Source organism: Lepidochelys kempii, chromosome 18 (genome assembly GCF_965140265.1).
Source record: "Lepidochelys kempii isolate rLepKem1 chromosome 18, rLepKem1.hap2, whole genome shotgun sequence".
NCBI lineage: Eukaryota > Metazoa > Chordata > Testudines > Cheloniidae > Lepidochelys > Lepidochelys kempii.
The window spans coordinates 17,991,779-18,126,070 of NC_133273.1; the positions used below are offsets into that span (position 1 = coordinate 17,991,779).

The 134,292-nt window shown below is 48.2% G+C and overlaps 3 protein-coding genes across 7 annotated transcripts; 1 reads left to right on the forward strand and 2 right to left on the reverse strand.

The window, feature by feature from the left end:
• Positions 1–2,677: 2,677 nt before the first annotated feature.
• Positions 2,678–14,224, reverse strand: LOC140900117 (uncharacterized). 2 transcript variants are annotated; one of them, XM_073316775.1, is made up of 5 exons: positions 14,109–14,224; positions 10,862–10,995; positions 8,891–9,764; positions 6,773–6,946; positions 2,678–5,569 (listed from the first exon to the last, which is right to left on the reverse strand). In XM_073316775.1, exons 1-5 carry the CDS (start codon positions 14,153–14,155, stop codon positions 5,404–5,406), a joined length of 1,395 nt encoding a protein of 464 aa, XP_073172876.1. In that variant the 5' UTR covers positions 14,156–14,224; the 3' UTR covers positions 2,678–5,403. The 2 variants fall into 2 exon arrangements, with proteins under 2 accessions (XP_073172876.1, XP_073172877.1); XM_073316776.1 differs by lacking the exon at positions 14,109–14,224 and adding an exon at positions 11,581–13,677.
• Positions 14,225–14,530: 306 nt separating this feature from the next.
• LOC140899995 (ATPase family AAA domain-containing protein 3) lies at positions 14,531–85,265 on the forward strand. Of its 2 annotated transcripts, none has more exons than XM_073316409.1 (16): positions 14,531–14,801; positions 16,114–16,190; positions 16,754–16,855; positions 17,763–17,822; positions 18,278–18,347; positions 20,824–20,989; positions 21,843–21,912; positions 41,313–41,468; positions 41,618–41,674; positions 43,048–43,173; positions 49,266–49,390; positions 52,192–52,243; positions 54,935–55,005; positions 58,721–58,888; positions 60,862–60,970; positions 80,856–85,265. In XM_073316409.1, exons 1-16 carry the CDS (start codon positions 14,582–14,584, stop codon positions 81,033–81,035), a joined length of 1,809 nt encoding a protein of 602 aa, XP_073172510.1. In that variant the 5' UTR covers positions 14,531–14,581; the 3' UTR covers positions 81,036–85,265. The 2 variants fall into 2 exon arrangements, with proteins under 2 accessions (XP_073172510.1, XP_073172511.1); XM_073316410.1 differs by lacking the exon at positions 80,856–85,265 and adding an exon at positions 68,772–69,097.
• A 9,616-nt stretch (positions 85,266–94,881) lies between these two features.
• TMEM240 (transmembrane protein 240) lies at positions 94,882–130,059 on the reverse strand. 3 transcript variants are annotated; one of them, XM_073317046.1, is made up of 5 exons: positions 129,983–130,059; positions 128,671–128,962; positions 128,334–128,440; positions 108,474–108,682; positions 94,882–101,704 (listed from the first exon to the last, which is right to left on the reverse strand). In XM_073317046.1, the coding sequence occupies exons 2-5, from the start codon at positions 128,719–128,721 to the stop codon at positions 101,556–101,558; spliced, it is 516 nt and encodes a 171-aa protein (XP_073173147.1). In that variant the 5' UTR covers positions 128,722–128,962; positions 129,983–130,059; the 3' UTR covers positions 94,882–101,555. The 3 variants fall into 3 exon arrangements, with proteins under 3 accessions (XP_073173147.1, XP_073173145.1, XP_073173148.1); XM_073317044.1 differs by having other exon boundaries at positions 129,979–130,058; XM_073317047.1 differs by having other exon boundaries at positions 128,334–128,475; positions 129,979–130,054.
• Positions 130,060–134,292: the final 4,233 nt, after the last annotated feature.

Sequence of the window (134,292 nt, forward strand, 5' to 3'; positions counted from 1 at the left end):
CTCAGCTGCTGTAAATCAAAATAACATCAATGGAGTTACACTGATTTACACCAGCTGAGAATCTGGCTCCTTAATTTTGCCATTTGTCTGATCTGTGTGTGTTTTATATTCCCAAGTTGAATGTTTCAGTAACTGGATTTTTGGCACGGTACACACATACCACAAGGATGGGCGTGTTAGAAATACCTAGATAAGATTTACAATAATGTTGACTGTTTCTGTCAATGCCACAAAGGTGGGAGATAAAACAACTTTCTACCATCGTCCTGTGTAATGTCTTTGGATGTATTTAACTCCTGTGCCGTACCCTGTGTACACTTTGGGGTCCTTCCACCTTTCTCTGAAGCACCTGGTGCTGGCCAGTGTTGCAGACTGCACCAGCTGGGACAACTGGTGGGATCTGCTACAGGAACCCCTATGTTTTTGTGGGGTGCTTCCCCAGCCTCCTCTTGTTGAGGCCTCCTGGTTCTTCAGAACATTGCCTGCCAGTCATGTGCTGTTCCACCTGGAAAGGGAGTGAAACCTTCCAGTTTAGTTCACTTGTTATCAGAACATAAGAATGGCCATACTGGGTCAGACCAAAGGTCCATCTAGCCCAGAATCTCATCTTCCGACAGTGGCCAGTGCCAGGTGCCCCAGAAGGAATGAACAGAACAGGGAATCATCAAGTGATCCATCCCCTGTCACCCATTCCCAGCTTCTGGCAAACAGAGGCTAGGGACACCATCCCTGCCCATCCTGGCTAATAGCCATTACTAGACCTATCCTTCATGGATGTATCTAGTTCTTTTTTTGAACCGTGTTATAGTCTTGGCCTTCACAACATCCTCTGGCAAAGAGTTCCATACGTTGACTGTGCGTTGTGTGAATACTTCCTTTTGTTTGTTTGAAACCTGCTGCCTATTAATTTCATTGGGTGCCCCCTAATTCTTGTGTTATGAGAAGGAGTAAATAACACTTCCTTATTTACTTTCTCCACACCAGTCATGATTTGATAGATCTCTATCATATCCCCCCCCCCCCCTTAGTCATCTCTTTTCCAAGCTGAAACATCGCAGTCTACCTAGGGATATGTTCTTAGCTGTTCTCTGCAGGAAAAGCCAGTGTATTTGGCCCCAGCTCTAGAGTTTAACTCTGGTGGTTTTGTTTTCTTAACTCACAACAAACCCTGCTGCTCTGGGGTGAATTCTTCTTGCAGCTTTTCCTTGTAACATCCCAGGCTCAAGCATACTTCAAAGCGAAGCTGCGCTCTGGCTTATGTGCTTGAGCAATTGTCTCCAAGCAGCAGGGAGGTCCCGCTTGCTCAGAGGGCTACTGAAGCAGGTACTCAGCTGGCATCCATCAGCATTGTTCTATTGACTTTAATGGAGCTACAGTGCCTTCCCCCATTTATTGAAAGAAGGGGTGGGGTAAGGGACTGCAGGAGGGAGGGTTTGTTGTCATTGGTCAGGAGAAGAAAATAGTTCTGTGGGGTATAAAAGCTGGACCAGTTCCCACAGGCCAGGGGGAAGTGTTCAGCCTGCCAGGAAAGTGCTCTGACAATGTGTGGGATGAAAGGCTCCCAAGAGCAATGGCATTTGTTCAGGGCTCCTCTTTCCCCTTTGTACTTTCTCCTGTAGCACCGTGAGTCCCTACCATACGCAGCTGCTGAAGCCAATGCTTCTGCATGCTCTGATGGGGGAGCGGCCGGCTGTGCTACAGCCAAAGGGGGACAGATGGCTTCTTTCCAGCATTCTGCCATGAAGGATGTTATTAAATCCCAGCCTTTAAAATCTTCAGAGGAACCAGACTGGCAGGTAAGAAACATTTGCAGATGACCTGAAAATGAGAGCGCTGCCTAACTTACTGGCCTCTGCCTTTGGGGAGCTTTCTCTCCTTCATCACCCCCAAACTGCATGACTGGGGGGAGCATTGCCTTCAAATGAACCGAGGACCAATCCCATGCAAATGCAGCATCTGCATAGGAAAACTAGAAGAGGAAAATTGATAACAGCTCATCTCCTAAAGCCTGGGAGGAGAGCCTGAGGGTCAGCTGAAGATGTGAGAAGAGAATCTTCTTTATTTCAACGCACATTGCAACAGCATTTTCCCTAGGAGTAAATATGGCACGCTTTGTGACGCTGCATGTAAATTTATAATCCACAACCACTTGCCTGAAAAAGGCCCACCCATCCCTCTTCTGATGCCACAGGTTTTATGTACAAAGCAGAAAGGACACCACTTGATTTCCCCCCCGCACTCCTCCCCCCAGGTCATGTATTCAGTTTCCAGTGTGGGTAGGAAGAAAATTTTGGTTTTGAGTTCTGGCTTGGATTTGGAACAGACAGGGCAAAATTCTCTGAGTGAATGCAGCTGCTGGAGATGTAAAGCCAATGCAGACGATGGGTCACTATTGCTGGTCATTTGTGACCATAACCGCACATTAGGTGGTTTAGTGCAATACATAAATGTTGCATATATTCTCTTTTCCAAAGAATTGTTGGATGGGATTGCAAAGGTGTCAAAAGGACTTAAGCACCCATATTCCATGGAAATTCAATGGGAGTGGAATATCGTAGACCCATACACTCTTTTAAAAATCCCAGTGGTTGTCACTTGGGCTGTTTGCTGCCTCATTTCATTCATCTTTCAAGAATCAGCAAAATCCAGACCCTTGGAATATTGGCTATTCATGAGGTAGAATCTGCAATATTTTATTAATCATCCACGTTTCTCATTTATACAGAATTTCTACAAAACAGTCATCCCACAAGAGAACAATGATCACTTGAAAGGGAAGAACAGGTTTACAAGCTAGTGAGATGAGAGAGAACCACTTTCAAACCAAGATGTAATGAGCCACATTTTCAAAACACAGATAACTAAAGTTAAGCTCCAAAATCCCTAGTTAGGCACCTAGACTGGCCTACTCTTTCTAACCCATGTGTACTATGGAGAATACCCTAACAATGATCATTTTCTCGTGCTACCAAAACGTAGGGTGAAATCCTGGCTTCACTGAAGTCCTGGGTGAGTTTTGCCACTCACTTCACTGGGGCCAAGATTTCACCCATCTCTTAAGTCAGAAAATCTTACATATGTACAGTATGAATCCCTATAGCTTAAATTCTAGGCAACAAATCCATCGCCCAACCAAGTGGCAATAATCCCTAGGCCCTATATAGTCCTCTTTATCCAGATCTCAAAGCACTTTACAAAGGAGGGTAAGTATTGTGGGGGAAGGGCTAGCTCAGTGGTTTGAGCATTGGCCTGCTAAACCCAGGGTTGTGAGTTCAATCCTTGAGGGGGCCCATTTAAGGATCTGGGGCAGAAATTGGGGATTGGCCCTGCTTTGAGCAGGGGGTTGAACTAGATGACCTCCTGAGGTCCCTTCCAACTCTGATATTCTATGATTCTATCATTACCCACATTCGACAAATAAGGAAACTGAGGTTCAGACAGGCAAAATGACATACCCATGCTCACGCAGCCAGTCAGTGGCAGACCTGGGAAAAGAAACAAACTCTCTTGATGCCCAGTCCTGCATTCTAGCCACTGGACTATGCAGCCTCCCATGTAAAGAAGTTTGCTTTCTCATGTGGCTGTTACTGGCTCTGAGAGGCTATGGGAGTCAGGAAGCGTGGCTTAGTGTTTAGGTTTTGGGGGAGGGGTGATTTAGTGGAGGATGGGGAGAGATTATTTGGAGTTTTAGTTCAGTTTAAGTTTTTTTGTTTAGACTTCAACCTCCCAGTGATATTTACCTACCAAGCACAGCAGCATTGTGCTAATACAGGAGAAGCAGAATGTGAAACTGACATGGATCACTTCATGCCCCCACAGAAATGCAAAAACGAAACCAGGATAAACAATGAAAAGTAAATTTAATTTGAAACATTTCAGTTTATCTAGGGGTACTACTGGGAAAAGGGATGTGATCTGTTTCCTAACATGGTATCTTTCTGTACTGTACAGGGCAGATCAATGCAATTGTAAATGAACAGGAATGGATTTGAACAAAGTAACAGTATTCTGAATAGTTCTGTCACTTTCCCAGTGTTCAACTGGCAGGCTAAAATAGTCGCTTCCCCAGGAGAGGTAAACAATAATAGCAATCATTGATATCTCCAGTAGCGGACTAGCCAATTTGTTTATGTCAGACCAAAATGAGCTAGGGAGAGAGTGATGACATTTATCTTCTTTATTTGGGTCCTTCTGTGCTTGTGAAATTAGTCCCTATTCCCAAATCCCCTCTGTAATAGTTCAGAATATTTTGTCTTCAGTGTAGCAAATAGATTATCTGTGCTGGATAGCTGAGGTGCTCCAAACCAAGGCCTACTAATGTCCCCCTGTGATTGCTAGCAATGATCACTGTTAACAGAGTTTTATTAAAACAATCAATATATTCTAAGGCCTCTGTTGGAAAATTAAAAATGTTAACTAGAAAGTTGTTAAAGTAGAATTAATTATATTGTTTAGGGAACAGAGATGGATCATCCCTAGGCTGTTTGCTTGTAAACTGTGGAAATAATGGACACTGCAGGCTAAAATCTCCAAAACAAACCAACCTACCAGCCTGCCATTGTCTTGGCTTCCAGAACGGCCTGCATTGCACCTTGGGATCATGCAGCAGAGAACATCTGTAAGTAGCTGCAGGAACCAGTGCGCCTTTTGTTTGCAGCTGAACCTGGACAGCTTGCTGCTTTTGGAATGCTCCACTAGCCGGCAGCTAATTACAGAAGGGATTAAAGAAAGAATGAAGGAAACTGCAAAAAAGAGCAAGGAGTCGCTCTGAAACTGCGCTTTGATGGAAGCAAGTGTTGAAAAGAGAGGCCACCATCAGTGGAAAGGCTGAACAAATGCCATTATGCTATTTATCAATGTGTCCGAGCCAATCAATGCCGTGTTCGGAGTTTTTTTTTTCCCCATCATCTCAAGCTGCAGGATCTGACAACTAGGGCTTTAGGGCTGTTTCTGTGGTCCTCGTTATAATCTTTCCATAGATTTGTTCTCTTAACTTTTCCCTTGCCTCAATCCTTTCCCCTCCACTTCAGTAAAAGGCTCTTTTATACTGCAAGGAAGTTGATTTGGGATAATTCCTCATAGGGTAAGATTTCCCCCCCGTGCGGAAGGCCAGCACATAGATTTTCTGCTGGCCCTTAGTAAAGAGGTGAATAATAGCATTAGTGATTTAGTCAGTTGTTATTTACGATAATAAGCCAACTTCAGCGCTGAAGGCAGTGAAGTTGCACTGGAGTGGAACTGGCCCATAGGCTACTGGGTCTAAAGAATTCCCCTCTCCACCATCTTGTTTCCTCTTCATTAAGCACAGCACATGGGCCTCCAGAATTCACAGGCTGGAGTCTCGGATTGCATTTCCTACCAGCACAGGTTGGTTAGAGCTCTTCCCATGCATTTTTGTTATTACTAGAGAGAGTGCAGGTGAGCAGGTTTCAAATGCTGTTGGAATTCCTTGGACATTGCTGCCAGTTCCTGCCTATAGTTATATACAGACTGCAAGTCCTGGCTGTTCCTCAGCAACTCGTTACTCTTGTGGGCTTCATAATGAAACTGGGAGTTTTTCATCTCATACCTAGAAAAGAGAAGCAACAGTACTGGACAGGCTCTGAGACGGGAATAATAATAAAAGCCACAGGGGGGCAGGCACCACATAAATGGTTCTTTCCCAAATATGCCTTGTCCTCTGGACTCTTCTTTCTATCCCCAAATCTTCCAAGCTCCGATTTCAGCTGAGCCAGGGTGGAAGTCATGATAAAGTAGCATTACTTTTGTATTGGTGACTCTCCGCCCAACACACAAACCTATCCAATGCCTGGACCCAAAAACAGATCTGACTCCAACCCCAAATATCTGTGTGCAGAGAATCTTGCCTCTCCAGCATCCTGCCTTTCTCTCCTGGATGCCCTAAGACTCCCTGGTGTGATGCATAGGGTACTCTGTGGCATCATCCCAGCTGGGGATCAGACAGAGCCGTACATGAGAGTGGATTAAAAGAAGTTCATTAAGTCTACAGGCGGCCTCAATGTGCTACAACCCTGCCTTGGGCGGGGCCCAATTTAGAAGGATGTTATAGAACCCTCATGGGAGACAGGACACAAGTCACTAACAGACATGCAGGACCAAGTGACCCTCACTCTGGGAAACTCTTTAAGAGGCGCAATAATAAATCTCCCACTATCTATCCAGGTACTTATAAGACCCTCATGGCTGAGATCCTGGAGTACTTCCCCTTATGTTAAAAACAACAATACACTCTCTCCTGCTTTACAGACACCAAGATTGGACTTTACTCTTTAGCAGATACCGATTTCCTCCTCCCATGAGCGCCCCCTGCCATTTCTCACAGAGCAGAGGAGGAGATGGCTACTCCATGACTGTTAGCATCATCAATGCTTCAGATTCACAGGTTTGTTAGTTAGCTTGTGCTCCCTCTGCTGGTTCAATAGCTGCTCCTACATTTTCAGAACCCGGCACCAAACTGCACCCACAAAATGTGCATGCATGCACAGATCCATTTGGCTCACAATACTGGGCCCTGCAGAGGTCAAGGTTTGAAACCTTAGTCCTGAGGCGATTGGCTTGGTTTTAGATGAGAGTGAAGTATTTTGGAAGCATTATAGTGAATTGTGAAGTTATTTCCTCACCAGACTATATGTGAGGTTGCAGCCAAGGAGTTTTAAGCTGACCTGGGTCCAAGCACCCTTTCTCCTTTGGAGAAACCCAGCGTGCAGCCTGGCCACTTGGGCTACCCACAAGGTTGAGGATTTGCACTTACCACTTTGGTTTTGGACCCCGAGTTCGCTCCAATTCTTGCTGCCTCTTTAGTTCTAATAACCATTCCTCCTCCACACGCAGGCGCTCCAGCCTGAGACGAGCCAGCTCCTTCTGATACGGGGACATTTCTATCAAAGACCTCCCAACAGCACCTTCTGCAAGAGTCTGCAAAAACCTGATCGATCAACAAGAACAAGCCCTTGCATTTCTATAACATCTCTTAGCTGGGGAATTCAAAGCATTTCACAAACTGTGACCCAAAGTGACTAGTGACTTTAGTTGCTACAATTGTTGAGTGCCCAAATGGATTTTCAAAGGGCAGGTGCTCAATATTTTCTGAAGATCTGGCCCCTTTAAGGTGGCTCAAGCTGGGCATCCAAAAATCTGTTCCAGCTTCCCCTACCCCCAAACATGTGTGATTTTCCAGATAAAGGATTAGGGGACATCCGGCTGTTTATGGTGATGCGGAGTTTGAGGAAGGGAGTGCTGGAAGACTGACATCCCTACTGGGACAGAGTTAAAGGTGTGTCATGTTTTATGCTGTTTGTTCTAGCAGAGAGGTGTGTCTCTGAGTAAAGAAGTAAAAAATGTCATGTTAGAAGCTTTAACTTCATTTCCAGGGTTTTGTGTAAGTCTGTTATGTATAAAGCAAGCTTGACTCACACACACCATAGGGTTTTTATGTACTAAATACAGCTCTAAAGCACAAGACATCATGAGAACGACTGCTTAGAATATAGGTAATCCTCCACTAACCGCTTCTCTGAAAGCACTAATTAGCACCTCCAATGAAACTGGTGAGAGCATCACATGAGTGGTGTGGCCAATTGGTTCATTTGATCATTCATGACTTGTGTGTTGTGTCATACATAATCATTCTGTGCTAAAAAGATTTACGTTGTAGCATTCTAGAAGTATAAGATTGATCAGTATTTAGAAGAAGTGAGAAGTATGCATTAGGTAGTGAAGTAAGCAGGGCTGACATGCAAGGCCCACAACCTGAGGTCTGGAAGATGTCATACTTACCCATACTAGGTCACAGGCTTAAAAAATGCTTGATATAGGGTCATTTTTTGGTCACTTACTTATGCCACAAGATTATGGGAAAAGATGTACCAGTGGGTGGTACTGTGAACAATTAACCTGAAGAGTAAGTTTTGACTACAAGATACCCGGTAGTCATATTGTTCTAACACAGGCCCTTACCAAAGCTTGCACTATGTGCATCAATGCTAATGGGAATAAAGGAACTACAAACAACCTATGAAAAATGGGACACCCCAATATTCTTGGGGGACACAATACAAATAAGGAAAAAGAGGATGGACACCTTCATCCATATATGCGGAATGTAAGTGAAGTCAGAATCACAAGATGAAAGAGGGCTCCCAGACTGGGTAAAAAGAGTTCCCTACAGGAAAACTCCAGCAGGAACCATCCCTCTGATGATCATTGGCAAGACATCCATCAGACCTTAAGAATAGGAGTATGACTATATTTCTAACTTGTGCATAGGTCTTTATAGAATTTTATATACATGGATAATCATAACTTTAACTGTAACTATAATAAAACTTGTAAAACAGACTAGCCCTTGTACTTGTGAATGTCTGTGTGGTCACTATCCTGGGTCTTTAGGTGTACATAGAGGCTCTAAATCTGAAGCAAGTAGCAGAGGTGACTTTCGCTCTTTTGAGCTTGAAACTGTAGCCACCACAGCTGAACCCAGGATGGTGTAATACAACATTACTAAATTCACTTTAATAAAAAAGGCTACAGAGGTGATGTTACATTAAAAGCTACGGTAAAATTCTGACTTCGGGTTGGTTGTTTGGTTTTAAACTACGTTCTCCCGGGACTGATCCAAAATCCATTTTAAATCAAATGGAAAGACTCCCAGTGGCTTTGGATCAAGCCCTAAGGTAACAAATTAAAAACCAAATTACAATGTAGCCTGGGAATATAATGTACTTTCTTGTGTGTGTTACACTGTTTGGACAAACCAGTGTGGAATGTGGTCCAAAGTTACATCTGATAGTTATCTAGTAACATGGTCTGGACTCACACTGACAGGAAGAACTCCTGGAAAGTTTGAATGTCCGCACAAGCCTTTTCTTACCGTTCATTAATCTCCTGAGCTGTTGGTGAGGATACAGCGGTGGAGGGCAGACTGTAAGGGCTCCAAGAATAGCTCAGTGTTCCCCTTGTATTCATCCTGGCTGGAGTACAGGACCTGGCAGCCAGGGCTCCTGGTTTGTATATTCTGGATCGTGATTGTCTGGTTGAAGCCGTTTTCTTTCTGCTGGACTTGGACCTGCCAAAGTGCGGTGGAGGCTGGGCACAGGCATTTGCCTTAGCAGAATTTGGTCTCCAGATGGGTCTAGGTGACTGTGAGCGAGATCTTAGCCACCGGCTTCTTTTGGGAGCCGGAGAGAATGAACGGGATCGGTTGGTCCCAGAACGATCAAGGGAGAGGGACCTTTCAGGAGAGCGATCCTGCACCGGGATTTTAGGGGGCAACAATGACCTGACTCCAATCACATGAGGAGCACCAAGCTTCACTGGGAAAGACTCTGTATGTGCAAGATCCAGTGATGGCACATAGTTCCTACTTGCAATCTCACTCCCCAGGAGCCCTGGCACACAGTTGATGGGTGACGTGGAGAACGTAGGAAGGCCTAAGCTTGTTAGTGCTGGATACTCTCCCAATGGTTTGACTAGATGTCTTGGGTTCAGAAACCACTCTGACTCTGCAGATTGCTTTGGTGCATCTCCAGTGTCTGCCTCTGCATAGGTCCCATTATGAAATCTTGGCCACGTAGAATTAAAAGTGTTCGAGTTGACTGTAGCGCCAGAATCTATGGCATAATCTTGATGAGGGTCAAAACTCAGACTTGAGGCCAAACTGTCCACCTGAACTTTAAGTTTCCGCAAACTTTCTTCTAAGTCATCAATGCTGGGACTCTCTTCTATATATGGAGATAAGCTAGTTTCTAGGTGGGGAAAAAATGCATTTATTTAGGAAATGCTATTAATTATACTTGTAGACTGCTCTACATTATCAGTAGCTATTGTTAGCACAGAGCAGAAATAACGTAGTGTACGTACTTCTGTCAAAGGATCTCACTGCACTTTATAATCTAAGCTTCACAGCCCCCCAGGGATAGAAGAATTATTCTGTATGTTATACGTATTGTGGCACACAGCTCTACCCTTAAGGGGTGGACGTTATACAATGTGTTATAAATAAGGCAGTCAGGGATAAGTATTGGACGTCTGAGAACTGACCCTAGAAAAATCTGGATGAGATGTAGTCAGTTTGAGGCTAACTAGTGGTAGTTTGGAATTATTCTCATTTTAAAGCACAATCTTTCATAAAAATAGTAGCAGAGAATATGGCCCAATAATTTTACATCTCTTAGGGACTTGCATTCCAAAGGATCTCAAAGCACTTCATATGCTATCGGACAAATCCTGCAAACACTAACCACTGACTATAATGTTTACTACTGTGAATGGTGCCACAGTCTCCCCAGGAGTACTTCTAGTAGCACGCCCGAGGTCCAGTAGTAAGTATTTGCAGGATCGGGTCCTATATACATACAGCACCGATTAAATCTAGCCAAGTTTGAGTCTGCCCTAGAGAATCTAGGTTTGTCAGTTCTGATGTTTAGACCTGACACCCCTCCTTCCTGTTTTAAAAACAAAACAAAAAACCACCACCATTCTCCTAGATGCAAAATACAGGCAACATTAAGTGAGTTAACACTTCATGCAATTTTTAAATCCTTTGGTAAAATATATTTGCTCTCATTTTGGATTTAAAAGATCTATATTCTGTATGTTTAAGATAAATACACACAAATATGACAGAGATCCTTTGAACATCGGTCTTCTATAGCTTAAATAAAGTGGTCCTTATCCTGATGTCATTCACACTGGTTGGCTCCATTGCAATTATTCCTGATTTACACTAGCTTGAAACCTGAATAGGGCCCACAGTCTTTTCCAGATGATAAGATATACTATGTAAAAAGAGAGCATCCACTGTCAAAGCGGTGACTTTATCAGGATTTATATTATATCCTACCAATTTGTTTTTTAAATAATGAAGTTCCTTCCCAGTTGCTGTGCAGTGTCTGGTTCTTTTCCGGTCCTTTGAGGCTCAGACAGTGAGTTGTAGTAGTTTTCTGGGTGCTGCTAAGGAATTTGTTTGGTTTCTCTCTTTAAAGAAAAAAGAAAACATTTTAGTGTTGAGTGTTTGTATTAATTTTAATAACAGGTCGTGTGTATGTTTGTGTTACTCTTGAAACTGGTGGGAAGTGTCCACTGTAGTCTAAATATGCATAATAGTCTATATTCAGATGTGAACTACGTCTAACACAGGCTCTGACAATGGCAGCCTCCAGTGGTATCTCTCCTCTGAAGTAGGTGGTTATTGTGGAAATCGAAAGACAGAAACAGACTTGAATTGCTTCCTCTCCCTTATACCAATGTAAATTACTAGGAACTTAATTTAAGTCAATGGAGTTGAAATGGTGAAAAGCTGGTTATCGGAGAGCAGACTCCAGATCACTCCGAACATAGACTGTTTGTTTTCCTTCATTGTCTTAGTTTCTATACTCTGTAAATACTTTCACTCATTCCAAAGGCTGCTAGTTTTGATCTGTGCCATTCAATTATCATTTCTGCTGTTTTATCCAGGATACCTTTTAAAAAGCGTTGTTAAAGTGCGCATAAACAGAAATAGCACCTCTAGTGATACAAGCTAAAATAAATATTGTAAAGACTTTCAAGCCTCAAGCTTACAGGTATGAGCTGATCAGCAGGTGCTTTGGTAGGGATTTTTTCATTCCTCTGAAACTTTCCCTTTAGTCACTAGATCTTAGCTGTCTTTTCCAGTGCTGCAGGAACTGGGACATGGGAGTTAACGCACCATTGGTCTAGCTGGCTGGATTCCAGACACTGGAAGGAACCCTGATCATTATTAAATTATCTTTCTCTTTACCTTATTTTTGCTGTCATAAATGAACAGAAATTCTGCAGAACTATTTATTTGTTTTTACAAGAGGTTGACTCTATTTCACAGTAAATTAATTTTACATTCTCTGCTGTCTTTTGTTGGGCAGCAATGCTGCTTACCTGTTGCTGGAAACAATCACTGCCAGGTCAATTACCATATTCACACTTTTGAGAATTAATGAAAAAGTTAATCCGCCCATTTCTACAGTATAATGTGTGTAAGACTCAAAGCCAAGGGTGGGAAACCCAGACTCCTAGATTCAATACCTGCCATGCCACTGAGCTGCTGTGGGATCTTGGCCAAATCACCTTTCCTCTCTGCACTAGCTTTGTCAGCTGTAACTAGGCCTTGTACTTTCCCCTACCGCACGGTGATGGGTGTGAGCTCATTAATGTGCGCTGAGCACCTTGGTTAGAAGGAGCTAGAGAAGGGCAAAGTATTATAATAAAGCAGGAGCGCCCTGGGGCTCGCACTTTGCACATTTCAATTGGGGGTTCATATCCCCACCCCTGTGGAGGCCATTCCATGGGGCTGATACCCCCTTGTCTCCTGGAAGCGCTCCCGGGGTTCATGTCCCCTTTCTCTGGGAGGCCCATATCACCCAGGGGGTGGCCCTCCAGCTTCCACCCCAGACACACCACACGATCTATTGTCTACAGCCAAGCACTGAGGTACAACCGCATTTGCTCCAACCTCTCAGACAGAGACCAACACCTACCAGATCTTCACCAAGCATTCTCAAAACTACAGTACCCACACAAGGAAATAAGGAAACAGATCAACAGAGCCAGATGTGTAACCAGAAGCCTCCTGCTGCAAGACAAGCCCAAGAAAGAAACCAACAGAACTCCACTCGCCATCACATACAGTCCTCAGCTAAAACCTCTCCAACGCATCATTAGTGATCTACAACCCATCCTGGGCAACAAACCCTCACTTTCACAGGCCTTGGGAGGCAGACCAGTCCTCCGCCACAGACAACCCGCCAAACTGAAGCATATTCTCACCAGCAACTACACACCACACCATAGTATCTCTAACTCAGGAACCAATCCATGCAACAAACCTCGATGCCAACTCTGCCCACATATCTACACCAGCAACACCATCACAGGACCTAACCAGATCAGCCACACCGTCACCGGTTCATTCACGGGCACGTCCACCAATGTAATCTATGCCATCATGTGCCAGCAATGCCCCTCTGCTATGTACATCGGCCAAACTGGACAGTCCCTATGTAAAAGGATAAATGGACACAAACCAGATATTAGGAATGGCTATATATAAAAACCTGTAGGGGAACACTTCAACCTCCCTGGACACACAGGAGCAGATGTAAAGGCAGCCATCCCGCAGCAAAAAAAACTTCAGGACCAGACTTCAAAGAGAAACTGCGGAGAAACTGGATTTATGCAGGAAATAGCCCAGCTTGATTGTCATGCACATTGTGTAAAGAGTTGTCACTTTGGATGGGCTATCACCAGCAGGAGAGTGAATTTGTGTGGGGGGGTGGAGGGTGAGAAAACCTGGATTTGTGCTGGAAATCACTTTAGATAAGCTATTACCAGCAGGACAGTGGGGTGGGAATAGGTATTGTTTCATATTCTCTGTGTATATATAAAGCCTGCTGCAGTTTCCACGATATGCATCTGAGGAAGTGAGCTGTAGCTCACGAAAGCTTATGCTCTAATAAATTGGTTAGTCTCTAAGGTGCCACAAGTACTCCTTTTCTTTTTGCGGAGCTTCAGTTCATTTGCAAATCTGACCCCCTCAGCTCAGGAGGAAACAAAGACTGTGACTGGCTCGCCAACCACAAAAGCCGTTTCTCCTCCCTTGGCGTTCACACCTCATCTGCTAGAAGAGGGCCTCATCCTCCCTGGTTGCACTAACCTCCTTATCCCCAGCCTGATTCTGGCTTGCATATTTATGCCTGCCTCTGGAAATTTCCACTGCGTGCCGCCGAGGAAGCGGGGAGTCGCCCCGGAAAGCTCATGCTCCAGCACCTCGGTGAGTCTGGAAGGTGCCCCAGGCCTCTCCGCCGCGTTTACGGATCCAGACTAACACGGCGACCCCTCTGATGCACTTACCCGGGGACCCCCCCCCGGGGCTCCTCCCCCCAGGATCACCCCTTGGGGGTTCCTACCCGCTCCTGCGGGGTGGGTAACACTCCCCCCCGGGCTCCTTGCTCCCCCTCCCGCCGCAGGGGCTCACACCCCTGGGGGTCCTCCCTCCAAGGGGACCACGCCCCGGTGGCTCCTGCCGCCCGTCCCCCGGGGGGAGTCACGCCACCCTGGCCCCGCCCGCACCGCACCTGATCCGGGCTCCGCGGCCCCGCACCCGCAGCCCTCGCTCCGCCATGTCCAGCACCGGCAGCTTCCCCCTCCTTAGCGACGCCCCCAACACTCTCGTTGCTAGGCGGAAGCGCCGCCCCGCTGCCTTTCCGTTCGCCCCTTCTCCTCTCCCCTCCTGACCTCGAAGTCCCGCCCGCTCAGCGGTCTCGATAACCAATCGGATTACTCTTCCGAGCCGCCTCCTCGAGTCCCACTCCAGCATCGAACCAATCGGAAGTAGGGAAAGGCCTCACGTGACCTAGGATGTGCCTCTCCGCGGGACGTGTGGACGGCATTCCCAGCTTCACCAATCAGAACTCCCGAGAAGTTTCACGCGCTGGTGATGCCCGGCTGGTCGGCTCCAATGGGCGCAGGGGGGGCGGGGCCGCGCCTGCGCGGTGGAAGCGGCGGCCGCTCCGCGTGTGGCTGGTCTCCCGGCGGCGGCGCGGGCACCATGTCGTGGCTGTTCGGCCTCAACCGGGGGTCTCCCCCCGTGGCGGGGGACGCAGGCCCGGGCGGGGCCGGCCTGGCCCTGCCGCCCCCTCCCTCCGCCGGGGGCCCCGCAGCGGGGGACGGAGCCGGGGACCGGAACACGCCCAAGGACAAATGGAGCAACTTTGACCCCACCGGGCTGGAGCGGGCGGCCAAGGCGGCCCGGGAGCTGGAGGCCTCCCGTGAGTGGGGGGCTGCTCGGGACTGAGGGGGCCCGCAGCCGCGGCGGGAGGGGCTGCTCCGTTGCCAGGGCCAGTGCCCCATAGCCCGGCCGGTGGGGGCTGCGCGGCAGGCCCGTGGGGGAGGGCACGTGGCTGGGGGATCCGCGCCGGGCCGGGCCAGGCCAGGCCGGGCCAGGCGCCGCTGCCATGAGCCTGAAATCGCAGCTCCGGGGACTCCGAGTCTGGCGGTGAGGTTGCTCAGTGCGTCTGCCTCTGCCTTGCTTTGGAGAGACTTCGTCTGCGCCGGGAAAGGCGCTTTGCCTCTGCGACTGTCCGTTCTTCGCGCTTCTGCGGAGCCGGGCCGTGGTAATGATCGTTCTGCTGATGGAAGCTGCTTTGTTAAAACCTGGGCCGAGCCCGCCGCCGGCTGAATTCACACAGGCTGGCCAGCCGCCATCGGCTGCTAATAACCTTGTTTCAGAGCAGCAGCCGTGTTGGTCTGTAATCGCAGAAAGAACAGGAGGACTTGTGGCACCTTAGAGACGAACCAATTTATTTGAGCATGAGCTTTCGTGAGCTACAGCTCCCTTCATCGGATGTACTGAATGCATTTGATGAAGTGAGCTGTAGCTCACGAAAGCTCGTGCTCAAATAAATTGGTTCGTCTCTAAGGTGCCACAAGTCCTCCTGTTCTTTTTGCTAATAACCTTGTGCAACCTCTGGCCTGCATCAGGTTCAGATCTATGACCTAGAAGTGGCAGACTCTTTGTCCTGTGAGCAGGCCCCCCTCCCCATTTCCATTCATGCGTTTGGTTCAGCACCTCATTATGATAAAGTGTAAATTAACAAATTATAACACACACAGTTTTGAGCCCTGAAATACTCCTTTTTGAGGAATAAAATAGCCATGGAATGTTTTTGGTCTTCCTTACTGTAAGAGTTGGGAGCATTTGAGGGTGATGATGAAGGTTCCTGGCCAGAAGTGCGGGGGCGCAACAAATTTTTGGAACATAACATACGAAACATCTTTCTCTTATGCCTTCAACACTGTGTTGTTTCTTTAAACACAGAGGAAATAGTTGGAGTTGGCAGCTGCTTTCAGGCAGCTCTTGCACATGGTTACACCAAGCAATCAATTGCTCAGTGCCCTTTTGAGTTGTGGTCCTCATAGGACTACTGTGTTTAAAATGCCTAGACACTGAATGTTTTGTGGACGGAAGACTTCAGTTTCTAGAGCCATAAGCGTGACATCTTTCACCAGCACCAAGTTTGCTTAGAAAAGTAGGATCTAATACTGCAGAAATAAGTTCTTAAACAACCTTATTAATTTCAGGCCATGCAAAAGATGCTCTTAGTCTTGCTCAGCTGCAGGAACAGACATTGCAAATGGAGCAGCAGTCCAAAATTAAGGTATGTTGAGCCTCAGGATCAAATTCATGCCTACTGCAGCTCTGCTGACTTCATTGGATGGATTTTGGCCCTCATTGTCTAACGATCTGCCTTGGCTATTTTGATTTTTTCTTGCACAGAGGAGTTCACTTTTAGTACACTGCCTTTCCCTGCATTTTCATTACTTCATTTGATTTATAAAAAAGAGAGTCTGGAAATGCAGCATTGCAGCCGGACTAATTTCTGCTCTTTTACAGGGTTTATGTCTGTGCTAAGAACTTGTGATATTTTGTGGTTCGTATTGGTATTGTAGCTCCCAGAATATCCTTTGTCCACAACGGCAATACATTTGTTTCTTTTCCCAGTACCTAATTTATGGTGTCTGAGCCTCTAATATAGCACGGTAAGTGTACGTGGCACTTTGCAAAACACAAAATCAGCTATGATTCCTGGTCTTAAGAATTGCATTACCCCGCTGAGGAACCGAAACCTATTAGAAACCTATTTTGAAGAATATGATTATCATTTGTAGCCCTCTGGAGGCTTTTGTGTTAAGCTGACGTATGCTGGCCCATTTCTCATAGGAATACGAGGCAGCCATTGAACAGCTGAAGAACGAACAGATCCGGGTACAAGCAGATGAGAGAAGAAAGACACTAAGTGAAGAAACCAGACAGCATCAAGCGGTAAGGAAACTTGGGGAAACTAGCAGACATGATGGCTGGCTTGTTGTGCTGGCTGGAATGGGAAACACACCATGAGAGGCTTATTCAGTTACACCAGCTATTCTCCACCTGGGGGTTGCGGTCCCTAAGGGGAGGTCATGCCCAGTTGAATCTGCCTCATTCCCCAGCTCTGGTGTTCCGTTGACACTGGTTTGCATAGCTGCTTGTAACAGACCCTAAGACACCCTGAAGAATCCAGTAAATTGGACCAGTTCCTTGGCTCTGCCTTTGAATTGTCTTTAAGTGCTGCAGGGAATTGGTGTAAAACATTTTAGGATGCATCCTTGCTTGCAGGTATTAGTCATGATATGAAAAAAATTGAAAACTACTGGCTTACCCAGCATATCTGTTGGCTAGACAATGAAATGCATCCTAAATTACTTGGAGTGCAATCTCAGATTGCCTCTAATTTTCCCTGTTTCTCTTAAGTCTTCTGGAATCTAACCCTTTGGAAAGAGATCTCAGGAAATTACCATCTTAACCCAGAATTTGACAAACTATTTTTCTTTTTATGAGCTGGCTTTTGAGCAGCTTTTTGATGGGGTGTATCAGTGGGGTCTAACAGCTCTTGGGACAGTAATGCTAAAATTGGGGAAATGCAGTTCAGCTTTCATTCTTATTGCTGACAAACTGGTTTTTAAGGTTCAACATCCTTGCCATTTGTCACGAGCCCTAATTTTATATGTATCAACCCCTTCTGCCCTACATCTTCAGCCAGCAGAGCTTTTTTGGCACTGGTCTAGGACTGATTGTCTAACACATTGACAGTGTTCTATTTCAAATGCTGATCTCTTTTGCTTCTTATACTCAAGTCTTGTTTGCTGATTAGAGCAGGGTTTTTATTGCATTTCCTCTTTTCTTTTTGAAGAGGGCCCAATATCAGGACAAACTGGCAAGACAGCGCTATGAAGAGCAGCTGCGACAACAGGTAAGATGTTCCATCTTCTAAAACTGCTGAGAGCTTAGCCAATCTGTGTTAACTTCACTAGGAGCAATGATGCTAAATTATGCTCCACCCTCATAACCCAGTGACTGATGCTATGCACCACTGTGATGGGAGAGCTTAGATTTTTTTGCACAGCCTCAGGGTTACTACATTCCAAGCCTAGCAGGTCTGATGCAAAAGCAACTGACAGCAAATAGGACAAAGGTGCAAGAAGTAGCTGGGAGAACATGAGATTGTGGGTTTTGGGAGGAAGAACATATTTAATTCTTAAGTATTTTTTTTTTCCAGAGCATTTGTAATGTTTAGGTCTGCATGTGTATTAGGTTGATTGGCGATCTTAAAACAGCTAGTGTGTGTGAAAACTACAGTTTTCCATCTTCCTGTTTTGCCTTTTCTCCCAACCTAATTCATCTTCTGATGTGATCTCTTCTTCTTAGCAACTCCTTAATGAAGAGAACTTGAGGAAGCAGGAGGAATCTGTGCAGAAGCAGGAAGCAATGAGGCGAGGTAATGTCATATTTCAGTTTCGCCTTTTGGTTGGGGATTAAGTGGCTATTCAGAGCAACCTCTGAACTGTATTTGGAGTACTAGTACATACTGACTGGTAGGCTATTAGAGGGCTCATAATGCAGGATCTGCAAGCAGCAGCTAAATCACAGCTGGTTTTAGGGTTTGTCTGCACCGGGGGGCAAACTTTTTGGCTCAAGGGCCACATCTGGATATGGAAGTTGTATGGCAGGCCATGAATGCTCACAACTAGGGGTTGGGGTGTGGGCTCTGGAGTGGGGCCAGAAATGAGGAGTTCAAGGTGTGGGAGGTACTCCAGGCTGGGACCGAGGGGTTCGGAGGGCGGGAGGGGGAATCTGGGCAGGGGGTTGGCGCGCAGGAGGGGGGTCAGGAGTGCAGGCTCTGGGCGGCACTTACCTCAAGCAACTCGGAGAAGCAGCGCAATGTCTCCCCTCCGACTCCTACATGGAGGCATGGCCAGGCGGTTCTGTTTGCTGTTCTGTCTGCAGGCACTGCCCCTTCAGCTCCCATTGGCCATGTGCGGAGCCCCCTGGCTGCCCCTACGCATAGGAGCCAGAGCGGGGACATGCTGCTGCTTCCAGGAGCCATGCAGAGTGGGGCAAGCCCCAGACCCCGCCCCCTGGCTGGAGCTCGAGGGCCAGATGTGGCCCCCGCACTGTAGTTTGCCCACCCCTGGTCTACAAGAACATTTAGTTCACGGCAAGCCAGGATGTGAATCTAACTGTCCTTGTGGACCCTGCTGACACACATTAACAGTTCCCTCGTACACTTTGATCTACTCTGTTCCAAAGCAGAGTAGATCAAAGTGCATTATGGAACTGTTAGGGCATGTGGGCAGCGTCCACACAGACAGACAGTGCAGGGTAGATTTAAACCCCAGTTTACTGTGTATTCTTGTAGATCTCTTGGAGTTGCTGGTGCCTGTAGCTCATTTCTGGGAGAGGCTAAACTTCTATAGAGAGCCTTTGTTTAAATAAAAGTACTCGAGTGTGGCTTCCAGTGGCTGAACACTGCAATACACCAACCTTTCTTGGTCTAGTAATACTGTAGGTAATGCAGCACTCCTGCATTTCCTGCCCTCAGGATTTTATCAGGAACCATTAGAATCAATCGGGTGTTTGGCTAGGACTTCTCTAGAGCATTAACACTTGAAATCCAGTGTCGATTTTAAGTATCTTGTTAGCCTGTCTTGTTTGTGACCTGGCTTTTTCTGTAGGCACGTAGAAATTAGAAGTGGAAAAGATCTGTGAAGTCATCCAGTTCCTTCTGCTGCAGTCCAGCACAGTACTGTCCCCTCTAATGCATCCTCTAGTGTTTGTCTCTAATTTTAAGTATTTCAAATGCTGGGCCTTGTTGGGAGATTGTTCCATAGTTAGGCTTGGCGGGATTTGATTTAAATTGATAACTGTTGGCATATAAATTTCAGCTGGCACGCTGAAATCAACGAAAAAATATCAATTGGTGACAGTTGTTGGGAGTGCAGCCTCCCCCGGGCGCCTGCAGGGATTGGATGTCAGTGGCCCTGCAGCAGGTCAGAGATCCCTCTGCAGCACCACTGGCACTGGCTGTGTCCTCACTCCTATGACAGCAGCTGGGGACAGAGCCATTCAGCACCATGGTGGCCTCCCCCTGCGAGCAGGGCTTGTCGTCCTCAGAGTCCTGGCTGGGGTCTCCGCTCCACCCTTGCAGGACCACAGCCTTCCTGCACCTTGTGCCTGGGTGTCTTGGGCTTCTCTACTGTGCATGGAGCCTCTGCAGCCTCGCTGTCAGCGCTGCCCTAAAAAACCCTCAGCCCTACAACCCTTAATTTCCAGCAACTAGCAATAATTAAAAATTGATTATTAAAAATAAAAATGAATATAGAATTTTGGAATTGGAAAAAAATAAAAATGGAGTTCTACCAATCCTGTTCGTAGTCTAGTAGATTTCACTCCTGGGGGATGTTTTTCCTTTAACTCCGCCTACATTGACCTTTCACTTTCATCCCATTACTCCTAGTTGCACATCCTGGGCGTGTACATTCTTAGGTTTGTTACCATCTCCCCCTTGACCTTGCACAGCCAATCTCTACCAGTCTGTATTCAGTTTTCTTATTCTTTTCTCTGATGTCACACTCACCCTGATTATTTTTGTTGCTCTTCTCTGAACAAATGTATTCAGTGTATTCTCTTGGTAACGTGTTCCCAGAATGCAATAATAATTCTTGGTGCACTCCTGCCTAAATATTACAGAGATGACCATCTCCTTGTTCTTAGAGGGAAGATTCCTAGACTTAGCTTTCATGCTGTTGTATTGACTTGCTTCCTTTTGTGGGCAGGCTGGTGGTCACTGAAATCTGTTGTCAGGTCACACGCATCTGACATGTAGCAAAGCTGATAATATTTACCCCTCTCCCAAAAGCTGGGTTTTGGGATAAAGCCCAGAGTAAAATCCCACCCCCTTGTTTCTTTTAAAGCCACTGTGGAGCGGGAGATGGAGCTGCGGCACAAGAATGAGATGCTGCGTATTGAAGCGGAAGTGCGAGCCCGCGCAAAGGCTGAGCGTGAGAACGCAGATCTCATTCGGGAGCAGATCCGCCTGAAAGCTGCTGAGCATCGCCAGACGGTGTTAGATTCCCTCAAGTACGTGCAAACCAGCTGAGGGGAGTTGGTCACCTTGCTACTGCCTCACACCACCCCCATCAAATGGGCTGTATAAAAAACCTTGGAGTTTGGTTGGGTTTGTTTTTTTGGCACAAGTTTAAAGGGAAAGATTGTTATTGCTGGTGTTCCTTCATTTTCTGCCCCAAGGTAGTGTATTAAAAACTGCTGTTTCCCTATCTCTAGGTGTGATTAGGGTGGATAGTGTAGTGGAAGGGAGAACTATTGTCTAGTGGTTAGTCATGTTTTGGGTGCCAGGATACTTGCATTCTAGTCTGAGTTCTCTAACAGACCATGTGACCTTAACCTGATCATTTTTGGGGGAAATCCTCGCTCTGTGAAAATCTTTGGCAACCATCTCATTGGCTCCAGTGAAAGGAGGTTTCACCCTTAATCTCTGAGACAGTTTCCCCACCTACAAAACAAACGTAAAATTTACCTACCTCACAAGGGTATTGTCAGCTTTAATTCATTGACTGTTATGAAGTCCTTTAGGATTCTTGGCTGGAAGGTATCTAGAATGGCTAAGTAACCATGAAATTTTATTATCATTCAACTCTAATGAAGTGAGTAAAAAATAAACATATTAGCTTTGGTCCAGAAGCTCTTCTGGATTTAATCCCATATACACCAGACGATTATAAGTATATTTGCCCTGTATGTTTGGGTTCCTGGGTGAGCTCTGTTAGCTTTGACTGGTTCTGAAGAAAGTCATCAGGGAAACTGGAGTAATCTTGTAAGCTGCTTGCAATTCTGTCCTTCAAACTTAAAATCCTTCCCCCTTTCCTGCCTCTACTCCAAAGTCTCTGCTTACACTGCTGCTCTCTTTCCACAGGACAGCGGGTACATTGTTTGGAGAAGGATTTCGTGCCTTTGTAACAGACTGGGATAAAGTTACAGCCACGGTAAGCTGTGGACATATATCTTTTGGAAGATAGACAACAGTTATTTGCGAACCTGATTTTGTATTTTTTTTCTCCTTGTCCCTGGTAATGTTAAAAATTCTGGGTTAGAAACTAAGAGCTGACTATCCGAGATAGACACCATCAACTCAAAAGCATACTTAAGTCTGCCTCCAATTAACATGCAAGGTTATAATTATTACAAGAGTAGACAAAAATGAAAACTTCTCCCATTTACTTTGTGCATGTTACAGCATTTTATGTACTCTGTTTCACTGTTTCTCCTGTATTTAGTTTCCCCTGCCCGTTGGTTTTTTGTGGGTCTTTCATCCAGCAACAGCAGAGAGGATAAATTATTTTAAAAATGAGACTGTCTTTAAACCAAGAAGCTGACAAGAGTGTCACAAGGACAAGTAGAACGTCTGATATTACTAACTCACTTTCTGAAATTGACTAGATTACAGTGACTTTTTTGTTAGCTTTTTCATCAGTAGTAAACACTGACAGTTCCATCTTTCAGTAAATACACAACCCTCACTGGAATCACAGATCTCTACTTATTTTGCTCCTTTTATTTTGTTTGGCCGAACATTGCAATTCATTTAATAGTGTTGATTAAGAACTCCAGTGCATTCTTCCTGTTCGGTTCTCATATTTAGGAAAGAGAAGAGCCTGTCTTGGTGTCTTGTCGGTGGCACTGTAACAAAATTGGAAGTGACTCTTCGGGGTGGGATGGAAAGAGTATCATAAATGCATTAAGGTGTACTTGCAAAGAGGGGGAACAAGTTGAGCTTATGCCCTCTTTACTCTAGGCTGGACAACAAAGCTCCAAAAGGGGGTTTTGGAGTGAAGGGAGTTTCTGTTTGTTTTTTAATGTTCAAAATATAGGCCAGGTCTAGCCTGGAAAACTAAGATGACAGAGCGGGAAAACTGCCCTTTTCTGGCTGTCAATGACTTGAACAACAGGGCTTCCTCCTCTTCCCTTGGGACACTGTTCCTCTTTCAACCAGATCTGTGTTCAGATTCATTTTCTTCCCCTTAACTGAGGTTCATATAGCACTTTGGAGGGGTAATCAGCATATATATATAATATGCCAAGCATTGATCACTAGAGGCGCAGTGGGTCTTACCATTTGAGCTGCGGGTGAGCGTCGTGAGAAGCTTTCTGGGTAACTAAGCAGTTTATTAAGAAGGGTTTCCTTCCTGTGCATTGTACAGTATAAATACAAATTATGCCGTCAAACACCTGCTAACGGTTAAACTTTCTCTCTTCTCCTTATCTTGGTTCCACTATTTTTACCAACTTCCTCTTATGAAAAAATACGTAATTTTGCACTGCCCTCTAGGTTTGTTCTGCCTGCTTCTCACCTCTGCCTGTTGGTTTTATAAAGCCAGGTGCAGTGTGAAACTGAATAGTGGTCTAATTCAAAAACCTACTTGAGTCTTTGGATCAGGACCCACAGACCCAGTTGGGTATGTGTCTAACACTCACTGGAGCATACTATGGGAAGCCTTGGCTTTTACAATTGAGGATTTTTTGGCTTTTCCTCACAATGTATTTTTGATTCTGAAAAACAAACTCTTCTATTAAACCACACTGTATATCCAGCAAGACTCAGGTGAATTATAACGCAGTACAGGCACCAAAAGAAATCAGCAGGAACTCTGCTCCCTTAGACACTAGTGAGACCAGGGCTTCCACCTGTTTGCATTCTTGCACCTTATGTGTGCACTTGGTATCTAGCAATCCAGACTCTTGAGCAAGAGCTTGAGGATAGAATTTACACGGTGAAGTGTGCAACCAGGTTTTGGAGGCTTTCTGAACAGATTTGGATAATCAGCATTTCGTTGCTACAGCAACTTGATTGGATCTGAACATGTTGCTGTCATCTGCAACCGTTCGCTGGGGCAGAAGAAAGTTCTAATGTTAGGCTGTAAGCACCCGCTTTGATTTGCCAAAGGCGAATCAGAAAAACTTAATTTAGAGGGGGAAAAGCTTAACAAAAGAGACATTTGATTTTTATTTTCCCAGTCTAGTCTGCTGGCAGCACAGCGGCTATTGCACGTTACTTCAGTCCCTACAATACATAGGCCTAGTTATACATTTGTAACACTAGGTGGCATTACTGACAATGGTAGAGAACCACCTAAATGCAGTAATGTTTACTCATAAGTAGCTTTATGACAGCAGTGCTGTTGGCAGAACAATAGTGAAGTGTCACGGTTTCCATTGTAGTGTAGTCTAATTGCAGTGGCTTTATTAATTTGCTGTTGGGAGGAGAAAAGCTCTAGGTTTAAAATTGGTAATGAACTCTCAGCCAGGGGATGAACTTTTTTCTTTAAATCTTTGCCCTAGGATTGAACAGTTTCAGATGTTCTTTAATTTTAAAAATAAAAGCAACACTTGAGGCTTTTTTTGATCTAGCACTTGAGTCATGCTGGAAACGTAAGGACATGCGTGATACTCTGGTCATCTCAGCAGTTTTCTGTGTATTGGTGTATTTCCGTCTAACACTACATGGCACCGCAGACACCCTCTTTAGACCCTGGGCTGCAAATCTGCAGAGAAATGTTTAAGAAGCTGTATGTTTCTGCAGAGAAATTTTACCAAGCAGGTTGGGTTCATTCCTGCCTGGTTGTATGACACACATTGCTGCTGCTTATCTTGGAAAGTCATCTGCGATTTACACAATAGTTGAACTTTCAAGAGCAGTGCTGCTGTATGCAGTGCACCAGAAAGCAGGATTGAGCCCTTGATGTTGCATGCATGAAACCTACATTGTGCAGCTTATTGTGTAAGGAATCTGCATGCTAAAGTTCCCAAGGACACTGAGACTAAGTCCTCAGTGTATCTGCTCAAATGAATGACTAGGTGGAGGCGTTTTCCTATTAATATTACCCTTATGCCTGCCATGCAGAGGTAATTTACACACAAAATAAATCCCAAGTTAATGTTGCTTACTTTTTCTGGTGTGCCTAAATATTGCAGCATGCCTGATATACATAGTAGCTTCACTAAATGAGCTTGCAGTTTCTGCAGTTTCAAGAAAAACTGCTAGGAGCTGGTCTAAAGACACTTGAAATTGATGGAAAGATTCCTGTTTACTTCAGTGGGCTCAGTCCTGAAGCATTTAGCAGAGTTCCTTTGCCAAGTTTGTTGGCATTAGCATTAAAAGGACCCTTTCAGACTAACAGTCTTGTAAGATGCCGTTTGCTATGGTGACAATTAGTTTGTCAAAGCAGAAATAATTTTAGAAGCTGAATTAATCAGCAGCCATTGGTTCTGTTTACTCTTTGCATTTTACTCGGTTTGCACTGTAAGATGAGAGAGGTCAGTGTCTCTCTCTGACTCCTACACTAGCACCAAGTTGTCACGCTTGGGGTTACATCACCATCCGGGGGGGTGGTTAAATCCAGAAAAATAGTTTTTCACTGAAATCTTTAAAAATTGTGTGAACAGTTAATATTAAAGCACAATCACAAAACCCCTTTACTCTTAGGATTTTGGCTCTAACTTACCCAAACACTGCTTTAAGCCTGGTTTGTGCATTTAAATGCCTTGTGAATGCTGTGAAAAGCTCACATTGGACCCTTTTCCCTTACCCAGCATCTTGTCTAATGCATATTGCTTTGTATTAGCTAAGGTCTGTAAGATACCAGCATTTAGATGCTGTATCTGAGGTCCAGCTACTGAGGCCCTATTAGGTTTGGCTGAAAACTTGCTGTTGTATGTTTACCTGTGTTTTTTTCCTGTTTTCAAAATGTGATGCATATTTATAAGGAATACTGATGTATAAACTATACTAGTGTTCTGCTTTAGGCAGAGGTACAATTTTATGTTAACTCACCCGTTAGATAGGACAGCTGTCCATCAAACATTCTTGCTTACCCAGCCTGTCAGGCCTCCACTCTCCTCTACTTTGTCCTCTTTATCTAGCTAGCACAGGTAACAATAGCCGCATAGATGGGGCGGTATGGACAACCAGCGTACAACATAAGAACGGCCCTACTGGGTCAGACCAAAGATCTATCTAGCCCAGTATCCTGTCTTCCGCCAGTGGCCAGTGCCAGATGCCCCCGAGGGAATGAACAGAACAGGGAATTGTCAAGTGATCCATCCCCAGTCGCTCGTTCCCAGCTTCCCAAGTCAGCGGGGATCCTGGGTACATACTTGGCTTGCTGGCCCATGTTGAAGCCCATGCTGCCACATCTACACTGCTGTTGTTACCAGTGCTTGCTAGATGGGCATGCCTGCCCGTGCTACTGTCAGACCTTCACATGCAGTGTAGACATACCCTTCTTCTTTCCTATGGCAAGAGTGGAACAGTGAAAGCAATGGCATCTTGAGGTCTCTTATCCATCCCAGAGCAGAGGGGGTAGCCATGTGGCTAGCCACGACACCTCCAGGATGAGCATGGATTGGGCAGTCATCCGTGATGTGTCCAAAAGTTGGCACCATTCCACAGTCACAGTTGGGCGATTTCCTCGCTTTCCATCTATGGAGTAAGTATGCGCATCCTCCACGTCAGGTGTGGATACAGTTTAGAGTTGTCCATATGCTCTGCGGGGAGGAGAAGCCCGACACTTGCACAGTTGGGTTGTCAATTCGATTTTTGTTTGGTATCTCGGCCCAGGTTTCAGACCATCTTCTGCAAATATCCTTATCTTCCACAAGAAGGCCTGTGGTGTGAGACCAGAAGGGTGTACTTGATTTTAGTCAGTGTCAATGGGAGTGTTTTAGGTCAGTGGTTCTCAACCAGGGCCCCCTGAGGGTCTGCGAGCAGGCTTCAGGGGGGCCGCCAAGCAGGGCAAGCACTAGACTCACTGGGGCCTAGGGCAGAAGGCTGAAGCCCCGCCACATGGGGCTGAAGTCTAGGACCCTGAGCCCCACCACCCGGGGCTGAAGCCTGAGCAATGTAGCTTTGTGGCCTGGGGCCCCAGGCAGTTGCCCTGCTTGCTACCCCTTAACATTGGCCCTGGCTTTTATATACAGAAAACCAGTTATTGTGGCACAGGAGTTTTTATAGCATGTTGTGGGGAGGGGGGTGCTTAGAAAGAAAGGCTGAGACCCCCCTGTTTTAGGTCATGGTGGAGCGGCAGTGTGGTACTTGCCATGATCTCTATGTGCTCTCTAACTGGTAGACATACACTAATGGTCATTGAACTCTGGCTCTGTAGCACTGAGTTCCAGGGGCAAGGGCTCTACATTCCTTCCCCCTGCTCCAAAGTGCAAGTTTTCTGGGTTAGTGAATTCTTACTGTATCCAGTGGCCACATGGAGCGAGTCGAGTCACTGACCTAGTTCCATAATGAACTGAAAAGACATTGGTAACCCACTTTCCTGCCTAGCTACTCGCTAGCTCAGGAGCAGGTAGGATGCTGGATGAAGATACTGCCTCCCTTCTAGTTTCTAGTAGGCTCTGCCCTCTAGGGACTCTTAGGGACTCTGGGAATAACAGGAGATGCAGCACGAAAGCTGATTGTAATTTGCTATTTTCAGCTACAGCTTTTTAAGGCCGCTGCGAGATGTTCTACGTTCTCCCTCCGAGCTCTGATGTCCTGCTTCCCTTACACTCCTTATTCCCCCTGCTTGCTGTCAAGATCTTGTGTGTCTGCCACCATTCCTCTAGCTGAAGATGACTGGGTGGGGCTCTCATTGCGGCCACTCCTAAACTGTCCAGAGAGGTCGCTGGAGAGGACCCCATGTGCTCAGTCCCAAAGCCTGGAAGCAAGTCAAGGCTTAACCATCTCTGAAGATTTTCTTGTTTCCATTACAATAACAGAGACTGTAAGCTTCCCATCTTACTGCTGTGTACTGGTCTTGCTGTCACTTTAGTAAATGCAGTGTCAGGGCTGGGTCAGGAATCCCTGCTTTTTCTCCGATACAGTTAAGCAGAATGATGCTCAACCATTTTACTTTCTCCCTGGAAGTCCTGGTGGCAGCATACAGTAGTGTTAATAGCGCAGCTTTAGCACAAAGCCATTGGGTGATATGTATAGGGGACACCTTCCATTTATGTGGGAACTGGTGGAGGAGTCTGGAAGGACTCGAGCCCCCAGACTCTTCTGTTCAGAGCCCCTCTCAGCCCTCCGCCCGTCCCACTCCCCCAAACCCCTGTGTGGTCCTGTGTATGTTTATTGATGCTAAGGATTTTGCTCATGCTAAAGTTGACCTTGAAACAAAATCGGTGGAGTCACCTGTTGAAGAAATTCCTACTTAACATTTGTTACGACCTTTTGAATGAATTTTTACAGAAACTTTTTTGAGGCCATATTTTCCTTTCCATCACAGAGCCGCAAGCCTGTCAAGCGCTTGAAGCCCCGTTGCATTTGCTAGAATAAATTGTGGCTTAAAGCTGCACTGTGCCATTTACACAGCATGAATGCAGGGCAGCCTGTTCCTGTTGCCATGAAGTTTCCTCTTTAGAATGTTACAAACTGAGCAACACATCCCGATTTGTAATTTTGAGAAGATATTTTTAGTAGCCCAGCTTGTTAAAATGGACACCTTGCTTGAAAGCCATTTCCACCTCTGTTCCTCCCTCCGGTTTTATACATAGAGGCTCCTGCGTGGGCTGGTACAAAGGGGACATTGCACGGCCACCCCAGTGAAAGGGAGACCTGCTTTGAGTGAATCCCTTTGTAGAAAGTAGGCTGTACCTGGGGCATCTGGAACCTGCAGATCATTTTTAAACTTACTGTCTGGTGCTTTCAGCTCCACAAATTCCTGATCCAGATACCTCTGCTTTGTTACAGCCTTTGTACAAAATAACAAGCTCTTATGTTGTGAACTTGGAGTTTTAAGCTAAACTTTGTATTTCCTCTCAAGCACTCACACCTGTATTTTCTGCCACTTGGAAATTTATGGGAGCAGGATTTGGGGAGTCGGGGTGGGTTAGGTTAATTCTCTCTCCCATCTTCTATCTTGGTTTCCCTGACCTAACCCTATGTTCTCAGGCCTACTGGCTACCTGGCCCCTCCTTATGTGCAATCCCAATGTTTCTACTCAGCTGATTGATGCAGGGTATTGTCAGAGAGGATCTCTGTTCTGGAATTCACTTTCCCTGCAGGTCCAAGAGAGCAAGACGCTTGTTTCTGGGTTGTCACTTACTCAGGCCTTTGTGAAGCATTTGGATACCATGGTTACAGAGACATTACAAGAACCTGAATAGAATTGGAGGGGTTGGGTTAGTGAGTGGGAATGTGGGAGCCTGGACTAATGTTTTGAGTTTTTTGTGGGTTTCGTTTTTTTTATTTTATCTGTCCATCCCAAAGCTGTGGTGGTGCATATCTTATATTGCAGGTGTGTAATAGTGAAATTCAAGTCTGATATCTCTCTGGCAGGTCTTCTTTTAATTTTTGCAGCCTATAATAGTGACTTAACCCAGTTCTGTGATACACTAATATTAATTGCCATGTTTCAAAGCAGATGATCTGTGCCCGAGGTCCCATGTTATGGTCTAGGTATTGGTTGTGGGTGGAGTATCTTTACAGAGGGCTTGCTGAAAAAGGCAACAGGTTTTTTGCCTTCCCTTGTGGATTCCTTCCAACACCTCTATAAATTGAGATAAATTGAATGCTGAGGTCTTCCTGCTATTTTATGAATCTGACGTTATTTTGAGCCCTCCAGGCCTGTTACCGCACACTTAAAGTGAGTAAAATTAAATGGTGTTCATATTCTGTTTGCCCTTGAGCCCTTGGTTTGACCTTGTCGTTCTCTTTGAGAGAAGTAGTGTGTTTGCTGGCTCTAAAAGCAATTGCTGCATCCTGCTTTTTTTTCCTCTAGCTGGAGCTGCTTTGGTTTGAATCACCAGCATCTGGCTGTAAATTAAACGTTAAGCTAATTACTCTGTAAACTAATTGTGCTGTTGGGTTCTGGGGCATAGAGCTTAAGTTTCTTCTTTTCTGGTGTGTTTTGCAGAACTGCCCTTTTCCGCCTGCCTATTCTCCAAACACCTTCCTTTTCAAAGTTAAAGCAGTAACCTTTTAAGAACATTAGAATGGTCTGACCCAGTATGGCCAGTGTTCCATCTAGCCCAATATCTAGTCTTCCAGTAGCGGCCAGTGCCAGATGGTTCAGAGGGAATGAACAGAACAGGGCAATTTATTCAGTGATCCATACCCTGTCATCCAGTCCCAGCTTCTGGCAGTCAGAGGTTTAGGGACAACCAGAGCATAGAGTTGCATCCCTGACCGTTGTGGCTAATAGCCATTGATGAACCTATCCTCCATGAACTTATTTAATTCTTTTTTGAACCCAGTTATACTTCTGGCCTGCACAACATCCCCTGGTAATGAGTTCCATGGTTGACTGTGCGTTGTGTGAAGAAGTACTTCCTTATGTTTTAAACCTGCTGCCTGTTAATTTCAGTGGGTGACCCCTGGTTCGTGTGTTATGTGAAGGGGTAAATACCACTTCCTTATTCACTTTTTCTACACCATTCACAATTTTGTAGACCTCTGTCATATCCTCCCTTAGTCGTCTCTTTTCTAAGGTAAACAATCCCAGGCTTTGTAATCTCTTCTCATATGGAAGTTGCTCCATAGCCCTAAACCATTTTTGTTGCCCCTTTTCTGTAATTTTTCCAATTCTAACATCTTTTCAGAGATGGGGCAACCAGAACTGTGTGCAGTAGTCCAGGTATGGGTGTACCATGGATTTATATAATGGCATTATGATATTTTCTGTCTTATTTTCTATCCCTTTCCTAATAGTTCTTAACATTGTTAGCTTTTTGTCTGCCACTGTGTGTTGAGCAGAAGTTTTCAGAGAACTATCCATGATGAATCCAAAATCTTTGAGTGGTAACAGCTAATTTAGACCCCATTTTGTATGTATAGTTTTGATTGTTTTCCAGCATGCATTACTTAGCACTTATCAGCACTGAATTTCATCTGCCATTTTGTTGCCCTGTCACCCAGTTTTGGGAGGTCCTTTTTTAGCTCTTCGTCATCAGCATTGGACTTAACTGTCTTGAGTAATTTTGCATCATCTGCAAACTTTGCCGCATCACTGTTTACCCCTTTTCCAGATCATTTATGAATATGTTGAATAGCACTGGTCCAGTACATATCCTTTACGGACCCTGCTATTTACCTCTCTCCATTGTGAAAACTGACAGTTTGTTCTTACCCTTTGTTTCCTATCTTTTAACCAGTTGCTGATCCATGAGAGGACATTCCCTCTTATCCCATGACTGCTTACTCTGCATAAGAGCCTTTGGGGAGGGATGTTGTCAGTCTTTATTAAAGTCTAAGTACACTGTATCCACTGGATCACCCTTGTCCACATCTTTTTTGACATCCTCAAGAATTCTGACAGATAGTTAATGCATTATTTCCCTCTACAAAAGTCATGTTGACTCTTCCCCAACATATTGTGTTCAACTATGTGTCTGATAATTCTCTTCTTAACTATAGTTTTAACCAGTTTGCTTGGTACTGAAGTTAGGCTAACTGGCTTGTAATTGCCAGGATTGCCTCTGGAGCCTTTTTTAAAATTCAGTGTTACATTAACTATCTGCCAACCATCTGGTACAGAGTCTGATTTAAGCGATAGGTTATGTATTTCAGTTAATAGTTCTGCAATTTCATTCTCAGTTCCTTCAGAAGTCTTGGGTGGACACCATCTGGTCCTGGTGACTTATTGCTGTTCATTTTAGCCCAAATCCTCCTGTGTTAATACCTCAATCTGGAACAGTTCCTCAGATTTGTCACCTAAAGAGAATGGATCAGTTGTGGGTATCTTCCCTCATCCTCTGCAGTGAAGACTGATGCAAAGAATTCATTTAGCTTTTCTGCAGCAGCCTTAGAATCATAGACTATCAGGGCTGGAAGGGACCTCAGGAGGTCATCTAGTCCCACCCCCTCCTCAAAGCAGGACCAATCCCCAATTTTTGCTCCAGATCCCTAAATGGCCCCCTCAAGGAATGAACTCGCAACCCTGGGTTTAGCAGGCCAATGCTCAAACCACTGAGCTCTCCCTCCCGCCTTGTTTTCCTCGAGTGCTTCTTCAGCACCTCAATCCTCCCGTGGCCCATTTGGCAGGCTTTCTGCTTCTGATGCATTTTTAAAAAAAAATTGCTGTTAGTTTGTGTGCCTTTTGCCTTAAGGTGAGCTGTTCCTAAAATACACAATGTGATGGTGATTAATGTTCTGCTTGCATAGTCTCTTCCACTCCAAAGTACTTCACGGATTGTATGCCTAGCAGGTGGCAACCCCTAGTTCACAGCATACTATCTCACTGTGGAAGGGGAAGGGAATTCTGGCCAGGGACAATGAGCCAAACCCCAGCTCTTACAAAAAGGGCCATGGGACCGTTACTGTCTGTCCAGGCGTGTACACGCTCTCCCGTGGCACTCACTTTACCTACCTCAACAGGATGAAGTGCAGTCAGCCCTCAAGGTCTCTTTTAACCAGCAATGCTCTGTAGTAGTTTAGAAGGAAAAAGGCAGATCCAACATGCAACCCCACAGTGTTGTCTACTGCATAGATCAGGAAACTCTGAGATCTGGTTTCTATTTCTGACTGGGCCACTGACTCCATATTAAGGTTTATCTCCATGAAAGAGGGACAGTAGCCATCTTTGCAGAGGGCTTTGAGGCCTGAAACGTGATCGGAGTGTCTCATCATAATAATCTGGTGGCGAGTTCTTTAACGTTAACTCTTAAATTGGCGACCTTTAGATACTTTGGAACGATTCCTGTTCAAGGCGCAGCATTGGCAGCCCAAAGACTCAGTGTGCAATGTGGCAGAATTTCCATTTGCTGTAATTAACAGTGAATATGATTTTCCGGGGAGAAGATCCTGCACGTGTCTTGGCAGATGGAACTTGGGGGCAGAGCAACTGTTGGGGCTTACGTGGCAAGGGAATGCCAAACAACGTGGCCTAAATAAAGGGTTTTGGAAGCCATCAAGTGCTTTCCATCTCTAGAAACAAGGAGACATGCCCATACACATTGAAGATGTGTTTGAAGTCTTGCTGTTCTAATCCATCCCCCTTTGAAGCATTATTCTTAGCAGTGTACCAGAATGTCCTTCATGTTGTCTGAAAGACAGCGTGCCTCACTCTGTCTGACAGGCAGCTAGTGCAAAGTAGCTGCCTGCAGGGTTGCTTGGTTTAGTACAAGTTAACCTCAGGATTGTTGAACTGGACACCAGCTGTAACCTGAGGGGAAGTCTCTGGGCTTTCTGCTTCACTTATTGATGGGGATATTTTGTGTCCTGTGCTTTCTGAGAGCTGTAGTTTTTAACAGGGTGATTATAATTTACAAAGTGGCTTCAGTTTTGAAGCTAGTCTTGGGTTTTGAGTGGCTGTTTTCTGTCTGCTGTGCATGATCCGGTCTGTTCATCCCCCACCTCCAGCCAGGCTTGGTCTCTGCAAATCCCTGTTTACAGCTGGAGGCTGAGCCTTTGCTGCCATCATATCAGTTCCCTCCTCATCTTCCACTCACTAGCTCCTTTTTAAAATGCAGATCACAGCCCACCTCTGGTGCAGTTCCCCATACTGACACTTATGAGTCCCTGCACCACCTGTATCTTCAGCCCCATCTACTCATGTCTAGTTGTAACACGTCTGTGTTTTGATGCTGTGCTCTCTGAAACGGTTGTATCCCTGATGCATTGTGATGACACGTTCTCCAATTCCATGCACTGCTTCAGCTGATCACGTTTGCAGATTCCATGACCTTTTCAGGGAAGGTGGGAGTGGATGTATTTGAACTGTTACCATGCAAAAATTCCCCCTCCTGTTTTCATGCTTGCTTCTACCAAGCCTGTTCTTTTAAATCAGATGCTTAATATTAAATATGGGAGTAGCCTGCAGAAGCAGAATTTTAACTTTCTCCACATTCATGACCATGGACAGTTATTCCCTATACCACCCCCACCTTCTGGCTGTAGGTGCTGTAATGGCCCCATTCCAGTAAGGGTCTGTGTAGGTTGAATGTAGAACTACATTCTATTCGGTCTCAACCTCACCTCAGCCTTTTTTATTGCAACCAAACTACCACTGAAGTCAACGAGTGGGTCTCCCAGCAAGAATAGGCAGCCAATTTGAATCGGGCCCTAAGCAGACTGGGCTGCTGAGGCTCAAATGAATCTGGTGCAGAGAAAATTGCGATTTCAGTTATATTAGGGCTGTCAGAGGAGCCTGCCTGATGAACCACAGCTGTAAACTTTCTTCCACTGACTTTGAAATGGTCTCTTGACAGATTCCTATGCGTTGAGCTGAGATCCCTGAGCTTTTCAGTGTAGAAGAGAGAGCACACCCCATATTTGCAGACAGTATGTGTCTCCTGCCTAGAACTAAGGGGAGTATTCTTGATCTGACTGTTGCAGAGAGAATGAGGGTAGCCTTCAGATGCTGGTTAAACAGAGCTCAGAGGCACTGTACTGGAGCCTGAATCAGAGATTCTCTGGATGTAATGCTTCTGCTGAAACACTCTCAGACCAGCCATCCCCGTTTCCCTGTACTCCTGAGAAACGCCCTGATAAGACTATAATGGGCAGAAGCCCCTGAGCCACGAGAGAGAAAATGCTGCTGTGAATACCCCTAGCAGGTCTAATGTTCATCTTGGACACATTTCCCCAGAATTCTTAGATGCCAAAAATAAATGGAGTGTAGCAGGGCTCCCTATATTCTTCATTTAAAGTCTTTGATATGGAAAAGTGAACAGACACTTGAAGTCTGCTCGGAATAATGTTTAGAGCTTCCTGTCCTTTTTGAAATAAGAGCAGTGTTTGAGTTGTAGGTAAACAACCCTGTAATACCAAGACCTTCCAATGTCAGTTAATCACAATGGAAATTGTCTGGATTATCTGAAACGGCTGTCCTAGGTAATTTGATTCCCTCCACACACACACTATTGCATTTGGATAATGAAGGTGGTACTGTATTGGGTTTTCAGCCCTCTTCATGTATGCAGTAGCCCTTCCAAAAAATGTTTCAGTATTCTGTACAGAATGCTATGCTAATACTGCTTCAGTTGGCATGGTTTTACTGTAGTGTGTTTATAATGGATTGTGTTTATAAGGGTCATTAGACTGAACAGCTCTAGTGGCAAGCGTAATCGCAGCTCACTGATATGCAGCACTGCATGGTAATGTGGATGTAGGTCCGTGCTTCTGAACGGTAATAGCAGTAGCTGAGTGCGTCTTGCAGTTTAGTATTGGGAGCTGTACTATGTTAAGTGTGATAGGACTGGAGTGAAAATCTAAAGGGTGGTCACTGAATGAATCCATGTAATCAGGTAACTGCAGTGCTTATGTTTTGGGCTTAAAAAATTCTCTGGTCATTGGGCCAAAATGAGAACAGGGCAAGATGAGGTTCCCCCTCTCCCCTGCCTCGGTGGCACTCGCTTTGTCTACTTCAGCAGCCTCCAAACAAAATTGTATGGTTCTCTCCAAAGGGATGCTGCACACAACACACCTGTCCACGTCAGGACATTGTTTTTACCGTCTCTCTGATTAACTCTGTCCCTTTGTTTTTATAACACCTCTGTATTAGCCTTTCTGTTCAGAGGCCATTAATAGTCTGATTAGTAACAGCGATACCAAAAGGGCTCTGAGCCACCATTGATTGTAAACCCTCAAGTTGCTCTTTACTTACATGGCATTTACAATCCAGTTAGTGTAAAAGTTCTAGCTGGTGTGAGCTAGGGACTTTAGCACCTCCCAGATTTATATGTTCTATAGAGATGAGGAGTCTGGTCCTGTTGGCAAGGAAGCTTTAAACAGAGCAGCCCTAAGAAGGGCATGCAGCTAATATGTAACTTTCTAGCTCCTTGCCTTTTTTCTTTGCACCCTTTTTTCCTGAATTGTTGGTATCTCCCATCATATTTTGTGCTATCTCTGACCGCATTTTGACAGGTGAATTGCTTGTGTAGATTCATCTGAAAACAAATGCCCTTAGCCGTCAGTAGCAAGCAGAATTCAGACCTTTGTATTAGCATCTTCATCTCAACAAGTAGTTTCTCGGCTGCATGAGGAGCCGCCAGTACAGCACACGGTTAAATTCTTGTACAGAGGAGACTTAAAAATAACTCACTCCGTGGTATAGTAATGCTATAGAGTGCTGGGACGCAAAGCTTTCCCTAAGGGAAATACTCGTTTGACCAGGTTTGGTTTGAAAAAGTTCATCTCTGAAATTATAGGAGTGCAGAAGAATTATTAGTCTTGTGGTTGTATGATGGTGGATATTTCTGCCTTCCCAAAATTCCTGTGCAGTTTTGGTTGGATACACTATTCACCTCCTACACTTTTGTTTCATGTTACTGTGCTCTGATATATGGTTCCACCCCAAGGTAGCTGCATTTCAGTGGTGGGTGAAGTGATTTGTGTATGTGGGTCAAGATTTTCAAAAGTGGCTTTGATTTTTGGGTGCCTAACTTGAAGCATTTTAAAGGGGCCAGATTTTCAGACTGTATGATCAGCATTTCCTGAAAGTTAGGTCATCTTAACAGGTTTCAGAGTAACAGCCGTGTTAGTCTGTATTCGCAAAAAGAAAAGGAGTACTTGTGGCACCTTAGAGACTAACCAATTTATTAGAGCATAAGCTTTCGTGAGCTACAGCTCACTTCATCAGATGCATATCGTGGAAACTGCAGCAGACTTTATATATACACAGAGAATATGAACCAATACCTCCTCCCACCCCACTGTCCTGCTGGTAATAGCTTATCTAAAGTGATCATCAGGTGGGCCATTTCCAGCACAAATCCAGGTTTTCTCACCCTCCACCCCCCCACACAAATTCACTCTCCTACTGGTGATAGCCCATCCAAAGTGACAACTCTTTACACAATGTGCATGACAATCAAGTTGGGCTATTTCCTGCACAAATCCAGGTTTTCTCACATCCCCCCCACCCCCATACACACACAAACTCACTCTCCTGCTGGTAATAGCTCATCCAAACTGACCACTCTTCAAGTTTAAATCCAAGTTAAACCAGAACATCTTGGGGGGGGGGGTAGGAAAAAACAAGAGGAAACAGGCTACCTTGCATAATGACTTAGCCACTCCAAGTCTCTATTTAAGCCTAAATTAATAGTATCCAATTTGCAAATGAATTCCAATTCAGCAGTTTCTCGCTGGAGTCTGGATTTGAAGTTTTTTTGTTTTAAGATAGCGACCTTCATGTCTGTGATTGCGTGACCAGAGAGATTGAAGTGTTCTCTGACTGGTTTATGAATGTTATAATTCTTGACATCTGATTTGTGTCCATTTATTCTTTTACGTAGAGACTGTCCAGTTTGACCAATGTAAATGGCAGAGGGGCATTGCTGGCACATGATGGCATATATCACATTGGTGGATGTGCAGGTGAACGAGCCTCTGATAGTGTGGCTGATGTTATTAGGCCCTGTGATGGTGTCCCCTGAATAGATATGTGGGCACAATTGGCAACGGGCTTTGTTGCAAGGATAAGTTCCTGGGTTAGTGGTTCTGTTGTGTGGTATGTGGTTGTTGGTGAATATTTGCTTCAGGTTGTGGGGCTGTCTGTAGGCAAGGACTGGCCTGTCTCCCAAGATTTGTGAGAGTGTTGGGTCATCCTTTAGGATAGGTTGTAGATCCTTAATAATGCGTTGGAGGGGTTTTAGTTGGGGGCTGAAGGTGATGGCTAGTGGCGTTCTGTTATTTTCTTTGTTAGGCCTGTCCTGTAGTAGGTAACTTCTGGGAACTCTTCTGGCTCTATCAATCTGTTTCTTTACTTCTGCAGGTGGGTATTGTAGTTGTAACAAAGCTTGACAGAGATCTTGTCGGTGTTTGTCTCTGTCTGAGGGGTTGGAGCAAATGCGGTTGTATCGCAGAGCTTGGCTGTAGACGATGGATCGTGTGGTGTGGTCAGGGTGAAAGCTGGAGGCATGCAGGTAGGAATAGCGGTCAGTAGGTTTCCGGTATAGGGTGGTGTTTATGTGACCATTGTTTATTAGCACTGTAGTGTCCAGGAAGTGGATCTCTTGTGTGGACTGGACCAGGCTGAGGTTGGTGGTGGGATGGAAATTGTTGAAATCATGGTGGAATTCCTCAAGGGCTTCTTTTCCATGGGTCCAGATGATGAAGATGTCATCAATATAGCGCAAGTAGAGTAGGGGCTTTAGGGGACGAGAGCTGAGGAAGTGTTGTTCTAAATCAGCCATAAAAATGTTGGCATACTGTGGGGCCATGCGGGTACCCATAGCAGTGCCGCTGATCTGAAGGTATACATTGTCCCCAAATGTGAAGTAGTTATGGGTAAGGACAAAGTCACAAAGTTCAGCCACCAGGTTAGCCGTGACATTATCGGGGATAGTGTTCTTGACGGCTTGTAGTCCATCTTTGTGTGGAATGTTGGTGTAGAGGGCTTCTACATCCATAGTGGCCAGGATGGTGTTATCAGGAAGATCACCGATGGATTGAAGTTTCCTCAGGAAGTCAGTGGTGTCTCGAAGGTAGCTGGGAGTGCTGGTAGCGTAGGGCCTGAGGAGGGAGTCTACATAGCCAGACAATCCTGCTGTCAGGGTGCCAATGCCTGAGATGATGGGGCGCCCAGGATTTCCAGGTTTATGGATCTTGGGTAGTAGATATAATATCCCAGGTCGGGGTTCCAGGGGTGTGTCTGTGCGGATTTGATCTTGTGCTTTTTCAGGAAGTTTCTTGAGCAAATGCTGTAGTTGCTTTTGGTAACTCTCAGTGGGATCAGAGGGTAATGGCTTGTAGAAACTCGTGTTGGAGAGCTGCCGAGCAGCCTCTTGTTCATATTCCGACCTATTCATGATGACAACAGCACCCGACACTCAGAACCGTAGTTTGTTAAAACAACTAAGGATTCTATTGGCTGGAAGATCGTTGTTCCCTCATGCAGTAATGCTCCAAGAACACCATGGGGCTGTGACTCTTTTCCCAGGTTGGTCCGTAAGTGAGTAATTTAAGGAGACTTTAAAATCTAGAAATAGGACTAGCTTTCTGCAGCACAACCCTGACCGCCTTCCTCTCCCCCTTTGTGCCCCATTGGTACCTGTGGTGTTTGGAATTTGGCGTTTTTCCTGTTCAAAGCATTTTGCTGCACAGTGACTAGTGGGGTTTTCTCTGCCCTCAATTCATGTAGTAATTATTGGTTTTAAGAGTTCAACTGGACACTAAAATGGCTGTTGAAGGAAGTTTTATTTACAGGCTGCTTGTCAAAGCAGCTGCTGATGGTGTTTAAACAGGCTATGGGCAGCTCACCTTATTGAGTGAAGCTTTCTTCGTGGCAGCTTTCCTGGTGGAGGCAGTTCAGTCTAATTAAAGCTTGTTTCATTTAGAGCAAATAAAGCCAAGTAGAGGGATTGGTTTGCAGAGATGGGGAGGGTGAAGCAGGCACCACTTCTCCATCCTGTTTGCCCCCTCATGCCTCCCTGGACTGTTGCCAAAGGGGATTGGAATTAAAGGTAAAATGCAGAGCCTTCGCTGTTCGATCACTAAGGGCTGCCTGGCTTTGGCACAGTAGTTTACAGGTGGTTGTGAAGACTTGAGGTTAGAGATTTGTATAGCAAACTCAGAACAGGCCAATAATCAGCTGTTGACCCTGGCAGCTTGAATGCAGAAGCAGAGGACCTCTGCATCTAAGGATAAAGAAAATGCTCCAACCCCCACCCTTTGAAAGGAAGGGAATGGAAGAAGGGGAAGAATTTTTGTGACCATCCCAAAATTATTTTACAGGGGCCATGAGGGAGAGGTGCACGAGCTAACCCAGCAACCATAGTCTGCAGCTGTACCTTCACTTAGTTCAGCATGCAACGGTTCAGAATTGTGGCTGTGGTAAAGAGACATTAAATTTGGGAGTTCCATGCTTACCTGCTTCTGGTATGATTTCAAGCCATATCCTCTCCCTTCACTGGCAGGTTTTCTCCTGGCAACCGCTCTGGGTAATCCTGCTCACATGAGGAACAGCATGGTGTTGGCTCATGCATAACTGAGGGGCTGCTAAATAGCAGAGGAGGTTAGGGGCACTTGGGCTTTTCGCCTTTGTTTCCTTAAATTGGATTTTTCTTAACTTGAAAACTGGGAGCCTTATCTCTAACATGCCTTTCGGAAAGCTCAATCTGAGCTTCTGGGAACTGTCCTCTTAGACTAGACAGCTCTTCAATTGCCACCAAAGTAGTACTAATCAAAGACCAACAGCAGAGTCTAGTGTGCCGATGGGATACTTCAGATTGTTTGTCCAACAGTATTTTAACTAAAGTACTGAAATATTAAAGCACCTTCCTTTCCTGAGCGTTCTGTTAGGAATAGCACAAGTCAAGGATTTTTTTCTAGCTGACCAAGCTGCCCTCATGCCATTAGCAAACATTCACTCATCTTTAACCTTGTTTTGTTTCCTTTAACCAAATTTTCCACCATCGGTATGAAGCACTCTGTGAAAGAGCCAACCTTTGAAGCTGGGCTCAACTGCCACTTTGGTCAAGGGAAGTTACTGCCAGTTGGAGCCTCATTCATTCTTGGATTTACTCTTGATTTCACAGCTGTCCTCAGAGTTTCTCGTGTAGAAATCCTTCTAAAGTATTTAAAGGGATTTGCTCAGGTTTTTTTTTTTAAATCCTCTTGTATTGCAAGTAACATTCTAAATTATTGAAACTGGGTGCTGTAATATTTCAAAATGTGTTAGATGCTTCATGGAGCAAATGAAGGGCATGTTCACTGGCCTGAAGAGCTTGCAGTCCAGTGCACTCTTACGCTGCGCAATGAAGAGACAGGTCTGTTTTCTTTTCTGTTTATAGTGAGTTTCTAACACTGTTGCGGTATGTGCAAACCCTACAGGTGATCTAAGAGAACATCAGAGCACACTTCTATGGAAACAGTTCTGTTGGTCTTCAGGGTTTGTGAATGCTTGTTTTTCAGTTAAACCTACATGTGGGGCCAGATTTGACCTAGATTATTAATTGGTGGTTTTCTGATGGTCAAGGATGCCCTGTCCATTAACTCAAAGGAGGGACCAGAAAGGTACATTACCACGGAAAAATCTCTTCTTAATACAGAGCAATCACATACTGGTAGTTATTAGCGGTACACTTTACTTTCTGTACAATAGCAAGTAAAATGAATCAGATCACCAGTCTACCATTAAAAGAATACACAAAGATAAACAGAATTAGCAACTAATGCAGCTTGAGGATGCATTTAATTTTCAGTTTCATCAAAATCCTTCAAAATTTTGGTTAACCAAGTCAGAAACAAAACAGATTATTTTGCGTCTTCCTCCATTATAACACTGTTCCGTTTACAGTGTGAGATGCATAGATCTGTGCTTTAACACCCTCCCACCAGGATGCTGGTGGACAAGCCCTCCATACAGCCTTGAGTGTGACCTGCCAATAGGAGAGTGTTGCGGACTCCAGCTTGTCTTGCAAAGGAAGTTGATCAGAATCCTCCCCTCTTCTCCAGGTGGCAGGTCTGACCCTGCTGGCAGTGGGGATTTACACGGCCAAGAACGCTACTGGGGTTGCAGGGCGATACATAGAAGCTCGACTGGGCAAGCCCTCCCTGGTGAGAGAGACCTCACGCATTACAGTGCTGGAGGCACTCAAGCATCCCATCAAGGTAAATACCTTCTTTCCTTTGGCTCGCTGTTAGCTGGGACGCAGCTTGTTCTAGTCCTGCTCTAGGGGTCTGGCAGTGTGATATCGAGAACTCCACACTTAGTGCTCATATTTTCATCATGTGTTTTTTAATGAATTTCTCCTTCTCAGGTTGGCAAGCGTCTTACCAGCAAGGCTCAAGATGCTCTTGAAGGAGTTGTTCTCAGCGTGAGTATAGGCTTTTGCTATCTCAAACCATCCAGGATCTTGGTGTCTAAATATCAAAGGTTCTCTCCTTGCTTTCATTTTAATTTTTGTTGCAGTTCAGTAATACTGGAAATGTAGCACTCTTGGGGCACCTGGAGTGTAAATAAGCTTCCATGTTCAGCATGAAACACATTAAACACCCTGCCAACCTTTGACCCCTCTGTACAGAGCAGTTGGAAGTCTTAGGTCAGCGTGACTTTTCTCCTTAGTCAGCATGTTAATCTGGCAATTCTGGCCAAATTCTACATGTCGTCTCTAATCTGTGAACTCTTACGGCTCTGACCGCCACAGTTAGGTCAGAGAACCAAGCAACATATGCCTTTGAACACCATCTGAAGGGCTATCAATCCACTCATCAGAACTGATTTTGCACATTTGTTTCTGAATTTCATTCCGTAATATCAAGTGAATTAAAGGGCGTTTTTTAGAGTGTTACCAAAAAGAAGTGTCTGTAGGAATATCTGCCTCTGTATTTCCGAGAATGTAAGAATATGTATAAGAAATGCATTCACTCCCACTTACATGGAAGGTTTATTACTATCAAAAGTTTTGCTTCTAACTTGGCTTGTTACATACCTTCCCCCTCTTGTCCCTTTTTGTAGGTAGTTCATGGAAAATAAGCTCCTAGAGCAGGGGTGACCAACCTGAGCCTGAGAAGGACCCAGAATTTACCAATGTACGTTGCCAAAGAGCCACAGTAATATGGCAGCAGCCCCCTATCAGCTCCTCCCCTCCCTCACGCTCCCAGTGCCTCCCACGCACTGGCAGCCCCGCCGATCAGCGCCTCCCGCTCCCTCCCGATCAGCTGATTCATAACGTGCAGGAGGCTCTGGAGTGCGGGGGCAGGGCCTGTGGCAGAGCCGGGGGTTGAGCAGTGAGCACCCCCCCAGCTTGTTGGAAAGTTGGCACCTGTAGCTCCAGCCCCGGAGTCGGTGCCTAGACAAGGAGCCGCATATTCACTTCTGAAGAGCCGCATGTGGATCCGGAGCCACAGGTTGGTTACCCCTTTCCTAGAGCATGAGTGGTAGGGTAGATTCTGAAATGTTCGTATCCATTTTCAGTCCCAAAAGTTGTTGTTAGCTCATTGTGGCTTCAATTTGAAGTAATTATAACTTGAAATACAATAAATCCTGAAGCAGAAGGAGGAACTACTCAAGTCCAAGCCAATAAGCTGGAGGAATTCAGGCTAAGAACTCATCAGACCCGAGACTGCAACCCTGCTGTTTGCAGACAGCACTGATAGCCATCTGCCTATACCAGTGTGTGAAGCATAGGCATCTCTGGGTATCGGATGTGTTGTCCGTTTCCCAAACGTAACTTTTCTCCTCTTGCAGCCCAAGCTGGAGGAGCGTGTGAGAGACATTGCCATAGCAACAAGAAATACAAGAACGAACAAAAGTTTGTACAGGAATATCCTTATGTACGGCCCGCCTGGAACTGGGAAGACTCTCTTTGCCAAGGTAAGACCCTGCCAAGATTTTGACAGCCCAGCTGTTGTGGGTTTTCAAGGAGTACCCTACAATGTTATAACTATATCTCTCTGGGCTGCAAGCAACTGCTGTAGCTTTGCTGAGCATGTGTGTGTGTAGAATGGGGTTCCGGGGTGCTGAGGGAGGAAGAAGGGGCATCCACCTTATAGCGTTTTGCTCTGTGCTCCGGGTTAGACAGTCCAGTGACTTGAATTCTAGATTTCAGCCTAGAGAGAGAAACTGTCCCATCTGGACTGGCTGATGGCATGAAACAGCCTCTGTGCGCCACTTGGCAGACATGACTTGTGAAATGCCAACGCCAGCCCTGGTATCTCATTTCCACCTCTAATCATATTTGACTCCTAAATGGGCTATCCTGTTGCTTATTAACTCATAGGGGGAGGGAGCAGGAGGGCTGGATAAGTAAGCATTGTTCTGTCTGCCCTATCAGTGTGCTGCTCTCTGATTTAGTCTGGATTTGACTCTGACAAACAGCACACTACTTTCAAGCAGCAGTTCTGAGGGGTGGAAAGACCTCGTTTAACTCAGATAATGGATTTCACTTTTGCTCTCGAAGCCCCAGAAAAAACTTTCTCCCAACCCTGATAGCTGTTGGCTTATGACCCAGTGCAGGAAGGTTTAGATACCTTCAAAACTTTTTTTAATGTGTTGTTCTAATTCAGGATATTCTTATCCATATAAACATCCCGTCCTTCCTGAATCCTGCTATGCTCTTGGGCTCAGTGATCTCTTGTGGCAGTGAATTCCACAGGTCAGTCGTGGTGTGGAAAAGTCATTCCTTTTCAGTCTTGAGTTTGCCACCTTTTTTCATTGACTATTCCTGTGTTCTTGCATTAAGAGCATCCGTGTTGTGAAAAGCATTGTATGGGTCATGGAGACTGAATTAGCCTCTTGTCTCTCGAGGCTAGCCCTCAGGTTTGGAGTTGACATATTGATGGAAAAGAGATGTTATGGCTTGAACTGTCTCCACCCTTGCTGAACGGGTGTTTGTAGAAATAAAGACAGGTTTCAGAGTAACAGCCGTGTTAGTCTGTATTCGCAAAAAGAAAAGGAGGACTTGTGGCACCTTAGAGACTAACCAATTTATTAGAGCATAAGCTTTCGTGAGCTACAGCTCACTTCTTCAGATGCATATCGTGGAAACTGCAGCAGGCTTTATATATACACAGAGAATATGAAACAATACCTATTCCCACCCCACTGTCCTGCTGGTAATAGCTTATCTAAAGTGATTTCCAGCACAAATCCAGGTTTTCTCACCCTCCACCCCCCCACACAAATTCACTCTCCTGCTGGTGATAGCCCATCCAAAGTGATAACTCTTTACACAATGTGCATGACAATTAAGCTGGGCTATTTCCTGCATAAATCCAGGTTCTCACATCCCCCCCCACCCCCATACACACACAAACTCACTCTCCTGCTGGTAATAGCTCATCCAAACTGACCACTCTTCAAGTTAAAATCCAAGTTAAACCAGAACATCGGGGGGGGGGGGTAGGAAAAAACAAGAGGAAACAGGCTACCTTGCATAATGACTTATCCACTCCAAGTCTCTATTTAAGCCTAAATTGGATACTATTAATTTAGGCTTAAATAGAGACTTGGAGTGGCTAAGTCATTATGCAAGGTAGCCTGTTTCCTCTTGTTTTTTCCTACCCCCCCCCCCCAGATGTTCTGGTTTAACTTGGATTTTAACTTGAAGAGTGGTCAGTTTGGATGAGCTATTACCAGCAGGAGAGTGAGTTTGTGTGTGTATGGGGGTGGGGGGGATGTGAGAACCTGGATTTATGCAGGAAATAGCCCAGCTTAATTGTCATGCACATTGTGTAAAGAGTTATCACTTTGGATGGGCTATCACCAGCAGGAGAGTGAATTTGTGTGGGGGGGTGGAGGGTGAGAAAACCTGGATTTGTGCTGGAAATCACTTTAGATAAGCTATTACCAGCAGGACAGTGGGGTGGGAATAGGTATTGTTTCATATTCTCTGTGTATATATAAAGCCTGCTGCAGTTTCCACGATATGCATCTGAAGAAGTGAGCTGTAGCTCACGAAAGCTTATGCTCTAATAAATTGGTTAGTCTCTAAGGTGCCACAAGTCCTCCTTTTCTTTTTGTAGAAATAAAAGCTTTCAAGGATTCCTGAGAGAACACCTTCCGCAAGCGTTAGTTGCAGGGAGAGACGGCATTATCGCATCTGGAGCTGTGCTTTCGTTAGCCTGTTACGCCACCAGATAGTCCGTTACTCCTGTTTGGATCGTCTGTCTCTCTTGAATAACGGTGGTGGCAGCACACAATATGTTGTATGGCACTGAATCTACACCCGGCTGCCAGCCAGAATTCACCAGCACCTGGGCGCAAAGACCCCGTGCACTTACTCATTCCGTGGTCTTTAGGCAGCGGTGTGGAGCACGGCTGACGTTCAGGTCTTACACAGGCGGGCTACAACTAAAATATGGGTGGGTAACTACCGAGTGGGGGAGCCACAGCACAGGAGTTGTAAACCTTCTTCAATAGCAAAATGAGACGCTGCCGGTACCATAGGAAACTCGCTACTGTTAGAATTATTCTCTTTATCTGAACATCGTTGGTGTAAAGTCTAATTATGGATCAGCTGACTTGACCTCTGAGAAGAACAAGTGTAGACCAGACATGACTCTAGTGTAAAGGGACATTATTTAACAATTTGGTGGGAGAAAAGCATCAGTTTCTTTTGATCTACTCTAAGGAAATATGTCCTGCTCTTGTAGGTCTCTTGTCATCCCAGGCTCCTGTGCTCCCATGAATGGGAGGTGGGGAGAGAAGTCTGCACCCCACCTTGAGGGTCACGTCCCCATTACGTCGTCCTGCATATTTTTTTCGAGCAAGTGTGTATGGCAATGTGTACTCTCAGGAAGCGCTTCTACTCGGGGAGACACCATCCCTGGGAATTCAGTGCCCCCTTGTGCTTTCCTGTACTTAAAAAACTGGTGGACAAATAAGGGAAGTCAGAGGACTCTGCAGGCTACTGAACTCTCAGGGCTGCTGCTTCCGTTGTAGAAACGTGCTCTCCAAACCAGGTCTGGTAGCAGTGTGGAATCATGTCTAGATTTTGTAATTTTTAAAATACTGAAATGTGCGTGTTTTTTCCCTGTTCAGATACAATTCTTAAGGTATTAAATGAGTCTTCTAGTTTCAGTGTCCTGTAATTTTGGTCACTTTATTCTCCCCAGCAAGAGTGGAAGGCACTAGTCAGTTAAGATGGCTGTCCTTGAAAAGTGCAAGGTAATTAGTCCTGGACACTGAAGTCCGCTCTCCACAGAACAGCCCAACCAGCAGCAGTGAACGTGTGCCCACACATGCATCCAACGAACTGGGTATTTACCCACGAAAGCTTATGCTCCAATACGTCTGTTAGTCTGTAAGGTGCCACAGGACTCTGTCGCTTTTACAGATCCAGACTAACACAGCTACCCCTCTGATATTTGACTGCCTCATTGATCTCCTTCAATCCTGGCTTCTAGGGGCCACTGGATTTCTGTTTCCCTAGCCCATTTGATCACTGGCCAGTTGTAGTGGCATGGATGGCTTTTGTGATGTGGCTACCGATCCACCAGGAAAGCGGCTGAAAACCACCAACTTGTCCTGCAGCATCAACATTCAGATAGGCTTTAACAGAAAACAAAGCAGCTACATGGACTCGGTCCTCAGTGAACAATAAAAGATGGCAGCGTGGAGCAACATGACAGGGTTTTCTGCTTCCTGCAGTGTAGGGCTCTATGGGTCAACAGTCTGTTAAGTAGCTGTGCTGGATGGCAGGCTGTGAACACCATGAATGTGGCTCTGAGCTCCCAGCACTGTCAGCCTGATTCTGAACACTTTTAACATTTAGTAGCAGGAGCTGGGTGATTTTAATGGACAAAGCAAAGCTTTTTTTCCCCTGCCTCCTGCCACCCAGCAGTTAATTGGTCCGGTTCAGCTGAGCATGTTTCACTGGAGATGGGAAGACGTTAATGGCATACGTAGCGGTGGCTGTCACGTCCCTGCACAAACTGGCTTGTTCACTTTGACCTTCAGACAAGTTCCCTTCAGCTGAGTCGGCAGAACTGGGCAGCAAGGACTGCGCTGGCAACTTAAGTTCTGTTCCCAATCCAGCCTTCTGGCCGTGGCAGGGCTCCACCAAGCTGCTCCTTGCCACCACCTCCTGATACGGGGCATGGGGAAGGAAGAGGCTCTCTACTGTTCTACTCCTTTCCTACGCTCACCTGAGCCCAGAGATGTGTGTGGAACAGACGGTCGCTCATGCTTACACCTCCTGCAAAATGTTTATTATGACAAAGTTCCTGTGTGTTGGGACAGATTGAACTCTCAACCAAGCCCTCTATGGCTCTCAGACACTGGCAGTTGCAGGCTAATTCCCCACTGGCATCCTTTAGTCAGGTAGAGGGGATGTTTAAAGTGGGAGTTAATGTCATTGTCTTTAAATCCTGAGTTGAGGACTTCAGTAACTCAGCCAGAGCTTAGGGGTCTATGTCAGGAGTGGGTGGGCGAGGTTCTGTGACCTGGAATGTGCAAGAGGTCAGACTTAGATGATCATGATGGTCCCTTCTGGCTTTAAAGTCTATTGATCCAAAGCTGGGGGGACGAAGTTAGGTTCTCCTTGTGCTATAATTCCACCCTGTGACGACACAGCGTCCTCAGCAACTCCAGTTGGCGTGAAGCCATGCTCCATAAGCACCATCTCTATGCCCTGTCCAGCCCGCCTGATGGATCAGCTGGTACTGTGCCCAAGCACAGCAGATTTGCTTACTTTCAGGCTTGCTGGAGACATTTCTGGCCCACTCCAAGGGCTTTTTTATGAAACTCTTCACTTGGCAGTCACCAGACTCATGACTTGAGTCAGGCTTTAAAAACAGCCTCCAAAATGGAAGGAAAAGTTCCATAATTTAGGCTGAATGCCAGAGAAGTTAAATAATCATCAACAAGCCAGGTTCTTAACTCCATCAGCAAATAGAGAAATGCAGAGCTTCGTCCCTTGTTGTTTGTATCACTCTAACTCCTAAAAGACCTAGTTGAGATTAGGGCTCCATTGTGTTGCACAGACAGGCAAGAAACTGTCCCTGCCCTGCAGAGTTTGCAGTCTAAACAAACAATGCAGCGAAAGGGATACAGAGTGTAATCAGAAGGTGGGAAACTGAGGCTCAGAAAGGTTAAATGAGTTGCCCAAGGGAGGGAATCTGGTGTCCTGTTTTTAAAAAACATGGATGTCAAATTGGAAAAGGTTCAGAAGAGCTACGAGAAGGATCTTAATTCTGGAAAATCGGCTTTACAACTAAGAAACAGAAGAAGCTCCATCTATGTAGTTTGTCCAAGAGAGATGACTTGATCAAGGTGTTTAAATACTTAAATGAGAAGAATGTTTTGTGGCTCTAATCTAGCAGACAAAGGCTTTACAGGATCCCCGATTTGGAAGCTGAAGCTAGATACGTTCAGGCTACAATTAAAGTGTAAATTTTTAACGGGCAGGGGTAATAACCATTGAAGCAGCTCACATCACTCAGTCTTTAAATCAAGATGAGATGTCTTTCTAAGATATGTGCTCCAGCCTAAGCAGCAGTTAGGGACTTGATGCAGGAATCACTGGGTTAAATTCTCTGGCTTGTGCTGTGTAGGAGGTCAGACTATAGGATTATAGTGGTCCCTTCTGTGTCTTAACATTTTTGAATCTGGATCTCCCGAGTCTGCCTGCAAGGTTATCCATTCTTTCTTCCTTTTCCCTTAAAATACTCTACTGTGCCCCTCTGTGACATGAGAGCATGGTTTAATACTACTTGTACTTCCATTTTTCATCAGCACCGTAATTTGCAAGCATTAATCCTCTCAACCAGGTGAGGGGGCAGAATGCCCAGGATTTTACAGATGGGCAAATGAGGTGGAGAGGCTCTGACATGTCCCAAGCCATAGCAGATGTCAGTAATTTAATACCCTCTTCCCACTTTCTTATTCTGTGCTCTTGAATAGTGAATGAGAACATTTTAATCACCACTCAAAAACCTCTTTTCTCTTCTCTTTTTGTTTTCCAGAAATTAGCCATGCATTCAGGCATGGATTATGCCATCATGACAGGTGGCGATGTCGCCCCCATGGGGCGGGAAGGAGTTACTGCCATGCACAAGGTCTTTGACTGGGCTAACACAAGTAGGAGAGGGTAAGTAGGAGTTCCTTTGGCATCTGAGCTTTGCATAGATCCTTTACCTTGCATGGGGGACCTAGTGGAATGGGAGCGCGTAATGACCAGGCATTTGTGAATCATAGGGGTATGTCTGTACTGCAATCACAAGGTGTGATTGCAACTTGAATGGACATACCCGAGCAAGCTTTAATCTAGCTAGCTTGGATCCTAGGCCAGTAAAGCTGAGGCAGCATGAGCTTCAGTGAGCACTGTACAAGCCTGCCCAGGACCGCAGGTAATTACTCATGGGGCTAGCCTGAGCTGAGGCTGCGCTGCTCGAGGACCTGAGCTGTTTAGATTAAAGCTAGCTCAGATAAGTCTACTTGAACTGCAGTCGCACCCTGTGATTGCCATATAGATGTACGCACAGATGCTTCTGGGTAGAAACTGTAATGGAACAGGTGTTGCATTACCCATCCCATATCATACCTTTTTAATGGTGACCTGCAATGGGGTGCACTCTTCGTCTGCTTAACGATGTATAAAAGGCTGAAAAAGTTCTCCCCTCCTGGCCCCGCACTTATGAAAAAGAATGTTCTGCTTGCTCTTTACCTGAGACTTCTCAGGGGTGTCGGCGCTTGCCTTCTCTGGTCCTGGCTGGATGCCTTCATAGAGGAATGGAGAATTGGAATGGGAACTCTCTCGGCTCCCAGTTGAAGAGGTGGGAATGGTGAATCCCGGAGAGCTTTTCTCCTAAGCGAGTCAGTGGTTGGAATTAAATAAATGGTAACAAAAATTGAGACATGACCAGGTTTTAAAGAGTCTGTCTAATAATGCCCTCCCCTTCCTGTTGCTCAGGTTTTAGGCTGTTGCGGTGTCATGCTCCTCCTGCTTGTCTGGTTAGTTCTCCAGTGAGCTTCCAGCAAAACCAGGGACTTCTATTCTTGATGTTTGTAACAATCCATTCAAACACATTGCAGTTCATCAAGAAGCAAAGCGCAAACGCTCCCTGCCTTTCCAAGACCCCTTTAAAACAAACGCTCTGGAGTGGTTCTTTCATTCAGACTAAATCCCCACTCTTGAGTCTTGAGAGAGCACCTAGCTAAGCTATTTGTGGTGATTGTGAATTGCTTCATGCGAGCTGCAGGAAGGCATGAAGCTGATATCACTCTTCTATGTGCACCCTTGTCCCCTCCCAGGCATATTAAAAATCTAATAAGAGGGCTGGGAGCCATCTCGTTTTGCTCCTGTGCTATTTTGCAGGATGTAAGCCTTGCATGGAGAGGGCTAATGGGTGATTTATGTGTCCTGTTATTGGTTCAGACAGACATTTTCTTGCAGTGTCCATATGGATAGTCTGCTGCGTTCATCACCAAATTGTTTTAATTTGCCCCTAAAAGTTGATATTTAAAGCTTTCAAAACAAACTTCCTTTGGAAGAGTTTACAGCCTCCATTTTGAGGAGCTGGAAGGCAGAAGGCCTACAGTTTTTAAGAAAACGGACTGGCATAGATAAGTTATTCCACTGCATACAATGTGCTGGAGGAACCCCAGGCTGCTTTCCATAGGTTTGGGTCATTTTCCTACTGTCAGTAGGCAGATACTGTTCTGAAAAGGGGCGGGGGGGGGGGCATCAGGTGAAGAAGAGAGATGAGGTTTCCACTTCTAACACAAACCCCCTGTCAGAACACCACATTTCACAGCACTAGTTGGTCTGGAATTTGAACTTGTGACACTTGATCTATCTCAAGGATGCACCCCAGAAATAGGAAACGGAAAGGCTACGGAGATGTATCCGTGCATGTTCTAGGAGCAGCGCTCACAAGCTTTTAAACAGCTTCCATCAGGTGCTATGCGTTGCCTTTCAGACTTGTAGTTTAGCTGTTGCCTCTGCTAAGCTGCCAGCATTTGGAGGCAAGGGCAGAGGCAACTCTGAAGAAACTGTTCTGTTGGGAAAGAGCAGTTGAGACTATTTCCTGGCAAGCTGGAGGTGAGGTGTTTTTCAAAAAGGCACTTGGATCACTTGACAGGAAGCAGTATCTGTTGTGTTAGATAAATGGGAACATAATACCTGGGCCTCCTCTTTACCCTGCCTCTCCTGCAGGGACCAGAAATCTTGGGTCACCAAAGCATTTATTTTTCTGAATTATTCATTGGCTTTACCTGGAGGAATGAATAAATAATAAAAAACATTATTTCCACCTGTGTGTTCAAAAATATTAATAGAGAGGGGTTCGGGAAAATACCATTAGTTAGTGGGGGAAAGTTTTATGCCATGGGTGTGACCCAAAAGTTACATCCGTAAAATAACAGCAGCCGTAGCCATGGAATATTTTGTATGGCATATATTCTCACCGGGGCTGCTTGTGTTCTTGGATTTCTGCCTAGTGCCCTGAGCTGTGTATTTACTTTGTATTACAGATGCTAAAAAGAGCACCTACCCTACTTAATTACTTGAACATAACTCAAGTGCAGCAGTACAATTTAGGATTAGCCAATCCCACTAAATCATGTGGCTCAGACCCCCCACCAGCTGTTCCCCACACCCTCCTGTTTTCAAGCATCTGGAGAAAAAAAGATAAGCTTTGCAACGTGCCATGAAAGTTCTCCAATTCAGGCTATTTCTGAGCAGTGGGGGACAAATTCCAAAGCTAGGGGACCCCGCCAACAGCCCCTTTCCATATATACTGGTGGAGCTTCAGATTAGACACCTCTGATGATCAGGTCTGGGGAGAGAGGAGCCCTAAGCCAGTTAGGGTGCTCTAGATCATTTGCCTTCTTCCCTTGCTGTATCTGTCTCTCTCTGTCTCTACTTGTTTTGTTTTTTTCCCTTCACAGCCTCTTGCTGTTTGTAGATGAAGCAGATGCGTTCCTACGGAAGAGGGCAACAGTAAGTGCTTTTCCATGCAGCCCCCATCTGTGTGTGGTGTGGGTCGGTCACTCAGCCGGCAGCTTTCTCGATTAACTTGACTAGTTAGCCTCGACAGGCAAAAATGATTAAAACTGGCAGGTGCCCTACTGCTTACATAATTAAGAGACGTGAAGAGGAGAAATTACCCTCTTGCAGCTGTGTGGGGCAAATGTCGCTCAATATTGACTTGAGAATTTGTTCCTTCCTCCAACAAGCAGTGGGGGGTGGGTAGCATGAGCCATGTGTTGGACAGTTTGCAGGTGGCTGGGTGATAGGAGAGAAAATGATGAATTAAAATGACAGGAGGCAGCGGAAACATGGTCCCACATTTCACTGCTGTGCCCCTGCGGGTGTGTTTTACCCTGGCAAGTGGCTGGCTTGGACTCTTGTCATATCTGAGTTGTTTTCCACAGCACTAACAAAGCTGCACCAAAAAAAGCCACAAACTCCTTTTTGCCGGTTTAAGAACAAATCCCCATGCTGTGCATTGAAGGGGAATCTCATCTTGCTCCTAGGCCCAGCACTCAGAATCCAAGTGATCTGTTTAAAGAGTTTTCATTTCCCGCCCTGGAGAAATCATATTAATACATGTTCAAGGGAATCCTTTTCTTATTGCAGCTTTTTATTCCCCTTCCTTTCAAGAACCTAAATAGAAAGTGAAAGCTTCCCTTGGACATATTTATTCAGCCAAAGGCAGCATGGTCCAGTGGATAGAGCAGTGTACCGGGAGCCAAGAGACCTGGGTTCTATTCCTGGCTTTGCCACTGGTCTGCTTGGTAACCTTGAGCAAGTCACTTCACCTCTCTGTGTTTTTCCTTTCCCACTCTGTCTTGAATAGGTAGGTTGTAAGCTCTTCAGGGCAGTCACTCTCACTGTATGTGTACAGTGCCTAGCTTAAGGGGCCCTGATCTCTTGCAGGGCCTTAAGCACTACCATAACAATGGAAAAATCACCATTAATATTTGCAAAGGTTGCAGCCCATCCTTGACCACCAGGTGAGTAAAAAGAAAAGGAGTACTTGTGGCACCTTAGAGACTAACCAATTTATTTGAGCATGAGCTTTCGTGAGCTACAGCTCACTTCATCGGATGCATACCGGTGAAACTGCAGCAGACTTTATATACACACAGAGAACATGAAATAATACCTCCTCCCACCCCACTGTCCTGCTGGTAATAGCTTATCTAAAGTGATCATCAAGTTGGGCCATTTCCAGCACAAATCCAGGTTTTCTCACCCTCCACCCCCCCCCACACACACACACACATACTCACTCTCCTGCTGGTAATAGCCCATCCAAAGTGACAACTCTCTACACAATGTGCATGATGATCAAGTTGGGCCATTTCCTGCACAAATCCAGGTTTTCTCCCCCCCCCCCCCCCCCCCACATACACACACAAACTCACTCTCCTGCTGGTAATAGCTCATCCAAAGTGACCACTCTCCCTACAATGTGCATGGTAATCAAGGTGGGCCATGTCCAGCACAAATCCAGGCTTTCTCACCCCCCTCCCCGGGGATGCGCGCTCTCTCTCTCCCTCCCTCTCCCTCTCCCTCCCGCAATAGCTCATCCAAACTGACCACTCAGGGCCTAATAGCATCAGCCACACTATCAGAGGCTCGTTCACCTGCACATCCACCAATGTGCCAGCAATGCCCCTCTGCCATTTACATTGGTCAAACTGGACAGTCTCTACGTAAAAGAATAAATGGACACAAATCAGATGTCAAGAATTATAACATTCATAAACCAGTCAGAGAACACTTCAATCTCTCTGGTCACGCAATCACAGACATGAAGGTCGCTATCTTAAAACAAAAAAACTTCAAATCCAGACTCCAGCGAGAAACTGCTGAATTGGAATTCATTTGCAAATTGGATACTATTAACTTAGGGTTAAATAGAGACTGGGAGTGGCTAAGTCATTATGCAAGGTAGCCTATTTCCCCTTGTTTTTTCCTACCCCCCCCCCAAACATTCTGGTTAAACTTGGATTTAAACTTGGAGAGTGGTCAGTTTGGATAAGCTATTGCTAGCAGGAGAGTGAGTTTGTGTGTGTGTGTGTGTCCCCGGGGCGGGGGGGAAAGGGGGGGGTGAGAGAGCCTGGATTTGTGCTGGACATGGCCCACCTTGATTACCATGCACATTGTAGGGAGAGTGGTCACTTTGGATGAGCTATTACCAGCAGGAGAGTGAGTTTGTGTGTGTGTTTTTTGGAGGGGGGTGAGGGGGTGAGAGAACCTGGATTTGTGCAGGAAATGGCCCAACTTGATTATCATGCACATTGTGTAGAGAGTTGTCACTTTGGATGGGCTATTACCAGCAGGAGAGTGAGTTTGTTTGTGAGAGGGTGGAGGGTGAGAAAACCTGGATTTGTGCTGGAAATGGCCCAACTTGATGATCACTTTAGATAAGCTATTACCAGCAGGACAGTGGGGTGGGAGGAGGTATTATTTCATGTTCTCTGTGTGTATATAAAGTCTGCTGCAGTTTCCACGGTATGCATCCGATGAAGTGAGCTGTAGCTCACGAAAGCTCATGCTCAAATAAATTGGTTAGTCTCTAAGGTGCCACAAGTACTCCTTTTCTTTTTGCGAATACAGACTAACACGGCTGTTACTCTGACACCAGGTGAGTGACCCTCCTCTGAAATTTTCTCTTTGCAGGAGAAAATCAGTGAAGACCTAAGAGCGACACTGAATGCATTTCTGCACAGGACAGGACAGCACAGCAACAAGTAAGAACCCAGTCTCTGTAGTGCAATAACTCATGTTCAGTAAAAGCAGGCAGAAGTCTCTAAAGCATTTTTTTGCCTGGTGACAGGGTATACAAGTTGAGATGGTCACTGGGAGTTAGACCTTTGATCTCCTCCATCAAGAGATACAAAAATCTGTGCTGAGAAAACTGAGTGACTTATTGCATCTTAAAAATAAAACAAAAATTCGGTCACCTGCTTCTCTTTCCTTGGAGCCAGAAAAGAAGCTCATAAGTGTAGTGCATGAGTGGAGACTCCTGTTTGTCAAACTTGGAGGCTTTCTGAGTGCCCCAGAAAGTGTTTGAAGGGAGTCTGTACAGACCTCGTTGTAATATACGGTACAAGAGACTGAGCCGTCCTTATCCATGCAGACACTACATATGGCTCTGTTTTAACACTTGAGGTGCATTGCGTAGCCTTCACCGAAATGGGTAAGGGCAGTATATGGCTCTGTAGATCGCCTTGAAGGAAGCATAAGCACAGACTTGCCCCTTCTTGGGCAGTTAGCATTTCTGCTAAACCAGTGCAATCTGGATTCATGGATGTCCGTGTCACTAAAGAAGGTGCTAGGCTTGCCATGGGGTTTAGTGGCATTCAGGTGTGTGCTTGAAACCCTTTAACAGGACTTCCTGGTGCCTGTTTGACCTGCAGCACTTTAACTGTTCTAGAACCCCCTCTGACCATGTGCCCGAGGGGTGAGCCATCTCTCGTGCCTAAAGCTGGCCGTGTTCTCGCTTCTGAGCAAGCTCTCTAGTGGATTCAGTATATTTGTACTCTCTACTGTAAATACACTTAGGAAACCCAGAGCTGTTCTCTTTGAGCCTGTCACATATGTCCACAAACACAGATTATTGTCTGGTGGTGGTGTCAAATACGTGTGCATGTGAATTAGCTTGGCTGTCCTTCATCTTGTGCCCAGTTTCTGTATAGTCAGCATTTCGTACCCAGAGAGCACTGCTTAGCCTAATGGGAATCATTTCCCTGTGATCATATTGGTCACAATAAAATGATTTTTTTCTCCCCTTAGTCATTCTTTACTTGGTTCTTTGCCAAGTCTGCTTGATGATTAAATTTATCCTTTTCTAAAGGAGCCAAGTCAAAAATAACCATCTCCTTTCTGAGTGCAGGGAGGTCAGATGCCCCAGTGATTTAAAACGTAATGAAGTACATAGATAACGAAGTGAACATTGTTATAACGCTGTGTGATTGGTTCAGGACACTGGCAGGAGTTTTTTCTCCCAGAGGCACTCATGGGACTCTTCTTAGCACTGATGGGAGCTATAGTCTGCCAAGTTTGTTTATGTACGTTGGTCACCATTAAACTTTTCAGTTGCCTTAAGAGGGTAGGAATGTGGCCCACTGCATAGACATGAAATCTGGGTTCTTTTCCTGGCTCTCTGTGGTTTTGGACAATTCCCGTGCTTCAGTTTCCCCAGCTGTAAAATGGGGATAATGGTCTTGTCCTCCTTTTCTGAAGCACTTTGAAAAGCTCTAGCAATGCAAAGAATTTAAACACAACTAGTAATAAGAATTAACCAGGGCTACCTCAGTATTTCCCAGAGGTATGACAGTAGAATGAACACTGTACATACTGAGTGGGCGTAATGTTTTAAAGTAAACCTGCAAAGATTTAAAGGGTGACAGCGGATAAAGTCTAACCGTCAGGTCACTTAACGGAACTGTCTTTTGCCCTATGCTCTGCCAAAGCAATTGAGATCAGCGAGGGAGCTCTTCCAGAAGAAGCCCCAGGATTCAGGATTAATAGAGTGGTGCAGCTCAAGATTTATTGTAGTTATTGCCTCTCTTTCCTCCCAAGGAGTGGAGCGCTTTGCAAACCTTTATGGTTCACAATTCCCAGGGTAAACTGAAGCCCGGCGTCAGAGTCACAATCACACTGCAATCCAGCAGCAGGCTGGGAATGGTTCATTCCAACCCCTTGCTCTAGCTCCCGTTTTGAGGTACATTGGGCAGAGCTCTGGAGAAGCTTCTTCCAGTGCTTGCTGGTCCCGTGCTCCAATCCCAATGACCAGCTCCGCATTTTGATGAGTACTTAATTCGCTCATGACTCCTGCAGTGAACCATTCTAGGAAAGCGAACGTCTCCTGTTGATTTTGTGCACTGCTTAATTTTCAGAGTTTCTCACTGCAGCTTTTTTAGATAAGTCCTTCCTGCCAGCAATATATGGGGATTTTGTTAGGTAACTCTGATAGCCTGTGTAAATACCCGAGTGTCAGTGGAACCCTGAGGAGTTCTGTTACTTAGCAGGAACTGCCTTCAATGAGTGCTAGGTTTTATGTAGCCGATCTTAGCTTCCCAAAAGGACGTATGGGGAAATCTCAATGTTGGGTACCTGTTACTAACATCTCCAAGCAACTTCCTGCACTCCCTTGTCTCCAGCTGTCTCTCATAATCTTCCCCCTCGCCACAGAAAGACCTTTGTCTAGGAAGGCCCAGCCGTGCTCCACCGTGGCTCAGCAGAATGCCGATGTGACTTTTGGGCCAGAGAAATTCTCTTTGCAAATGAATGCAAAGAACATGGCCCCTGGCGGGCCTGGATTTCAACAAGCGGCAAAAGGGTCAATATTTCAATAGCTGCTGTTAAAAGCCCATTTCAAATTATACTTCACCATTATGCCAGTAGCCTCAATTAATGCACTAAAGCAAAATTGGCAAGGGGGGAGAGCATCATCACAAAGCGAAAAAGCAGCCACTCTGTTTTCAAAATGCAAATTGGGAAGCCACCAGAAAGGGAGGGAGAGGGCCAGAGCGGGTAGGTAGCTGGAGCAGTGTCCAGTGTGTTGGAGCAAGAGGAGGGTCAGGTGAACCTGCCCATTCTTGGATGGCTGCTTCCCTTAGGTGTGCTTGCTGGTGTGCTGGAAAGACTGGGCTCTCACAGGATGCTCACACTGAAGGAAACACCATCTAGCGTTACCCAGCTTTAAATCAAAAGCAATTTCCCTGCCACTTGCAGTCTCCCTGCTGTTAAATGTTTTCATCTTTTAAGAGGAATTATTGTGCCTTCAAAATGCCCTAGAGACCCAAATCCTCCTGTCACAAAACAGGTACGGCCCCAGCAGTGCAAGCCTCCCTGGTGTGCCATTCCCAGTGTCACTCCCCTCATGCAAGGGGCTGCTACCAGTGCCAAGATGGCTCTGTTCAGTCCTTGGGGCTTCCACTGAAAGAGCCAGCAAGGGCTTTTTGTGAGGTGGATATGTGTACACTAGGAACTGGACTGAGGCTGCTCCCCATCTTGTTTCATTTAAGCCACCAGACTGCTGCTAGAGGGTAAGAGCTTTCAGCCAGCTCTCTGGGGTGAGTTTGAACCAGTGATCTAGAGGCGTGATGGAATCTGTCCCCTTGCCAGCACCTGGGCCTGTCTCTTGCTTCGGCTCGTACAGGAGATACTGGTGGTGGCCGGGGGGTGGGGGGTTCTCGCACTCCAGCCGGCTGCTTCTGCACTGATGTAACAAGCCTCTTTCCAGCCCACGTCCGTCACTGTGGTAGCAATGGCAATGCCAATTTCCACATTGCGAGTAGACCTTCGCTGGAGCATTAAATAGTGGGAGAAGATGAGCTTGTGCAACTTGAGGAAGAAAGATGACCGCACATGGGCTCTGGCCCATAGCAGTCATGAGTCATCTTGGATCTGCATCCATGGGTGTCTTTCTCGCTGATCTCGCCTCCTCCCCCTCCCCAGGTTCATGCTTGTTTTAGCAAGTAACCAGCCAGAGCAGTTTGACTGGGCCATCAACGACCGAATCGATGAAATGGTGAACTTTGACCTACCGCAGCTACAAGAGCGGGAGCGGCTGGTGAGGATGTATTTTGATAAGCACGTCTTGAAGCCTGCCACAGAGGGGAAACAGTAAGTATCCCATCCTCAGAGCAGTGGGGTCATTGAAGGTTTGGTCCTTGGGTCATAGAAAAGCTCTTCATTGATTATCATCACTGGAGACCAAAACCCTCATCCCAGCCAATTGTGCCTATTGGTCTGAAGGTGGATTCCTCTGGGCTTCAGCAGTGTTTGTGCTGCGTAATGACCATGAGACTTCCTTTGCCATCGTTCGAGAGCGTTCCCTGCTCTTCAACAGAATTGGGATAAGGGACGGGTAACATACCCTGGTGACTAGACCCTTGACAGTGATTGGGCTGCTAGTATGCAGACACCACTGGGGAAAATGCTGACCAGTATTGTCTCATTTCCTTGTACTCCACCGTCTGTCTGTAGCCATCTGTGGTGTCTTGTCTTAGACTTAGGTGTAAGGTCCTTGGGGCTGGGACCATCTTTTTGTTTTGTTTGTACAGCGCCTAGCTCAATGGGGTCCATGACAGGGACATATAAGTGCTATGGTAATAATGGATGCTCTGTCTTAGGGTTCCCTCTCTCACGGTGGGTTTGTTTTAAGGTAGTATCTCTTGCGTTTAGTGACAAGCTGTGCAATGCATGTTCAAATGAGGCCGAGAATATGCAACTTCAAGTTTTGGTGGTCTTGGGGCATATCCCAGTCTGTCGAGTTCTTCTCCTTATTTTCCTCCCAGAATAAGCATCTCTTGGTAGTGACTGCAATCGGGAGATAATTGGAGAAGGGGGAAATGGGGCAAAAGTGAAGGCAGAAGAAATATTTCCTGAGCCTTGACTTATTTTGAGTGCCCTCTGCTATCTTAAGAAGTTGATTCCAGTCCTCATTTGCTAGCTAAATATTTATACTTCATTAAACTGTGGGGTTTGTGTCTTTATCCACTACGGAGAGTTGCAGGGGGAATAGTGAGCTCCAGACTCCCGAATGTGAAATTACCCATATTGCAGTTTGCACGCCTGGCTCCTAGAATACTGAAGGGCTGAAAAATAATTTGCTTCCAGAACACTCCTCGTTCAGCGTCTGAGTCATAGTTGCACAATGTCTTATTCATAGCAGCTCATCTGAGAATCTCCCCACTTCGCCCTTCTTACCGCTGTCATGGGGGTGGGAATTAACATGCTACAGATTGGGGTAAACTGGGGCTTGGAGAAAGTCACTCCCACAGGGTGCCAGTGACAGAGCTGGGGGTAGAACCCAGGTCTCTTGATTCCCAGTCCTCTGCTCAGGCTTCTTCTAGGCTGTGCACTTTGTATTGAGCTGTCTTGTCCTTCTGGCCCCCAGCCCACAAACGGACTAGAGAGATTCAGCCTCGGCAAATCCCCCTTTTTTCTTATTGCTTATGAAACTCTGGAACATTTGGCTTAGACCTCATGAAGAGAAGTGGAAATTTTGCCAGCAAGAGGGGGACACTAATTAATGAGAGAAGAGCTGATGACCAGCTGTGACAATCACGAGTTCACTGGGGGGCCAGTTTGAGCCTTTGTTTCCTAATTTCCAAAATAGAGCTGCTGCTGGGAGATAAAATTGCTCAAGTATTGATTGTTGACCAGTGCAGCAGCCACCTCTCCATTGTTTTCAGCCAGTTCCTGGCACCTTTGCCGGGACTCCACTCCCTCGGTTCAGGATGCCCGTGGCCTAGTTAACATTCTCGGTAGGAGTCTAAATCAGGCCAGAAGTCTCAGGTTGCCTTTGGGAGCCCACCACAGATGGCTGTGGCTAGCATTAGTCCATGTGCTATTCCTGATCCCGTCTCCATGTGAATGTTTCTCCTTTTGGGACACCCAAGCCCCCCCCCCCTTCCTCCTCTCCCCCCCCCCCCCCCCCACGTGCATGCATTCAAGTGAATGGCTCCTGCACTGGCCTAACTCTGTTTCCAATGGCTTAAACGAACATGAGAGTACTCTTAAAATCCCACCCTCCATTTTTTTTCTCCTGATGTTACTGCATGGAAACTAATCCTTGTGCTTCTGACCTTTAGGCGACTAAAGCTGGCCCAGTTTGACTATGGGAAAAAGTGTTCTGAGATTGCCAAGTTGACAGAGGGCATGTCTGGCCGAGAGATCTCCCAGCTCGCCGTGGCGTGGCAGGTAAACTAGAAGTTGGTGACTGGCATTCTTGGGTGGTTTTTCTTTTTTAAGGAAGGGCTCAACCCAAGTCCGTGCTCGAGCGATCAGCTGATGGCAGCTTTACATTTGCGCTGGCGAAATCTCAAATCCTGCCTTTCATGTAGAACTTCACAAACTACACTCAGACTGCACGGCTGAAATGCAGCTGGCTCTGGGGTGGATAGCATCAGTCAGCCAGTACCCAGCACACTGCACAGCAGTACCAGAGGGGACACTTACAATAAGCCATTCCCATATCGATAGCCTGTCAGCTTTTGCATTTCCCTGTGACATTTTAATCCCTCTTGCTGTGCTCTGGGTGTCCTGCAATTGGTTTATCGATGCTTGGCTTGCAGAAAACTGGCTCAGTAAGGAGGGCTACCAGAGCATGGTGCTAAATGATCAGTGAGCTGAGAGGAGCACTGCCCAGTCTTGTTCACACTTGCAAAGACAAGGAACAAAAAGGGCATATCTCCAGACAACCCTCCATACAGAGCAGAGCCAGGGTCCAAAGATGCAGGTCTGGCCAGACACTGGCCTCAATGGAGATGGGTGAAGAGGTTTGTCAAGGATGACAAATGGCCCAAATATTGAGGGGCCAGATTCAGACCTGGTGGAAGCAGATGCAGAGACTTCACTGGAATTACACCCCTAATGCCAGGTCTGAATTTCACCCTGCGTCTTAAATGGCTATCTGCCAGACACACCGATCAGGAAACGGGTCCCCAAGACAGAGCAGGCAGAGTCTGAAAACTTATCAGCCTAATGTTTGATAGCTGTTCCCAAAGCAAAGCAAATACTGCGGTATCCTGGCAGCTTAGAGCCCAAATATGAGATCGTTGAGATGCTGTACAGAGGGCTGGTGGTTATCCAGGATCTCAGGTGTCATACAAGAAGCATATTGAACAGAGCGGACAAACAGATGCAGGGGGCGACAGCTTTGGTCTCTGCTAGTGGATTTCTAAGTCATTGTTAAAAATTTGAAAATGTCTAGTTCATAAGCAGTTATCAGGCAAGTGATGGTGGCTTGTTCTGGCATTCTTGCCTCGGGCTGTGAGGGTACAGGTGGTAGGGGCTGGGCGTTCTGGGTTTTTGACATGTGAAAAGTAGCTTTGCTGGCAGTTTTCTGTTTCTCACAAAGACAGAGAAGTGCTTTGTGGATCGTGGCACCTCCCTCAGACCCTAGTTGTGCTTCCTGGCATCCAACAGAGCACTCCTTCCTTGGTCCGCTCCGCTTGTGGGGTCTGGGGAGCCATCCAAAGTAACGACAGAAAGATGGCGCACTCTGAAGCGTCTCATATGATGTGGTTATGCTGTCCCATGCTCCAGGCTTACAGCTGAGGGTTATCTAGCATTTCTCTCTCCTTCAGTCAAGCAGAAAAGGTGGGAGCCTGGCATGGCATTCCATAGGAGTGCATAGGAGCGCTTGGTCTTGTGGTGAGGCACTGCGGATGCGTTTTTCATCAGTGATCCCTGTGGATGTGGGCTGGAAGCTCAGGTCTTGATCAGTGTTTCTGGGAGGGGAGGGTGTTTGAGACCCAAATACTAGTTCATGTGTTAGTGCGAGATTGTTTGGTTCTCCGGTGAGACCTCTTTGTATTATGGTGGCCTGTTCATTTAGTCTGGAACAAAACTCCTCATCCTGCCTTCTTCAGAGCACTTTTTAGCCTGGAACCAGAACTGGTCCTGAGAGACACTTAGACTACAGACCCACACAAAGCACATACGTCAGCCATGTTCCCTTCTCCCTCCATCGGAGCTACGACATGGATTGCATCTGTGGCTGATGAAAAGAACAACCCCACAGTGGTTTGGCTTCAGCTTGATTCCCTCTTCTTGCTTTGCATTCGTGAAAGGAGGCCTTGCAGAACTGCTTTTCTCATTAAAACTTAATTCTTCAGCAGCCACGGTGGCATATGCCAGGGTGATGGCATAGAGCCTGTTGCACATAAGCAGCTCCCCTGACCTTCTGTTGGATGTAAATTACAGTAGTCAGAGCAGAAAGTCTGTTGCTTTTTTTACAGCAGGTGCCTCCAAAGCAGAGCGCAAAACACACACCTGCTGACTTCTGCATAAATAAATGTTACTGCGCTGCTGGAATAGAGATTGGAACTGGGTATTTTCCTCTGTAGCACTGGTCTCGTACGGGCGATCTGTATTGCTGTGGCTGTTGCTGATGGTAAGAAGCCTGTGACACCTTGGGGTGGCTTTGATACGCTGAAGTATAGAAGATTGAACAGACTCCTCTTGCTAAATGCTGCACAGTAACTGAAGTCATGGTGGATTTCCACCTCAATGGAGTACTCGGGATTTCCAATGTTATGGCCGAGAGCAGAGGTCCCTTCCAACTCTGATATTCTATGATTTTCAGTTTGGCCCTCTAACAGTCAATATGCCATGTACAGATTTCAAGTTACTAAAGAAGAGTTATACAACTTCTCTGAAAGTTAATTCAAAAAAGAACTAGATCATTTCATGCAGGATAGGTCCATCAATGGCTATTAGTCACGATGGGCAGGGATGGCTTCCCTAGACTCTGTTTGCCAGAAGCTGAGAATGGGCAACAAGGGATGGATCACTTGATGATTATCTGTTCTGTTCATTCCCTCTGGGGCACCTGGCATTTGCTGCTGTCAAAAGACAGGATACTGGGCTAGATGGACCTTTGGTCTGACCCATAATGGCCATTCTTATGTTCTTATCTTGCCTGCTGGTGCCACGTGAATAGTCGTTCACTTAGATTGTAAGGTCCTGGAATTATGGGTACATTTTATGCCTCTTTAAAGCAAATGCATGCTCATGGCCTGGTGGAAATTAATAATATATACCAGAAACAATGCCATTTACATAGCTTTTATGTTCTTTATTTTTTTCTGTTGCTAAAGACATCCTTACATGAAAGTAGAATCTTTGCTCTTAAGAATATCTTCTTGTGTTGAAGTCCTAATCTTCTGGTATTGCATAGTGTGCAAATTGGGAAATCAACGAAAGATTGATTTTTGGATTGAGAATAAGCATCAGGGAAGATAAAACCAGTTACACCTATGTATTCCTGTCCTCCCTGCATATTTAAAGCAGAAGGAAAGGAAATGTAATAAATATTTAAGCAGAATTGTTTCCAAATAGACTATTTGTCTGTTTTGCATGAAACACATGGGATTTAATTTCTAATGGTGTTTCAAGTTAATGGGAAATCTTGGTACAAAATTATTCTTAAAAGATGTTAGAGCAGACTATAAATCATTTTATTAAGCCATGTGTCTCAGGACACAGATGAAAATGAAAGCGCTGAGCCATTATGAAATGGCCTTATTTCTTTTAGTGCTGGAATACAAGTAAAAGTTTTTATTTTCTAGTAGGACATTTGCATTTCTTTCCATGTAAGAAGAATCTAGAGGTGTGTTGATTGAGATGTATACTGGGATAAGCTCACGATCGCCTGATCTATCTTCCTGTCGGTTTGAAGGGCATTTACCTTGAAATGAACCTGGAAGAGCAGATGTTTGCTGACAGCTCTTTATGAATAAAATGTGGTGGACTTGAAAACCATTTTAATTGTATGGCAAGAGGAAATCCTCTAATTTTAGGTTAGAGAAATTAGTCAAAGGGTCACTGTTTCCAATAAAAGGTGTTGTGAGCCTGTGCTTACTCTTGTAATAAGGCCAACGCATTTTTGTAGGGTTTGGGGGTGTTTTTACACTTTCCAGGCCAAATGTATAACCTTAAAGTGTATTGTTGCAGGTCTAATTTGCATACAATTGCTATGTTTGCAGCCATAAATTGAGTAATAGCATGCGCAAATGAGGCAAGTATTGTGCTCATCATACGGGGAGGGGAACTGAGAGACAGTGACCTGCCCAGGTCTTCTAATTCCCAGGTTATTCCTCTCTAACTTCATGCATAGTGCAGTCCTGTTGGCTAAACTGTTCTAAAAAGGGTTTAGGATTTGTGGCTTAGTGGCCAGAGCACAGGACTGGGGCCCAGGAGACTCGGGTTCTATTCCCCGTACTGGCCTGCTGGGTGCCCTGCGGCAAGTCACTTCACTTCTCTGTTTGTTTTGACATCTGTGAAGTGGAGATAATGATCCTGACCTCCACTGTAAAGTCCTTTGAGACCTACTGATGGGAAAATGCTGTATAAGATGTAGGTATTTATTATTACACTTGAGGAACCAGGTGTGAAACCTAATCTTGGGGGTTAGGGAATAAATCTCTTCTCCCATTTAACCCTTCATTCTGTCCTTTACTCAGTCTGTATCCAGCAATCCTCATACTGGGTGTTCCCTGTCCTCTGTAGTTTGGAGGCAGAGATCAAACCTTTGCTCAGCCTGATGGGCTTTTAACCATCTCCTGGGAAATCTTCCCAGAATTCTCTGCCTCCGCTGCCTCTGGTAGTATATCAGGAGCTTATTCTTCCCAATGTATTAACCGTGGCTCCGAATATAGTCTAGCATCAGAATTGCTGAAATTCACAGATAAGGCAGTCTGCCTGCAAAAGCTCATGTTTCAAAATTACTTTTCTAATAGCTTGGCAAAAAAACAAATGAAATTAACACATCCTTCTTTCTTCACAACTTAGTCTTATGGGTTTTATTTTAAAAGGAAATAAACTAGTTGTGGAATGAGCCAGATTCTCATGTGATGTAAATCTACATATCTTCAATGGAGCGACACCAATCTGTCCAGTTGGCTTTTATTTAACCCCCAATGCATCTGTTCAGCCTTTTGAAATAATTTATACAGACAGCTCTCAGGAGCAGAACTGAGTGTAGGGATAATTTAGGGTTGCTAAAACTCAAGCTAGACTCCCCTACACAAGTTATATTGTGGTGTTAATGATGGAAATTCAGAGGAGTGTACTGTATGTGAACAAAAGGGTACCACAGAGCATTGGGTCAAAAATAAAGGTTTCAGTATGGATGATCAGATGCCCAGGAGTTTGGGAGGCCGCGCAAGAAGCCATAGAATAGCTAGTGGACAATATAACTTGGGGCATTCTCCTTTCCAGCGGCCGTGGTTTGTTTTCACATTTTGATCTCTGCTCGGGTGTACTGTTCGCACTGCAGAATCAAACACCTGCCACCTTCCTGCTGCTGGGGAGACGAGCAAAGCTGCAAGATGGGGATGTTGTTGCACTTGAAAGGGATAACACCCATCTCCCTGTAAACATGGGAGTCAATTAGCGTTGACTCCCTCCATCGCAAATTACCAAAAATGACTTTGTACAGAAATGACTGCGTGATCGTTTCTGCTGAGTGAATAACAATTTGCAGTAAACTGGCAATTTACTTAATAAGATTGGAGTGTGGAGCCTGCTGATCGACCTGATGCTGCCATTCTAATTGAAGCTGTTTTGTCTCCCAAACCTGCCCCCAGCGCCTGGATTTGGGCACATGGCTGACTGTTACAAGCGATAAGCTCTAGCTTTACCGGTCCTGTCATTTTCCATTCTCTTTGGAAATCCCCCATAAAAGGGAGTTCCCAAAGCTAGCTGATTGGATCACTTTGGGAGCTGCAAGCCAGTGGCGTAACTAGGTTAATTTGTCAATAGTTGGCTGCTGCTACAATTTCATATTGCCGTAAAGAAATAGTATGTACAAAGTTTCCCCTTTTCTCCTTTAAACGTGCTAACGCTTGGCTCCTAATTAATCCATACAAACATAACTAATCTTAATGGTGTCAAGTATCAACTAATCTTAACGGTGTTAGCCTGATGTGGTCTCATCTCATCTCTCTGTCCCCATATCACCTTCCCAATCTCCTGGGTCCTACAGTTGTAGATTTCCGCATGATCCCAAGCCCTATCTTTTGTTCTGCAGCAATCAGAGCAATCCCATACTCTGCTCTCTCTGTCCAGTGTGCTCCTCACACTGTTTGGCTCCTTAATCTTTTAAACTATCAGATGAAGCATCTTCTCCATAGCAGAGCTCTTCCGCAGTTCCACCATGGGAAGCTTCCAGAAGACATGTTACCCATGATATTCTTGTATGTTATGGCTGCTACCAGGAAACATCTGGTAGTTCAACTCCAAAGTCAAACACTGAATTAACTTTCCTGTAAGCAGTGTGCTCCTTAGAAATTAGCTGGAATGTGTAGCTCTCTGTGTTACGACTTCAAGTTAATGAGCTCCGTGGTGGACATGGGAACCCTGATTCTTCAGACATGAACATAATTGCATGTTTAGAGTGGTGCTCACAATTCCACGTATACCTTGTATATTCACATACACAGCTGCTGTCCACCTTTATGCCCGGATACTGCATTTGCCTTCACAAATTGGGTGATTGTAACTGGCAACTGTGCACCCAGCTTTGAAAATCAACCTCAGCACGTATATACATGGGATAGCTGGGCAGGTTAATGGAAGCTTATGGCTGATTCTACGTCCTGAACAACAAGACAAGTCAGCAGGATTTTTGCCTTTACTTTCTGACATGCCTAAGCTATAATTTCACAAGGTGTTAGCAAAAGAATTTCATGCTGTACCTGCAACAGCTTCTCTCCAGATTAATGAATTGGAATAGTGAGAAATTCACAGGTCAAACCAATGCATTTTAAACAGTTAGTGATGTAAACTTAAAAATGTGTCTTAACGCTTTCCATCAAAAGTCTGTGTACTTTGTTAGACTCCAAAATATTTTATACCTAAACTGAACTTATTGCAAGGCAAGAGCTCTTGGCTTTTGTAGCACATATAAAGTAAATCAAAAGGTGGTTTCTTTGATTTGAGTTTAAGTCATGGAATGTGTGTGTTTTCCTCAGAATACTCATACATTGTGAGCAGACCAAATGAAATCAAAGAAACTCCCTTTGGTGGTCAATTATTCTGTCACCAGAAACCATTGGTTAAAAATTGAGCCATACCACACTTGGGTACAGTTAGTTTTCTAACATATACACAACTCTTCTAGACATCCCTGTCTAGCACTGGAAAGTGCAGCTTTGAGTTTAAAAAGGATATCTTCTGACAGTTGGGTCACCTGCTCTCCCTTTCGCATAAAGAGGAGGTGAGATTCTAAATGTTACAACTCAGTGAATGGTTTTGAAAATCAGGAGTATTACAAAACCAGATCAACTCTAGTTTGTCAGTTGCCTTGCTTAGCAGAATAGGTCTACTTGAGAGACAGGGGCAGTGGAATTACATGGTTTATTCTGCCAAAGAGTTTGACTCTTGTCTAGTCTGCTGGCAGTTTTGGATAAGGGCCCAGATCATGTACTTCATGACAAACCAGGCCCAAGTTTTGTAGTAAGGACCCTGGATTTTGCGGCACTCTGCAGCAGGATGAACCTTTGTCAGCTACATTGGAAGGAAGTATTGAAATTTTGAAGGCCTTAAGTATGAAGATAAATGCTATCAGTGCAGTATCCCATGTCCGTTGTGATAGTAAATCAATTTATTTTTTGCTGTCCATGCACTTTCAGTTTTTGATCTTCCTGGAGACGTTTGTACTGACAATGCAGAACTGCACTGGAGAAGTTTGGGGTGGAAGTAGAGAGTAAGCTAGAAGTGGTTTGGCAACTGAGCAGGAGAGGGGTTAGGATTTTTGGCACCCAGAAAGGCATGGGAGTTGATCCAGGTTTGTGGGACCAGCATCTCGGCTGGATAATTCTACAGTAGTAAGAGTTCATCGTTAGAGTTCAGAAGGAAAGCCCCATTGATATGAAGAGGGCAGTTCACACCTCCCTGAACTGTTTCAAGATGTCTAGTTTTGCACTGGTTTTTAGGGCTGGCTTCTCGAACCACATGGGCTTGAAATGCTTTTTTGTTTGTTTTTTAAATAAAGCTGAGGTGGTGAAGCACAGTTCTGCAGCAAGGTGTTGATTCAGCAGCCAGTTCCGGGGCCCTCACCGTGCAGAGTATATAGAGCCCTGATTATGGACCAGTCAGCGGTGGAGAGACTGAACATGCTTTGCAGAGATAACACTGTTGGCTGGAGAGCGGTACGGCTTGCATTCTTTATTGCATATTGCCTCAGATCATCTTCAGCAAGACATGCAGGGAAAGACATAATTGAGAACACCATCACTTTCCTACACATCACCACAACTGCCCGCTATTGGCGATTGGTTTAAACTCAGATCAGTCACAGCACTAAATAATAAATCATATGTGGAAGCTGGGTGTTGGGATTACTTCATTAGCTGCCAAGCAGCTTTCTTCATACCGAGTAACTTCTAAAGGACTCAAGAATTTTTCCCTCTCCCCCTGAAAAATGAGTGATCAGTACTATAGTTGGTCATTCAGTTAAAAAGGGCTGCAGGGCCTCTTTATGAAGTCTAGTGTAGTGTGCTCTTAGGAAGCCTTATGCAGTGCCTCAGTTAGGTTTTCTTTACAAGATTAAAGGCTGAAATATAGCAGCCCTAATTACATCCTTCTCCTTTCCCGTTGCCCCCTTGGCAGTAAATCAGCTCCTCGTGTTGAATTTCACACTCTTTTCTCCACTGAGCCAAGTGAATTAAAGGTCATTGTTTTAGATGGGCTGCCTGTACTCAACTCAAATGTACTTGCACAACGGTCTTGCAAGCGTCTCATAAACCTAGCAACTCTGGCATGCAGTGTACTTGCCTGCCCTTCGCATAATGAAGTGAATGGTATTTAATTCACCTAGCAAACGCTTGCCCTGGGAGTTCAATTTTTGCAAAGCTGCTGCAGCACTGGGATATTAGGACTTTTATAAACCAACTGAGTGTTCAGTGAAAAGGGAGAGGGCTTGAACTGGAATTGTGGGTGTGGCTTCCATAATAGTTTGTATTAGGGGAAGAGATGACCAGTCCGTTTGCTATTCTACTGATAAACCCAAAAAAATGGGTTCCTTCTATGAAGAGCTGCTGGAAGCATTGTTTGTGCAGGTAGAGGAAGAAGGAGAAGCAAGCTATTCATATGCAGAACGGTACCAGATCCACACTGGGCATGGGAGCCAGGAAGCGGCTAGTCTTATCATAGTGGAGAACTGTCGTGTTTCAGAAATCCTTACACAGAATTGGCATCATTCAGCATGAGTGTCCATTTTTACTTAGGAGGCTCACCAGTGCAATATCTAGAACATTGCATCTGGTTGGAATGGGAGGCAGGGGGGCACTTCCACAGCCTCATGTCATACGAATGTTTCAACAGGTATTTCAGCCTCTTCATGATTTTGGATTTTTTTATAACTTTTTAAAGAAAAAAGCCAGTAGTGTCAAGTTCACAACCATTTGTACAGCACTTAGCACACTGGGGTCCTGCTCCATGACTAGGGCTCCTAGGCACTGTGGTAATACAAAATTAATCAAAATACTCAGACTCCTATAAGCCAGTTGCAACCTTCTAAAATCAACTTTCTCTCCACTGTTGCAACACATTGTTTTTGGAATCCACCTTTTAGCAACCGCAGAGACACTTACAAAGTTCATGTGCAATTCACTCCTGCTGAGATCCACTTGTTCCTGCTGCCTTTCAACCTGTGGATAGCATTTCTACCTTCTGATCCACTTGAATTGCTGTACACGTTATTTGGCCTCAGAGGCAACTGCTCATGAGTGCTGTTGGCAGTCGTCTTTCTTCATTTTCGTCTGTTGGGATTCAGTAAATCAATTTTCTGGGGTAAATTTTTCACTCCTGCTGTGTGCCAACTCTCACATGGTTACAGAATTCAGTGAAAGCTGAGACCTTGGCTATGACGACAATGCTTTTCTAGTAAAGAAGGAATGAGTGCAAGACTAGAAGTGGTTGCCTTATTATTTTGAAGGGGCAGATACCTATCCAGCAATCTTAAATGGTGTGGATTATGGCTGTTACTTTCCGGATCAGGAGGCTTAGTGAGGTCAGTCCCCAAATCTTGTCTGTACTGGGATTTAGCAACTGGTGGACAGCAACCAGTTAGTTTTTATGTATATTACAGTGGTGCATAGCTGAGATCGGAGGCCCCCATGGCGCTAGGTGCTGTACATAAACCGTTCCTGAGGAATTTACAATCTAAACAGACAAGAGATGGGAGGAGAAGGTCACAGCAGTGGCAGAGCTGGGAATAGATCCCATGTTTTCTGGGTCCCAGATCTGTACCCTATCTGCAAGACCACATACTCTGCTTAAAAGCAGGGCACACTTAATCAGTGAATGGTAAGTTTCCTTGCTACTTGGTTTTCTCAGTGAAGCTACATGGGCTGCTGCCCATCTATTGTGAAATCCCAAATATACACTTAGAGCCCTTGTCTTGAGCTGTCTTGGAGGGAGTCATAGTGTTATGGAGAGACACAGTAAACCTTTCATTGTGTCAGGCTTTTTTTATTTACTTGATTTTAAAAAAAAAAAACAAAAAACAAAAAAGCCACCTTATTAACACAGGTGAAGCAGCTTGGCACCAGGCATTTCCTGTAATGAATAGTTGCAGTTAATGGCCCTCAGCTTTTCATCAAACCATCAACTCTCCCAGCCTTCATTAATCCCCAGGCATGACCTCTGCGTCCATCATTTATTCTTTAAGTGATCTTGAACTAGCATACCAAGGGAGGGAAGGTACAGTACCTTGATTTCCTTAGTGCCATTACCCTAATTACTTCTGTAAAATGTACATCCCAGCAATAGCTCTCTTGAAACAAAACAAGCAGTCATGCAAAATGACAGCCGTTAAATTCGTATCTTCAGATTTCACAGTGTACAAGGCATTTGGAAAATCCGAGGGTTGGTGAGATTCAAGGGGAGGAGAAATAAGCAGTGTGTAAACTATTTGGGTACAAACGCTGCATGGCATGTAGAGAAATGTGGTCAAAATAGTCCTACGGATAAATGGTGGCATGAGTTAAAGCCCCAGCCTTCCTGGTGAAGTTGATGATCGCGGCAGGGAGTGGGTCACTAATTCAGTTACATCCCAGTGCACATGGCGAAATCTCCACCCAGTTGACCAGACATAGGTCTGTCTTGAGAAGAGAGGTCTGGGTATGGCGCACTGGCAGAGCTGTGTCGAGGCCCGGGATTCTTGCACTGAACTTTTTCTCCTAGATTCCTAGCTGGTGCTATTGGGGCTTTTTTGTTTTGTGTTTTTTTTTTCCCATGAGCATTGATTTCAGTTGCTTTCAGCTCACTTTGTGAATGTGTGTGGAAAAGGCTTTTATGCCACAATTTATCATAGTAGAGGGTTGTGCCTTACAAAAGTCTGTTTATTTCAGGCTCCACCATTGACGTACATTGGAAAGTTACTTAAGCTTTTTCTGTTTTTGCTTAACCTGTCTTTGGATAAAACACTTGAGATCCATGGATGAAAACCACTATATCGGTGCCTGTTATTATTATTGTACCCAAAGCAGGTTTTTAACTAAAGGTCGTCTAAACCTAGCTGATCTTTTTGGAAGGTATAAGTATAGTAGATCTGTATCAGCCTTGAAGGAGGAGTCCATGGTGGACTGCCAGTTGAGGCTGGGATAATGCCCTTTCCCATGAGTGAAAGATTTAGCTTTGTGTACTGTAGTGACACCGTAATAAATCAAGTTTCCGTCATGCAGATAAAATTACCTAACCAAAACCACTGCATCTAGATAAGATGTCAGCTCCCAAACTCTCTCTTGCCTGCCTTTTGTGGACAGTCTGTCCCTTGACTGCATTTCCATTTCCCTTGTGGTTCAACCTAAGGTAGTAGAAATTATACACCCTTAAGCCAAACCATTTAGGGAGGTCTCTAGTATTGGGTGACATTGCTGCCCTTTCCCCATGTTACAGCCCATAATATCCTTGCATAGTTGCTCATACTGATCCCTTCATCGCTGAATTCTTTGTTACAAAATCTGCTGCATACGCAAGGTTGAGGGGGGAGATGCAGAACCTCCTGTACCTAACGAAAAAACCAAACACCACCACGTGTGGCTATGGTCAGAAAATAATGTCCCAAGAGCAGCATCTTTTTGAACACCAGCAAGTCTTTTATTTTAGTCATCTGTGACTAGCTTTACTCCAGAACCTCACATACACAAACGTAGATTTACCCCGTCTGAGGCACTTCGGTACGGCAACCGTGTAATACCTAGAATGCAACCAGCTGCTTCATGCATCCACAGGATCACTATGATGGGGGGTCCAGAATCTTTCGAGCTGTTGATTGATAGCCCAGTTCCCCATCCGCCCCTCCCGTTCTTCCCCCCCCCACCCCCAATGTTGAGGTCACAGTGCTAACTGCTACCAGGTAGGGAAAACTTGTGAACAAAGCAAATATGATGGTGTCGCGGTTACAGCTCTGGTTTTCTAGTCATAGCTATGCCCTAAAGCTGGAAAACAGCAGATGCAGCTGAGCCAGGTGCTCTTTAGAAGTCCTCGAAGCAGCCTTGAAGCAATTATGGCTTGAGGTATTTAAGCTTCCAAGTCTTCTCAAGATGGGCTTATCACAACAGCTCCCAAAATCTAATCTGCCTAATGACTTCATTAAATTTAAAAAAAAAAGAGTGAAATTGACCTATTCCAATGAAGGTAATAGCACAAAGCCCCAGTAAAAATTGTCAGTTATGAATGCCAGAGCAAAATGCTCAATGGGAGCATTTCATCTGTCTTTTGTTTTGGGCTATTTTGTATTGTGCCCTCAACGTGACTCTAAACTAATCCCCAAAGAGCAGGCTTAATTGCAACATGCCTGTCACTTAATTTGTCTCAGATTCATGTATCTATTTTCTTAATTAGCTTTTTCTCCAACAGTCGTTTGCAGTCTTGCTGTCTGTAATCATTAAACCTCTTTACATGTGTCTTAAACTGAACAAAACCACACGTAGTGTCTGGCAGGAACACTGAATGCTGCAGGAGCGAAACGGCAGGCTTGAGCAACACAAACTGCTGCTGCGTTCCATGAGATCTGTCCTCTGACTGCTCAATGCGGGCCAAGGCCATGTTGCATCTGATTTCCACGCAGTTGAACCTGATCAAATCACCCAGGAAACACCAGACACGGCACTGTCCGACATCCTTTTTTTTTTTTTTTTTCCCCACCCCCAAGTCAGCAACATCCCTGGGAGAAATGCAAGCAGAGAACACATCTATTAAAACGCTGTCAAAAAGGCGTTTGACTTTGGGTGAAACGGATGATCACAAGGGAAGGGTTTGAGCTGCTGGGTTACAGCAGGCAGGTGCTATGCAGGGTTTGGGCTACTGCAGCATAAATTGCACCAACCCACGCTCTTCCTCCATATGTGTGCACTCCTTCCTCCATACGCGCACTCATCCTTTCATGAGCTGCAGAGCTGCCTCCTCTTCCACTGCCACAAATCTGCCAGGGCACCACTGGGTCCACGGACCCTTCAGCTCTGCTGATGCACCTTGATCTCAGCCTGCAAGCACACCATCCCCACCCTATCCCCCCGCTTTGCTGGGGTCCTGATCCATCACTAGGGTTCTTAGGCCCTGCAGTAATTATCATACAGTCTGGGGGTTACCCGTCATACCTAACTCTGGTGGTGGTTCTGTGATGTGGATGAACGTCCAGCCAGGGACTAGGATAAGAAATTATCAAACTTTGCTCCTGTACCAATAGGGAGGTGAATGAGGGTTTGCAGAAGTGAAAGGCTGGTGCACAGACCCACTGTGTCACTTAGCATCCAGTAACTCACATTAATATGTATTCATGTGCTGTGTGAACAGCATTGCCACTGACCCTAACATCCTGCCTAAATAAGGATCAGGATTGGGATAGTTGTTACAGCTAATACAGTTTTAATCCCATTGTAAACTGGATTTAAAATTGATTCTCTAATGTAGACCAACTTATGGGTCATGGTCAGTTATTTTTAGTTTGGCTTAGTTTGCCAAGACTTGTTTTAAGTTGCTGATTAGGCCTCAACTGGAGTATTGCCTCCAGTTCCAGGCACCGCATTTCAGGAAGGATGTGGACAAATTGGAGAAAGTCCAGAGAAGAGCAACAAAAATGACTAATGGTCTAGAAAACGAGACCTATGAGGGAAGATTGAAAAAATTGGGTTTGTTTAGTTTGGAAAAGAGAAGACTGAGAGGGAACACAACAGTTTTCAAGTACATAAAAGGTTGTTACAAAGAGGAGGGAGAAAAATTGTTCTTCTTAACCTCTGAAGATAGGACGAGATGTGATGGCCTTAAATTGCAGCAAGGGAGGTTTAGGTTGAACATTAGGAAAAACTTCCTAACTGTCAGGGTGGTTAAGCAGTGGAATAACTTGCCTAGGGAGGTTGTGGAATCTCCATCATTGGAGATTTTTAAGAGTAGGTTAGACAACACCTGTCAGGAATGCTCTAAATAATACTTAGTCCTGCCATGAGTGCAGGGGACTGGACTAGATGACCTCTCGAGGACCCTTCCAGTTCTGTGATTCTCACATAAACATTAAGGTGCAGAAAGTCAGCATGTCTAGTCTCTAGCACTAGAAAACTACACCTCTGTGCGGCTAACCGTCTGCATACTAGAAATCTATACTAGGGCTTAGGCCCCCTTTTACAGTCGATTGTCTGTCTGACTTCCTCTGTCCCAGTGGCTTTCCCTTCTCCATAGATGACCCTTACTGATATGGCAAAAGATTAAAATTTACTTCCACTGTTGACGGTCTTTTCTTCCACAATGTTTCCAGTACTATCCAAGCTCTCCACTTGTACATCTCAAATTAAAACTCATTGATATGTGGCTGCTCTTGTTGCTCTGGAATATCAGCAAATGAAATGAGTTTTCATTGGTACAGCCCTCAGACCTTCACTGTAAGAGACTCCCAGGAATCCTGGTCCTGTCCCATTGGTAGAGCTGACCAAGAGTTGGAAATGGGTGAGCTATCGTCAGTATTCCTGAATTCTGTTCCCTTCTCTGCCACGGACTTGTGTGACCTTACCCCGTCTAGTCTCAGCTGCAGAATACCTGCCTCGCAGGGCGTCGTGAGAATTAATGTTTATTTGTGAAGTGCTTTGAGCTGAAGGGTGTTGGAGGTGAGATTGATACAGGGCAGGGTGTCCTATGCTGCACCATCTCTGGTAAACACATTCTGGGGCGTACACCTCAGAGCTTGTCATCTGAGTGTGACAGTCTCTCTCCTCGTTGAAGAGGGGCTTTGGGAGAATCACTGAGATAATTCTGAAGGGATTTATGCTGTGCTCCCTCACCAAGCTCCAAAATTATTTAATTTTGCCTCCAAATTGGTCTGGATCCACGTTCTCAAGCTTGCAGAGTTGTGTTAGAGAAAATGGGTTAAAATATGTCTGCACAGAAGAGCGAAGTATGAATATAAATGAAGCGTGGTGCTGCTTTTAGAGTGTAAGCTACTCCCAGAAGGGATAGCCGCTTCCCCATTTGCTTTCTTGATAGCTAGGGCCCCGGGCTTTCTATTTATAGAAAGTCATTGAGAAAATCAACAGAGCGTGAACTGCGCAGCATTGCTGAAGGTTTCACAGTGGAATTGATGAGCTCTGCAGTGGCGGGGAAGAAGCGGACGCCTCCTGTCTAATCACCACAGATGCGCGCGCACACATCATGGACAGCGCTTATCCCATTTTAAAATGCCAGATCTTCCCAACTGCAGGGCTGCCCTGTGGGAAAACAGGCAGATTTGGGGGCGCAGCCCTGGCAGGCTGGATGCACCCTGAGAAGGGCTACGCAGCCATGAAGAAGGGATGTTCAAACCGGCCCTGCAGCCTTTTCACCGCACGGATGCTGGGGGACAAGGGGCCTCCCAGGCTCCCGTCACCGTATAATGACATTCTTGAGGGCGGGCTGGTCAGTCAGCGATGCCAGGGCTCCCTTGCCAGCCTGCTGCAGAATGGGACCTGCAATGTCGCTGCGCAGCTTGAAGCCTCCCTGCCTGATTTAAGTGCTTCAATGTGGAGGACAAGCGCTTGGCAGCCCCAGCACATTGTCCTTTCCTAACCTCCTGCGGCATTTCTCAGCCAAGTGCCTTGAGGCTGTTCGCTAACCTTAGGGTGGACAAACACCCCCGTGAGCTGGGAATTCACCCCTGCTCCAAGGTGGGAAAATGGGAGGCAGAGAGGTTGAACAGGCTTATCCCAGGTGCATCAGCGACTCAGCGGGAATAGAATGGGGCAGTCCTAATTTCTAGCCCTCTGCTCCAATCAGGAGCCCCCAGCACCTCCCAGCGGGCAGGAATCTTCCTTCTGGACTTCCTAAACCATGACTGAAAAAGTGACCAGCAAGCGAGCTGAGCTGAACTGCTCTGCCCTGGGCCTGCTCGGGCTCTTACGCTCAGCCCCCGCCCTCCTGTGAGCAGTGAGCCCTCTTGCCTGCCCCGACTGATCTCTCTCTAGGAACCTTTAAGTAGTTACAGCTTGTGCTTGAGAGCTGGGCTGCAAAGCAGCATCTAATGAGAGATCAGGCAGCTACTCAGGAGGAGGAAGGTAGGTAGGGAGGGGTGTCCTGACCTCACTTAAATCAGCTTCCCTTTGCAGCTCAGTGCCTTTGGGGAGGGATGAGAGTGGGATGTCTCCTTGGCTTTGTGAGGGGAAGCCTGTGCTCAGATGCCCATTGCAGTCAAAAAGCAATACACTCCTACTCTGTTACTGCCCTCTGTTTGCGCTGGGAAGGTTTGCCTTCTCCTGTGGGTCTTGGCTTCCCCAGTGCATGACCCGCAGCAGCCAAGCAAAGCTGTCGTGCAAACTTCCCGGCTCCAGCATCAACTCTGTGTGCTCACCTTTGCAAAGGTGATGGTGATAAATTGTTAACTTGCTTGCTACAAAATCATTGCCCAGGGCAAGTGCAGAAATTTGCAAGGTTACACCCCAGTGTCTCCCAGGGGTGGAGGCTTGAGAGGATGATGCACCCTTTGGGATTCGGACACCGCTGTCTGCATGTCCAGTGGAGTGTCATGCTGTTGCCAGATAAGCCTTCCTCCGCCTGCTAGCTGGCCAGCTGTCTGAGGAAGAAGAGGGGCAGAGGGTTGGTGGGAGGGGGCTAAGGACCGAGTTGGGAACCTTGTGCCTCGTGATTAGGAGAGAACCATTTCCTGTCCTGCTGTAATGGGGAGGCATGAATCACATGAACAGGTGAAGCCTCCCCCCGCCTAGGCCAGCCCCTAACTCTGCTGATACAGTGCTACGCAGCATCTCCCTCTTGGCTTAGTTTACGGTCTGCCTGTATAACAACCTGGGGGAGCTAGAAGCCGTTGCATTACACTTAATAGGCTGCTGGATCTTAAATGCTGCAAGCCTTGTTGCCTGGCAGCCTCAGTGTTAGACTCTCATTAATGTTTTACCCAGCCAGGTGCTTATGCGCAATGGTTTATAGATGCAAGACGTGGTCTCTGCCTTGAAGAGCTTCTACTCAAATTCAGCCAGACACCTGGGATCCATGGGGAAGCCCCACCACCAGACTGCCGGGGCCAGTGCTGGCAGGTGGCGAGCAGCGCTGGCTGGGTTTGCACAAAGTGGGTCAGGAGAAGCGGGCTGGTGGCAAGGAGTCGGGGACTGTTCCCAGCGTGGGGGAGGAGATGAGCTAGGGGATCCATCCTGCATGGTGCCAAGCACCAGCATCCTCACGCCCACTGCCACATGGGGAGTGGAGGGTGTTGTCAGGATTTTAAAGGATCAAGGCCCAGGAGAGGTGAGTGTAGGGAGCAAACGAGAGCAGCAGTGGGGGCTGGGGCACAATTGCAATTAGCGCTGGAGTTTGAGTAGCATAGCAGAAACAGTGTGGCCATCCTCCCTGCTCCGTGTCTGTCCTTACAACAAAGGTGATCTCGGCAGCACTCCTGGTGTGATCGTTCGGGGGTGGGTGGAATAAGTGACGCAAGACGTTGTGCCAGAACACAAGGCAAATGGCCAGTCTGTTTGCTCCTTCCCAGTCTGGTGGCTTTTGAAGTTGCTAACTGTTAGGAAGCGAGTTAAGCTGCTGCCAGCCCTTCATGCACAGAACTGTTTAATCCGATTTGTATCTGCATAAAAAGCACGGGGGGGGAACGTACATTTCCATGACATGTCGTGCTTTTACGAATTGGAGGCAGGAATTCGCGCGGGCAGCTTGAGTCCATGGAGGAAGTGGGCTCGTGGGTGAACACGCTCAGGGGAGGAGCTCACTATAGTGGGAAAGGAGTGGGGGTGTAGAAGAAGGGGGTTCTTCCATTTGAGGTGAGCTGTCCAGTGGAATGAGGCCAGGACAGGCTGACCCCTCTGATGGCTCTTCTGAAATGCTTCAGTAATTCTTAGCTCTGCTGGAACCCCTCCAGCTGAGGGGCTTACCGCGCTTCGGAAGCATTGATCTCCCCCTCCCACCAACATTGCCATGAGGCACATGGACTAGCCCCATTTTACAGATGGAGACACTGAGGCACAGAGAGGTGGCGATTTGCCTAGTTCACATGGTAGAGCTGCTAAGAGAACCCAAGAGTCCTGACTTCCAGTTCATTGCACTGACTCTGGGTGAGAGGAGCTAGAATCTTTCCTCTTCTCTTGAGCTCCATTTTCTCCTTCTGCTCTTTCTTCCGCCCCACGTTGTCCACTCCTGTTTCTCTCACTCAGCTTTCTTTTCAAGGAGGAAGATTTTTTAAAACTCTGGAGGTGATCCCAGCTTGATTGCGACGCCAGCAGCTGCTCCAGCAGGTTGCAGCCCTCCCTTTGCTGCTGCTGGCTCTGTCAGTGCCCCCTTCGCCCTCCCGAATTCTCAAGGTCAGGTAGAAAACTGATTTACTTGGAACTTGCCATTTTGAGGGGAGTGTCTCCCTCCTGGCCGTCACAATGGGCAGACCCTGCCTGGGATTCCTAGCAGAGATGCTGGGGGCTTCACCCCCACTAGTGTCCCTTCCGCTCAGCAGTTGGAGTACACTGGCCAGGGTGCGGGGCTTGCATTGCCATGCCGCACCTTATCTGTGGGCAAACACATTTTCAGTCTCTCGGGCGGTCAGTCTAGCACCTTTCATTAGCAATAGACGACACATGGCTCTTGCCATGTGATGATTTGTGTCTCTGTTCTGAAGCACGAGCTGTCTGGAGACCTCTGTTCCCCACTGGAGTGGGGAGATCAATATGGGTTTATAACTAGGCTTTCATTTTGTGCTAGTCTTTTGCATGTCTCGGTTTTTTGGCATCTGTAGCATTTTGTAAGAGGCTGTGTGTGTTTAGTTAGCTTCCCCTCCCCCGAAAGAGGAGCGCTTTCATGTTTTTTCCCGTTGCAGTGGAAACGGTTTTTTAAAATAAAAGGTGGCATTTGCGAGTGAAATAATGTCTCTTTTTTCCCTGCTGCTTTATGTTGTGGAGAGACGCCTTGGAAGACTTTTTTGTTTTACCACCAAAAAGCTACAGTGTGTTGCTCTGACTGTTTGCTACATGAGAAGTTATGGGCTTGTCTACCCTGTGGATAAACTGGAGAACTATTAGGGTTAATATCACCAGTATGAAGCAAGGGAAACCCGAGCAATTAAAAGGATTTTTAGTGAGGCTGCTCCAGTGCAAAGAGGCAAAGAGGGGGAAGGGATGTATGATGTTAACCCCGATTTAATTCAAACGCCTGTCAAACAGGAAGGAAGATCTCTCTCCACGTGATGCCAGCCCTCCGGGAGAGGGCTGAGCACTCCAGGGTCGCTCGCTGACCCTCCTGCAAATCTGGGCGAGACCAGACTTGCTGCCTCTGATCGTTCTAAGGTGAAAAAACTGAAATTAGCCCCAGCCTTGTCCATGACAGGGATTTGCCCTGATTTCTGCCCCCAGGTGCAGCTACCCCAGTGCAAACCTCTACAGCAGACAGACAAAACTGCTTTTAGCCCCGGTGAATCTTACCCCGGCTTCAGGCATCCGTGCCAATAGCAGCTTGGCCCTGGGGCAGTTGCACTGGTGGCTAATAGGCTGGACAAGGCCCAGTGCCAGGGTGCTCAGGAGCCAAGGTGCTGAGCATAGTCTGGATGTCGGGAGGGAGGAGGCCAGAGCCTTCAGTTTCTAACCAGCTGGCCTTCTCTCCTCCTCTGCAGGCTGCAGCGTACGCATCCGAGGACGGCGTCCTGACTGAGGCCATGATCGACGCCCGCATGGCCGACGCGGTACAGCAGCACGAGCAGAAGATGGAGTGGCTGAAAGCGGAGGGCACAGACCCAAACAAGGAGGCTGGCAAGAGCCAACGGCTGCCTCTCCCCGTGGGGACGGCTGTCTGAGAAGCGGCAGACTGGTGTGCGCGGGGAGGGCCGGGGGAATGACGTTGGAGGGTCGGTTGGCCAGCCCCGTGTTGGTGAAATCATGTTCTGGGGGTGAGCACCCAGTGGCGCTGCCATGCAGCGATGGGAGCTGCCCAGGTCCTGCCCTCTCAATTTTATACTTTTAGGGAACACCAGAAATAAATGTCTTTTAAAGCAGGCTGAAGAAGCCGCCAAATTAAAGGAGCCCCCTTGACGCAAAGCCATTGCCTCGCTGCTAGTCTGTGGCCTTTCTCCTGAGAGCACCAAAGTCAACCCCCTCTGTCAGTGGCATAGCCAGGGGGAGCGGAGATTAAAAAAGTCACCACCCGCTGGTACTCTCCCGGCGGCGCTCCGGGTCTTCAGCGGCGGGTCCTTCACTTGCTCCGGTCTTTGGCAGCACTGAAGGACCCCTGGCCTGTGGTTTCCAAGGAGCACAGTAGCCCGGCACAGCAGCTACAGCCTTCAGCCACGGCAAGACTCTCCCAACGGCGTGTCCCTGCTGCGCACCAGACGCTGCTCCGACAGCTCTTGCGTGGCTCATCTGGGCGCCCCAGCGCTGGGCTTGCCCTGAGCAGCAGGACATCGTGCTTTTCCCAGGCAGGTCCCATTCCGTGGCTGAGTTTTAACACATGCAGCGTGTCAGCACCTGGTGTGAGATCAGCCAGGGCAGACCCCACAAAATTCCCCGGTATCCACGAGGGCTGTGTAGAATAAAATTCCTCCTGAGCTTTTATCCCCTTCACACGTGGCACCGTAGAATAAACCTGCCTGGGCCTTGCCTTGGAACTCACCTGGCTGCGAGGATCAAGGAGATCAGCTGACACCTGCATTCCCCATAGCAGAGATCTTAGAGGCAGCCCTTGGACTCCGAGCAAGTGGCCGATGTGGTCTGTGGGGGGACAGTGCGGTGACTCTCTGCTAAAACGATAGTGCCTCTTGCAAGGAGGAAGGACAGCCCGTGCTAAGGGACTGACTGGTTCCCTGCTGCCGGAGCACATGTTCCCGTTGTACAGGCTTTGTTCTGGGAGATGCTGCATTTGCTGTGTCCATCCAGCCTCTTGCTGTGCTGTTCAGTTAGGGAGCAGTGAAGGCTTTGACGTGGATTTTGCTTCCACGTAATTCTGCCCTCCGACGAGTCTCCGAGCTGGTGGGTCCTAGCAGACAGGTGGCTACAGCAGAAAAAGCACCAGCCCCACTGGCAAAGGATTGACCTGGCCTTAGACAGAACTCCTCGTGCCCTACAGCAGGCCCTCCACCCCCCCGAGGCAGGCTTGCTCTCTCGGCTGAAAGCTGCATGCGGGGGAGCTGGCCTGGCCTGGGATGGCTGTCTGGCACCTGTCAGCGGGCAGACATCTGGCGTGGCAGCTCAGATGCTGTTTTATGCCATGGCATGAGGGGGGAGGCAATGGGAGATGCCCTGGAGCCACTCCTGGCCTGCTGAGCGCTTGACAAGCATGCCTGTGGCAGGAGCCTGGAGCCCAGCCTCCCTGGATTGGTGACATCAAAGCTGCTTGTGAGTCTGCGGGCAGGCCAGAAACAGCCTCTGGTTTTGAGCTGAACTGGGTTTGAACTCCGGGTTCCCGAGCAGCTTTGCTTTCCAAGTTCCCATCTGTGCCTGCACCCCCCAGATGCGTTTGCCTGAGCTAATCCTGTGCCCTGGAGTACCTGGCAGAGGTGCTCTCCCCCGACAGGAACTGACAGCGTGCTCGTCACTGGGAGCTGGCTTGCAGCTTTGAGAAATGCGTGCTGACAAGGGCTGGGAGCGGGAGGGATCGCAGTGACTGTGCAGAGACTGGCAGGGTTGGCCTCCCGGGGACTTGAAACAAGCAGCTTTGTGGGGCACCACAAAGGTATCAGCACTCGTGGCTGCAAATCCACCTGTCTTGTGCCATCGTCCGCTCTCGCTACAGCTGCTGGAAGCCCCACCAGCATCCCTGGATACTAGGTTGGGCGAGAGAGAATCTGGCTGCTTGGGGAAACTCTAGCTTCAGAAACTTGCTTATGTGAGGCTGGTGCAGCTTTTCCGAGTGGCCGGTGTCCAGCTGCAGAGTACTGCAAAGGAGTGCAAGGCTCCTCTTGCTGAGGGCAGGGCAGCATCTTTCCCAGTATGCATTACTAAGCGCTGACGTGCTTTTCAGCGGCCTCTGCAGGCTGCTTCCCTGGATCTCCCCCAGGCAGCTGTACAGAAAGTCCTCTGGGATGAAAACCACCTGTTGCAAGACTGCTGTCCAACTCCCAGCACAATGGGCTAGTGGGGCAGGGGCTGCTGTGCGCTGAGGGCTGGCTGGAAGGGAGGGACAACGCGTTCATACGGCTCTGACCAGGCGACACTGGGGTGTGTCTACGCTGTCCGACCATCCATTCTCATCTCTGCCTTTGGAAGGTGACACTTCGGTTGGGGTGGGGAGAAGGGAGGTGTCGATGCCTTACTGTATTGTGCTGTGTGCACTTACAGATGCAGACAAGGACATCTCAGGCAGGGTCCCAGCGATTCGATCTTGGTGTCAAAGACCGGTGGGTGCGTGGCTTTGGGTGTCCAGGGAAGCTGAAGATCTCTTCGTGCAGCGCTAGCCCTGAGAACGGTGTAATTACCACAAAGGGGGCAGCCTCTGTCGCTCCTGCATGCGGCCAGTTTTATTGCGTGCCCTGCAGTTGAGGGCTGGCAGTGATGGTCCCCAGGTGAATTGCAGGGTCCAGCTCATGGTGTAGGGAGGGCAGAGAATGTCAGGGTGGATTTCGTCCTGGGTGCTGAGCACGTGCAGGTCCCTCTGGGCTTGCTCAGCTTCTCTGAAAATCAGACAGTTTCTCTAGTCTCCCTGTCTGTGAAATGTGGGGAGGGAGGGGAATGGTCCTCACCCCCATTTCGGAATGGGCTTTGAGATCTACTGGTGGAAAAGCACCAAGTATTTACCTGCCTCCTTTGATGCCACACCCAGTCTTTGCTCCTGTTAGCTCTGCCAGGGCCAAACGGTCTGGGCCCCACTCTGCCTCATGCATCAACAGAACTGTCTTAATGTGTGACACTTCGTTATTGATGTAAAAAACACTGCTTGACTCGCTGGTCCCCGCTGGTGTTACAGCACTGGCAGCTTGGCGAGGGTGGGGGATCAGTCTTTTCCCTTGTAAACTGAGCCCACTTTAGTTGGAATCCCTGGAAATGAACATGGGCCATCATTCTTACTGCCCCTCTGTCCGGTCTGTAATTGCTCATTAAATAGAATCTGTTGATTTATTAGGGCAGCCTCAGATAACTAGTCTCTTCCCATCCTAATTAGTTTTTCCTCAATCACATTTTTCTTCTATAAGCTGTAAGAAAGAAGAGCAAGAACACAGCTGGGTATTCCTCTGGTTTGTTCTGGTATGATGTACATGGAGCCCACAGATACTAGAAAGAGAAATGCTGTATTTCCTACTGTGCTCTCCAGCCGTCTGTTCATCCCTTTCTATCCTTCCTTTCCTGTCTTCTGCTGACACCGGTAAATAGAGAGTGAACACCGCTTAAACCGAGTGAAACAGCACCACAGCTGCTGTGTCCGTGTGTCCTACGCTGCCTCCCACTGGTTGCCCTCAGTTACGTCTTAAAAGCCAAGTGGAGCCATAGCTCTGGTGACGCAGTTCCATTTCCCCCCCTTGCTGGCCATCTTTGTGGGGACGGGGTCGAGTCCAGTTAAAGGCAGTATGGTGTTGTGGTGGGGAATTGGAGGGCTGGTGGCATTCTCAGCCCACCTGATTGATGGTGCTGACAGCCAATTTGGGTGAGGCTTTGCACTAATTTTTTTTTCTTTGCTGCCAAATCAGTGGATTTAGAAACTGCCTTTAAATGATAGCTATTAATTGGAGGTGCCCTTAGTTTTCCCTTGGAGTTCTGCTGCACAGAATTTCCGCATGAATGAGGAAGGTTCCATGCCCCAGAGAGCAGCTATTGCTTCCTGAATCAGGACAGGGTCTCTGCACCACTGCTTATGACCCAATCACTGACTGTATGAACTCACACACGATACGATGGCAGTGATCTGATGGCTTCTCTGCATGTGTTCTGGTGAGTTAAGTGTGACTGTCCAGGCTCTGTGTCTAACTTTTAGGTCTTGTGATCGTTACTTTTGTAATTGCCCAAATAATTTAACTGGAAAGGGGGAAGAGGGAACAAAAACGTCTATCAAGTTATAACCATTGGTTTTTGTTTTAATAAAACAATATGAAATTTGACAATGTTGTTGGTGGCTCTCTGCCTTCTGCATGACACTGCGCCTGGCTTTGTGTGTGTGGAGGGTGAGGGCAGGTGGGGGTCAAGCTTTTCACACTAAGCCGAAGAGAGGATGGTGATGATAGCCCTCTGTTTCTTTTTATGGTGGGGAAGGGGTGGGAATAATTAGTCCTTGCCCTTTGCTGTGATTTTTTTCACCTCTGTCTGAAATCACTTTGCAAACAGTAAAGCTGGGTGACTTCCGGTCAGGCCGTGAACCCTGAATAGAACTCAGGAGTCCCAATGGGCTGTGATTTCACTACACTGAAGGTATGTGTTTCGCATGGAGCCAGCTATCTGGATGTAAAGACCTAATGGAGACAAGGCGCAGGTGGTTTTTACCTCCATGTAGCTAGTCGAGGTCAACTTTTATACCACCCACCTGAGGTTGACCTTGACTAGCTACATGGGGTGAAAACAACAGGGGTTCATCTCCACTAGGATTTTACATTGAGACAGATATCTGGAGTTAGTGATGGTGATGTAAAAACACTGATTTTCTGCAGTGATTACGTAGCTAAGGTCCCTTGCTTAAACCATTAGGAAGAACTGCCACTCCCAGACTGGGACTAGAACCCTCCAGTCCTGACCCACTACTCCCCTGCTCTAACCATATGTTTGTGTTCCAGGTGTTCACATCAATATGGCTTACGCTGAAGAACGGGAAATCTGTACTATGTGGGGGCGGGCTTGTACCCTGCACATCTCTTAACCTCCTGCAAATTCCTAGCTCCAACACCTCACCTGTGAAATCTCAGGATGCAGCAGTTGGCTTTGTTGTAGCTGTGCACATCTGTGCTTTTCACGCCTTGTTAGCCAGCTGCTTGTGACTGTGCCTTTTGCTTCTGAAATCTCTGGAGCATCGCACTTGGGTCTCTCGTCCACTTCCATCCCTCCCAGCCCTAGTTATGTGGTAGATCAAATACAGTATCAAATAGTCTGAATTAGCTGGTGGCTCGGTGACTTTTCAGCCTCACCCAGTGAAAGAGAAATCCTGACTTTAAAGACAGTGGTTTGCAGTGTTTCTGTAGCCATGTTGGTCCCAGGATATGAGAGCCACAAGGTGGGTAATATCTGTTATTGGCCCAACTTCTGTTGGTGAGAGAGGGGAGTTTTCTCAGCTCTTCATCAGGTCTGGGAAAGGTACTCAGAGTGTCACAACTAAATACAAGGTGAAACAGATTGTTAAGCACAAGGAGTTAATGCATGTTGCAAGAGACCATTCAAGACGAAGTGGGAAATAAACACCCCTGTAGTCATTGGACAAGGAAGGGTTAGTGGATTACAGATTGTAATGAGACTTAAGCCAGTGTCTCCACTGAGTCCAGTACTGTTAGGCTACATCTACATGACAGCTTGTGTCGGCGTACTTTGTCATTCAGGGAGGTGGGTGAGTAAACCACTCCCTGACATAAGCACCGGTGTGCACAGGAGAGCTTCTCCCGTTGCCATAGCTACCTCCGCTCGCAGAGGTGGTTTAGAGCATCTTCACCAGACGCGCTGGATGTGTAGACAGCTAGCCAAGTTATGAATTTAATCTCCGAGGCTCGTCTTTTGAAGGTGCTGTGCAGGTTTCCACTGAGGATGAGGGCTGAGAGATCAGCTATGGAGTGATCATTTTGTGAAAAGTGTTCACCCACCGATGACAGGTCTTTTATCCTTTTTGTGTGTGGGTTCATTCAAGAGTGCAGCGATTTTTCTGGTTTCACCCACATAGTTCTTGTTGGGGCATTTGATGTACCGGATGAGGTATACCATATATTGTGATTGGCATGTGTAGGACCCCTGGATGTTGAAAGATGCGGGAGGGGCGGTATTGATCATTATAGCTGTGGAGATAATGTCTGCAGGTTTTGCATCTGTTGTCATGGCATGGTCTGATGCCACTTTGAGTTGTCCTGGTCTGTGAGGAGTTTGCTTCTGATGATGAGCATGGCGAGGATTGGGGGTTTTGGTCCCCATCAAGTGTGGGTTGTAATTGTTTGCTACCCCATATGGGTTCCAGTGTGGGGTGGCAGGTGACAACCAGCGGTGTGTGGTCAGTGTTTTTTTTCCCTATTGAAGCAGGTTCTTTCTGGGTATCTGGGTGGCCCATTCCATGATGCGATCTACTTCTCGGGCGGAGTGTCCTGGTTTAGTGAAGGCAGTTTTAAGTGTGTGTGTGTGTGTGTATTCTGGACTTTCCCCTCGGAGCATATTCTGTGGTATCTGAGTGCCTGGCTGTAGCTAACAGAATTCTTGGTGTGTTTGGGGTGGTTACTGGATCTGGGGCAGTGATGCGTGGCTGTACGGTTCCATGAAGCTGATCATGATGTCCAGGAAGTTGATGCAGGTGCGGGAGAGCTCTAGAGAGAGTTTCATGGTTGGGTGGGTGGTTAGTGAAGTGGTGGAAATCCTGCATGGGTATTTAGGTTGTTATGCCATCTGAACCCAGCACATCTCAGAAATTGCCCCTCTTCTTGGGGTTAATGCAAAGATGAAGGGTTCTTTTTTCCCCCTTAGTGCCTCGCTAGTGCAGTTGGTCCAGCATGAGACTCTTAGTCTCAGGGTCATGGGTTTGAGCTCCCCGTGTTACTCTCCTCTTCCCCCCCACCCCACCCCCTTCCTCTTTCACAGAGCATCACATCAGATTTCACCAGCCAGCAAAAAGCTGAAGCTGGCCTCTCCAGGAAAGTAGATTAAAAACTGAATGTGTTGCTACCGGCCCTTTAAACCCTGCCTTTAGAAGACGTTCCTCCTCCTTTTAACCATGCACTTGGCTCCCTGCCTCCAGGAGATGTGATTTCACACCCTGCTGCTTGCCGAATAGCCACCACACAGTTCTTAATCAGCCCAGAATGCAAAGGGAAAAAGGGGATGCCGGCTTGCTTTCAGCCGCTGAGCTCATCAAAGATTTAAATGCAGAGTCTTTGACAACTTCCCCAGCCTTAAACTGTCTTGTAATTAAGTTTAGTTAGCTGTCAATTCAGTGAATAAGTGATGCCCCCGGGGGAGATGGCACCTGCCTGGCAATTTGTAATGCTCTGGGCAGGGATGGGATGGCATTTCCCAGCTAAGGTTATCTCCCATCCATGAAATAGCATGAGTTATGAGCTAATGGTGCTTTGTTAAAACGATATTTTCTATCAGAGAGCGAATCTGGGGCCAGATGGATCAGTGAGTGATCAATCACTCCCAGCCATTGCCACTGCTGTCTGAACCTTCTTCCAGGCATAATAGCATCACATCTGCAAGATGGATTGATAATTTGGTCATCTATCTATTCCCTTCCGCCAGCCGTTCTAGCTTTAGTTCTAGTTTTGATAAAAAATCCATCACTCCAGGTGGAGAATCACAAGCTGTGAGCCTTGGTTCTGACTAAAAGAACAGGAGTCCTTGTGGCACCTTAGAGACTAACCAATTTATTTGAGCATGAGCTTTCGTGAGCTACAGCTCCCTTCATCGGATGCATCCTGTGGAAAGTGTAGAAGATCTTTTTATACGCACAAAGCATGGAAAAAATACCTCCCCATACCCCACTCTCCTGCTGGTAATAGCTTATCTAAAGGGATCAGTCTCCTTACAATGTGTATGATAATCAAGGTGGGCCATTTCCAGCACAAATCCAGGGTTTAACAAGAACATCTGGGGGGGGGGAGGAAAAAACAAGGGGAAATAGGTTACCTTGCATAATGAACCAGCCACTCCGTCTCTATTCAAGCCTAAGTTAATTATATCCAATTTGCAAATGAATTCCAATTCAACAGTTTCTCGCTGGAGTCTGGATTTGAAGTTTTTTTGTTGTAATATCGCAACTTTCATGTCTGTAATCGTGTGACCAGAGAGATTGAAGTGTTCTCCGACTGGTTTATGAATGTTATAATTCTTGACATCTGATTTGTGCAGCCCGCCCCAAATCATAAGCTTTTTTTTACGGAAAGAGATCCTTCCAAGAGGTATGAACTTGAGCTGGTCAGGAAATTTGACATCCCTCCCCTGAGAGAAACAATTTCAAAGAAAACAAAAAATGTTTTTGTACAAATTGTTCAGGTTTTTGACACAATTTAAAAAAAAATTTTTTTTAGTACCTGAACATTTTTAGGTTCATGGGTTTTCATTGAAAACCCAGAAATTGACGATGTTTTTGTGAAAACTTCCAGTTTTTAAAAAAATTCATTTCTCACCAAAAAATGTTTTGTAGGAATTTTTTTGCCCTGTTCTAATATAAACTATGTCACAGCCCCATTGCTATGGGAGCGTTAAGTCCACATAAGGATGAGTTGGGCCAAGAGATTTTTTTTTTCTTGCCTTTCTGGAAGAATGATCTGTCACAACTGTCATTAAAATGAACAAATCAGCAGAGGCACTAGGGATTGCATGGGGCTAAAGAGACTGAACCATCCACTTCTCAATCCAGCATGGGCAATTAGGTTAGACGTTAGGAAACACGTCTAACACGAAAGAGAGTTAAGCACTGGAACAGATTACTTGGGGGGGTTGTGGAATTTCCATCATTTTTTAAAGGTATTTAAGGTTAAGGTTTTTCAGAACAGGCTGGACAAACGCCTGTCAGGGATGGTCTAGATAATACTTAGTTCTGCCTCAGTGCAGGGGACTGGAGTAGCTGACTGATCGAGGTCTCTTCCAGTCCTACATTTCTGTGGTTCTCTTCTAATGCTGAGACCCGGCCATATTATCATGGGCTGCCCCTGTTCTGTGGCTAAGTAGCAGCCTTCTGTCTCCAGGCTGTCAGCAGCAGGGTGCTGGATTTGGATTTCCCCGCAGTTGTGGCTGTTGTGGGTTTGGGGCTTGAGCCCCAGAAGCAACTGGGAAGTGCTACAGGGTTGGGACCCAGCATTGCATGGGAACCCATCTGTGTTTATTTGATGATAATGAATCCTCCCCAACTAACTTGTGCGGAGGGAAAGCTCCAGGGGGGATAACAGCTAGGGGACCACCATGGGGGTGTCCTGTCTTAGGCTGGTTTCAGAGTAGCAGCCGTGTTAGTCTGTATTCGCAAAAAGAAAAGGAGGACTTGTGACACCTTAGAGACTAACCAATTTATTTGAGCATGAGCTTTCATGAGCTACAGCAAACTTCATCAGATGCATTCAGTGGAAAATACAGTGAGGAGATTTATATACACACAGAACATGAAAAAATGGGTGTTACCATACACACTGTAAGGAGAGTGATCACTTAAGATGAGCTATTACCAGCAGGAGACTGGGGGGGGGGGGGGCGGGGAACCTTTTGTAGTGATAATCAAGGTGGGCCATTTCCAGCAGTTAACAAGAATGTCTGAGCCTAAGTGAGATGAAGTGATGAACGATCCGATGAAGTGAGCTGTAGCTCATGCTCAAATAAATTGGTTCGTCTCTAAGGTGCCACAAGTACTCCTTTTCTTTGAGCCTAAGTTAATTGTATCCAGTTTGCAATTATCCAGGATACAATTAACTTAGGCTTGAACAGAGACTGGGAGTGGATGGGTCATTACACAAAGTAAAACTATTTCCCCATGTTTATTTCCCCCCACCCCCTCGTTCCTCAGATGTTCTTGTTAACTGCTGGAAATGGCCCACCTTGATTATCACTACAAACGGTTTCTTTCCCCCACTCCCCTCCTGCTGGTAATAGCTCATCTTAAGTGATCACTCACCTTACAGTGTGTATGAAAACACCCATTTTTTCATGGGGTGTGTGTGTGTGTGTGTATATATAAATCTCCTCATTGTATTTTCCACTGAATGCATCCGATGAAGGGAGCTGTAGCCCACGAAAGCTTATGCTCAAATAAATTGGTTAGTCTCTAAGGTGCCATAAGTCCTTCTTTTCTTTCTGTCTTAGGCTGCGGTTCAACTGAAAATAGCTTCTTAACTTCCCCGGGAAAGGGGGCAGCAAAGGAGGCGAGGCATGCGGCTGTGACCCCCATCACTGAGCAAGCATGGGCTTGTGAGGCCAAAGACCACGTCTCTTCCAGGCCCTTAGGACAGGGCAAGAGCGGCGCATGCAGTGCCTTCCATTGCAGCATCTCAATGCCGTTCCATCCTTTGCAGCTGGACGGTGAGGAGGGGCTGCTCGTGCCAGAGACATTCCTCATGGGGCTGTCTTGGCCGTCTCATAGCAAAACCATGTCCAAGGGCTTGTTTACTGATTGGGCAGCTCTCTGCAAGCAGCTTGCCTTGATTTCATTAGGCATGTAGGTCTGCTGCTTGTTAGCTGGCGGAAGGGTTTCCTCCTCTCTCGGACGCCCGTCTGCAAAGCATCAACCAGCCTTGGTCTTGACTCCCATGTTACTGTGCTTAGGTATTAGAAACCAGCCCAGTTGTACAGCCCCTAGCACAACAGGGCCTGGGGCTCCTAGGTGCTAGCACCATACGAATAACACTTCACTTCCTGCTCCTTAATGGCAGCAGAACATGGCTGGGGGAAAATGTCCTGTCTGGGACAATACTCAGGCCCAGCTGCCTCTAAAAGAGGTGTAGGAAACACTGCAGAAGGCTGTCATGGCATAACTGGCCCCTAGGAAAAGATTTCTCTCCATCCCCATTGGAGATCAGCTCATGCTGTAGGGTTTATAAACCTTCCAAAGCTCTGTTCTTACTCCTTATTTCTTGTGACTGGATATTCTTGTCGTCCATATAAATGTCCAATCCTGCTAAGCTCTTAACCTCTGTGATAGTTTGTAGCACGGCCCAGATCCATACGGAAATGGGCATCTCTACTACTTGCAGAGTTTCTTGCTCCGGGGCAGCTTGCTCACAAGGGAGTCCAAGAGATCAGAGCCACCAGCAGAGATACAAGGGCTCTGTACGTTGTGCAGAGAGAGCAAACTATCCTCATGTTCCAGAGCAGTGAGACAGCCTGGGTTAACCACTAATTCCTCGCAGGATATGCATTCCGCTTGCTAATATCCTCCACGTGGCAGATTCTTCTTGGCGTTGGAGCCCTGCAATAGTCCCAGGGCTCTGAGCAGCGCTGCTAGAAGGTTCAGCATAACAAAGACATGCCAGGGCTAACTGCTTTATTTGTTTTCAATGCAGCCCAAAAAGCTAGCGTCAACCAGTGCAACCTCCTGGTCTTCCCTTCCTCCTATAGGCGGCACGTGCCCAATGTAACGCTGCAAAGGGCTTTGTGCTTCCAGGCCTGCCAACCCCACGGGCAAAGGGGTGTTGTGGATTTGCGGGAGGAAAGTCCCAACTTCATTGGGCGCTGCTGCTTGCTCAGGGGCAGCTGTGTTGGGTGCGAGGGCCTGAATTGCGATTTTTGCACACTTAGGGTTAACAATGCTGTGCATGGATAAGGGCATCTGCCCACAACCATGGGGCTTTGCAGGGGCAAAGGGACCTGTGCTCATTTTCGCAGACGTGCTGAAAATCTGGCCTGCCACGTCTGAGCAAGGTCCATGCAACAAGGTGCTTTCCAGCTCTCTTCACGGAGGCTGGAGCCAGGCCCACTCTGGAGAGATGCTTCTGTGCTACAGAGTAAAGACAGTACCATTGGGCCTCATCTGATTGGAGCAGCTCTGAGTGAGCCAGGGATACCACAAGATCCCAAAGAGCAAAAAAAAAAACCTTTTCTAAATAGTCACAGCTCGCTGTGGTTTCTTTTGCAGCATCGCAGCCCTTGGAGTCCCTGTGGCTCGTTCCTCATTATGCCTGCATTAAGCATTCCCAACTAACCGGCTTCTCATTCAAGCTGCACATGGCTGGGAAGGTGGCTTAGGTTTATTGCCTGTCCCTGAGTGCCTTCACTGTGACCCATCGCGGATGGAAGAATAGAACAGAGACTAGTACTGGCTCCCGCAGCCAAGAAAAGTCGAAGCAGGGAGGAGTCTGCTCTGACAAGCTAGTTTATAGCAGCAGGCCCACAGCAGCTTAGTGGGAACCTAGTGGATTGGATCGAAGTGGAGCTCTGACTGCTGGGACCTGTATCTTCCCACCAAACGCCACCTCCATATTAGCCTTGGGATGTGTTCTGTTAACCCCGTGTTTGTGGCAATAGCTACCAGCACAGAGTGATCGCTGTGGGTGGGGCGAGGAGGTGTCAATGATCATTATTGCTTTGGTTGGTGCTGGGAAACACCATCCCTTCACTTGATTCCTTTTCTCCCTCCTTCCCCGTAACACCCTGGTCTTTAATACCACACACCTCTTACTAGAAGCATGGTCTCCTAAAGAGCTGGTGATGGGCTCAGACAATGCTGTCTCCATGAAGCGAAATGGTCCCCTTCCGTTGTCATGGTGGGAGCTTACAGGCTGATATTACATGCTGCAATTGGGCACGCCCCTGAGATCTGCAACAGATGGCAACACCCACTTAGCTCAGACTTAGCCCTCCAGCCCTTGTTCCTCTTTCAATGTCTCTCTCCCCTGTGGAGAACCAGCTGGAAAAATCTTCCCATGTTCTTGGCTTCTTCCTAACCTCCAGTGTGTCCTTTAGTGAAGGTACCAGCTCCTATTAATCACTTTCAGTACCAGCAACCGGCCTTCATTCTCCCGCCTGTGTGTGGTTTTTCCCGTGTTTCTGCTATATCTGGAGGCTCTGAATTTCTTCTCTGCAGGGGTTGGTTTTTTCCTCCCCACTCTTTGATTTCACATATGGTCTCATCTGAGCCTGAGTCATCTGTGCCCCCGAGCTGCCTGCCGAAGCAGGTCTAACAAATACATGCTCCAACATCTCACCAGGGGAAAAGACCCAGATGAATTGTTCAATGTGACTTGACTGCTCCAAGTTGTTCCAAACAAAGCCATGTACAGGAGAAAATCTCCAAGGCAGGAGGAGAGTAATACCTAGTCCATCTTATGGTCAAAGCACTTAATGAATCCAACTGAAGGGAACTAAGTGAGGGCCTGGTTCTGCTCACACACCCAGTTAAATCAAGAGTAACGCTCATGAATTGACACTGGGATAAGTAAGAGGAGAATCGGACCTATTTGTCAAATGGGGAAGCAGAGGCAGAGAGGCTGTAATTTTCAATGCCAATTGCACTCCAAACATCCATTGAAAATCTTAGCCCCAGCAGCTCCAAGGAGTGTCCCCCAGCAGCAGACTCAACCTTATAACATTCTATTTCTTAGGCCTGTGCTTAAACCACCAAGAGAGCGGATCTGCAGAGTTTTCTCTGGACACCTATAACAATGGTGAAGCCATCTTGCGTTCATTTGAGAGGCGGGGAGAGACCCTGATCACTGGGATGTGGCTGAGTGAGCATATCTGAGTGTGTGAATGGATTGGTTTTATGGAAACCGTTATAAATCCTCTGCCCACAAGGAGGACGCAGTTGCTTTGTGTGTGTGTTTAACTATATACATATATTACCACTCACTCTAAGGCCAGGGCATGCGTATTAGCAGAGGCTTCTGTTAGAGAACAAACCTCTTCCATTATTCAATATGCTGCCGCTGGACAGATAATGCTGGAGAAAGACATAGCAGAGGTACTGATCACCACCACTGTGATATCTCAGGGCCAACACACTCTGTGAGGCCAGGGGAGTGACACTGACTAGAAGCCGCCTCCCTATGTTTGGAATAACCTGCTTCCTTTTAAAAAGATTCCCTCTCTGCAAAAGTTTGGAAAGAACCAGACAGATGCAAAACATGCAAAAAACTATTTTACTGACAAACAGCAAAGGATGGGCTTGGTTTCAGGCGGCTAAATCGATCACCTATTACACAAACATTATCGAAAGGGAAGGCTCGGCTGAAATACATTCACTCGTTGACTTCCCCCCCATCCCACCCCCCCAAAAAATCACAGTGTGCCCCCTGCCCATAAAGCTTGCTGAAGCTTTCACTAGGAGCTGCTCACCCTCCCCTTCACTCAGCGCAGAAACAGCACAGCTCCGAGCCCAACGTCCAGGAGAATACGAAATACAGATGACATTCATTTATGCAAGCGCATCAAAAAGAAAATTAGCCATTATTGCTTTTCAGATCGCAAGAGAGATTATTGCAGGATTAAATCCATAAAAGCATAATCTCTCTCTGTCTCTCAGGAAATACCAACGTAGGCTGAGCCTACTTCTCTCTTTGATGTGTGCAAAATTGTTTTTGGGTGTAGAAAACAGGTCGAACGGGACTACAAATTGAGGGAAGTATTACTTCAAGTTTTGCTACAGTGTCCCCATAGTGGAGCGTTATTAGAACTGCCTTGATCCTGTAAGAGACTCTGCTGCCTTAGTCATTGTGAAGGAAGGGTGCTTAGCACCTCACAGGATTGAGGCCTTTGGGGTGACACTAATCACTCATGGTGCCTGCATCGTTTCTTAGCATAAATCACAGTGCTCTGCTTGAAGAAGGGAACAAAATGAGCGACCACAGTTAAAAATAAATATGGCCATAGAATGGAGGATCGTATGGAAAACATAGCATGTAATACAAATGGGAACGCCTACACACACCAACCCAGGGAGAAATTAACTCACGCTTTTACCCAGACAGAAACAGCAACACGACTGGAATCTTACCAGAACGCAATGAACTGACAGCTCAGCATCACAGCACCTCTTAAACTTCCTTTCCTGCACTCCCCGCTCCTGCCCTAGGTATTGAAACACAAAAACGCCACCCCGGGCATGCATGCATTGCAGCCCCAGCGTTTTCCAATAGCTCGCCTACAGCTCAGAGCCGTTTCCTGGCTCACTGAATCAGACCAGCGGGGTCTGCAGCATCAAGACCGGTCGTGAATGTGTGTTTTCAAAAGTGCCTAAGTCCCATTGACTTTCAGTGAGACTTAAGCTGTGATGGGAGGCCACTGGCATTTGACACCCCAGGTTAATGAGAGCTGCTGTAAGCAGGGTTCGATGAGAGCCTGCCCATCTGATGTCTACACGGCAAGTTGGCTTTTAACTCTGGTTTGCCAACGCTCGTGTAACTCAAGCTGCTCACCTCAGTTAAAAGCCAAGTGGCTGTGTCTTTGCCCCCCCCCCCCTTTTCTTTTGGCCGTGTAGACGTAGCCTCAGCCTGCCCCTGGCACTAGCATGTATTAACAGGAGTGTTGTGTGTAAGACACGGCAGGGATCTGTCCTGCTCTATGGGGTCCTGGCCAGGCCCCAGCTGGTTTCATACTGTCTAGTTTTGAGTGCCATGCTTTAGGAAAGAGGTGGACAAATTGCAGAGGAAAGCAACAAAAATGACAACAGAAAACCTGACCTAGGAGGAGAGGTTAAACAACTGGAGCGCCCTTAGTCCCCCTGAAAAGAGACCTGAGGCTGGACCTGATAGTGGTCTTCAAGCATGTTAACGGCTGTCGTAAAGAGAACTATGAGCATTTGAGCTCATGGCCACTGAAAGTAGGACAAGAAATAATGGGCGTAATCTGCAGCAAGTGCAATTTAGGTCAGCTAGCAGGAAAAGCTTTCGAACTCTTAAGGGCAATTATGCTCTGCAAGGGAGGGTGTGGAAGCCCCATCATTGTAATTAGAGAAACACGTCAGGGAGGCTCTAGGTTTAGTTGAGCCTGCCTGACTGTGGGAGGCTGGACTGGATGTCAGCTCTAGGGCGCTTCCAGCCCTGCATGTCTATGAGTCTATGAAATAGCTGCATAATTTCCTTAGTGTACACAAGGTTTTAAAGCAGCTGCTCCAGAATGCTCTTGACTCCCTCTTCAAGCTCCCATCCTGAAAGCCTCCCCAACATGCCCCCTCACAAAAAACACAGTTAATGCAGAGGCAGCATTGCCTAGTGGATAGAGTACTCAACTGGGCTCAATGTCCCAGCTCTGCCCTTGAGCTGCTGGGGCACTTGGGGCAAGTCACTTCCCTCTGCCTCTCTTTTGCCACCATTTAGGCTCTGAGCTCTTTGAGGGGAGAACTGTCACTTCCTGGCGCAATGGGGCTCTGATTTCTGCTGGGCTGGCCCCCTACTATTTTAGTGTAAGGGAATGAGATCACACCCTTTCCCCCCGAGGGCCAGTGCGACTGAGAAAACGGTGATACCCATGAGATATGGGTCTTGTGCTGGTGCTCAGCCCAGACCTGAATCCCCCATCTGGTTTCTTAACGGATACTTTAGGCATTTCTTTTCCCTCTGTAGTGAAGACTTGTGCATAGAACTAAGGTGTCAAAACCCTCCCTCATATTATATCTAACTCCCCTAGTGCTGTTCTGCAGTAGAGCTCAAAGCACTTTATAAAGGAGGTCAGTATCATCACCCCCATTTCACAGATGGGGAAACTGAGGCACAGGGCAGTGACTGGCTTTGCCCAAGGTCACCCACCAGGACTGGGGTACAGCTGAAAATAAAACCCTGCTTGCCTGAGTGCTCTAACCAATAAGGCACCACATCGCCCTGGTGCAGCACCATTAAACCCATTGCCTGATACTTCTTCCTAACCTATAAGCCGCCAAGCTCAGCAGAAACCAAACCTGATGTCAGGAAGGGTGATGATGATGTCAGAGGGGGAAACTAAACAAAAGGAGTGGATTGGCTTGTCAGGAACAAAGACCTGCCTGTGTCAAGTATGGGTCTTTAAGCCTAAAGAAAGAAGTAAGAGAAAGAAAGCCCAGAACTAGGGATGGGCAGAACTGAGTCTAAATACCATGATCTGCAGGGATTTCATTGAGGAGCTGGGGACTAGTCCATAGATCTGGGCACAGGAGGCTTGACTTTAAAGAGGGGCTGCTGGCAGACTTTGGGGGACGTCAGCAGGCCCGTCTCCTTTGCTAAAGCCCTTACAGGAGCATGCCTCTGTTCTTTATTGAAAGTGGTAGAATCACAGGGCCTCTTGGTCTGAAATTACAGGGGAAAATGTTAGTTCCAATCCCTGCTCTTGAGATCAAATGCAGAGAGACAGTTTTAAGCTCCGTCTGCTCTAAAAATAGCCCCTCCTGAGGCTGCAGAAAATTCCCCTTCTGCCGAAACCTTCTCCAAAGCAGCTGCTTCATGAGCACTAAGCTGCATGCAGCGCTACCCAGGCCCCGTCCCTCTGTAGCTGCCATCACAGGCTACACGCTAATCTTGCTGCCCAGGCTTCCCCATTCCCTAGGACCCACCTGCTCTTTACCCACCCTGAGCCCTGCTTTGCAGACGTTCCTTACTACCTAGGCCCCCCGCTTCTCGCTGTCTGTGGTTTTTAGACTGGATCAGAGGCAAGAGCACAACGAACAAGCCACTATTATTACACTTCAGACAATTAAATGAGGAAAAACACCCCACACAAACATCCAGGCAGAAGCAAAACAGACACGTGCACGGGGAAGGGGGACGCCAGGACAGGAGACGTCACAAACAGCTGAGCTGCAAGCAACAGTAACGGGCTCAACTGGACAACAGAACACTAGCCCACACACTCAGACGGCGGCAGTCAAGGCCAGGGAAGACCAGCACTGGGGATGGGATGGGCCTCGATTCTGCGCCATCAAAACGCTTTGGAATTTCCACCCCGTTAATGCTCATTGGGTTGATACTGGGGGGGGGACCACAGGGGCTCTTAAAAAAACAAACCACCAAAGAACCAGCACTCTTTTACCTAATGCTTCTCTGGAGCTGCCTGGGAGCGCTGCCTCGGCAGAAAAAGTCCGGCGCGGCCATGCCATTAGGAGTGCCTGTAAACCCGGAGGCTAGGCTGGCTGCTGCCGCTCTGCAGGCTTGAATGTCACCATTCGGTTCCCTAGGGCCCAACATTCACGAAGTGCCCAGCTGTAGCACAGGTTTTCCCCTCCTGGGAGTGGGCCCTGGTCCGACCGCTGTTATGTTACACTGGGGGAAATCTGGAGTCGCTCTAGTGATGGTCATGGAACCCCCCACCCCGGGAAACCACTGGGAGAAGCGAATCAGGCCAACAAAGTCATGTGGGTGCAACATACGTAAGAACGGCCCTGGAGGCGGTGAATTCACACCTGTGCAGAGGCTCCACCCAGCAACCTCCGGGCATAAGGGGTGCACCGACCTTTTTGCATAGAGGTGCCTGTGGCCCAGCTGCTTTTTGCTGAATATGCCTGTTGCAAAGTGCATTAAATTCACTGCGTATTGCCACTGCCTGCAGCGGCCGGGAGGGGGGGTGGGGGTCAAACCCTGTGCTGTGAGGATGTGCTCTTTTCCACGGCGTGAGGCTTAGCCAGGTTTGGGCATCACGCCCACAGCCTGCCGTTGCTCAGGGAGGGCTGTGGGGTGAGCGGGGGGGGGGGGGGGGAACTAAACTAGTCTGTGTATGGAAAAGAGGCCAGATGGAAAATGGACACAGCCCCGTGCATGGTGAAGGATTTCGCTTCCTCTGGGCGAGAGGCAGGACCTGGCCTGAAACTCGCACACGGCTGGAGCAGCGTGAGCCATCCCTGGGCACTTTTCATTGGTAAGTGGCGTTGCGCGTGAAACAGCAACACAAAGTCAAAGTGCAGAGCAGAACTACAGTTCTAATGCAGCCTGGCCTGGGATCACCTAGTTCCGCTCACTGCTGTGGCAGGCTCCCTGTGGCAGGCTGATGTAAAGCTCATTTTCTTCCACAGGGCTGCTTTACATATTAAAAAAAATGAAAGGCAGATCCTCGGGCTGTGTACACTGGCATCATAGAATCACAGAGTTAGAAAGTCCCGCCCGGGTCATCTAGTCTAACCCTCTGTCCAGACACAGGATTTGTTGTGTCTAAATCATCCAAGACAGCTTGCTAGCCAATCTCTATTGACGGCAAGGGGCCAGCTCCTCAGCTGAAGTCAATGCCAGTTTACACCAGCTGAGGATTTAGCCCATAAGGCCCAATTCACAAGAGTCATTTCACCCACCCCGGCTGTAACACCCTTTGCCTTGGAAAGGAGCTTCTCTCAACCAAACACTTCCAAGTGCCTACAGCCAGGAAGCCTTAAATGACAAACGCACAAGCACCGATGTGGATCAGCTGGCCACGTATTTTCCAACCAGACAGGAGGTGTGACTACAAGGCCAGATGTGCTATGAAATATCGAAGCTCTGGGTCTGCGTTTTGTTTTCTAAATTAAACTGGTCGCAGACAGAGGAAGCCAATTAAAAATAAGACAAAGAGGGTTTTTGTGTGTGTTGGTTTCTTTTTTCCCCCACCCAGACATTGCAATCAAGACCGAGGCGGGTTCACACAGAATCCAAGAATTCACAGAAGGGACATTCATTTTTCCCGGTACGGTTCAACACGTTTTTTTCCTCTGCCCTTTAAACTCAAGCCCACTAAATACTACAACAGGCCCTCATTAGAAATTAGTGTTATACAGGACTCGCCCTTCAGGTCTTGGGGCCGGCCCCTCGCCCCTTACTCACAGTAGGAGCGGGGAGTCTCCAGGGCCTACTCCCACCTCTGCCACTGACTCACTGGCACAGCCCTTCTCTGTGCCTCAGTTTCCCCTTTGGTCACATGGGGGTGATACATCACTTCCTCCCGGGGGTGCGGTGAACGACTGACAACATTTATATAGCAAGTGGTGGGCCTGATTTTTCCCCTTGCTTATGGGGGATGTAACTCCACTTATCTCCGTGAGTTTTATTCTCCTCTCTTGCCCTGGGAGCAACCCCATCCAAGGCCCTGGCTCCAATTCTCCTCTCATGCTGGTGTAAACACGGAGTGACAGCAGTGAAATCAATGGAGTGACACCAACATAAAACTGGTGCAAGGTGGAGCAGGATCAGCCCTCTTAAAATGCTAAAATCCCATTGGTTGGTGGGTGATTTCTTTGCAGCTTCCTAGGGGGCCTTTGCTTAAGGCAGGGTTCGCTGTAGACCAACAGGAAGAACAATTCATTTGTGTTTGTCTAGAACTTCATTGACCGCAAAAAATAAACAACTAAAAGCCAAAAGAAAAAGGGACACTGCACCTTGGAAACGCGCCAGCACGAGCCCCCATCCAAACCTGCGGCGGCATGAATCATCCTAAGAAAGGAAACATCATGGAGCAAAACAATTTGAAAGGCCTTCTAGCTCTCGACTGATCATCGTTAATGTCTTCTGAGAGCAGATCCCAAGGAGAACAGATTCCAAAAGAGGTACACTGAAGGTGCAGGAGAACTTCAAACAGTGGGGACAGGGATTTGGAAGTATAATGCAAATCTTTCCCCCTCCCCCCCCCCCTTTTTTTTTTTTTTTTACATATCTACAGAAGTCTGACAATAAAACGATGAACACAGTGCAATGTCTTGGCTGCCTTGCAGCCAGAACTGGCTTAGTTGTGCATTCGCGGCGTGCCTCAGAATCACCCCGCCTAGGTAAATAAAATGGTGTCCTCCACTGTCTTCCATGGAGGAGTGAACTCACAGACGCTCCCCTAGAAGCCCAGTTCTAAAATGGCTTTGCAGCCTCTGGAGGGGAAGGCGTTTCTCAGAGGTGTCGGGGGCTGGGATGTCCGTTGTGGTACAGCTTCTGCTTGATGTGCACCATGTTCCCGGTGGCCTCCTCGTGCTGCCTGTGGTGACGTTTCCTGAACTCCTTCAAGTTACAAAATTTCGGAATCCAAGACCAAGAATTGTCTGGCAGGGGAAAGAAAAGAGAAAGAAGTGGTTAGTGGCTGAACGGGCCGTAAGCCATTGGTCAGGGCGGGTCATCCCCGGAGCCGGTGACAGCCTCAGCTGGAGAGCTTTGGCTCAGGTGACAGCAGATGATGCTTTTAGTTCGGGAGGTCTCGGGGTCAGGCCCCCCAGCATGTTGGCCAAGATGGCAACAGTGTGTGAGACATGCTGCGTAACTAGGGGACAGCACATCAGAAAGCAGGGGAGTGTATTTAGGGATAAGAGAAGCTGGCCCTTGAGTTCTAGTCCCGACTCAGCATCTGACCCATTGTGTGGCCTGGCAGCAAGTCGCGTCCTCTCTCCCCATGCCTCAGTTTCTCCATCTGAAAGCTGAGGCTAGTATTAGCGACTTGTATCACAAGAGGGAGTTTCAGAGTAACAGCCGTGTCAGTCTGTATTGGCAAAAAGAAAAGGAGGACTTGTGGCACCTTAGAGACTAACCAATTTATTTGAGCATAAGCTTTCGATGAAGTGAGCTGTAGCTCACAAAAGCTTATGCTCAAATAAATTGGTTAGTCTCTAAGGTGCCACAAGTCCTCCTTTTCTTTTTACAAGAGGGAGTAAAGGTGTATCACAGGTGAGCACTGGCGATCTCCAGTGGGGCAGTCCCAGCCCACCTCTGCCCTGCTCTCCTGAGCCCCCCCATGTCACATGTGTAACCCCTCAGGAGTCTCCCCAAACCCTGTACCCTCTTTGGGTACGGTGGGGGGAAAGATTTGTCCACAAGTGCTCTCAGATCCGTGGATAGCAGGGACTATATAAACAAAACAAGAAGTATTGTTTTAAAGCAAGGAGACTGCACTGCTCGGAGGACCCCATACCATGCTGGTCCTACGTTCTGGAGCAAGGTCCCTGCAGCCACAATGAAAAATTCTGCAGCAGTGGGTCTTTAAAGGTATTAAAGGATGCAATCAGCACCGTGGCCCCTGTATTCATTTTGATATTGACTTCCCTCTTTGGGTCAGTGTCAAAGGCAGTCATGGAGTGTGGGAGATGGACTATTAGCTGAAGAGTTCTGCTAAAATCACTCATCAGTGAAATAGTTGAACTCTCTTGACATTTAAACTATCAGCTGTAGGGTTCAGAGTCAACAGCCATTGAGAGGAATGGGATAGTTTATACTTTTCAAAGCAGCAGTTTCAGGCAGTTTGCAAACTCAGGAAGACAACCCACAAACAATTTACCCTTAGGACGTGTTTTCTTCACAATTGTAAAGCTAGACCTTTTTTCTTTTAAAAAAAATTTGAAAGCCAGGAGCGGAAGTGTGTGTGTGTGTGTGTGTGTGTGTGTGTGTGTGTACACACACGTACGCCTGGGGATACACAGAGGTCTTCCAGGGGGTACATCAACTCACCTAGGTATTTGCCTAGTTTTACAACAGGCTCCATAAAAAGCAGTAGTGAAGTCAGTACAGACTAAAATTTCCTACAGACAAGGACTTGTTCATAGTGCTCTGTAACCTATACACTGAAATGGAAGTACAATATTCATATTCCAATCGCTGTATTTTATCATTCTATGGTGAAAATGAGAAAGTAAACCATTTTTCAGTAACAGCGAGGCTGTGCCACTTTTGCATTTCTAGCTCTGATTTTGTAAGCAAGTAGTTATGAAGTGAGGTGAAACTTGGGGGTACCCAGGACAAATCAGACTCCTGAAAGGGGTATGGTCGTCTGGAAAGACGGGGAGGCATGATTCTAGGAAATAGGATTGGTCTTTAACCAAAACCAGCTCCAGCCCATCTCAGCGAACTCATCTTTTCCCTAAAAAGGACAGATCGCACCATCTCGGAAACCAGCTCACAGGCTGCCAGACAGGAGGTCTTTTCCTTCTAAAAATGCTCTCCAGCCAACCGCAAAGGGAACCCGGAATGCTATTAAAACGAAAGCCGAACATGATGCTTTACATTTCAAAGGCTTTAACTCGGTTTCCTTCTTATTATGGACCTTTAATACAAGGCTTTTAAGTGGTGGGTATGCCATGGTACTAAGCAGGCTGAGGACTCTGTACAGCAAACACTGACCCTCGTTCAAAGCTGTTGATGCTGGATGGCAACAGGGTCCTGTTAACACCTTTCACACTTAAGGGGCCATACATTGCATCTAAATTAATACAACAGTTCTAATCTCAGCCTCTCCCCCTCTTTGGGCAGGTCATTTAGTTGCTTTGTGCCCCAGTTTCCCCTCTGTAAAATGCGGCTCATGGTAATAATTACTCTTGGCTCACGAGTGGACTAATCAGTTGGCAAAATGCGGTGAAGCCGGAAAGCACCACACAACAGCAGCTGGAGATGTTCAGACCTCAGTGTGTCCTTGCACACTGGCTATTAGGAAAACCTTTTTCACTAGGAGGGTGGTGAAACACTGGAATGCGTTGCCTAGGGAGGTGGTGGAATCTCCTTCCTTAGAAGTTTTGAAGGTCAGGCTTGACAAAGCCCTGGCTGGGATGATTTCATTGGGTATAGGTCCTGCTTTTGAGCAGGGGGGTGGACTAGATGACCTCCTGAGGTTCCTTCCAACCCTGATATTCTATGATTCTATGATTCTACGATTCAAACACGGGGTTCATTTCATTTCCTGCTCTGCTACAGCCACTTTATTTCATTTTTAGTTTGCTTTTATTGGGCCATTTTTCTGTAACCCCCGGCCTGCCAGTGACAGAACCCCAGTCCAGCAATGGCTAAGAATTCTCAGCAATGGAGCTGCTTCATTATTCCAAGTGGAGCCAGTCCCCATGCGGGGTTCCCAGTGAAGGTGCCTGCTATGAAAGGCAGCCTGCCTTTCTCTGAAGAACCAACTTCGTCTGTAACCTCCCAGGAGAGCAAAGTGAACAGAGAGAGAACTGCCCCTCTCCACACTCCATTCGACTGAGCTCCCAACAGAAAAAGGCAGGTAGGACTAAAAACACTGTCCACCCGACGTGTGCAGCCTTAGGCGTTGCTGAGTCTCATGCTATTTGGTAATTTTCTTAAAGCCCCAGCGGCTGGAGTCAGGTGACAATCTCAGCTCTCTTTCCTTTTGTTTGAAAGGGGAAGTTTTTCACTTCCCTGGTTACAGAAAAGAGCTTGAAAACGGGACCCCTAAAGGCTCAGAAATCTCAGGTAGATGTTTTAGAAAATCTCATGACTGCAGGGGCCTGACTTGTGATTTTTCTGTTGAATGCTCAGAGTCAGAGATGCTGTTCCAAGGTAGGATAAACTGAGACAAACGCATGCACTGCCTGGCCGAGACGTGACACACTCTGGACACAGCCCTTCCCGGTTCCCAGTGAGGACTCTGGAACAGCCGAAGGACAAGCTGCCCCCACAGGGCCCAATTCAACGCTGCCCTTTTGCATCCCCTATGCTAGCACAAAGGAGTGCAGGGCAGAGGTCAACTCCTTCCCTTGCTAGTACCCCTGGAACACCTCTGGGCACAGCGGGATTCCAGGATGGGCCGATGAAGGCAGAGCGGATGGGGCCTGGGCAGCCCAGAGGGAAGTGGGGTGACTTTTCAGAATCCTTACACAGCACCCCCTGGGGCCATGGAAGTGGGGCTGCTGCTGTGCGAGGATCCCCACCAGCCCCCTCAGCTGATGAACAGTGATGGATCTGGCTCAGAGAATCCATCCCAGGTTTTATTCTAAGCCCTTCTGGGGCTTTGTGAGTCCCATCTAGCTGCACCCCTGCAAACTCCCAGGGGAGACTCTCTGCCCTGCTGGGAAGCCAGGGATTGGCTGCACTGGGGCAGGTCGCAGCTTTGCCTGACTCCCTGCAAGGCGTCAGGGCCAGATTACAGGAGGCCCCAAGCCAAGTCACTTCCAGTGGGACACCCCAGACTAAAGGGGTGCATTCTTGGAGACGAGCCATGTGCAGTTTGTTCAGGGGGGCAATCCACTGAGCAGGGCTCCTGCCTTCTTCCCCAAGCCTTTGCCAGGGGAGCTGTTATTCTGCTTCCAGAAGTTTGGAGGGCTCCTCTTTGCTGCGGGGGTGTCATTCTTTTGTTGTTGGGTTTTGGCTCTGCTTTGGTCCCCGAGCACTTTCCAGAGTAGCTGACCTCACTCAGCTCAAGCTCAGTGGGACAGCCAGGCCGGTGTGCTCCCCAGCTGCCCCCGCACAAACCACCCCTGAAACAGGCCAGGCAGGTTCACATGGAAACACGCCCGCGCACAAACAGCTGTCTGCCTGTGTGCACACGCACGCACGCCCAAACACACACAGCCACCCCAAGCTCACTCACAGCCCCACGGTCACTTGCGTGTGTGCTCACGTGGACATGCCTAGACACACCCGCACGCGTACCGAACCACAGGCACACCCGCCCGGCTGCACAGAGACACACCGACACACAGAGCTAAGCCTGGGAGCATGCACAAATGCTGATTCACCAGACGCCCTGTGGGGGGCACTCACCCTCCCCCACAATGGAGCACAGGCTACCTCTGCATTCAAGAGCTGCCCTCCCTATTGCCAGCATGACAGCTGCACTCTGCACATCCGGCCAAGTGACAAACTGCTGGGGCCCCCTCTGCAGCTTTTACCCAGGAGTGCCCAAAGCGCTGGACGCAGGGTGACCAGACAGCAAGTGTGAAAAATCGGGACAGGGCCGGGGGGGTAATAGGAGCCTATACAAGACAAAGCCCCAAATATCGGGACTGTCCCTATGAAATCGGGACCTCTGGTCACCCTAGCTGGACACCATGGGCTGGCTCCCCTGACGCATCCCAGCTCCACGTCACTGCCTCTAGTGATGGGCGGTTTGAAGGGAAGGTATTTATTTTTCCCAGCGGGGTCCTATTTTCTCCTGAACATCACATCTCTGGCCTGGGAGGCCTAGAGGAGTAGACAGTGCAATTTACTGCCCTAATGAATCACTGGCTATTTAACCCCCTCTAAAGTTTATAGGGCATGTGTACACAGAAAAGCAAAAAGAAGGAATGAAAGAAAAACTGGCTAGATCAAAGAGATAGATGGGCCCTTTCCCCCTTTAAGTTACTAACAGTTGTCTATGAAGACCCTGTTTACAAGGAGTTAAAGATTCCACCCAGTTATTTATACTTCAACCCGACACATAACTAAAGAAATCAGCTCTCAAAGACTGTGATGCTCCAGCTGTCTCTCTCTCTCTCCTCCCATCCACATGCTAACCTGTCTCAGCCCTGCTTAGCTCATGAGATCTGACGATATGATGGCCGCGGGTGGGATGGCTAGAGGGCGGCAGTACGGCCCCATCATTAGCTGTATACCTTAGATCTTGCAGGACCCCTCTGAAAATGAGCCTTCCACTTCAGAACAGACAGCACAGAAGTCTTAAGAGACAGCCCAATTCAGAAATTGCTTGGGCAGGTTGCTGGGGATTTGGAAGCTCTAATGAGAAATTAATATCATTCTGATGGAAGTTTTTAGAAAGAGGCAGACAGTTTCCCTAATTAGAATTTTTTTATAGGTTTGCGCATAAAGCTTTCTTTTAAAAAAAGCAAATTGTAATTTAACAGACCTCAACTGGCATTTAGAGAGTGTAATTTACACAGACACTGATTAGACGATAGGATTTCAAGTCGTTGTATTTATACCTGCTACTGTATTTTCCACTCCATGCATCTGATGAAGTGGGTTCTAGCCCACGAAAGCTTATGCCCAAATAAATTTGTTGGTTTCTAAGGTGCCACAAGGACTCCTCACTGTTTTTGGTGATACAGACTAACACGGCTACCACTCTGAAATAAGTCGCCTTTTGTTATTGTAATGCTGTTTTCTCGGTTTCTTTTCCAGTCACAATACCAGGGAAAGCCTGTGCTGGGAAACCATGGGACTAGAGAAAGAGTGTCTTGAACCTTCCCTCTACACATCTGTGGCTGGCCGCTGCCAGGTTGCTGGATTTGATAGGCCACAGGTTTGATGCAGTGTGGTAACTCCTATGTTCCTATTGCTCCTGCTCTCAGCCCATCCAGTCCCTCCTGACTGCTGCCATTGCCAAGTGGAGATTCCCCAGCATGCACAGCACAAATGACCACATCTGGAACAATGCTGATCAAGACCAGAGGAGGGATGTGTGAGAGAGAATTTCATCGCATCACCACCAGTATACATGGACATTTAATTTCCCCCTGCTGCCAACATCAACTTGCCACTGCAAGTTGATGCCTCGCTGTAAATATATACACAGAAATGTTTACACACGTTTCATCTTTCTATCCAATTCCCAGAATGCCACAAATTTACCCAGCCAAGGTGGGGGAGGGGATATCTTTTATTGGACCGACTTCTGTTGGTGAAAGAGACAGGAAAAGCTCAGTGTAAGCTCAAAAGCTCGTCTCTTTCACCAACAGAAGTCGGTCCAATAAAAGATATTACATCCCCCATCTTGAATCTCTGAGATCCTGTGACCCACATGGCTATACCACTGCATACAACAAATTTACACATGCAAACAATAGGACTTTCCATATACATTTCATTCTCCAGCAAACACTTCTTTGCTCAATCTTGTGTTCACGAGTAAATATCAATTTCCAGCAAATCCCCCCTCATGGTACCATGGATTTTCATGTAAATATTTACAGGTAAAGTTCACTTTTTAATGTAGAGAGCTGAAATTCAGCCAAACAAGCCTCTGACAAATTAGTCAAAAACATACAAACCCTCTGAAAAGAATATTAAAACCCCGCAAGCCCCGAACAACAACAATTCAAACTTCCTTTGATGAGCCAAAAGACTCCAGCAGGGGTGGGGAGCTGGCAGGGAGGCACTTACCATACCGTCGGCTTGTTCTCCAGGCTCGCACAGCATAATGGAGAACTCCATCCATCCACACCAGAAACCAGCTTATACAAAAGCCCAGCAAAAGTCCCAGCATCAGATCAATCTCCTGCTTGGTTACATTGTCAGTCACAAAGTAATTCTCCGAGGAATCCACCACCGATTGATCCCCGTCGTATGGAATAACGTAATGTACATGATGCCTGTTGCAGGGGGGAACATAAAAGGGAGAAGCATCAGCAGATGACAGTAGAAAACAAGCTCCATTCATCAGCCCCTGTGGTGCAGGGGGCAAGTCAAGTGCTTTTTGTTTGCCGCTGCAGTGGGAACAGAAGTGTTTTCACAGCGTTTATTTTTAACGTCACCGGAGGCAGGATTTTAGGGAAGGGGGTCCAGTAGCGTGAGCGCAGGGAATCAGGAACTCATGTTCCCATTCTGAGACTGAACGGCTCCTGGGCAAGTCACTCCCCCACCCACATGCCTCAGTTTCCCTAACTCTCTCATTAGGTTGGCGTGAAATTGAGTAGTCAGTTTTGGAAGATGGAAATCCTTATAATAGGCTAAACGGGCAACCAATGCACCTTTATTCCTGGCAGTAGAGATGCACCTTATTATGCCATGTTGACCCTGTCCACACTAACTTCAGCGCAGTTTATTCATGTAGTGCTGGATGCACAAACGCACCATCACGGTACAGACATCATGCTGATGGGTGCGATAGAAAATCCTAGGCGATGCAAATGATTTTATTGCAGAGCTTACAAAATTTGGTGGTTTCCTTAGAGGCCCAGTTCTGAGTCAAACCATTACGGGAGAATCTCAGCTTTCAGGTATTTTTTTAAAAGTACGTTGCTAGCCACTGTGGCTCCAGGGAAAACTTGAAAACGTGATCTGAGTCCATCCTAGAGGCTCAGGACACTTGAAGGCAAAGAAAAAAAGACTCTAGAATTTTTACTGGGTTGTTGTTGGAGGGTTGTTGTTTTTTTTAATCTCATGATTTTTAAGCCAATCTCACGATTTGTGTTTGGAGTCTGATTTGTGATTTTTGAACACTTGGGCCTTATCCACACACACACACACACCCCTGTACAGTTAAAGCACTAGACCTCCTCTTGCAGGGACACAGATCTGACAGTTCTTGGACCAGCTGTCACAGCCCTGGGTAGCTTGAAAGCTTGTCTCTCTCACCAGCAGAGAGTCAATAAAAGATATTCCCTCACCCACCGTGTCTCTCTTCCCCTGATGGACACTCAAGAGGGTTTGGGTCCCACCACGCTGTACCAGCATGCTCTTAAGCACCAGTTGGTCTGGGCAGACTCCAGCACGGTTTCTTTCGCTGGCCTCTCTGGCACGCTTCCTGGGCACAACCTTCTCTCTCAAAGGGCCAGTGAGAAACCCTTTCTTTAATAATTTCCAGGTCCCGTTATCAGGTGACACCCCCACCCCCACCCGGATCAGCCTCATCAGGTGATCGAAGCTCCCCCACCAGGTGACCCATTGCTTAGCTACCGGCACACCTGGGCAGACCGGTTCTTCTGGGTGGTAGGGTAGCCAATTCTTTCTCCAAGCAGGCTTCCATGTGAACAGAGGACCATGACAGTTTAACGACTCTCTGCTGTTAGCGCTATGTCACTACCCCTTGGGCTTTTAGTCCAACATGGAGGTAAAACGACACCAGAGAAGGCAGACAAGCCCCACACTGAAAATGGAGTGTGCAGTCTGACAGATACACCCAGCGTCAAACAGAATAGAAAGAGTTCTCAGATTGTCACACCAGCCTAGAACTGGCCAGCCGGGAGCACCCTGCCCCAGCACTGGCCCACGGCGAAGGCTCAGAGTCCAGCTAAGCCACTTCCTGCAGCGCAGCACGGAAAAACTTTTCATAGTCTCCCAACCTGCCCAGGCCATGAAATGTGGGACCTCTCAAGATACCTCGTCCCAACAGCCCATCTGCACAGAGGTTGCCCACAGGCCGGTTGGCTCCAGCTGGAGAGCTGTTTTCTGGGACATGGAGCCCTGGGAGCTGGCCCGAGACCCAGCACACTCATCTCACCCCATGCCAACCCATCAGATGGCAATAGCGCCAAGTCCCCACTCAGCTGAGCAGAAGGCTCCAGCCAGAGCCTCCAGACCCCCACAGCCAAGGGGACTGGCCCAGGCTCCAGCCAACAAGAGCCCAGGCAGCCGAGCCAGCAGGGATGCTTCTGTATCAGAGCCGGTGAGACAGGAAGCACAGTGCCGCTCCCTCGAGCGAGGGCTGGCTCCAGGCCCCCAGATCCACCCCACCCCCAACCCCAGGCAGCAGCACCTTCCAGAATTGTGCTCTCCAAGCCACAGAGCGCTCTACCTGCCTTGAGGCGCCACTCGCCCGCATCCCCTCCTCCTGCCCTACCCCATGAGGGGCTCCCCCATTCCTGGCTCTCTCTGCTGCTCCAGAGCAAGCACAGGCATGCTTGGGTTTGGTTGGTGGGTGCGGTGGGATCCCCATATGCTACAGCCTGGCCCCATGAGAGAAAGACTAGAACATGAACTTGCTGAAAGACTAAGGAGCCCAGAGGCTCAGGAGAGTTACATCCAGGAAACTGGGGCAGGGACTGGAGAGAAGAAGCAGCAGGGCAGCCAGGGATGAGCTATGGGAAGACAAGAGACATGCAGACAGGGGGCCTGGGGAGCTCTAGATTCCCCCAATGTTGCTCAATTTCCTCCCGGGGAGGGGACTGCTCTGGCATGGGCTGTCGCTGCTGCTGGCAGCCAGGGAGCCCCGCAAAGCCAGTCAGTGGCTGGGAAGAGTGCTTGGTAACCACCACCAAGTGCCCATCAGCGTCGCAGCAGCCTGCAGCCGACCACTGCAGAATCCTGGTCACTGCCGCCCAGCCAGGGCTGCCAGCGCAGGGCACAGCAGCAGAGCAGGGATGCAGGGGCACAGACACCTGCTCCTCGACCCACCCCCACCAGCATCAGACCCACTGCCCTCCCTCGGGGCCCGTCACCCCAGCCTCGAGCCAATATCCCTGGGGGAAATCAGTCGCTGGAGGCCTCTGAATATGCATGAGGAGAGCAGGCTGCTGCATAATCACGCCTGAGAAACGTCCAAATATTTACACAAACAAACCGCGTCTCAGAGGAACCTTCTGAAAACAGCCGTCAGCTCAGCAATAGCTGAACGGGGGGCCAACCTGCCAGCAGCCCCCGGGGAATGGCGCCAGGGCCCCACAGAGCAGGGGTACCGCCGGGGGCCCGTCTGTTCCCAGGTCCGACCCCAGGGAGCAGCTCCTGAGCTCTTCTTGGGGTGAGAGGCAATGAGCAGTCCAGTTACCCCCCCCGCCGCTGATCAAAGCTGCCACCTCCTTTCAAGGACTCCCTGGTGCTGAGAGGGGGCCCAGACGCAGCCGGGGAAAGAGGCCGCCCCAGCTAGCAGGAACTCTCAAGGTGACCGTGCCTTCCAAGCAACAGGCCCGGCTTACATGTCCGGCTTGCAAGCATCTTTTTCCTCAGCTTTTCATTCCGGCCCCACCAACGCAGCGCGGGAATCTCCCTCGCTGGGCACAAGGGCAACCCCCAAAGGCTGCCAACGCTGGGGAGTGAGGACGTGTGACGGGTCGGGGGTCTCCCTCGTCAAGGAGGCTCCTTTCTGGGCAAACATAAGACTAATGGCTGTTGGGGGTCACTATACCCGTGGCAGGGGCTGGATTAGCTCATGGAGCACTGAGCTCAGCTTTATATCCCTCCTTCCCCCCCCCCCCCCAGAGAAAAACTCTGGGGGGTTCTGTGCCTACTGCCTTGCCGTTGTACCCCCAGCAGTCGGGAATAAGGTCATAGGCTCTATAGGAACTTGTGTCTTTAGACTTGAACGGAAGCAGGATTCCCCTTGGTACACAGAGCCCCATTGAAAATGCAGCTACCTCTGGGGTGGAGCCTGCCTTCCTCTGCCCCCAAGACATCACAGAGACAGCCTACTCAAGGAAAGAGCCACCAGATCATCAATAGCCACCAGAGCCTGGACTTCGGATTTTGTTTCTGGTGGAAACCAGCATTCAGGGCTTCAAGGGACACACACGTGTTCACATGCAGCTGGGGCAAGTACACCTGTACTTAGCTTAGAAATAAATTTGCAGGTGAGAACAGCTGACAGCCTCCCACAAGCTGCTCCAAAGCAGGCATTTCCTTTGCCACCTGAGAGCCACCTAGCCTAGGTCAGAGCCTGCATTCTCCCCAGCACGGTTACTCAGAGGGAAGGCAAGCAGCTGCCTCTTTCACATCCCCTCTGGTATGGGAGAGGCGAGATTCCCAGTGCACCCTGCACTCACTGAGACTCACTCCAAACCTCAACACCACTTGACCAGCAAGAATTCTCTTGTGCAGCCATTGGAAGGAACTCTACCTGCAGGAGGCAGTACTGAGCACTTTCCCCTCTATTTGCATTTTCAGTTCTTCTTCTTCTGTTTCAGCCAAAAATGAGATTTCACCAAGTTCTGAGAGTGCAAACTCAGAGGAGCCTCCACTGTACCTGTTGATAGGGAATCCTCAAAGGCATCTAAACCATAGATTACAACAACATTAGCAGTTATGTTTCTCTTGGGAGAGTCATCCGCAGGGATCCTAAATGCCTTACAGATTACACACACGCCCCGCCCACCTGAAATCACTTCATGCACCACTGAAATGCAGCCACCTCTGGGGTGGAACGCAGCAATTGCTTAACAGCACTCAGCAAAACCACACAACAATTATTATTTGTAATATAATAGCACCTAGGGGGTCCTAATCAGAATCAGGAATCCTCTATGCTAAGCGTTGATCCAATGAAAAGTATAAGGGGCGGGGATTGAAGGAGGCAAAATTGCACCCTGGATTTGAAGTTTAGCAGGATTAATACCTAGCTTCTAAAGTGCCAGAAATCCTAGGTGCCTGGGCCGTCAGTTGTACGTCTCATCTGAAAGACAAGCCATCCAGCACCAGCGCACCCAGAAAGTCAAGCTGCAGTGCCGATTCAGGACACCTTGAATCCCCAGCGCTTGGCCTTTGAATTGTGATTGCTAACACTCAGACAGGTTTTTTAAAACACCGGAGGTTTATCAGAGGAACAGTGTGCCGTGGAGATAACATTGATTACTGCCGCGCACTGGGTTGTGGGGCTGCACAGCACGCACCCTTGCCAGGAACAGTTCTAGAGATACCATCATGTTCCCTTTGTCCGGCACAAAGGGCCAAGTCTCGCTGCTAATTCACAGGTTGGGGGTTTTATTGCAAATTGGCTGGAACCCTGGCAGGGGGAGGGGAACCTGATGAAGTTTCCATTCCAGCCTCAGTTGTCGGGGACTCTGGCGGTATCATTCACGAGACATTGATACGTAAGCGCAGAGCGCTATTAATAAAACAAAGGTCCAGGGGCCCTGCTGAACGAAACGGGAGCTTTAGAAAGGAACGGGACGAGACAGCTCAAGGGGGTGGAGGCTGGAGAACGTCCCCTGCAGATCTGAATCTGGCCCAGGGACCACAGGCTGGTACCGTGTGCTAGATGCGAAGTAAGTCTGGAGAGTCACCTCTGCACTCGCAGGGGGTGGAGGGCATAACAGCTTCTCCTGCCCCTGCTGATCAGGCCCCCAGCACAAATAGGAACAGCTTTGGTGGCGCCCAGCATAACACAGCCCATCGGAGCTCTGGGGAGAGGTTCAGTTTGGCAAATCCCTGCTCTTGACGCATGTCTGGCTCCCACCTGCTGGTGCTGCAAACCTGCAGCCAGTGGTCATCCCTCCAACACCCCTGGGGACAGATTAACACTCCCTCTGTGTGATGGGTTCGCTCACAGAGACTGCCTTGGGACTGTCACCTGATGTGCTGAGATTACCTCTGAGCCCATTTTCCCTGCCAGCTTGGGACTCCAGAACCCTGCCTTGTTGAGCCAGACAGGCTAGCCTGCTGCAACCCAGACTCAGGGTCTGAACCACACCCCCAAAGCTACAGGCTTTAACTAAAAACTGCTCAGTAAGTACTCCTGTCTCCAGCACCCAGACACCCAGCTCCCAATGGGATCCAAACCCCAAATAAATCTGTTTCACTCTGAATAAAGTTTATACAGGGTAAACTCATAAATTGTCCGCTGTCTATAATACTGAGAGAGATATGCACAGCTATTTGCTCTCCCAGGTATTAATCACTTACTCTGGGTTCATTAATAAACAAAAGTGATTTTATTAAGTATAAAAAGTAGGATTTAAGTGGTTCCAAGTAATAACAGACAGAACAAAGTAAGTGACCAAGCAAAATAAAACACGCAAGTCTAAGCCTAACACATTAAGAACCTCTTTACATGTAAAATCTCATCCTCAAATGTTCCAATAAGCTTCTTTCACAGACTAGACTCCTTCCTAGTCTGGGCCCAATCCTTTCCCCTGGTATAGTCCTTGTTAGTTCCAGCTGAGGTGGTAACTCGGGGATTTCTCATGACTGCCCGCCCTTCGTTCTGTTCCACCCCCTTTTATACCTTTGGCACAAGGCGGGAATCCTTTGTCTCTCTCTGGGTTCCCACCCCTCCTTCTAAATGGAAAAGCACCAGGTTTAAGATGGATTCCAGTATCATATGACATGGTCACATGGCCTGTGAGACCCCTAGTCTCCATTCTTCCAAGGCTGGCCCGCATGTACCCAGGAAGGTATGCAAGTAAACAGAGCCATTCACAACCAATTGTCCTAGTCAATGGGAGCCATCAAGATTCCAAGCCACCATCAATGGCCCACACTTTCCATAATTACAATAGGACCTCAGAGTTATGCTACATATTCCTAGTTTTAGATACAAGAATGATACATTCGTACAATAGGATGACCAAACTCAGTAGATTATAAGCATTGTAATGATACCTTACAAGAGACCTTTTGCATAACACGTATTCCAGTTACACTATATTCACACTCATTAGCATATTTCCATGAAAAACATATGGAGTGTAACGTCACACTCTGGGGCCTTTCCGGCACAAGGGGATTGAACTAGTATTTGGAGCCAGTCAGCACGGCCCCCCGAGGAATGGGGCAGCATCCTCTACAGTCTAGAGAAGGGGCTTGGGAGCCAGGACTCCTGTGTTCGGCCACCGACCTGCAGCATGGCCTAGTTTTCCCAAGAGTGGCATCTGAAGTCACCCAGTTCTTAGACGCTGCAAGCACCCAGCCCCCTTGTGGGCTGCCCCAAAGTTTCACAGACCAGACTCACCTGGGACTTGAGAGGGGTTGGATATGGCCAGGCCCACTCCAGGCTCACTGCGGGTGCCCTGTGCCCTGGAGCAGCTCGGCACCGCTCGGCGAGGGGCAGCCAGGAAAGGGGGCTTGCTCAGCAGAGGCTGTGCTTTCGGAGCAGGGCAGCCCAAGGACTCTCTCAGCACTCGCAAAGGCAAAGCTTTTGGGCTGCAAAGCAGGCGCCTCGCCTTCCCCACATCCCGTACAGTGGCAGTGGCTATGTCGGTCTCTCCACATGCCACTTACAGGCATCACTGACATGGCCGCAGCAAAAAAGCCGGGACTGGTGTCAGTTAGCTGCTGGCCCAGTGGCTAGTACAGCCCCGCAGCCATTAAAAAGGAAACTCTCCATGCAGTGGGTGCAGGGCAGGAGCTTTAAGGACCAGGGCAAGGAGCTGGCATTGGACATGGCAAACAAGAGAAAGGTGCTTGGTGAGTGAATCACAGGTGGGGCCAAACTCAGAGCCGGGGGGAAATGGCAGTGCTGGAGGGTGTACGGTACAGGCTGAGGGGCGGGATCGTAGCAGGAGAAGAACCAACAGCAGGGGGTAGGCAGGCTGAAGACATAAGGGAGTCAGGCCCCCCCCTCCCAACCTTCTGCTGCGAGATGCCTCCCTTGGCAAGAGCACCTCCCAACACCAGCATCTGCGCATGTGTGAGAGAGCACAGGCCCCTGGCAAGTGATTCCCACCACTCAGGGAACAACCCCGGGCGCAGAGCGCCCCGTTCACATGGAGCACACACAGCCTGGGAGCCCCACGCCCCTCCCAATTTACACCTGGGGCGAGGAAAGGCGAGCAGAGGCCGTTGAGTGGCTCACTTGCCCAGGGGACGGCCCCATCTACTCATTAGAAAGGCTGGCTCACAGGTGGCTCTCGTGACCTCTCTCCAGGTCAGACAGGCCTCCATGTCTCCTGCTTTCCCCTGGCTACGGGGCCGTGTCTCTTCAATAAGGTGCTGTCTAGGAGACGGGTCATTTGTTCCAGATGAGCCGATATCCAAACTTTCTGGGCCACAAACTAAACATCACTTTTTTTCCCCATGCTTTAAAAGACCCCACCCTGGCAAAGCAAACAGGTCTTTAAAAAGACACCATGAGGTCCTGTCCAGATCTCTTAAAAGGTGAACTGAAAAAGCTTTGGAAAATAAATCAAGGTCCAGTTCCTTGTCATTAAAGATCCATTAGCAGTTTTCACAACAGATCCAGGACAAATTCCAGTTTAGCTAATTACAGCCAGCCTCCATCCATCCTGCACTTTCCACTGGACGCAGGATGCTTCTCCGTTACCTTTCCGAAGCAACTCTTGTAGATTGCTGTGAACTGTTAAAGTGCTGCCACCCCCCCACCCCACCCCCCGAGGTGGCTGCATTCCAGTGGTAGGTGAACAACCCCTCCATGTCGAGCTGTAGACTGCTGCAGGGATGGAGCGTACTATCGAAATGAAAGGTCAGATTATTGCCAGCGGCGGTGATTCTGAAATGGTTTACAAGGTAGGTTTTCCAACACTCTTGGGTCTCATTTAGGCACCCAAATTGGCAAAAGTAAAAAAAAAAAAATTCAACCCTAAAAACCAGCCCCACACCTTTGCGGTTGAACCTGTCTCAATCCTCCCGTGTCGTCACTGATTTTCGAAGCAAGCTGGGATTCCCCCCGAAAGACGGTGTCGGATACACACGGGCACAGTGATGCTTGAGTGACACCCTGAACCAGGAGAGCTTCACCAAAGCAGCTGGTGATTTCTCCTCAAAGCTGCACGAGGAGTCGGTGCGCAGACAAGCTCAAAGGTTCCTTCCAGTGACCTTGTCTACTTGGGCCTCCCTCTCAATCCCGTACCTCCTGGCTTGGTTGGCTGCATGCAGCTAGGGGAGAACTTCGGCAAAACCATATTGATCTGTTCATTTAAAGGCCGTGAAACAGTCCGTGTCTTTTCATTCTCCTCCCCAGCAGGGACGTCAGCGCAATCTGACGCCTCGGCTCGGCTCCGCTCCCCCATCCTTTTGGAGGCCTGCGTGGCAATGACGTCACGCCTCCGGGCTGCAGTGGCTGCGATAGGGCTGTGACGGGCCGTCCCCGTGCCCAAACCTGGCCCGTGCGACTCCAGCGCTGCAGCAGGACAGAAGGAAGCTTCTGGGGCTTTGGTTGGCAGCTTTTAATCCTGTGGCATGAAAACACGCCCGCGACAGCAACAAAACCCCCCTGCAGCATCACGGCACAGGAGGGCTCACCCTGGAGATCTGCACCGTTAGCCTCCAGGGCCAGCCAAACTGCTGAAAAACAACTGCCCCCGGGCCCTGCCGAGGAAGCACGGTCAGCTGGGGGACCGGGACAGGAGTCCCCACTACCAGTCTCCGCTACGCCTTACTGTGCGACTTTGGGCCAGTCACTCAGATTCCCGCCACCCCCACCCCCTGTGTGCAACTAGCAGGCCCGGCACGCCTCTGCCTCGCCCCCCTGGGCAGCGATTCACAGCGGTGCCATGCCCAGCCAGAACAGCGGCATTTCCCATCCACTTGGCCCGGGGTAAACGGCTCCACAAGGCCCCAGGGGACAGAGGCTCAGCAGCGCAGTGAAAGCCAGAGCCTTGTAGCTCAAGGCGCGGCGCTCACGGCCGAGAGGGGCCCGAGGGAGCAAGGCAGTGCTGTCACCCCCATTTGCAGGTGGGCAACGGAGGCAGAGAGAGACAGGACGTGCCTCCCCCAAGGGCACTCGAGGAGGAGGTAGCTGGGCTGGGAGCTGATCTCCTGAGTCCCAGCACAGTGCATTAGTCACAAAGCTGCCCTTCCTCTCAGCCTTCGGAGCTGCCGAGCTTTCGAGGAGGGGCCCACGGGGGCCGAATGCTGCGCAATCGCCCTTGCCAGATGTGGAGGCAGAAACTGGCCCTTTGGTCCATAACGGGCCTTGAGACCTTCCCCGCCTCAGGCGCTATAGACGGGCAATGACCAATACGCTGCCCTGTCTCGCAGGCACCATGAGATGGTCCTGCTCCTGAGACACTGGCTCGTTTGCTGCCTGGCCCGGGCTGGCAACCAGTGCTGCATCGCCCGGCTGAGGGCTAGCGGGGTAGCTGGAGCTGGCGGTGCTGAGGGACAGTGTCGCGGGTGCCATCTGCCTTGTGCCTCTCACCCGGGGTTGCCATCCCAGCACTCTGCCCCGAGTCTGAGCCCTGGGAAGCAGGCCAGGCTCATCCCCAACCCAGAGGGGGAAAACGAACCACAGAGAGTCCGCATCGCAGACTGAACCCAGGAGTCCTGACCCCCCAGTCTCCCCTGCCCGGACTATCAGACCCCAAAGCCTCTAACAAGGCAGGCCGCATATAATACCCCATTCCAGGGCCACTGCACTCAGCCTGCCTTCAGGGGGTGACCCACACAGACCCACCTTGACAGAGGGACCTGGAGCTTGACCCCCCGTGTTCCCACAATGACAAACACTGACCTAAATCTCCCGCCTGCGACGCAAACCCTTCTCCTTTGCAGCCCCGATCGGTCCCAGCGCCCACCCCCAACCGGTACCAAACATACCGGATGTCGCCGAGTCCCCAGACATCTCACCACACCACGCCGCCCCTGGCAGTCCAAAGCCAGCTCTCCACATAGCTAGTCACGTCACCGAGCACAGCAACGGCCCCGCAGCCAGCCTGGCAAGGGACCCCCGGCCCCTCCAACCCACACACTGCGGTGCCCAGCTGAGCCGCACACTCACAGGCCAGGGCTATCCAGCAGCTCCCAGCTCCCCTCCCCACAGCAGGAAGTGCAGCGGGAGGGTGTCCTGGAGCCGGGTTCCCCACTGAAGGGCTCTATTCTCTTTACACCAGCCCCTTCTCCCACTCCTGCTAGCCTCAGATTAACCCTTCGGGCACTAGACATCAGCAGAACGCTGTTGCATCCCATTGCAGCTTTGGCTGGTGCCAAGCCACACACTGGCTGCCAGGGTAAGAAGAGAACAGTCACCTCGCTCCTGCCTGCTGCCCGCGCACTGAACGTAACGCAGACACTGCCTAGTTACCCCCTTCCTGGGAAAGCCGCCCTGTGTCAGTCTAGGATACCAGGAATTTCCGCAGCACGGCTGCCCTCGGTCTGCCCACGCCTCAGGATTCAAGTCCCTTAAGAGAGGCTGTCTGTGTATCCGGGTTGGAGTCCAGCTGCCATGTCTGTGCTGGTGACTTACACTTCTCGCTACTTGATTGCCATCCAAAGCTCCAGGCCCCCCACCTGAAATGGGTCTCCCTGGGCCAGTATCTCCCAACCAGGATGGGGCCATGGGGATTAAAGGCCCCCTGAACATCACAACCCGGCTAGAGACAGGTCCAAGCCACGTTAGATCCCAGATTTCAAACCCCTGGCGTCTGGGCGCGTTCAGCGCTGGGGGGAGGTTTAACCCATTAAAGAACCGTGGCCCCAGCTGGGAAATGCGGACCCAGGTTCCGATTCTGGAAACTCCTCCCCAGCGTCTAGGGAGCTGGAAGCCAGGGCTCTCCCTCAGCTCCACCTCCACACACAAGGGCTATGGAGACACAACCACGTTAACTAGTGCAGGAGGCTGAGCTCTTCCTCCGGCCTGGGCTTCCCTGGGCCAGGGATACAGAGCCCTTCCCTTCTCCCCCTCCCAGGATCCCCTTTCCAGGGCTCTTTCCATCATCCCAGACTTAGAGTCCGACTCGAAGCTTCCATCCAGAGACAGCAGCTGGGGACCTGGCTCCACCCTCCCCTGGGGATCTGGCTTCTTCCACCCGACTGAGTTGTACTAGGCATTATCAGGAGAACGTGCTATTCCAGCTGCCATGTCTCCATTCACCGCAGGGCTAGGTACGAACAGACTGAGCGATGGCTGAGGCTGGGCCCAGCCCTTCCCCACTCAGCTGCGCTTCCCAGGCTTTGTCGCCACCTGCCACCTGCGCACAGCAAACGTGGGCCGGAGCCAGGCTTTGTGCAGGCAGGCCGGGCAAACGGGCACCGTGCAAACAGCCCCCTCCCCCACCGCCCCGCTGCCCCAACTGGTCGGGGCACTGCTGGTCCAGTATGGGAACCTCACACCGCTCTGCCGGTGCACCTCGGTCCTGACCCACCCCCACCCCTAGTCCTGCACCCCCTCACCACTCTGCCAGTGCACCTCGGTCCTGACCCACCCCCACCCCTAGTCCTGCACCCCCTCACCACTCTGCCAGTGCACCTTGGTCCTGACCCACCCCCACCCCCTGCTCCTAGTCCTCCAGCCCCCCACCCCCACCGCTCTGCCAATGCGCCTCTGTCCTGACCCACCCAGTGCACAGCGGGCACATGCCATTAACCCCTGGGTGCCCACCACTTCATCCAGGGCAGCAATTCTCATAGCAATCTGCAGCCTTATCGATTATTATTAATCAGGCCTGACAGTAACACCCTGCTCCATCTCTCTGTCTAGCTGCTCCTGTGGGGTGAGCGATCCGTGTGCACAGTGGCTGCTCTGCTTCGGGGGCCTGGCAGGCTCGTGCTCATTTCCCATTGCTGTCCCGACCCACATCCTACGGGTTCCCCAGCTCCTTGGGGGCCAATAGCAGCACTGAGTCACTCCACCCAAGCACAAGCTCAGAGCTGGGCTCAGGCTAGGCTGGCCTGGAGATTTATATTAAAGAGACAGGGGGATGTCTCAACACTTCCTATTTTTCGCAGCCCAATTAATGACATTTTCATTCTATTTTGAAATAAAGCCACCCCTATATTTTCCAAGGCCTGCCATGTACAAGAGCGGGGCTCGAACCAGCAACCTGTGGTGCTAAAAGCACAAGCCTTTACTGCTTGGGCTACAGGACTCACTCCTTTAGCAGGGCATAGTGGGGAAAAAGCATCTTACCTGGATCAGCTACTAGAGGGGGACAAAGATACACACGGAGTATGACCCTGCCAGGGGTGCAAAACGAAGCAAAGCCAAATCCCCGCCACTTCCGCTCCCCCATCCGCTTGCTGTGCCCCCAGCAGAGACCATGTGCATACCTGACAACCAGCCTAGCTCAGCACTTACAGCCAGTGGGCTCTTTCCCCAGTGTCTGCTGTGGGGATTGCTACAGCCAGTCAAGGCTCTCCCAGGGCAAACCCCAGTGCAGCCAGGCAAAGCCCCTAGGAGCAGAGGTTAAAGGGGGGTGGCCCTCTGTCCCCCTCTAGTAGTGGCAGGGCGACAGAGACTGACCAACCCACAACACCCTTGGTCCATAGAGCCAGCTCTTTTCACTCAGGCCACACAGGGTCTTGCCTTTAGATCCTGAGGTCCCAGGTTCGACCCCACTGCTTCCAACACACAGCCCGTCCCACTCGGAATTCTGTGCCCAGAGTGATGGCCCCGCTTGGCAGCCAGCTGGGTTTGTGCTGGTTACCCGAGGATCCTGCCAGCTCCCCACCATGAAGTGCATTGCTCCGATGCAATGCTGCAGGAACAAGGGAACCATCCGGGAGTGATTTTTTAATTTCCCCACTGTATCTGGCACTGGTGCGACCATGGCCGGAATGTAGCGTCCAGTTCTGGCACCCACAATCCGAGAGGGAGGTTGTTCATTGGAGCGGGTTCAGGGAAGAGCCATGAGAATGATTAAAGGATTAGAAAACCTGCCTGATAGTGACAGGCTCCAGGAGCTCAGTTAGATGATCAAAGAGAAGGTTAAGGAGTAACTTGAGTACGGTCTGTAAGCAGCCACGCAGGGACCGGCTATCGGATAACAGAGAGCTCTTCAACTTAGTAGACACAGGTCTAACAAGATCCAATGGCTGGAAGTTGAAGAAGGACAAATTCAGACAGGAAAGAACGTGCAAGTGCTTAGTTAGTGGGGGATTAACCACTCAGACGAGGTCCCGAGAACTGTAGAAGATTCTCCATCCCAGCACTTTCTAAAATCAAGGGGCGATGAATTCAAAATTCAAAGAGGAATGAATTCAGGGAAGCCCTATGCTACGTGCTCTGGAGGAAGGCAGACCAGATGATCACAATGGTCCCTTCTGGCCATATAAGCTATAAATCTATTCCCCTTCTGCACCCCCACTCCCGACCCCTTCTGAACACCCAAGCCGAATGGCTCCCTCTCTCCGCTGCACAATGGGGTCGAACTGCATTTGCCACCCCTCCACTTGAGCCTGGTCCCCAGCGCTATCCTGCTGGAAGAATGACCCTCACCATCCTTTCCAGCGTGGTCACAGCCCATCAGTGTAGACAGGCCCCGGAGATTGTACCTGAGATTCCACCCCCGTCCCCGCAACAGTTTGCAAGCAAGGTTATTGTAACCATGCAGGATGGCTCAGCCCCCCACTTCAGACACACACACCCCAGACGGGCTGCGAGCCCCAGCGAATACGAGGTGATAACCCCGCTGTCAGGAAGCTGCTATTGCATCCCTGGCAATAGGACCAGCTAACGGGCTTTCCTTCAGCATCCTTCTGCCTGCCACCCCTGCCATCCTGCTGAAACGCAGCTTGGGGGGGGGGGGGGGGGGCTACTAGTCCCAGGGACAACGTGCAGCATGAGCTGCTCTTGGGCATCCTCTAGTGGTGGTTGCATGGCACTGCTTAACGACCCCTTAAAAAAACCAACCATTCGAACCCTGACCTCGGTAGGAAGTTAGAGGCAAATGGAGGGTAACCCCTGAGCCGCGCACTCGAACCTGGCTCCAATTCCCTGACATGCCCGGCCAGGCCTGATATTCCCTGGAACCATCACGGCCACTATTATTCGTACAGCACCATAAACAACATGGTGCCGAATAGAACATGCAAGAAAGGCAGGGTCCATGAGCTCACTCCGACGCGGACGCTACGCAGGCCAGCAGCTGAGGCCCAAGAAGGAGCAGAGACCTTGGCCATGGGGGAAGCAGCATAGCAAGGGTTCACTGATGCAGGATTTTTGGGAAGGGGCGGGAGGAGGAGGCAGCTCTGCACACGGGAAGCGAGTGGCTGCCCTCGCCGTACGGGGCAGCATGCAGAGGCGGTGCGGAGCCGTGGGTGGGCGAAGGAAGGAGAGGGCTGCAAATGCCATGCACCGAGCTCTCGGGGCAATTCTGTGGGCAGAGGATTTAACAGATCCAGCCCAAAGGGGGCAGGGGGAAAAGAGGATGAGGAGGGGTCGAGGGAGGACAGGATGAGCAGAGATGGGGAAGGGTCTTGAAGGGAAGGATGAAAAGGGCCTAGGTACATGCACATTCAGGGAGCAGGGAAGAGGTGACCAAAACACGATGCAAAATGTTAACATAAAAGCTAAACCTTCCTCCTCCCCCAGCCCCCAAGGGATGCTGTTCTGGAGCACAGAGCCCCTGCAGTCCCACCTTTCATGGAGTTGTGGGGTTGAGGATGGAGGTGGAGTTTACAGAGGACTTATCAAAACCCCACGGATTCCAGCCAACAGCCAACGCCCCACAAGAGGCACCCTGCGCAGAGCCGGGCAATCAAGGCAGAACATGCTTCCCAGTTCTGTACCTTTGCATGATTGACATTAACGAGCCTTGCACTGCCAGGGGGTGCCCACTGCAACAGCTCATGGGGCTTCTTGCCACTGCTACACCAGAGACAGACAACAACCAGGAAGCCTGGATTCAGGGTCTGTGCTCATAGCTTACTGTTGTGGGGGGCTTGAGAACAGGGTGGAGAGAGACTAAGGACTGCAAATGCCGCCATACGCAACTTCTTGCCTAGGGAGTTGTGAATGGAGCGTCCAGACTGGCTAACGGCAGAAAGCACAGCTGCATTTCCAACACACACAACTTCCTGCCTAGGGAGGCTTGAAGAAAAGAGAACAGACAGACCAAGGAGCATTTTAACTGCGTGCTCGCCTCGCTTTCACCCCCCTCAGCTCACAACAGGTGAGGTCTGAGCGGAGAATACAGATTGGCAAAAGGCTAACAAGTGTCTTTTTGTGCCTTCTGTCAAGCCCCCTAAGGGGCCGGGTGCTCTCACATATTAATGGTGCAGCCCGTCAGCCCTTGGCTTTGCCCCAGAACAGGGATGGGGCTGACCACGCTGCTTCCCACACACACACACTGCATCACCCAGGGCCCCCAGTCCTGACCTGGCAGGGTCTCCCCTAGGCAGCAGTGGGGAGCTCGGTCTCCATGGCCCATTCAGTCCTTGGCCTCTAAGGACCCCCCACCAGTCACTGTAGTGTTGGGCACGGCTGACAGCACTGACAGAGTTTCTGAGGGGGTGGCGGGTTCAAAGTGAGGCTACTTCCCCTCTAGGCACCGAACTGGCCACAAGGAGGCCATTGTATGGTGACAGTTTCCGGTCACTCCCAACCTGAGCTAAGTAAGCTAGAGGTGGAAGGAACCATCTCCACTCACCAGCCCCCTAGTCATCTGGTCTCCCCAGCTTCCTGCTTCTGCTCGGGAAGGTGGCTCCTAGAGCTGGGATGAGGAACCATCATCAGGTGATGCTGGACAGCACTAGCCATGCGTGGCTAAGACAGGGGCTGCTGGAAACACTTGATTTCACAATATCATCTTTGCACGCAGGCAGGACCCCGCTGTACTGAGACGTGTTTCTCAGGATGATAAACTTCGGGGATAGGCCCATAATTGCGTAATCATCTGCCCTGTTTTCTCCTGGGATTGGAGGCGCCGGGGGAGGGAACATAGGACATAGCACATAGGCTCAACAATTATTCATCGTTGTCAAACCACCTCCTCGTGGAGCAGGGGACGCTCCTGATTCTCTCCTATTTGACACAAGATCAGTGAAGATCCTTGTTACTTGTGGGAAAGATGCCCCCTCCTGTTTCTGGGATGTGCCCAGGGGGCCAGGCAGACTGGGAGCCGAGAGCATGTAAGGCCAGTCCTGTGGAGAAGGCACTCTCACTCACTCCCCATCCCAGTGAAAATAATACAACCGGACTCCCCAAATTGAAGAGGGAAAAACAATCCTGGATTCATTAGCTGGCAAGACTGTAGCTCTATTGACAAAGCTGGAGAGACGGTGAGAAAAAAAACCCTCAAAATTTATCTCAGCACTTTTTCCCCTTAGCATGTGCCTCTAATTTACTCAGATGTCATCCTTCTCCCTTGTCCTTTTCATTGCTTAGCCAGTCACTCACGTTCCTGGGAGTACAGCCCTAGCCACAGGATTTTTAGTTTAGAAGGATTCCATTTGGCTCATACTAGAGCATTTACGCAGAATCCTTTAATTAATCATTTGCATCACTCACATGGCACAGCCCAGGCCAGATCCTCAGCTGGCGCAGATCACCACAGCTCCATTGGCTTCAACGGCTCTTCTCCGATTGACACCAGTTGCAGATCAGACCACATGTATTCAAAGCACTTCATCAACTGATGAATCTGACAAGGCAGGTCCACCCTGCCCCCATTTCACAGAGGGGGAAACCAAAGCACTGAGCAGCCAAGCAATTTGCCAAAGCCACATGGTGAATCAACAGCGGAGCTTGGAGGTGAAGGATTTCAGTCCATTATTCTGTCCCCTAGTTCACATTGGCTCCCACAGCTCAGGGATGCCCTTTCGAATTCTCTCCTACATATAGATAACCAGAGTGCACATACAAAGGCCCCCATCAATTACACACAGCCAGAACCCACTAACAAACAGGACTGGTGTGCGCCTGGTGCCATTTGTGTTGACAATAGCTATTACTTCTTCATAGGACAGGAAATTGGTGACATTTCCCAGAATTTTGCTCCCCTTTCTCCTAGGGCCGGGACTGTGCTAGGAGGCTGGGAAGATGCTTTTCTAAGAAAGGTTCTTTCTAAGAAATTAACCAGTGTCTCTGTTTGGGAAGAGAGGTACTGGAGCATGTGTGTGTTTGATTACATAATGCTGCTGGGGCCATGCAGAATTCCAGGGCAGAGGAACACACCCATCAGATTTGGGCAGCAGGGACACGCCAGAAATAAGAAGATGTTACATTGTTCTTTCATCCCAGAAGATCCCAAAGCACTTCACAAGCTATATTTCATTTCACCCACCAGTTGTGGTGAGCTGGGAAATATTTTAGCCATAGTGACTGGGCACACTCCTCCTCTTAAGACAACTGCCAAGGGAATGTTAAGGTCACCCTGAACGACCATCTGCCCCAGCGCGGAAAGCTACATGGCACTCCACGTATGGGCTGCATCAACCACCCGGGGTCACATCTGAGCTTCCATGGAATCGAGGTGTTATGAACCCAATTAGTAGGCCATTGAGCCATCCGCTTTTCAGATAGCCCTCAAATCCAGCAGCCCCAGGCCCATGCACTGCCTCATGAGAAACCCTCGAGGCCTTGCGCGTTGGGCAAGGGGTGGCCAGGGGCGTCATGCACAAAAGCATTTTCAGACTGGGAGTGGAGTGCATTCAGCCCTGCTCTGGGCTCCTCCAGTGTCTGGCTGCCCTGGAGAGGATGGCTCAGAAAGGGCGAGAACTGAAGAGAGACCACGAGAGGGGAGCAACACTGGTCCCCTTGGTAGAATAACGCCATGAAAGGAGAGGATGGAAGGCCAGAGGAGTTTCCCTGGGTTAAACCCCCTCCCCACCCCATTCAAGAGCTAAAGTCTTCCCCAAGGACAATGAAGGTGTGTGGTCCCCCGAGAATGGCTTGCAGCTGGATTACAGCAGCAGCCCAAAGCGGTGAGTGAAGGACACCTTAAAATCAGTACGTAGGACGGTGGAGGGCTTCCTTGAGGTGGCCTTTGGCAGGCATTAGATCATACTCTTTTGATCCCATGGGCAGAAAATCATTACCCCATCCCAGCCCGTAACACAGTGCAAAAGAGGATCAGACAGAAGTTTGGAAAAATAATTTAAAATGGTCCCACAGCAGATATCCATTTCTAAAGATCTAGACATACCAATCTCCATGTCTACAGAGCAGCCTTTCGCAAGCTACACAACGCCTAGCTATGCAGTGGCTATGTACAATTTAAGAAATGTTACTTTCTTTAGTGGGGTGAGGGGGAATTAACCTCATTGTTACACAATCATAAAGAGTGGATTTATTCGCCAGTTATCATCTTACATTGAAAATGGGCTACTTAAAGAAAAGTCCACCCTACATTCTTGATTTGTTAACAAATACACAACAGCTGCAACCAACAACTTGACTATGCCCCAAAAAGCACCCAGATAACCTTCAGAAACAGAAAAGCCACAAAGAATTCAAAGCAAGTCAAAGATTTAAAACACACCAGCAGCGAAGATCCCAAAGTGACCCTGTCCTCGAGAGCATCATTCCCTCCTCAGCAGAGAGTCTCGCAAGCAGTCAGAGGCAATTTGTTTGAAACGACAGCAGAACAAACAGCACCCCCCAAATTGCACACACACACACAAGTACCCTGGTCTCTGGTGACAATGGAACAATCGTGGCAAGTGCTGAAGCAAAAGTTACTCACTTTTCATGGGCTGACACACACACAAAAGGAAAAGGGGATGCTAGGCTCAGAACAAACTCTTGCTCCAAAAAATTCATTCTGATCATGCAGAAGGTTGCTGTGGATATACACAGAAGGCACATTCAGAATGCAAAATGCTAAACCCTAGGAGTCAGTGATCCATTGCATGCTGCTTGCTGGATGCTTAGTGCGGGTGGGATTGCACCCTCTGAGCTCCTTAAACCTGGCCTGTGCCTTTCCAATGAGATGAGTAGAGGGAGGGAGGAGGATAAGGAATATCATGCGGGTGACTTACCTTCCACAGTTGCAGTGGCAAACTCGATCTTCTCCTCTTAAATGCGGTAAGATGTAATTGTGAAACCGGTCCAACAGCGCATTCATGTCCATCAAGCAAGCTATTGCCTGTAAGAGCCCATAACCAAGGCATCTGGTCAACTCTAGATGATGGAATAAAACATTGACTCTAGTTTGGTTGCTAAAGATTGGAGCAGTCATAAAAATATTAAATGCTGCTTTTTAATTTTTTTTTTTAATGGGAGGGACGGACACACACACACACACACACCAAATAAATGATACACACGCTAATGTGATGGGAGGAAGGAAATAAAGTGATAAGCAAAATCTCTTACCATAACGATAGAGGCACCCAGGATCATGAAAATCATGGTGTTTGCATTCATGGACAGCAACTGGAAATTGACAAATGTTTTGTCTATTCCCCCCACCCCCCCTCAAAAAAAAAAACAGATAAAAAAGCAGGGGCCGGGTTATTCCCAGAGGTCAGGTTTGGTCACATACGCCCCCTTCTCTCTCCAAGCTGCAATCCTGGGGTGCGTGGGGGGGGGCGCCTGACCCCCAACACCCCCCCCTCCTGTCCCCCTTGCGCCGGGAATGCCTCGCTCTCCCTCTCGCTGTCTTTTTCTAGGACAAATGTGACAGGTAAAAAAAAAAAAAAATCCCTTTCTCCCCCCACTCCCGCCCTCCCCCCGTCAGCGGAGGGAGGGAGGCGCGCTACGCTTCCCCACCCCTGCACACCCCACCCGCACACAGCCCCGCATGCAGCAACTGGAAGCGGATCCAACCGCCACAAAATAAACAGGGGAGGGGGAAAAGGGGCTGTGGGTCGCCAGGAAAGTGGCCAGATCAGTCAATATTTGGAAGGCTCGGGTTTAAAAATAAATAAATAAATAAAAATACAAACCCCCCCGCCCTCCTCCTCCTCCATTTCCTCCTTCCCTTCCTCCCCCCCCCCCACCCCCAAACAAAAAAATCCCCGACCAATTGGTGCAAAGCTGTGCCCGTGGCGGCAGGGAAGAGGAGAAATCAGACCGAGGGACCAGCTGGTGCAGCCGCGGGGAGCGTCATGCCGGGGCTTTGCTCCCCCTGGTCAATTGCTCCAAGGGCCAGATCCCGCCCGCCGGGGCCAGACGCGCCCCGGTCCCCATCAGCGGCCGCTGCCCGCCCGCGTCCCCTTCTCCGGCAGCAGCGAACGTGACCGGGCCGGGTGCTCGCTGCACCGCGCCCCCCCTCCCCGGCCCCCGCTTCTCTTTTGGGGGGACTGCAGCTGGAATCGGTATGCCGCACCACGCAGCCCAGCAATGGGGGGGGGGGGGGGGCTAAAGACCTGCAACTCCCTACGTGCACAAAGCCCTTCCAGGCAGCAGGAGGATTCCTCGGCAGCAAGTGACCCCCCCCCCCCGAGCCTTCCCCCACCCCGCGGGGGGAGAAAGAAAGGATCCGGGCACGTATTTCCCTGCAAACCGGGCTCCCCCGGGCCCGCTCCCTCCCCACCCCCGCGCTTCGGAGCGGTGTTGCAGGGAGGGAGGCGTGTGGAAGGAGGCTGGGGGGGGGGGGCTTCTCGCTACTTCCCCCGCGCCCCCCCCCCCCGGGTTCCCACACACACAGACGCGCCATCCCAGCCCATCAAAGGCATTTACCTACTTGGGGAGGAGGCTGCGATCCAGCGCCAGGCTCATGGCTCGGGGAGGGAGGGCGCGCTGCACGGCTGCCTTCTCTTTATTCCCCCCCTCCCAGTCATCTCCCCCCATACACACACAACCCCCCCCCCACAGTCATCTCCCCCCCCACACACACAATCCCCCCATACACACACAGTCATCTTCCCCCCCCCCCACAAATCTCCCCTCACACACACACACAACCCCCCCACAGTCATCATCTCCCCCCCCCCACACACACACACCTCCCCGCCCCCCTGCACAATTTTGGATCACCGCGCAAGGAAGGGGGTTTGGCCCCGATTTTTAATCGCGTTCGCTCCCCCCTGCGCGTCTCTCTCGGTCCCCAGCGCCGGCCAGGGAGGGACTCGGGCACTGGAGCGAAGGACACCCCCAGCCCCTGATTTAGGCTGATGTAGTGGGGGGGGGGAGGACTCAGATATAAGTGAGCCGAGCCCCCCAACACACACGCAGCGGGCATGAGGGTGTCAAAGGCATTTGCTTTTTCAGGGACTTTCCCACAGCAGCTGCTTGCTTGCGAGCCCGGGGGGCACAGAGCTGGAGGCATGGCAGAGAGGGGAAGGCTCAGTGGAGGCAGAGCTGGGGGGGACGACTCTCTGCTAGGGGATCCCAGGGACACCGGCACCACGCCCACAACTGACCTGAGGAGCCCAGGCCAATGTTACAAAGGGTGTGGGAGGAGCCCGGGAGCGGGACGCGAACACCTGACCCGCTCCACCTGATCTCCCCTTGGCCTCGGCAGCTAGTCCCTCATAGGCCTCGGTGTGGCGTTTCCCTGTCTTACTATCGCCCTCTGCTGGCCGTTTTCCATCGCAGAGAGTGACAGCCTCTTTCTTTTTTTGGAGAGGGTTGTCTCTCAACCCCCCCCACCCTCTTTTCAAACCAAGGGATGGTGGCAGTCCTGATCATTGCTCTCCACTAGGCCCCAGCATCCTTTCCTGCCTTGTCTCCCAAATTATTTTACTCATAAGTTATAGGTCTCCACCTGCAGGGTGAAGAAGGAGCCTGTGTTAACATATAGGGAACAGGGATTCTAAGGGGGGGGGGTGGGGGAGGGATCATGGCAATGTAGGGCTGGAAGGGACCCTGAAGAGTCAAGTCCAGCTGTCTGTCCTGAGGCAGGGCCACCTGGACCATCCTTGACAGGGCCTTGAAACCCTCCAACTTTGGGGATTCCACAACCTCCTTTGGAAGCCTCTTCCGAGAATTTAACTACTCCCAAAGTTAGAAAGTTTTTCCTAATGGCTAATCTAAATATCCATTGCTGCACATTAAGCCCATTAATTTCTGTGGTGCCTTAGAGTACATTAGTAGCAGGAAGGGATTCTAAAAATATAGAGACAGATTCTGATCTCTCTTACCCTGCAGTAAATCTGGAGACAGTCACGCCCCTCTAGAACAGGTATGAGTGAGAAGATGGTTAGACCCATAGGGTTCCATTCTTCTCCTGGCAGAAAAAAACATTGCCATTGTCTCAGTTCAGCCAGTTTTTTAAAACCTGGTTTCTAAATAAATAATAATAAAATAATAATAAAACCCAAAGCAGAACACGCGGCACCAAACTCATCCCTGGTGCAACTCCATTGACCTCACTGGATCAGCCTGACCTCATCATGGACTCTCAGGGAAAACAAGTGATCACCTGGCATAGATATTTCCTTACAAAAATTTCACTTCTGAATGTATTTAAAAACGTGTGTGGAGAGGGGGAAATCCTGTGAAAACACACAGCTCAGAGGTTGTTAGGTCATGTTCACACATAGGGCTTTCATCATGAAAGTCCTGTCCTTTCTGGAGCTCACTTTCACCTTGGTGGCACCTAGGTGCAATTTGTTTCTGAAGCTTATTAGAGAGATTGAAACAGATTTTATGGGGTGGGGCTAGGGAAAGTAGTTTCTTTGTTTTTGTTCTTCGGCCCATAACGGCATTCAGTCAGCCTTCCATCTATAATGACTTTGTTATATAATCTCCACGCTTTAAGGAGCAGTCATTAACCTACTACTGGGTATGGAAGAGACCAAAATACTGTCACATAATTAACATCACTAAATTGTGTCCTTAAATTAGAACACAAATTGCACTGCAGATTAAAGAAAGAAAACGAAAAGTGCACACACAAAATATTTGATATTTTAGATCCTTTGTGCAAGGGGCACAAAAGATGGGTGGAGAAGGGGGCTGTGTGGACTATTTCAGTTCCACCCTTCCCAAAGGAGCAGTGTGACATCTATAGGTCTCTTGCCTCACCCTACCCAGCCTGGGGCTGGTTTCATGTCTCGTTGAGCTGTGAAACAATTTCTATCTGCAGACCTCTGTGAGGGTAATGCAGCTAAAAATGCTCTTCTATAACTGGCAGAGCACTAAAGTAACAACCAAGCTAAACCACAGAAGAGAACAGTTGGCTCTAAAACAAGTCCCAAGGAATTGTGGGTGCTTGGGATTTCTGGCTGGCCTGCAGCCACTCCGGCATAGCTGAGGTCCTGTCCAACCTTACAAGCTAGATGGAATCAATTTTCAGGTGCCAGCAATTTGGTAGGTGGAGCTCTTCCCTCGAGTCACTCCTGTACCAGTTTCTTACCCTGACATTATGGTGCCTTGTGGTCTCCTAGGTGTCGTCTCTAAGCTCCTCTTTATAGCAGTTTATCTTCACACCTTATGCAATTCTAGTTTTGTCATTCCCATGTAGACAAGCACCTGTAGTCTGCATTATACAATCACTATGCAGTTTGGCACCATTATAATCAAATCAGCAAGGTCATTTCCTCTCCCTTTCAAACCAAAGCACCTCAAGACCCCGTTTGGACCAGTTAGACTCCAGCCATTATCCTTTTTGTTATCCTTTCAGGCTTATAGTACATGCCTCCTTCTCACCCTTAAACAGGCCTTAAAAAACCCAGCCCTATTGGCTGAAATGGTAAACAAGGTCAGGCTTTTGGTAGGTTGGCAGAGATGCCCGTGTGGGAAGCTGCCACAGATCTTGCTGCCCTGTGTGGCTCCAGCAAGAGATGCTAACATGCCATTCACGAGAAACAGGCTCACATCACTTTTGCTTGAATTCCTCCTTTGACGATGAAAGGAGCCAGAGGGAAAAGGTAGGCCTGTGAAAGGGGAGCTACTGGGAAATGCAGAACAGAAAGCTCCTGCTTTGTTGCAGGCCCTAAGTAATGACCTGTGCTTGTCTAAAATACCAAACATCAGAAGAGCTCAGCACCCAGAACAGAGCCCAGATCTTTCAAGAGTTCAGGGTGTTGGGTATTGAACTCTTGAAAATCTAGACCTTATTTAGGTGTCTAAATGGGTGCTAGGCACCTGAAAAACTGGCCTGTAATCTGTAATAATAGTCAGAGGTGATTTGTGTGTTTCATTTACTTGGGGGTCTCGCACTTCACTTTTAAGCACTCTCCCTGCAAAGCAGTAAAGGCAAAGATAGCCCATACGGCAGTGAAGTTTAGGCCAGCACCATGTGGCTGCCTAACTCTGCATGGGGATGGATCTAACATCTTGAGACCCACCAACTTTGAAAAGCATACCTTGCTCTGGCTCCAAACTCCGTAGTTCAGGCTGGTCTTCAGTATGAACAGACTGATTTAGGTTCCCCAAGTGTGACTTCGTATGCAGGATCCCTGCTAAGGAAGCATCCCTCTGCTGAAGTGCTAGGGGAAGATTTCAGATGGGGCTGGAACGTCTGCAATAGGCAAGTTTCAAAGGCAGTATGGTTCACACCACAGTTTAGGAGTAAGTATGGTTGCCACCTCCCAGGTGCAGAAAAAACAGCCATTAGCCACCCCCCACTAACAAAAAGGGTCCTAGTGTTGCCTAGAGGTATTCCCCCCCACACCCCATGAACCCCTACAACCAGCCCCTCCCAGGAGCTTCAGCTTTTGAGGGCACCTCCTTCCCGGAAGCCCCTGCTTTCCCCCCACTGCTCACAAGCTGTAGGTCCATCCTGCTTCCCCATGGGGTGAGGAGCTGCTTACTGCAGTTTCAGCAGGTTGAGAGCCTGGCGCACAGAGTAAGCCACGCTCCCAGCCACGTGACATGGGTGGTAGTTGCAATTATGCAGCGAGCTTGTGTGTGCTTGCAGCTTACAGGAAACGTTGGTCCCAAGTGGTGGGGGGAAGACACGACAAAACAAAAACAAAACACCACTACACTAAATCTTCATCAGCAAAGCACTACAAAAACCAGCCAGGTCAGTTTGACCTGTCGAGCTTTGTCTTTATCAGTGCTGCTGTCGAGAGGCTTTCCTCATTATCCCTTCACTGACTGAGG

Coding starts and splice junctions, on each gene's coding strand:
- LOC140900117 (XM_073316775.1), bottom strand. CDS start 14,155: ATGGCGGAGCGAGGGCTGCGGGTGCGGGGCCGCGGAGCCCGGATCAG. Junction 6,947..8,890: donor GCTCAGGAGATTAATGAACG/GTAAGAAAAGGC, acceptor TTGATCGATCAG/GTTTTTGCAGACTCTTGCAG. Junction 5,570..6,772: donor CGGGGTCCAAAACCAAAGTG/GTAAGTGCAAAT, acceptor TCTCTTTTCTAG/GTATGAGATGAAAAACTCCC.
- LOC140899995 (XM_073316409.1), top strand. CDS start 14,582: ATGTCGTGGCTGTTCGGCCTCAACCGGGGGTCTCCCCCCGTGGCGGGG. Junction 20,990..21,842: donor ACGGTGTTAGATTCCCTCAA/GTACGTGCAAAC, acceptor CTCTTTCCACAG/GACAGCGGGTACATTGTTTG. Junction 52,244..54,934: donor TCCTACGGAAGAGGGCAACA/GTAAGTGCTTTT, acceptor TTCTCTTTGCAG/GAGAAAATCAGTGAAGACCT.
- TMEM240 (XM_073317046.1), bottom strand. CDS start 128,721: ATGAATGCAAACACCATGATTTTCATGATCCTGGGTGCCTCTATCGTT. Junction 108,683..128,333: donor TGCCACTGCAACTGTGGAAG/GTAAGTCACCCG, acceptor CCCCTGCAACAG/GCATCATGTACATTACGTTA. Junction 101,705..108,473: donor GAGAACAAGCCGACGGTATG/GTAAGTGCCTCC, acceptor TTCCCCTGCCAG/ACAATTCTTGGTCTTGGATT.